The following is a 121,896-nucleotide window of genomic DNA, read 5'->3' on the forward strand; positions in this document are numbered from 1 at the left end:
AAGGTTATGAAAAGGTCTTAGCATTAGATTAGATCCTTAATGACTATGCCGATTATGCTCATAAGAAGCCACTCGGGGAGAAGTCCAACCCTAATCGGTTGTACATTTCCTACATCATTACTCTGGTTACCTTTAGATAGCGATCTATATTACAAGTGACAAATGTTGGCAAAGTTTTAGTGCAAACCTATATCCAGCATTTACAAGTGAACATTGAGGCCTGGTTAAATGGTTAAAGAAGCTACAACTGTAGGTTGTAAACTTTATTCTGTGCACCAGCCTCATCATTAGGAGGGTGAGAAGTCATTTATGATGTTTTTGTTTTTATTATAGAAATCATTGCTTATAAGCATTCACTAGGGGGTCGCCATACAATCCAGAACATAATCCTGTCTGCCTGCAGCATCATCATTCTTGTCCTAGCTAAAGCACAGGCTGGGACAAAATCCAGGAAGTGAGGGCGGGACTAGCACTTCTCTGTGCTCACTCCCATCCTGTCTATCAGACTGCAGCGTGACAACAGAAAGGTGGGGGTTACAGAGCAGTCTGCTGTGACTGGATGAAGAGACCCAGCAAAGCAGACTCGGGTAGGAAGTGAACGCATGGTGGGTGAGGGCGGGCTCAATGCTTGTGTCCGACATGCCCCTTGAAGAGCAAAGGATGTCAGAATGAATGAGCAGCAGAACAGAAGGATTTGTGAGACAAATACAGAAGCTAGACACATAAAAGGACATGTAAAGCATCTGCATAACTTAATGAGTAACATATATAAGCATTATGTTTTCTTGCAATATGACAGGTACACTTTAGGCTGACAATACATATTAGTTAATGTTGGCCAAACCTGTTGATTTTGGCAGGACAAGCCAACCATATTATGTTTATGGGGGGACCTCCAGATTCTCTCCTGAAGGTATAGGAAAAGGGAGATAAGAAACCACCAGTTTAATTTTAGACTTCTAATTCTTTTGTTGCCTGACAGCAGTTTACTACCCTTTCCCTATTCCGAACACATGCACACTCAGCTGAGCTAACTGTGCATATGTATACGGGGGTGAGAATAGATAGCTGTAAGTTGAAAGGATTTATGCAGTATAAAAATAACGTATCCCCTATCCGCAGAATTAGTTCGCTGGGACCCCTGCGATCTCCTCCTCAGTGCCTCAGCATTTCTCATGAATGCAGCGTGTGGACCACGGCACAAAGCTGTGGCTAACACACCCACTCCATGTATCTCTATGGGAGATACAGCATTCGGGTATCTCTGGCACTCACATAGAGATGCATGGAGTGGGCGTATTAGCCACAGCTTTGTGCGTGGGTGACAGACTGCATTCATGCACAGAACCTGAACGCTGGGTGGAAGATCGCAGGGGCTTAAAGCTGCGGATAGGGGATACGTTTAGTTATACTGGGCTTCTTATTTAATGAACATTGTGCCAAAAGCTTTCTTGTGACTTGCCAGCCTTAACCTCAACATGCATTTCAGATAGCTGGCGATGAATTCTAATTCAACTATCTCTCTGAATCTCCTGTACACTTAGTGCATCTGAGCATGCATGTGTTCTGAATGGGAAGAAGGAAGCCAGCTGATACCAAACATCTTTTGAAAACAACAGCCGAAATCCAATTGCTTAATTCTTCTCTCCCCTGACATCTGTCATCAAGGGAGAACCAGGAGGCCCCCTTACATATAAGATGGTCATGTAATGCAATTTTATTTCATTTATAAATCCCAGTGAGAAATAAACTTTGAAACAATTCAGTCATGTGCTAACTACAAATTGAGGAAATTCATCTGCTTATCTCTAATGCAGTGTTTCCCAACCAGGGTGCCTCCAGCTGTTTCAAAACTACAGCTCCCAATATACCCAGACAGCCAAAGGCTGTCTGGGCATGCTGGGAGTTGGAGTTTTGAAACAGCTGGAGGCACCCTGGTTGGCAAACACTGCTATAGTGGTACACTTTAAAAGCAATTAAAAAAAAGCAGCACAAATCACGTTCCTACTCTGCCTGACCATAGCCATATGAACAATGTGGGCAGCCTCTAACAGTAAGCAGTACTCTTGGTTTAATACCATAGAACCCTTAAATTCTAACATTTATCTAACACTTAGGGCTTTATGTGTGACCATATTTTATTCCTATTTATAGGGAATTGTAGTGGACATAAAATGCTATAGCCCAGAATGCCTACACGTTCCAAAGGTTTTACTTTTCAGAAATGTTGAATTAAAATATTTTGGAGGATATATGGTAGTATCATGTTAGTTCTTTGGTCTGAATAATAAGTTACTATTAAAGGGGTACTCCACTGGAATTATTATTATTATTATTTTTATTATTATTTTTTTTTTTAATCAACTGGTGCCAGAAAGTTAAACAGATTTGTAAATGACTTCTATTAAAAATTCTTAATCCTTCCAGTACTTATTAGCTGCTGAATACTACGGAGGAAATTATTTTCTTTTTGGAACACAGAGCTCTCTGTCCATTTTAAGAACTGTCCAGAGTAGGAGAAAATCCCCATAGCAAACATATGCTGCTTTGGACAGTTCCAAAAATGGACAGAGATGTCAGCAGAGAGCACTGTGCTCGTGATGTCAGCAGAGAGCTCTGTGTTCCAAAAAGAAAACCATTTCCTCTGTAGTATACAGACTCTAAAAAGTACTGGAAAGATTAAGATTTTTTAATAGAAGTCATTTACAAATCTGTTTAACTTTCTGGCAATAGTTGATTTAAAGAAAAAAAAAAGCTTTAAAGGGGTACTCCACTAGAATTGTTTTTAAATCAACTGGTGCCAGAAAGTTAAACAGATTTGTAAATTACTTCTATTTAAAAATCTTAATCCTTCCAGTACTTATTAGCTGCTATATGCTCCACAGGAAGTTCTTTTCTCTTTAAATTTCCTTTCTGTCTGACCACAGTGCTCTCTGCTGACACCTCTGTCCATTTTAGGAACTGTCCAGAGCAGGAGAAAATCCCCATAGCAAACCTCTCCTGGACAGAGGTGTCAGCAGAGAGCACTGGGGTCAGACAGAAAGGAAATATAAAAAGAAAAGAACTTCCTGTGGAGCATATATCAGCTTATAAGTACTGGAAGGATTAAGATTTTGAAATTGAAGTAATTTACAAACCTGTTTAACTTTCTGGCACCAGTTGATTTAGAAAAAAATGCTTTCCAGTGGAGTACCCCTTTAAGGCTTAGCTCCTGGTGAAGAATATAGTGTGCAGCCATACAGAAGTGTCCCCCTAAATTGTGTCAGAACCCAACACATTTAAGCTGTATGTACAATACTAGTAAAATGCACAGGACAAGTTATAACAGTATCCTTAAAGCTGTGAACCTTTGCCTAACTGTACTTTTTAACCAGAATGACAGATGATCAATATCATGATAAGTCCCGAGATATATAAAAAAAAAAAAAAAAAATAACTTTCAAAACAGTACAAGATAAGTAAGGTGAAATGATTTCATTCAATAAGTTCATAAATAAGATCAATATTGTGACGTTCCGACAGCGTTAACCAGACTGACAATATCTTCATGCATAACTTTTATTTTTCTTGTTTTGCCAAAAAAAAACTCTCATCACATCAAACAGCCAAATCTGCGTCTTCCCTTTACCATCCAAGTGTATCAAGCAATAATAATAATAATAATAATAATACATATAGTACTCACTTTTTCTGCAATGCCATTTGTTATGGTAAACTCATACAGGTTACTCTCAGATTCCTGATTTCCCAAAACAAGAGAAAAGCAGAAGCAAAGACCAACCAGAGAGATCATGTTTAATCCTTGGGGTGCAATGATTCCCTCCAGGAGGACTGGAATTTATCTGTGGCAGAGCTAGGTTTCTACATGTACAGTGGGAACTTGCCAGTCTGCAGCTGGCTGAGATGCCTGGGAGAGACTGGAGAAAGAGGCAGACACAGTCCCACCCCTCCCACACCTCATCCCAGCACAGTGTTTCCCAACCAGTGTGCCTCCAGCTGTTGCAAAACTACAATTCCCTGCATGCTGGGAATGGACATGCTGGGAGGTTTAGTTTTGCAACAGCTGGAGGCACACTGGTTGGGAAACACTGTCCCAGCCTCTCCTCCATGTTCTTTTTACCAAACTTAATGTGTGTATTATTGCAGATCTGTGCAGATTATGTATGACTACTGAGATATGGAGCCAGCTGCATGAATGATGGGCCCACAAGCAGAAGTCTAGCACCTGTTGTTCCACTTAAAATAATAAAATCATGGGAATAAATGTATCCAGTACAACTGTTGCTGTTTCCTCTATCCAGCCTGTATTAGGCTAAGTTCCTACTTGTTGTTTCTTTGTGCGTTCCACTCCCTCAAAAAAAAAAAAAAAAAATTTTTTCATTGAAAAAGCGCTGCGGACAAATCAATGAGAAATCGCAATATTCTAATTCCCCTTTTTCGTTTTTCCAGTTTCAGTTCAGTTTTTTCACTCTTTTTAAAGGGGTACTCTGGTGAAAAACTATTTTTTTTTTTTTTTTAAATCAACTGGTGCCAGAAAGTTAAACAGATTTGTAAATTACTTCTGTTAAAAAATCTTAATCCTTCCAGTACTTATTAGCTGCTGAATACTACAGAGGAAATTATTTTATTTTTGGAACACAGAGCTTTATGCTGATATCATGACCACAGGGGTTTCTGCTGACATCTCTGTCCATTTTAGGAACTGTCCAGAGCAGCATATGTTTGCTATGGGGATTTTCTGGACAGTTCTTAAAATGGACAGAGATGTCAGCAGAGAGCTCTGTGTTCCAAAAAGGAAATCATTTCCTCTGTAGTATTAAGCAGCTGATAAATACTGGAAGGATTAAGATTTTTTAATCGAAGTAATTTACAAATCTGTTTAACTTTCTGGCACCAGCTGATTTAAAAATAGAAAAGTTTTCCACCGGAGTACCCCTGTAAGCTCCTTGGCGGTTTTGTAAAGTTGCAGCATGCTGGGCCTATGGCATTTTTTTCATATAAATCTTGTCAAATTTTGAAGGAACGTCAAAGGGGCCAAAAATGCAATTTCCACTCAAAAGCAAAAAATGGCAGAAAAAAAACACAAAAAATAAAATGCCAAACACAGGAAAATGCTGTGGCATTGCATTTTTTTGGGCCACAAAATAAAAAAATAAAAAAATAAAAAGGAGAAACTTAGCCTTAGTACATTGTACGGCTGAGTAGTCACTTAAGACACATGCTAATGTTTAACCTGACTGGAACATTGTATTCTTCAATTCCTTTAGTCTACATGTGACGGCGTACTTAAGATGTAAATATATCCATCCATTTCTTTATTACTCCTGTAACTGTTTTTATACATGAATTCATGTTTCTGGATGCTATCTTTACAAATGACTTGCACATGTTCTTAAAGGGGTACTAAAGTGGAAACCCTTTTTTTTTTTTTTTTTTTTTTTTTTTTTTTTAATGAACTGGTGCCAGAAAGTTAAACAGATTTGTAAATTACTTCTATTAAAAAATATTTATCCTTCCAGTACTTATTAGCAGCTGTATGCTACAGAGGAATTTATTTTTTGTCTTGTCCACAGTGCTCTCTGCTGACACCTCTGTCCATGTCAGGAACTGTCCAGAGCAGCATAGGTTTGCTGTGAGGATTTTCTCCTGCTCTGGACAGTTCCTGAATTATTCCCCAAAGTTCTTATGAAAATATAGTTTGTTATTGACATAGGCTACAATTACCGTACAGCTTGTAGACACTTTTTTTTAAATCCCAGGAAACCTCTTAAAAGTGTACTTGTCCTTTACAAAATGACATGTACACAGACGGAAAAATGTCAAAAGGTTTTAATCCGATCAGGAGAGAGAGCAGAGATCATTGTCTTGCTGCCCCATAGAGTTATAATGGAGATTACTGAGAGCCAGATGGTAAAGTTTAGTCCTGCTTATTCTCCTTATCAGTGGGGATCTCAGCGCTGTCAATTTTATTCTTTTTTTTTTTTTTTTTTATGACATGGCAACTTTAACCCCTTAAGGACCAAACCCATTATCACCTTAAAGGGGTATTCCGGCGCTAAGACATCTTATCTTCTATCCAAAGGATAGGGGATAAGATGCCTGATCGCGGGGGTCCCGCCACTGGGGACCCCCGTGATCTTCCACTCCGAACCCCGTTAGAATCAGCCCCTGGAGCGTGCTCGCTCCGGGTCTGATTACTGGCGATCACGGGGACGGAGCATAGTGACATCACGGCTCCGCCCCCATGTGACGCCACGCTCCGCCCCCTCAATGCAAGCCTATGGAGGGGGCGTGGCAGCTGTTCCCCCTTATTACATTCCATGAGGGGTTTTAATTTCCAAAATGGGGTCACATGTAGGGGGGTCCATTGTTCTGGCACCATGAGGGCTTTGTAAACAAACATGGCCTTCAATTTCGGACACATTCTCTCCAAATGCCCAATGGCGCTCCTTCTCTTCTGAGCATTGTAGTTCATCCACAGAGCACTTTTCATCCACATATGAAGTATTTGTATACTCAGAAGAAATGGGGTTAAAAATTTTGGGGAGTTTTTTCCTATTTTCTCTTGTGAAAATGAAAAATGTAGGGTAACACCAGTATTTTAGTGAAAAAAAAAAGTTTTTTTTTCATTTTCACATCCAACTTTAACGAAAATTCGTCAAACACTTGTGTGGTGTTAAGGCTCACTACACTCCGTGAGGGGTGTAGTTTCCAAAATGGGGTCACATCTGGGTATTTATTGTTTAGCGTTTATGTCAAAACCACTGTAAAATCAGCCACCCCTGGGCAAATCACCAATTTAGACCTCAAATGTACATGGTGCACCCTCACTTCTGAGCCACGTTGTGCGCCCACAGAGCACTTTGCATCCACATATGGGGTATTTCCATACTCAGGAGAAATTGTGTTACAAATTTTGGGTGCCTTTTTTTCATTTTAGCTTGCGAAAATTTTAGGTATAGAGCAACACCAGCATGTTAGTGTAAAAAATAAAAGTTTATGCTAACATGATGGTGTAGACCCCAACTTTACCTTTTCATAAGGGGTAAAAAGAGAAAAAGACCCCCAAAATTTGTAACGCAATTTCTCCCGAGTACAAAAATATCCCATATGTGGCACTCAATTGTTGCCTTGAAATACAACAGGGCTCCAAAGCAAGAGAGCGCCATGCACATTTGACCATATGTAGACCAATATATGGCGGGTTGATACTCAAGTTCAATTCCTATAGGTCACCTAGGAGACCTATAGGAATTGGCCATGCACATTTGAGGCCTAAATTATGGATTTACATCCGCCACCAAAATACCTTACGGCACTGTTTCCCAAACAGGGTGTTTCCAGCTGTTGCAAAACTCCCATCATGCCTTGACAGTCAGTGGCTGTCTGGCAAAATTGCAAGTTGTTGTTTTTCAACTGTGTAAGGGGGTGTATATGTAGTGTTTTACTTTTAATTTTGTGTTAGTGTAGTGTAGTGTAGTGTTTTTAGAGTACAGTCACACGACGGGGGTTTACAGTGAGTTTCTCACTGGGCGGAAAATTTGCCGCATCTCAAACTTGCAGCAGAAAACTCGATGTAGACCCCCGCCCATGTGAATGTACCCTGTACAAACCTTCAGCTGTTTCAAAACTACAACTCCCAGCATGCACTGACAGACTATACATGCTGGGTGTTGTAGTTATGCAACAGCTGGAGGCATATTGGTTGCAAAACACTGAGAGTTTGTTACTTAACTCAGTGTGCAACCAGTGTGCCTCCAGCTGTTGCAAAACTACAACTATCAGCATGTACGGTCTCTCAGTGCATGCTGAGAGTTGTAGTTTTGCAACAGCTGGAGGCACACTGGTTGCAAACACTGAGTTAGGTCACAAACTCTGTTTTACAACCAGTGCTCCTTCATCTGTTGCAAATCTGCAACTCTTAGGCTAGGTTCACACTACAGAATCTCCATGCAGAAAATTTCCGCCCGGAGATTCCGAGTGCAGCCAGGACCGACTGATTCAGTTGGCGCTAGGACCGCGTGGACACTGCAGTCTCTAATAGACTGCAATGTGTTCCACGAGTATTTCCGCCTGAAGAATGAGCACCATTCTTCAGGTGGAAATTTTCAAGCGGATTTTCCGTTCACAAATTCCGCTTCACAAATTACGAAGTGTGAATTTGTGTACGGAAACTCATTCACTACACTATACATTTTAACAAGCAGAATTTCTGCCTGCAATTTCAAAGCGGAATTGCAGGTGGAGATTCCGCAGTGTGAACCTAATCTTAGCAGGCATTGACAGCCGAAGGGCATACTGAGAGTTGTAGTTTAGCAACAGCTGGAGGCACACTGCTACAACTCCCAGCATGCCCTTCGGCTGTCCGTGCATGCTGGGAGTTGAGGTTATGCAACAGCTGGAGGCACACTTTTTCATATAAAAAAAAATGTGCCCCCAGCTGTTGCACAACTACAACCCCGAGCATGCACAGACTACCAAAGGGCATCTGGGAGTTGTAGTTGGAACTCCAGCTGTTGCAAAACTACAACTCCCAACATGCCCTTTAGCTGTGCATGCTGAGAGTTGTTTCTAAGTAACAGCAGGAGATGAACAGGCCTCACCTCCTGCTGTATCCTGCCGCCTGCACCACCGGGACAGACGCTGCTGCTGCCACCACTCCTGCTGCTCCTGTCCGCCGCAGCCACTCCTGAGGGGATCCCCGCTGGGCACGGCAAAGGAAGGAGGCCCCCGCTGGCCCCTTTCGCCGTCCAGCAGGGTAGTGATTGGTTGGTCATTCCGACCGATCAATCATGTGGTCATGAGGTGGCACCTCACTCCTGCTGGGTAAGGGTGCATGGGGCTATCTCGGACAGCCCCATTCACCCTTTTTTTTCCAGGTCACCGGATACCTGATTGACCCAGAATCGCCGGTCTGAATCGCCAACATGGGGGGTCTCAGGACCCCCCCGAGGGGTTTGCACGGGGTGTCTGCTGAATGATAGGTATGCCCTTTGTCCTTAAGTACCAGGAAGTCAGGGCATACCTAAGATTTTTAAATAGAAGTAATTTACAAATCTTCTACCTTCTATATCCTTTCTGGACGATTTCCATTGGCAAAGCGGATATGCGCTTACGTCGATCGACGTTGATAGCCTGTATACCTGCATCCCTCATGATGTGGGTATACAGACTCTCCGTCATTTTCTGTTACACACAGACAAATCTACTGATTTTATTGATTTTGGCACTACCGCTGTGGAGTTTATCCTTGCTAATAACAATTTTGTATTTTCTGATCAATGGATTAGGCAGTTACGTGGAATGGCAATGGGTACGCCCATGTCTTGCAGTTATGCAAATTATTATTTTTTGCGCATATGCTATTGACCGTGCAGCTTAATTAACTATATATTTTTATAATTTGGACATTTCCACACGCGGCGATACCACATATGTTTATTTTTATTTACACACTTTTTTTTTTAAATGGGAAAAGGGGGGTGATTCAAACTTTTATCACGGAAGGGGTTAAATGATCTTTATTCACTTTTTTTCACTTTTATTTTGCAATGTTATAGCTCCCATAGGGGGCTATAACACTGCACACACTGATCTTTTACATTGATCAATGGTTTCTCATAGGAAACCATTGCTCAATGATTCTGCCGCTTGACTGCTCATGCCTGGATCTCAGTCACTGAGCAGTCATTTGGCGATTGAACAACAGGAGGCAGGTAAGGGGACCCTCCTGCTGTCCTACAGCTGTTCGGGATGCTGCGATTTCACCTCGGCGATCCCGAACAGCTCCCTGAGCTAACCGGCATTGGTTTACTTTCACTTTAGACACGGCATTCAACTTTGAACGCCGCATCTAAAGGGTTAATAGCATGCGGCACCGCGATCAGTGCCGCACGCTATTAGCCACGGGTCCCAGCCGTTGTTAGGCCGGGCCTGACCTGCTATTACATGGGGCCATGGCGTGGCCCCTGCGTTATAGTAATGGAGAGGACTCAGGACACACCGGTATGTCCTTAAGGGGTTAAATAAGACACAAAGCACTACAGTGCCCAGGGGTACAAAGGAAAGACCTGACTATATATATATATATATATATATATATATATATATATATATAGTACATAAATCTCAGAGTACCATATTCGGGTCTTGCATGTACTGTCTGCTCTCTCCAGCAGACAAGGTGTGTCTGCCTTTAATCACAAATCATTTAAGGGGGTTTTACTATGAAGGTAAATAAGTAAAATGTAAACAGTACAAGCATTTCTGAAAGTGTACTGCTTAAAAGAAATACATATTAACTAATCTCCTTGTGCCTGCTTTGTTTTGTCCTGTTGCCCTTGGTTACGACCATTTTAGGGCATCTACAGAGACAGTAAGGAATGCTTATTAGTCTCTACACTTTCTGCAAGCAAGGAGGATTTTGGGAAAGTGCATGATCTGATGCCTGGCAACAGCAGGGTAACAGAGAGGAAACCAGGAAGTGATGACATCCATGGCAGAGAAGAACAGTAGTCCCTAAAAGAAGAAAAAAAATGTCATTAAAATATAGATTCCTTAAAGAGTACCTGTCACCAAATAAACTTTTCTAACCTAAATCAGGCTATGTCCCCTAGCTACTCCTAACACCCCTCCTACCCTTAAAAAAATTCAGAACTTTAAAAAGCTCTGCATCTTACCTTTCTTCTTGCTCACATAATGCAATCTCCCAGCAGAAGAAAGTGGGTGTTTCCCAGCAGGCATGACATCACTGAAGCCTGCTAGGTGACCACTTCCTCCCTCACATCGTTGCAGTGCTGTGATGAATAGAAGACCTCAAGCTCTGTGCAGCAGCTTTCAGTCTGTGTATCTTTCACTGAGGCTCTTCACAGCTTTTAGTCTGTGCAGCTTTTAGTCTGTTCAGCTGTCAGTGAGGCTCTTTGCAGCTTTTAGTCTGTTCAGCTGTCAGTGAGCGTCTTTGCAGCTTTTAGTCTGTTCAGCTGTCAGTGAGGCTCTTTGCAGCTTTCAGTCTGTGTATCTTTCAATGAGGCTCTTTGCACCTTTTAGTCTGTGCAGCTTTTAGTCTGTTCAGCTGTCAGTAAGGCTCTTTGTAGCTTTTAGTCTGTTCAGCTGTCAGTGATGCTCTTTGCAGCTTTTAGTCTGTTCAGCTGTCAGTGAGGCTCTTTGCAGCTTTTAGTCTGTTCAGCTGTCAGTGAGGCTCTTTGCAGCTTTCAGTCTGTATATCTTTCAGTGAGGCTCTTTGCACCTTTTAGTCTGTGCAGCTTTTAGTCTGTTCAGCTTTCAGTGAGGCTCTTTTCAACTGTCAATCAAGCTCAGTGCAGAGAAACACTTCCTGAGTTTGGTCTCCTGCCATTACAAGCAGAAGACCAAAATCTGAGCTTTGGAATGTGTACTGGCCAAGAAGGGAGACGCCTATTGGCCAAAAGTATATAAAAAAATATTTTTTGTTTTTTAATGGAAGCCAATTACAAAAGTTAATTATTTGGCATAAGGAATCAAATATTAAAAATCATGTTTAATGACAGTGCCCGTTTAAAAAAATACAAAACTCTATAGCCTTTTCTTTTTTTTTTCAATTACCGCCAAACAGGGAAGTCTCTTTGAGAAGACCACCCACAATTGCTGTAAATGTACTGAAATAAACTGAGTGCACAACTAGATATTGTATACCCACAGAATGAATGGCTATTTATTACTGTGCTAGGTAGTCTAGCTCTCTTGGTGTGTACGTAGGTGGGATGTCATGTAAATATATGCAAAGTAATCAAACAGCTCCAATATATATATATATATATATATATATATATATATATATACATACAGTGGTCCCTCAACATACGATGGTAATTCGTTTCAAACGACCCATCGTTTGTCGAATCCATCATATGTTGAGGGATCCGTGCAATGTAAAGTATAGGAAGCTGTACTTACCTGTCCCCGCCGCTCCGCACCAGGTCCTCACCGCTCCCGCTGCTGTTCCAGGGGCTCCCGATGCTGTCCCGCTGCTCCGGTGTCTTCTTCGCGATCCTCCGGTGTCTTGCGCATCTTCTGCAGGGTCCGGGCCTCGCTTTCTGGTGACGTTATTACGCTGCTGCGCCGGCGCGGCGTGCGTAGTGACGTAATAACGACGCCGGAAAGCAAGGCCCGGACCCTGGAGAAGATGCCCAAGACACCGGAGGATCGCGAAGTGGACCCGGAGCATCGGAATAGGTAAGTGAACCTGCTGGGGCACATTACACTGCTATCCGACAGCAGCTTAAGTATTTTGCCCTGTCGGATAGCAGTTAATGCGATGGCCCCGACATATAAAAGCATCGTATGTCGATGCTGACATTGACATGCGATGGCCTCTGAGAGGCCATCGTATGTCGATTTTATCATATGTCGGGGCCATCGTAGGTCGGGGGGTTACTGTATATATATATATATATATATATATATATATATATATATATTATCCTTTATCTCTTACATTAAAAGAGTATATGGAATTGGATGCTAATGCAAGATATTAAAACAAGATAGCGCTGCTGGACCCTAGCGGTATACCATAATACACTGCATAAATACCTAGCCAGTTGATCTACTATATACACAAATGAAATAAACAGAATTGTTGATATAAAATTATCAAGCATAAAGGAGAACACATATGACATATAAAACTATACTACTATATGAAACTATATAGAGTTCTGTTTATCCCTTATTAGGCTGGGTTCACACTACGTTTTGTACTTACGGTTCCCGTATACGACTGGGAGGAGGGGGCGGGGCTTAATCGCGGCGCCCACACTCAGCCATATACGGGAACCGTATTTTTAATGCATGTCTATGAGCCGACCGGAGTGAACCGCAGCCGCCGGGAGGCTGCGTTTTTGGCCGTATGCAAGGAAAAACGTGGTCGACCGCATTTTTGCCTGCGGTCTGGAAACCGCATACGGCCGAAAACGCAGCCGACCGGCGGCTGCGGTTCACTCCGGTCGGCTCATAGACATGCATTAAATACAGTTCCAGTATACGGCTGAGTGCGGGCGCCACGATTAAACCCCGCCCCCCCCTCCTCCCAGACGTATACGGGAACCGTAAGTACAAAACATAGTGTGAACCCAGCCTTACACCTATCCCACAATATCCCACCTATATCTACACCACAAAAACTAGTTTGATTATATTCAGGAAAATCCATATGCATAATGTATGATGGAATGAAAACCCATCATAAAAAACCTGGTCTGGATAAAGGGGTAGGCTCCTGAAAGAGGTGTTTCAGTGTACTCAAAAATGCTACTCTTGAAATATACAACTCATTTTCTTACAAAAAATGAGCCATCATACAGCTACAGTGACAGAAAAATGAAAAAGTTATGTCAATATATAGAAACATAAAAACATAGAATGTGTCGGCAGATAAGAACCATTTGGCCCATCTAGTCTGCCCAATAATCTGAATCCTATCAATAGTCCCTGGCCCTATCTTATATGAAGGATAGCCTTATGCCTATCCCATGCATGCTTAAACTCCTTCACTGTATTTGCAGCGACCACTTCTGCAGGAAGGCTATTCCATGCATCCACTACTCTCTCAGTAAAGTAATACTTCCTGATATTACTGCACAAACCTTTGTTCCTCTAATTTAAAACTATGTTCTCTTGTGGTACTTTTTATTTTTTTAAATATGCTCTCCTCCTTTACCATGTTGATTCCCTTTATGTATGTAAAAGTTTCTATCATATCCCCTCTATCTCTTCCTTCTTCCAAGCTATACATGTTAAGGTCCTTTAACCTTTCCTGGTAAGTTTTATCCGGCAATCCATGTACTAGTTTAGTAGCTCTTCTCTGAACTCTCTCTAGAGTATCTATATCCTTCTGGAGATACGGCCTCCAGTACTGCGCACAATACTCCAAGTGTGGTCTTACCAGTGCTCTGTACAGCTGCATGAGCACTTCTCTCTTTCTACTGCTGATACCTCTCCCTATACACCCAAGCATTCTGCTAGCATTTCCTGCTGCTCTATTATATTGTCTGCCTACCTTTTAAAGCGGTTATCCAGGAAAAACCTTTTTTTATATCAACTGGCTCCAGAAAGTTAAACAGATTTGTAAGTTACTTCTATTAAAAAAATCTTAATCTTTTCAGTACTTATGAGCTGCTGAAGTTGAGTTGTTCTTTTCTGTCTAAGTGCTCTCTGATAACACCTGCCTCGGGAACTGTCCAGAGTAGAAGCAAATCCCCATAGCAAACCTCTTCTACTCTGTGCAGTTCCCAAGACAAGCAGAGATGTCAGCAGAGAGCACTGTTGCCAGACAAAAAAGAGCAACTCAACATCAGCAGCTGATAATTATTGGAAGGTCTAAGATTTTTTAATAGAAGTAATTTACAAATCTGTTTAACTTTCTGGAGCCAATTGATATATAATAAAAAAAAGTATTTTCCTGGAATACCCCTTTAAGTCTTCTGAAATAATTAACCCTAAATCCCTTTCCCTGAGGTCAAGACTGTGTCAAATATTTTATATTCTGCCTTTCGGTTTTATGCCCCAGGTGCATTATCTTGCACTTATCCACATAAAATTTCAGTTGCCAGAGTTCTGACCATTCTTCTAGTTTGCCTAAATCCTTTTCCATTTGGCGGATCCCTCCAGGAACATCATCCCTGTTACATATCTTTGTGTCATCAGCAAAAAGACCAATACCTTACCATCGAGACCTTTTGCGATATCACTAATGAAGATATTAAACAATATTGGTCCCAGTACAGATCCCTGAGGTCCCCACTGGTGACAAGACCTTGCTCTGAATATTCTCCATTGACTACAACCCTCTGTTGTCTGTTACTCAGCCACTGCCTAATCCACTCAACAATATGGGAGTCCAAGCTCAATGACTGTAGTTTATTGATAATTCTTCTATGTGGGACAGTGACAAAAGCCTTACTAAAATCTAGATATGCGATGTCTACTATCCCTCCGCCATCTATTATTTTAGTCACCCAGTCAAAAAAATCTATAAGATTTGTTTGACACGATCTCCCAGAAGTAAACCAGTGTTGTTTTTCATCTTGCAAACCATGGGATTTTAGATTAGCATAACATATCAAGATTATGGATACAGAATTGAGTGAAAGTTATGTAATGTAATTTAAAAAAAATTATATGTCACAGAGACATTTCAACAATATTGATTGGTCGGGGTCTGATTGTTGAGACCCCCACTGTTCTGTAGAATAAACAGAGAGAACTGTGAACTTTAGTATTTCACTTCCCAGCTGGCAGCGATCTCTGTTCAGACTCTCTAAATGGCCCCATAAACTGAAGGCCAGTTCACACTGAGAAATTCTGCCTTGAGAAAAACCAGGTTGGACATTTCGAGTGCAGCAGGTGGCAATGATGAACATGTTCAATCTTTCAGGGGAATCCAATTTTGCAATATGAACTGCACAGCGCACTCCCATTGACAGCAATGGGAAGCTGCTGCAAGTGGATTCTGCTCAATAATTTCAGATGAACTGACCTTTATAATGAGGCCATCACAGAAGCTGGACAGAGATCACTGAAAGCCAGGGAGCGAAGCGCTCTACCCCTGCTCATTCTCCTGATTGTAGAGGGTCTCAGCACTGAGATTCCAACTGACCAAAACTTTTCACGTGTCATGGCAATGACAGTTTAAACACAAACATAACTTCCATTATGTAATGGATTATCGTCTGGATCTAAGTGTATTGTATCTTTCTTTTCAAATAGCGGATTTGACTGTAACACTGACATTCCTCACCTGATGGCTGTGTGTGTTTTTGTTTGACTGTAACTAAATACAAAGCTTTTATCTCTATTTGGTACACAAGATATTTTATTACAATAGAACAAAGCAGCCATCAGATGCTTCCTATTCAGTGGTATGGAATTGCACTTGGCTGACACTCACTATTCCACTATACAGATGACTTAATGATGCGTGTTGATTCTGCATTACAGCTGACATACTAAGGATGATTTCACCTGTCACATTACAGTGAATATGCGCCATTATCTGCGCCATACAGTGAATATGCGCCACGCAATCTAACGTGACAAATGCCAGGAACACCAGAGCTATGGCACATCAGTTGTTAAAATGTCCAGTAACATCAATAGGCATGGACCTGGCACAATATTGTAACTCTTATTAGCCTTAAACTTTTGATAGGTAGCTTTACTATCAGACAGGCGCCTTAAGATCCCCAATATGTAAGATAAAGCCTGCTCTGCAGAGAATACATACAGTACATCTACTTGTAAAAAAACACTTTGCCTTATGCCTTCTATAACTATGTCAGTGGCTGCGATCTGGGCCAAAAGTTTTATATGGTACATTAAGTACAAGGCATTTCAACCCCATAGATAACACAGGGCCCCATGATCAAGCAATTAGGCTGGGTATTTTTAACCCCTTAACGATGAGCGCCGTAAATGTACGAAACTGCTAAGTGTCCCTTCGCGCACAGCGCCGTACATTTATGGCGCTGCGCTCTTGATCACTGCGTCTCTAGACGTGGTGATCGGAATGGGGTGACTACTTATATCTGTCAGCAGCCATCCCGGCATATCGCCCAGGGGGGTCCTGAGACCCCCCTTGTCGGCGATCGCCGTGATTCGCCGGTCAATTCTGACCAGCGAATCACGGCTTTTCCAGGCTGATCGGGTCTCTGGTGACCCAATAGCCCGGAAAATAGGTATGATCGGAGCTGTCAGAGACATTCTAAAGGATAGAGGCGAGGTGTCAGGAGTGCCACCTCCTCCTATCCCCTGCGACCAGCGGCGAATAGCAGGGCAGGGGCGGGGGGGGACGGAGTTCAAAGTTGAGATCCTCACTCTGCCCCCTCTGGAAGTCCTGGCAGAATGGGGCAAAGATGGCGGCGGTGGTTACCGGCGGGACAGCGGCAGACAGCGAGGGACCGGAGGGGACCAGCGGCGGGGAGGACTGGCGGCAGACAGCGGGGAACCAGCGGCTGGGAGGACCGGCGGCAGCAGAATGCAGCAGTGAAAATCTGGTGAGTAATCTTCACTGCTGCATTGCTGCATAGTTTCACAACTACAACTCCCAGCATGCCCAGATAGCCAAAGGCTGTCTGGGCATGCTGGGAGTTGTAGTTTTGCAACATCTGGAGGGCTACAGTTTGAAGACCACTGTATAGTGGTCTCCAAACTGTGCACTTCCAGATGTTGCAAAATTACAGCTCCTAGCATGCCAAGACTGTCCAGGCATGCTGGGAGTTGTACTTCTGCAACATCTGAAGGGCCAGATGTTGCAAAACTACAACTCCCAGCATGCCCTTCGGCTGTCCGGGCATGCTGGGAGTTGTAGTTTTGCAACAACTGGAGGCACACTGGTTGGGAAACACTGTCTGTTTCCTAACTCAGTGTTTCCCAACATGTGTGCCTCCAGCTGTTGCAAAACTACAACTCCCAGCATGCATTTACAGACCATGCATGCTGGGAGTTGTAGTTTTGCAACAGCTGGAGGTACACTGGTGCGGAAACACTGCGGTAGTCTGTTACCTAACTTAGTGTTTCCCAACCAGTGTGCCTCCAGCTGTTTCATACCAATACTCCCAGCATGCACGGTCTGTCAGTGCATGCTGGGAGTTGTAGTATTGCAACAGTTGAAGGTTAGCCCCCCCCCCCCCCCCCCATGTGAATGTACAGGGTGCATACACATGGGCGGGCGTAGGTTTACAGCGAGTTTCCCTTTCAGTTTGAGCTGCAGCAAACTTTCCGCCGCAGCTCAAACTCCCAGCGGGAAACTCGCTTTGAACCCCCGCCTGTGTGAATGTACCCTATAAACACTACACTAACACAAAATAAAGGGTAAAACACTCCCTTACACTGAGCCCCCCCCCCCCCCCCCCCAATAAAAATTTTAAACGTCTCATATGGCAGTGTTTCCAAAACGGAGCCACCAGCTGTTGCAAAATAACTCCCAGTATTGCCGGACAGCCATTCACTGTTCAGGCATGCTGGGAGTTTTGCAAAAGCTGGAGGCACCCTGTTTTGAGAACACTGCTGTGTCCGTCCCTATGCAAATCCCTAATTTAGGCCTCAAATGCGCATGGCGCTCTCTCCCTTCGGAGCTGTTACGCCGAGCGCTCCGGGTCCCCGCTCCTCCCCGGAGCGCTCGCTTCACTCTCCCCGCTGCAGCGCTCCGGTCAGATCCACTGACCCGGGGCGCTGCGATTCCGCTGCCAGCCGGGATGCGATTCGCGATGCGGGTAGCGCCCGCTCGCGATGCGCACCCCGGCTCCCGTACCTGACTCGCTCTCCCTCGGTCCTGTCCCGGCGCGCGCGGCCCCGCTCCCTAGGGCGCGTGCGCGCCGGGTCTTTGCGATTTAAAGGGCCACTGCGCCGCTGATTGGCGCAGTGATTCCAATTAGTGTCTTCACCTGTGCACTTCCCTATATCACCTCACTTCCCCTGCACTTCCTTGCCGGATCTTGTTGCCATTGTGCCAGTGAAAGCGTTCCTTGTGTGTTCCTAGCCTGTGTTCCAGACCTCCTGCCGTTGCCCCTGACTACGATCCTTGCTGCCTGCCCCGACCTTCTGCTACGTCCGACCTTGCTTCTGTCTACTCCCTTGTACCGTGCCTATCTTCAGCAGCCAGAGAGGTTGAGCCGTTGCTAGTGGATACGACCTGGTCACTACCGCCGCAGCAAGACCATCCCGCTTTGCGGCGGGCTCTGGTGAAAACCAGTAGTGGCTTAGAACCGATCCACTAGCACGGTCCACGCCAATCCCTCTCTGGCACAGAGGATCCACTACCTGCCAGCCGGCATCGTGACAGTAGATCCGGCCATGGATCCCGCTGAAGTTCCTCTGCCAGTTGTCGCTGACCTTACCACGGTGGTCGCCCAGCAGTCACAACAGATAGCGCAACAAGGCCAACAGCTGTCTCAACTGACCGTTATGCTACAGCAGTTACTACCACAGCTTCAGCAGTCATCTCCTCCACCGGCTCCTGCACCTCCTCCGCAGCGAGTGGCCGCTCCTGGTCTACGCCTATCCTTGCCGGATAAATTTGATGGGGACTCTAAGTTTTGCCGTGGCTTTCTTTCCCAATGTTCCCTGCATCTGGAGATGATGTCGGACCTGTTTCCCACTGAAAGGTCTAAGGTGGCTTTCGTAGTCAGCCTTCTGTCTGGAAAAGCCCTGTCTTGGGCCACACCGCTCTGGGACCGCAATGACCCCGTCACTGCCTCTGTACACTCCTTCTTCTCGGAAATCCGAAGTGTCTTTGAGGAACCTGCCCGAGCCTCTTCTGCTGAGACTGCCCTGTTGAACCTGGTCCAGGGTAATTCTTCCGTTGGCGAGTATGCCGTACAATTCCGTACTCTTGCTTCAGAATTATCCTGGAATAATGAGGCCCTCTGCGCGACCTTTAAAAAAGGCCTATCCAGCAACATTAAAGATGTTCTGGCCGCACGAGAAATTCCTGCTAATCTACATGAACTTATTCACCTAGCCACTCGCATTGACATGCGTTTTTCCGAAAGGCGTCAGGAACTCCGCCAAGATATGGACTCTGTTCGCACGAGGCGTTTCTTCTCCTCGGCTCCTCTCTCCTCTGGTCCCCTGCAATCTGTTCCTGTGCCTCCCGCCGTGGAGGCTATGCAGGTCGACCGGTCTCGCCTGACACCTCAAGAGAGGACACGACGCCGTATGGAGAACCTCTGCCTGTACTGTGCTAGTACCGAACACTTCCTGAGGGATTGTCCTATCCGTCCTCCCCGCCTGGAAAGACGTACGCTGACTCCGCACAAAGGTGAGACAGTCCTTGATGTCTACTCTGCTTCTCCACGTCTTACTGTGCCTGTGCGGATGTCTGCCTCTGCCTTCTCCTTCTCTACTGTGGCCTTCTTGGACTCTGGATCTGCAGGAAATTTTATTTTGGCCTCTCTCGTCAACAAGTTCAACATCCCAGTGACCAGTCTCGCCAGACCCCTTTACATCAATTGTGTAAACAATGAAAGATTGGACTGTACCATACGTTTCCGCACGGAGCCCCTTCTTATGAGCATCGGATCTCATCACGAGAGGATTGAACTTTTGGTCCTCCCCAATTGCACCTCGGAAATTCTCCTTGGACTTCCCTGGCTTCAACTTCATTCCCCAACCCTGGATTGGTCCACTGGGGAGATCAAGAGTTGGGGGTCCTCTTGTTCCAAGAACTGTCTAAAACCGGTTCCCAGTAACCCTTGCCGTAACTCTGTGGTTCCTCCAGTAACCGGTCTCCCTAAGGCCTATATGGACTTCGCGGATGTTTTCTGCAAAAAACAAGCTGAGACTCTACCTCCTCACAGGCCTTATGATTGTCCTATCGACCTCCTCCCGGGCACTACTCCACCCCGGGGCAGAATTTATCCTCTCTCTGCCCCAGAGACTCTTGCCATGTCTGAATACGTCCAGGAGAATCTAAAAAAGGGCTTTATCCGTAAATCCTCCTCTCCTGCCGGAGCCGGATTTTTCTTTGTGTCCAAAAAAGATGGCTCCCTACGTCCTTGCATTGACTACCGCGGTCTTAATAAAATCACGGTTAAGAACCGCTACCCCTTACCCCTCATCTCTGAACTCTTTGATCGCCTCCAAGGTGCCCACATCTTTACTAAATTGGACTTAAGAGGCGCCTATAACCTCATCCGCATCAGAGAGGGGGATGAGTGGAAAACGGCATTTAACACCAGAGATGGACACTTTGAGTATCTGGTCATGCCCTTTGGCCTGTGCAACGCCCCTGCCGTCTTCCAAGACTTTGTTAATGAAATTTTTCGTGATCTGTTATACTCCTGTGTTGTTGTATATCTGGACGATATCCTAATTTTTTCTGCCAATCTAGAAGAACACCGCCAGCATGTCCGTATGGTTCTTCAGAGACTTCGTGACAATCAACTCTATGCCAAAATTGAGAAATGTCTGTTTGAATGCCAATCTCTTCCTTTTCTAGGATATTTGGTCTCTGGCCAGGGACTACAGATGGATCCAGACAAACTCTCTGCCGTCTTAGATTGGCCACGCCCCTCCGGACTCCGTGCTATCCAACGCTTTTTGGGGTTCGCCAATTATTACAGGCAATTTATTCCACATTTTTCTACCGTTGTGGCTCCTATCGTGGCTTTAACCAAAAAAAATGCTGATCCCAAGTCTTGGCCTCCTCAAGCAGAAGACGCCTTTAAACGACTCAAGTCTGCCTTTTCTTCGGCTCCCGTGCTCTCCAGACCTGACCCTTCCAAACCCTTCCTATTGGAGGTTGATGCCTCCTCAGTGGGAGCTGGAGCTGTTCTTCTACAAAAAAATTCTTCCGGGCATGCTGTCACTTGTGGTTTTTTCTCTAGGACCTTCTCTCCAGCGGAGAGGAACTACTCCATCGGGGATCGAGAGCTTCTAGCCATTAAATTAGCACTTGAGGAATGGAGGCATCTGCTGGAGGGATCAAGTTTTCCTGTTATTATCTACACCGACCACAAGAACCTCTCCTACCTCCAGTCTGCCCAACGGCTGAATCCTCGCCAGGCCCGGTGGTCTCTGTTCTTTGCCCGATTTAATTTTTAGATTCACTTTCGTCCTGCCGATAAGAACATTAGGGCCGATGCTCTCTCTCGTTCCTCGGATGCCTCAGAAGTTGAACTCTCTCCGCAACACATCATTCCACCTGACTGCCTGATCTCCACTTCTCCTGCCTCCATCAGGCAAACTCCTCCAGGAAAGACCTTTGTTTCTCCACGCCGACGCCTCGGAATCCTCAAATGGGGTCACTCCTCCCATCTCGCAGGTCATGCGGGCATCAAGAAATCTGTGCAACTCATCTCCCGCTTCTATTGGTGGCCGACTCTGGAGACGGATGTTGTGGACTTTGTGCGAGCCTGCACTATCTGTGCCCGGGATAAGACTCCTCGCCAGAAGCCCGCTGGTTTTCTTCATCCCCTGCCTGTCCCCGAACAGCCTTGGTCTCTGATTGGTATGGATTTTATTACTGATTTACCCCCTTCCCGTGGCAACACTGTTATTTGGGTGGTCGTTGATCGATTCTCCAAAATGGCACATTTCATCCCTCTTCCTGGTCTTCCTTCTGCGCCTCAGTTGGCTAAACAATTTTTTGTACACATTTTTCGTCTTCACGGGTTGCCTACGCAGATTGTCTCGGATAGAGGCGTCCAATTCGTGTCTAAATTCTGGAGGGCTCTCTGTAAACAACTCAAGATTAAATTAAATTTTTCTTCTGCATATCATCCCCAGTCCAATGGACAAGTAGAAAGAATTAACCAGATCTTGGGTGATCATTTGCGACATTTTGTTTCCTCCCGCCAGGATGACTGGGCAGATCTCCTTCCATGGGCCGAATTCTCGTATAACTTCAGGGTCTCTGAATCTTCCTCCAAATCCCCATTTTTCGTGGTGTACGGCCGTCACCCTCTTCCCCCCCTCCCTACCCCCTTGCCCTCTGGTCTGCCCGCTGTGGATGAAATTTCTCGTGACCTTTCCATCATATGGAGAGAGACCCAAAATTCTCTCTTACAGGCTTCATCACGCATGAAGAAGTTCGCGGATAAGAAAAGAAGAGCTCCTCCCGTTTTTTCCCCTGGAGACAAGGTATGGCTCTCCGCTAAATATGTCCGCTTCCGTGTCCCTAGCTACAAGTTGGGACCACGCTATCTTGGTCCTTTCAAAATTTTGTGTCAAATTAATCCTGTCTCTTATAAACTTCTTCTTCCTCCTTCTCTTCGTATCCCTAATGCCTTTCACGTCTCTCTTCTCAAACCACTCATCCTCAACCGTTTTTCTCCCAAATCTGTTCCTCCCACTCCTGTTTCCGGCTCCTCGGACATCTTCTCTGTCAAAGAGATCTTAGCTTCCAAAAAGGTCAGAGGGAAAACTTTTTTTTTAGTGGACTGGGAGGGTTGTGGTCCTGAAGAGAGATCCTGGGAACCTGAGGACAACATCCTAGACAAAAGTCTGCTCCTCAGGTTCTCAGGCTCTAAGAAGAGGGGGAGACCCAAGGGGGGGGGTACTGTTACGCCGAGCGCTCCGGGTCCCCGCTCCTCCCCGGAGCGCTCGCTTCACTCTCCCCGCTGCAGCGCTCCGGTCAGATCCACTGACCCGGGGCGCTGCGATTCCGCTGCCAGCCGGGATGCGATTCGCGATGCGGGTAGCGCCCGCTCGCGATGCGCACCCCGGCTCCCGTACCTGACTCGCTCTCCCTCGGTCCTGTCCCGGCGCGCGCGGCCCCGCTCCCTAGGGCGCGCGCGCGCCGGGTCTTTGCGATTTAAAGGGCCACTGCGCCGCTGATTGGCGCAGTGATTCCAATTAGTGTCTTCACCTGTGCACTTCCCTATATCACCTCACTTCCCCTGCACTTCCTTGCCGGATCTTGTTGCCATTGTGCCAGTGAAAGCGTTCCTTGTGTGTTCCTAGCCTGTGTTCCAGACCTCCTGCCGTTGCCCCTGACTACGATCCTTGCTGCCTGCCCCGACCTTCTGCTACGTCCGACCTTGCTTCTGTCTACTCCCTTGTACCGCGCCTATCTTCAGCAGCCAGAGAGGTTGAGCCGTTGCTAGTGGATACGACCTGGTCACTACCGCCGCAGCAAGACCATCCCGCTTTGCGGCGGGCTCTGGTGAAAACCAGTAGTGGCTTAGAACCGATCCACTAGCACGGTCCACGCCAATCCCTCTCTGGCACAGAGGATCCACTACCTGCCAGCCGGCATCGTGACAGGAGCCCTGTAGTATTTCAAGGCAACAGTTAAGGGCCACATATGGGGTATTTCCGTACTCAGGAGAAATTGCCTAACAAATTTTGGGGGGATTTTTCTCCTTTTACCCCATATAAAAAGGTAAAGTTGGGGTCTACACCAGCATGTTAGTGTAAAAAAGTTACATTTTACACTAATATGCTGGTGTTGCCCCATACTTTTCATTTTTACAAGAGGTAAAAGGAAAAAAAAGACCCCCAAAATGTGTACCGTATGTGGGTGTAAAGTGCTCTTTGGGCGCACAACAAGGCTCAGGAGTGAGAGAGCGCCATTTCATTTGAGGTCTAAATTGGTGATTTGTACAGGGGTGGCTGATAGTTATAGCGGTTCTGACATAAACGCAAAAAAAAATCACCCACATGTGACCCCATTTTGGAAACTTCACCCCTCACGGAACATAACAAGGGGCATAGTGAGCCTTAACACCCCACAGGTGTTTGACAAATTTTAGTTAAAGTTGGACATGAAAATGAAAAATCTGATTTTTTTCACTAAAACTCTGGTGTTACCCCAAAGTTTTTATTTTCACAAGGGGTAATAGGAAAAAAGCCCCCCAAAATGTGTAACCCCATTTCTTCTGAGTATATAAATACCCCATATGTGGATATAAAGTGCTCTGCTGGCAAACTACAGGGCTCAGTAGAGAAGGAGCGCCATTGGGCTTTTTGAGAGAGAATTAGGCTGTTATTGAAGGCCATGTGTGTTTACAAAGCCCCCATAGTGCCAGAACAGCATAAGCCCCCACATGTGACCCTATTTTGGAAACTACACCCCTCATGTAATGTAATGTAATAAGGGGTACAGTGAGCATTTTCGCCCCACAGGTGTCTGACAGATTTTTGGAACAGTGGTCCGTGAAAATGAAAAATGCTAAATTTTCTAATTTTACATGAAATTTGGGGATTATTTAACCAAGAAATGATGCAAGTATCGACATTAATTTTTCACTAACATAAATTAGAATATGTCACGAAAAAACAGTCTCAGAATCAAATTTATAAGTAAAAGCATCCCAGAGTTATTAATGCTTAAAGTGACAGTGGTCATATTTACAAAAAAACGGTCAAAACGGGCTGCATCCTTAAGGGGTTAAGGACTGAGGTGCGACAAAGTCACTCAGTGGGTACCTAAAAATGTTCTTAGATCTTTTATATATAATCTTTTTTTTTTAAATGCCTTTCTCTAAAAGACTACAGTGAGGGTGATCCAGCAGCAACAGACCACTGTGACTGCTTCCTTATTGATTGGGCAAAGTGATAATACAGGCTGTTCACCCGCACTAAACCCAATACAGTTATAGTGCAGGTGGTAAAGAGCATTAAAATGTGGGGTCACTTACATAAATTAATGAAGTACTTGCAGAGTTACAGATCTTTTAACTTCTTACTGCATTGCGCTGGAGCTGGCTCGTTGCGCTCCCCTGCCTCCTCCATATTCCCTGCTCTGGCCCGCTCCGTAATGAATATTCAAAGGTTTTAACTCTCACATCACTAGGACATGAGAGCCTACCGGCACCTGCTCTCGTGCCTAGCCATGTGAGGGTGAATATTTTGAATATTCATCGGGGGGCGGGCCAGAGCGGGGAACATGGACTAACATGCAAAGCTACTCAGATTCTTAATAGTGGCAAATAAGAAAATGTATTACACGTGCCAAGCAAAATTAAAGAGTAACAAAGTATAATAAAGATAATAAGACTTACAAGGGATAAACCTAAACAACCATGTGTGGTGTCATGACGTTTCGCTGGGAGCTTTGTCAGGGGACGTCCATATCAATTTTAATGTGATTGTTTTTTATTCAATGTTTGTTCAATAAAGGTATAATTGCAAGCATGCTCTTACTAATATACTGTGTGGTGTAGCAGCTAAATAAAATGTCAGTTGTCAGTGCCATATGTCCAAATCAGGTGTCACAGCCAGGTATCAGAATCAGTTATCAATGTCACAAATTTAGAGTTGCATATTAAAGACAGATGTCAGGAGGTACGAGTCAGGTGTCAGAGTCAGATATCAGCAGAGGACATAACAACAAGATATGTCCTCACCCTCTCTGGTAGAAAGAACTAGGCAGATGTGTGGAAAACCACCAACCACAATAAGATAAGTCATTCAGTTCATGCTCATTTATAATTTTATTGTAGTCAATCAATGTAAGAAATCCATGATCACACTGAAGTTGCACAGAATCTAGTAATACATCACATCCATATTATCCATAGTGTATTAAAGGGGTACTCTGCTGGAAAACATTTTTTTTAAATCAACTGGTGCCAGATAGTTGAACAAATTTGTAAATTACTTCTATTAAAAAATCTTAATCCTTCCGGTACTTAATCAGCTGCTGTATGCTCCACAGGAAGTTATTTTCTTCTTTAATTTCTTTTCTGTCTGACCACAGTGCTCTCTGCTGACATCTCTGTCCATTTTAGGAACTGTCCAGAGTAGGAGCAAATCCCCATAGCAAACATATCCTGCTCTGGACAGTTCCTAAAATGGACAGAGGACTCAACAGAGAGCACTGTGGTCGTGACAGAAAGGAAATTCAAAAATAAAAGAAGTTCCTGTGGAGCATATAGTGGTTGATAAGTTTTTAATAGAAGTCATTTACAAATTGGTTTATCTTTCTGGCACCAGTTGAATTTAAAAAAATGTTTTTCCAAAGGAGTACTCCTTTAATGGCAATACACTACTTCTAACCTTTGGTGAAAAAGGTCAGCAGAAACAGAAACATCCAACAATCTAGTATCCCCAAGAGAATACAGAACATCTATTCTAACATCTAACAATCCAAAGAAAAGTGCAGAAAGTGCAGGCACTGCTATTCTACCTCAGTACAGCAGTCTATACATATGAGAGACACGTTGCGGTGAACAATATTGCACAAAATAGATATATGGTGGTGCTCAATTGTAGAAATAGCAGCATGTGAATAGAGTCCAAAGTACAAGAATTCCAAAAGCACTCACCAGATACTGTGACTTCTTCTTTATTATATTCAATACATACAAGCAGGTTAAGGCGGCAGCAAGCCGCTACGAGTGTTGGACACCAGTGCGCATAGATTGGTTCCAATTTATGCGCACTAGCGTCTAACACTTGTAGCGGCTTGCTGCCGCCTTAACCTGCTTTTCTGTATTGAATATAATAAAGAGGTCACACAGTACCTGGTGAGTGCTTTTGGAATTCTTGTACTTTGGACTGTATTCTAGCATCTAATCTGCTGCATATTATTCATTCAAAGGGGCTCTCCGGTGCTTAGACAAAGGATAGGGGATAAGATGCCTGATCGCGGGAGTCCCGCCGCTGGGGACCCCCCTGATCTTACACGCGGCACCCCGTTTATAATCTGTCCTCGGAGCGTGTTCTCTCCGGGTCTGATTACCGGCGACAACAGGGCCGACGGCATTTGACATCACGCCTCCGACCCCGTGTGATGTCACGCTTCGCCCCTCAATGCAAGCCTATGGGAGGGGGCGTGATAGCTGTCACGCCCCCTCCCATAGGCTTGGATTGAGGGGCGGAGCGTGACGTCACATGGGGGCGGAGGCGTGACATCACACGCCATCGGCCCTGTGGTCGCCGGTAATCAGACCCGGAGCGAACGTGCTCCGGGGACTGATTACAAACGGGGTACCGTGTGCAAGATCACGGGGTTCCCCAGCGGCGGGACTCCCACGATCAGGAATCTTATCCCCTTTGGATAGGGGATAAGATGTCTAAGCACCGGAGAACCCCTTTAATGCATTCTCTGCCACTACACTGTGGTCATGGATTTCTAACATTGACTACAATAAAATTAAGAATGCAAATAAACTGAATGACTTCTTCTGTGTGGTGGTTTTTCATATATCAGCATTAGGTGTCAGAGTCAAGTATTGGAGTCTGATGTCAAAATCAGGGGTCAGGGGTCAGGTATAATTTATCCTAAAATTACATTAAAGGCCTTTTTTTTATTTTTTTATTTTTTAAATCAACTGGTGCCAGAAAGTTAAACAGATTTGTAAATTTAAAAATCTTAATCCTTCCAGTACCATACCTTTTTGGTGCCAGTTGATTTATAAAAAAAAAGTTTGTTTTCCACCAGAGTACCCCTTTAAAATAGTTTGACATCTGAGTATGTCGTAATATGAACGTGCACGAGAGTATTCACATTCACTCAAAGCTAAGTGATATCTTGGAAAAAGTATATAAAAAAAAAGTTTTTTCAGGCAAATTTTATTTGTAAAGTTGCGTCTGTAAAATCGCTGAAAAAGTGCGCCTGTATTTTTTTCATTAATGTGCTTTATGTAAGTCAACAGGAAAGTGTTTGTGCACACAATCTGTAAAAAAAATATATCCTATATGTCCTTTTTTAATTTAATTTAATTTTTAAACATTTTGTATATACCAGTGGTCTTCAAACTGTGGCCCTCCAGATGTTGCAAAACTACAATTCCCAGAATGCCCGGACAGCCGTTGGCTGTCCGGGCATGCTGGGAGTTGTAGTTTTGAAACATCTGGAGGGCCACAATTTGAAGACCGCTGGTATATACAAACACTTTCCTATTGACTTACACAAAACATATTAATGTAAAAAAAATTTTTTTACAAAAATGTATAAATAAAAAGCATTTTTAGAAATCAAATGTATGCCTGAAAATCCATTCTGTAAACCTAGCCAAACAGTGTGCCTCCAGCTGTTGCAAAACTACAACTCCCAGCATTCGGCTGTCCGGGCATGCTGGGAGTTGTAGTTTTGCAACAGCTGGAGACACACTGTTTGGAAAACACTGACCTAGCCATAAAGTGATAAAGATTTATGTACATACAACTGGAAAAATAAATAGTATTAGAGTAGGGTGCCTTTTGTGAAGGTACTTGGTGCCTTGTCTTCTGTATGGTTACCATATGAAAGACTCTCTAAATGACTTCTCATTTCATACAATTATTCATCATTTCCATAATTTGCAATTATTACATATTTAGCTAAGTCCAAATGCTTGATGATATCAATACAAAGTACAACTCTTCAGAAATTTGGCTACAGTAAAAGTAAATATGTGTGTAGGATGCCACCTAGTGGTAGTACATTGGCATGTGACCACTTCCTTTACTGCCTTTACCTTACTCGGAGTTATCATCTAGTATCGTTAGAAAACAATTTGAAAAATATAATAATAATAAGAGCTAATAAATCATATTATTCACATAAAACTACTTACTCATCACTCTTTTTTTCTTGTATTATTGGGATTGCCTCAAGACATAGGGGGAGTAGAGATGAGCGAATTTACAGTAAATTTGATTCGTCACGAACTTCTCGGCTCGGCAGTTGATGGCTTATCTTGCATAAATTAGTTCAGCTTTCAGGTGCTCCGGTGGGCTGGAAAAGGTGGATACAGTCCTAGGAAAGAGTCTCCTAGGACTGTATCCACCTTTTCCAGCCCACGGGAGCACCTGAAAGCTGAACTAATTTATGCAGGATAAGTCATCAACTGCCGAGCCGAGAAGTTTGTGACGAATCGAATTTACTGTAAATTCACTCGTGATTTATCATATTCTCTGAAATTGTGTAGTATAAGCCAGTATTCATACACGTCATATGATATATATGTGTACAAATGCAGATTATATTGGGAGAATTTCTTACCACAGGTGCATTTAGATGTAGTGTTGAGCGGCATAGGCCATATTCGAATTTGCGATATTTCGCGAGTATGTGGACGAATATTCATCATATATTCGCTAAATTCGCAATTTTTTTTTTCGCATATGCGTAAATTCGCATATGTGAACATTTATGAACTTTTTAGCAAGTATACCAGTGTAACTTGATAGAAGCAGCAGAAGGGAGGGATCAATATTTGCGAATATTCGCATATGCGAATATTCACCCGGCGGTCTCACACAGTAGTACTAGAGCCTTCTTTAGTCCACACAAGCTGGAAGCAGAGAGGGGTGATCACTGTGATGTGTACTGTGAAAAAAAAAAGCTAATATTCGTAATTTCGAATATATAGTGCTATATTCACGAATATTTGCGAATTCGCAAATATGCGATATTTGCAAACAAAATTTGAATTGCGAATATTCGCGAGCAAAACTATTTAGATGTACTGAATTTGGCTTAGGGTCCTTTGCATGATATACCATGTCAGTCGGCGCTTGATTAAACAACCACTTACACTGGCCAATTGTCAGCGTAGAATGAACACAAGAATGATCATTTATGGCTTATGATCATTTGTGTCACTGTTTGTTACCATTAATCTGGGTTTCCGCACAGGTTTTATCTTGTTATCAACGTACTCTTACCTGTTGGTTACTTTTGTAGGCCAGGGATAGCTCTAAACCTGGTGTTTACCTGTTGAGGGGGTCATTCCTAATTTGTGAGCTACCTAATGAAGGGACCTGTTTACCTACTGAAGGGTACCTACCTAATGGGGGACCTGTCTACCTACTGGGGGAAACTACCCACTAAATTGTGGAAACAAGCTACCTACTGGGGGGACTGCTTTCCTACTGAGAATGCCTACTGACCTAATAAATGACTGGGTGAATGGCCTTGGTGTGTTAGGGAATTAGAAAAAAAGTGTAGTAATCTCAAAATAACACTGACAGCCTTTTGAAAAGGAGTAACTGACTTCTAGGTGACATTTACATTACATAAACTGGTGCACCTTGGGGAGATCGGGCAATGTAAGCTTTAAAGGGGTACTAAGAAAATACGTTTTTTTTTCAAATCAACTGGTGCTAGAAAGTTAAACAGATCTGTAAATTACTTCTATTAAAAAATCTTAATCCTTCCAGTTTTCTGTTGCTGTATGCTCCACAGGAAGTTATTTTCTGTGTGACCACAGTGCTCTCTGCTGACACCTCTGTCCATGTCAGGAACTGTGCAGAGAAGGAACAAATACCCATAGCAAATCTCTCCTGCTCTGGACAGTTCCTGACATGGACAGAGGTTTCAGCAGAGAGCACTGTGGACAGACAGAAAAGAAATTCAAAAAGAAAAGAACTTCCTCTGTAGAATTCAGCAGCAGATAAGTCCTGGAAGGATTAAGATTTTTAAATAAAAGTAATTAACAAATCTGTTTAACTTTCTGGCACCAGTTGATTAAAAAAAATTGTTTTTCACTGGAGTACCCCTCTAACCTGTTGGAGACGGAGGGCGTACCTGTACGCCCTTCGCCCACTCCCTTTCTATAATAGTGGGTCGGGCCTGGCCTCTAACAATGGCCTGGACTCATGGCTAATAGCGCGCGGCACTGATCGCAGTGACGTGTGCTATTAACCCTTTAGACGCAGCATTCAAAGTTGATCGCTGCATCTAAAGTGAAAGTAAACAAATGCAAGTTAGCTCAGGGGGCTGTTCGGGATTGCCGCAGTGAAATCGCGGCATCTCGAACAGCTATAGGATAGCAGGAGGTTCCCTACCTTCCTCCTCGCTGTCCGATCGCCGAATGACTGCTCAGTGCCTGAGATCCAGAAATGAGCAGTCAAGCGGCAGAATCATTGATCAATGGTTTCCTATGAGAAACCATTGATCAATGTAAAAGATCAGTGTGTGCAGTGTTATAGCCCCCTATGGGAGCTATAACACTGCACAAAAAGGGGAAAAAAGTTAATAAAGATCATTTAACCTCTTCCATAATAAAAGTTTGAATCACCCCCCTTTTCTCATTTAAAAAAAACCTGTGTAAATAAAAATAAACATATGTGATATCGCCACGTGCGGAAATGTCCGAATTATAAAAATATATAATTAAGTCCACAATGTAGCAAGATATATATACCGGCACCAGCAAACAAATAGATCTCCTGCCGTAATGATCAACCTTCAGGTTTGAAGCACCTGTGTGCACAGACTACCCCTTTCCAGGCAATATTTGGTAGTGCTCATGCCTATGAACAGTTCCATATAGACCAAACAACTTCACAGAATATGAAGAAAGAAACGGAGCACATACCACGTTTAAGATGTCTTCTTTTTCTTTATTGCTTCATATCGGGGTAAGCGGTACAAGGGTTAGGAGGGTAGACAGGTGCTACGGGGGAACCACAGGCAACGGTCCGTATCCCGCTGGATCGCGCTTCTTCAGGGCCTGATGAAGCGCGATCCAGCGTGATACGGACCGTTGCCCGTGGTTCCCCCGTAGCACCCATCCACCCTCCTAACCCTTGTACCGCTTACCCCGATATGAAGCAATAAAGAAAAAGAAGACATCTTAAACGTGGTATGTGCTCCGTTTCTTTCTTCATATTCTGTGAAGTTGTTTGTCTTTATCATTAATTAAACCGCATGGTCAATGGCATACGCACAAAAAAATTCTAAAGTCCAAAATAGCGTATTTTTGGTCACTTTTTATATCATGAAAAAATTAATAAAAAGCAATCAAAAAGTCAGATCAATACAAAAATGGTACCGCTAAAAACTTAAGATCGCGGCGCAAAAAATTAGCCCTCATACCGCCCGTACTTGGAAAAATGAAAAAGTTATAGGGGTCATAACATGACAATTTTAAACGTATAAATTTTCCTGCATGTAGTTATGATTTTTTCCAGAAGTACAACAAAAGCAAACCTATATAAGTAGAAAATAATCGCATAGACCTACAGAATAAAGAGAAGGTGTCATTTTTACCGAAAAAGTACTGCATAGAAACGGAAGCCCCCAAAATTACATAATGGGGCCACAGATTTTTGGGTAAAATGACTGATGTCATTACAAAGTAGAATTGGTGGCACAAAAAATAAGCCAGCATATGGATTTTTAGGTGCAAAATTGAAAGGGTTATGATTATAACCCTAAGGACCGGAGCATTTTTTGCAATTCTGACCACTGTAACTTTAAGCATTAATAACTCTGGAATGCTTTTACTTTTCATTCTGATTCCGAGATTGTTTTTTCGTGACATATTCTACTTTATGTTAGTGGTAAATTTTTGTCGATACTTGCATCATTTCTTGGTGAAAAATTAAAAAATTTTATGAAAAAATTTAAAATTTTGCATTTTTCTAACTTTGAAGCTCTCTGCTTGTAAGGAAAATAAACATTGTAAATAAATAATATTTTGATTCACATATACAATATGTCTACTTTATGTTTGCATCATAAAGTTGACATGTTTTTACTTTTGGAAAACATCAGAGGGCTTAAAAGTTCAGAAGCAATTTTCCAATTTTTCACAAAATTTTCAAAATCGGAATTTTTTAGGGGCCAGTTCAGTTTTGAAGTGGATTTGGATTTCAAGTATTCAAACTGACATTCAGTAAGTGTATTAACCCTTTAGGTGTTTCACAGGAATAGCAGCAAAGTGAAGGAGAAAATTCAAAATCTTAATTTTTTACACTCGCATGTTCTTGTAGACCCAGTTTTTGAAATTTTACAAGGGGTAAAAGGAGAAAAAGCCCCCCAAAATTTGTAACCCAATTTCTCTCGAGTATGGAAATACCTCATATGTGTATGTCAAGTGTTCGGCGGGCGCAGTAGAGGGCTCAGAAGGGAAGGAGCGACAATGGGATTTTGGAGAGTGTTTTGTTGAAATGGTTTTTGGGGGCATGTCGCATTTAGGAAGCCCCTATGGTGCCAGAACAGCAAAAAAAAAAAACACAAGGCATACTATTTTGGAAACTACACCCCTCAAGGCACGTAACAATGGGTCCGGTGAGCCTTAACACCCCACAGGTGTTCGACGACTTTTCGTTATATTCAGATGTGTAAATGAAAAAAAAAATTCACTAAAGTGCAGGTTTTTTCCCCAAATTTACCATTTCTACAAAGGGTAATGGGAGAAAAATCCCCCCAAACTTTGTAACGCAATTTCTCCCGCGTACAGAGATACCCCATATGCGGCCCTAAACTGTTGCCTTGAAATACGACAGGGCTCTGAAGTGAGAGAGCGCCATGCGCATTGGAGGCCTGAATAAGGAATTTGCAGTAGGGGTGACCCGGTTACAAGGATGGGGCTTGTCTCCACCAAAACCCTACAGCAGTGTTTCCCAACACAGGGTGCCTCCAGCTGTTGCAAGACTCCCAGCCTGCCAGGACAGTCTATGGCTGTCCGGCAACACTGGGAGTTGTGGTTTTGCCACAGCTGGAGGCGCCGTTTAGGAAACACTGCCGTATGAGACGTTTTTCATTTTTATTGGGGGGGGGGGGCGACGTGTAAAGGGGTGTATGTGTAGTGTTTTACTTTTTATTATTTGTTAGTGTAGTGTAGTGTTTTTAGGGTACATTCACACAGGCGGGGGTTCACAGTAAGTTTCCTTGAAGGAAACCCACTGTAAACCCGCCCGTGTGAATGTACCCTGTACATTCACATGGGGGGGGGGCACCCCAAACCTTCAGCTGTGGCGAAATGACAACTCCCAGAATGCACTGACAGACCGTACATGCTGGGAGTTGTAGTTTTACAACAGCTGTAGGCGCACTGGTGGGGAACCACTGAGTTAGAAAACAGACTCTAGCTCAGTGATTCCAACCCATGTGCCTCCAGCTGTTGCAAGACTACAACTCCCAGCATGTACGGTCTGTCAGTGCACTCTGGGAGTTGTAGTTTTGCAACAGCTGGAGGCACACAGGTTGGAACCACTGAGTTAGGAAACAGACTCTAGCTCAGTGTTTCCCAACCAGTGTGCCTACAGCTGTTGCAAAACTACAATTCCCAGCATGCCCGTACAGTCAGGGATGCTGGGCGTGTAGTTCTGCAATATCTGGCCCTTTAGATGTTGCAGAACTACAACTCCCAGCATGCCTGGACAGTCTGGGCATGCTAGGAGTTGTAGTTATGCAACAACTGGGAAGAACAGTGGCCTCCAAACTGTAGCCCTCCAGATGTTGCAAAACTACAACTCCAAGCATGCCCAGACTGTCCAGGCATGCTGGGAGTTGTAGTTCTGCAACATCTGAAGGGCCAGATATTGCAGAACTACACGCCCAGCATCCCTGACTGTCTGGGCATGCTGGGAGTTGTAGTTTTGCAACATCTGGAGGGCTAGAGTTTGGAGACCACCATATAGTGGTCTCCAAACTGTGCCACTTCAGATGTTGCAAAACTACAACTCCCAGCATGCCCAGACAGTCAGTGCATGCTGGGAGTTGTAGTTTTGCAACATCTGGAGGACCACAGTTTAGAGACCACTACACAGTGGTCTCCAAACTGTGACCCTCCAGATGTTGCAAAACTACAACTCCCAGCATGCCCAGACAGCCTTTGGCTGTCTGGGCATGCTGGGAGTTGTAGTGTTGCAGCTTTTAGAAGGCCACAGTGAAGATCCTCCGCCCCCCTCCTGCCATTGGTGGTCAGCCTGACCGACCAATGGCAGGGATTAGAAGGGGGGTGGCAACATTGCCACCTCGCTCCTATGCTTTAGGCTGGTCGGACAGTCTCTGACAGCTCCGATCAGTCTTATTTTCCGGGAGATCAGGTCACCAGTGACCCGATTTGCCCGGATCGCGGCAAATCGCAGGTCTGAATTGACCTGCGATTTGCTGTGATCGCCGATATGGGGGGGGGGGGTTGTCTCAGGACCCCCCTAGGCATTGCCACGGGATGCCTACTGATAGATATCAGCAGGCATCCTGGTCCGATCACCGCCCGGCGAGCGGCAGTGATCGGAAATGCCGAGGGCATATGGATAGGCCCTCTGTCCTTAAGTGACGGGACGCGAGGGCGTATGCATACGCCCTTCGTCCCTAAGGAGTTAAAAGTTAAGGAGGAAAAAACGAAAGTGCAAAAACGGAAAAATCCTCCGCCCCCAAAGGATTAAGAAGTATTCCCATGGTACCAAGTAGCTCTTGATCAGTGAAGTCCAATGGGCAAAATACTCAATGATCCTCAGAATAAAGAAGCAGCTGTGCTAGTTGCTCCAGCACTTTTTTTTTTTCTTTTTTTTCCCCAAAGCTATGCTCAGCGCCACCCGTTGGGCAGATAAGTACAGAATTGCCTACCTGAACGGCACTTAGTATAAGGTGTATGGGCGCTTTAATGGTGGCTATACACATTAGATAAAAGCAGGTTGAACACATGATTCTTTATACCATACATGATCAGTGACACTGGGAGAAAGACCACTGATCTTTCTGGGAGCATTCTAAAAATATTCTTTCCCAAAAGATTGTTTGTGAATAACAGATCTCTCTTAAAGGAGTTCTCTAAGCTAAAACTTTTAACCCCCGCTGTGCCCGGGCTGTAAAACTATACATAATAAACTTTCACTTACCTGCCTACGATCCCCCGTTGTTCCGATATCGCCGTCCCGTTCTCCAGTCCCGGTCTCTTTCACTTCCTGCGGGTCGGTGACTTCACTCTGCGCTTAGCCTATCAGCGGCCGCAGCAATGTCCCGTCGCGGCCGCTGATAGGTTGAGCGCAGAGTGAAGTCACCGACCCGCAGGAAGAGGAAGCTGACAGGGACCGGAGCACGGGCGGTGATATTGGAACAACGGGGGATCGTAGGCAGGTAAGTGAAAGTTTATTATGTATCATTTTACAGCCCGGGCACAGCGGGGGATATAATATTTCAGTTGGAGAACTCATTTAAATGAATGATATACCCTTCAACCGTCGCCTAAAAATTTCAAACATCGCCAATTTCATTTCAGATGACCATTCATTGTAAAATTTTACCTGACAAATGATCTTGGTTAAAATTGTTTATTTAATTTTCATCAACTTCAATTTACTATGGTATATGAGCAGCAGAATAAGGTTAGGCTTCCACACAGGGTTTTTTTTTTATTTTTTGGGGGGGTGTTTTTTTTTGTTGTTTTTTTTTAAAAACTGCAACAGCAGTTTTTGAGCCAAAGCCAGAAGTGTATTAAATTGGAATGGGAAAGGAGTTGTACTTCTCCTTCCTGTTGGATCTACTTCGGATTTTGGCACAAGAACTGCAGTGGAAGTTTTCAAAAAAAAAAACACCAGAAAAATAAACCTATGTGGAAATCTGCCCAAAGACATTATTATTATTATCAGTATTTTGAATTATTTCTTCAGGTGTATTCCAGGTCTAGTCCTTAATATTTTGAAGGTTAAGAATGAAAATCAACTTCAAAGTAAAAGGGAAAAGATAGAAAGACGACATTCATCCTCGCTGGAGCTCCATGGTTATCACCAGATGATAACAAGAAAACTGTATGTTTGCACAACCTCTCAGTCCCTGTCCTGTGACTTGTCCTACATAGCAAATATTTGCATTAGGTCAGAACAAAGTTTATTATTTTAGGTTTTTAGAAAAGAGTAGTTATAAACTCCATGGTGAAGTGGAATCCACCTCATTTAAAGACCAACTGTGGGCCAGAGGTCTTCTCTGGCGGCAAAGCAGAAATCATGGGGCGCATATTGTACCTCCTGGTGTTACTCTTCACTGCTGAGATTAGAGGATTTGATCTGTTCATAGAGGAATTTCCTGATTCTGCTGTGAGTATCTTATGGTAGATAGATATATTCTATCTACCATGTTTTCTGCATATATCTGCTTTAGAAGCATTTCTGCCTAAACATCTTTCTTGTGTGATTCATTGAAATATTTGAGGGCCTTTAATCATTTTATTAATTTCTTAATTCATATATTATAATTTTACTGTTTCTGAGTTATTTCCTCACATGTATAACAAATGCTGAATGGAAACCACTAATGGCTCATTGCATGGGAGATTCATCCAGCTTTTCACAGACCCAGCATAACATACAACGCTGCAATTTTGTGGAATGCAACTCTAGCTAACAGTGGGTCTGAAGAAATGTAGCAGCCCACATATGAATAAGATCAAGAGTCTTTATTCGCTCAAAAGAACATAATGGTTCAGCCTTTTACCAGAAGATTTCACCTGTGAACTGAGGGGACCTTACCATATTCTTTTTGTGCTTTTGTGTTTTATAAATTAATTAAAAAAATTGAAAGTTCTGTAAATAGCTTAAAATAGAATTTTAAATATTACCGTATTTTTCGCCATATAAGACGCTCTTTTGGTGCGTCTTATACGGTAAATACACATTAAAACCCTGTCATATCGCGGCGGTCCCTGCGGCCATAAACGGCCGGGACCCGCGGCTAATACAGGACATCACCGATCGCGGTGATGCCCTGTTTTAACACTTCAGACGTGGCGATCAAAACTGACCGCCGCGTCTGAAGCGAAAGTGCTGTGAAATCGCGGCTTCCCGAACAGCTTACAGGACACCGGGAGGGACCTTACTTGCATCCTCGGTGTCCGATCGGCGATTGACTGCTCGGTGCCGGGATCCCCTGCATGGCCGGCGCTCTCCTTCGTCGTCATCACGTCGTCGCGCACGCCGTTCCGTCATCCAATAGGAGCGGCGTGCGTAGTGACGTGATGGCAGCGACGGAGAGTGAGGATCCCGGGTAGCAGAGACGTTCCGGAGCGACGGGGACACCCCAGGGACGCAGCAACAGCGATGGAGGGCGACATCCAGGGCAGCGGTGACGGGTCCTCCTATACCAGTGGTCTTCAACATGTGGACCTCAAGATGTTGCAAAACTACAACTCCCAGCATGCCCGGACAGCCAACGGCTGTCCGGGCATGCTGGGAGTTGTAGTTTTGCAACATCTGGAGGTCCGCAGGTTGAAGATCACTGTCCTATACTTTACATTGTATTTGGTTCAGAATCTTTTTTTTCTAGATTTTCCTCCTTTAAAATTGGGTGCGTCTTATATGCCGGAGCATCTTATAAGGCGAAAAATATGGTAAATATATCAAATTAATAAAAATAAACTAATTATTCATTTTATGTTGCCTTAACAAGCAAACCCATTAAAGAAATGACCTGTAAATATAATACAATAAATCTCCCTCTTCTCTGAAATTTCTTAAAAAATCTTTCCAGCCTTTCCATAGTTTTCTCTCTTCTTTGGAAAATGGCAGTCTCCAATATAGGACTTATGGAGTCACTGCTCCTATTTTCATACATATTGAGAGGAATTTTTTTCTCAACAATATGGGAAAGGATAACTGTAACATTTGTGGACAACCCTATTAACAATGTCCTGCACATCCGTCTAAAACAAGGATTTTGTTATAAAAAATTTTTTACCATACAACTACATGTTATAAAGTCTTTATTAAAAAGGAATGATTGCTTTAATATGTAACTTAAGTTACTTTCAAATATAACATGAGTTATAAGTCTGTTCTTTTAGTACTATCAGCCAAGAATATGGTTTTAACACCAATATCAAGTATTTTAGTGACACTATGCTACGCCTGAGGCCACTAGTGTACAATAGTACTTCTGAGAGAAAACATAAATAATATAGAAGATTGACAGCAAGAAAAAGATAACCTGTTCCATCTAGTCCCCCCTCGTAAAATTTCCTTTATATTTTTATCTTAGGATAGATATATGTTTTTTTCAGGCATGTTTACATTTACTTAAAACAGGTACTCCGGTGAAAACCTTTTTTCTTTTAAATCAACTGGTGGCAGAAAGTTAAACAGATTTGTAAATTACTTCTATTAAAAAATCTTAATCCTTCCTGTACTTATAAGCTGCTGAATACTACAGAGGAAATTCTTTTCTTTTTGGAATGCTCTCTGATGACATCACCAGCACACTTCTCTCTGCTGACTTTATTATAATAATAATAACGCTTTCTTTATTGTTGTCTTTAGTGGGATTTGAACCCAAGTCCCCAGCACTGCAAGGCAGCAGTGCTAACCACTGAGCCACCATGCTGCCCTTAGCATACATCTGCTATGCATGGTTGCTAAAATGGACAGAGATGTCAGCAGAGAGCACTGTGCTCGTGATGTCATTAGTGTTCCAAAAAGAAAGGAGTTTCCTCTGTAGTATTCAGCAGCTCATAAGTACTGGAAGGATTAAGATTTTTTAATAGAAGTAATTTGCAAATATGTTTAACTTTCTGCCACCAGTTAATTTAAAAGAAAAAAGGTTTTCACCGGAGTACCCCTTTAAGGCCCGTTACAAGGGACAATGCATGTGTCTAGTAACGCTGGTTCCCAATGATCGGCACGTGTAAAAGGGTCAGTGATCAGCTCTGTTGTGCAGCAAGTTATCAGGAGCATGTTGACCCATCTTAAAGGGCTCTTACTGTGGATTTGCCAACCAAATCTTCTGGAAGGTTGTTCCAAGCATCTACTATTCTTTCCGTGAAATAATATTTTCTCACATTGCTTCTGATGTTCTCTTCAACTAACCTCAAATTGTGCCCCCTTGTTCTTGTGTTTAGTTTCTTATTAAAAACGCTTTCCCTCTGAACTCTTCTTCTTTCCTTCAGACTATACAGATTTTAGTATTTTATAAGGGAATTCCCTTTTCAAGAATTATCCCCTTTCCACAGGATAGGTAATAGCTGACCGCTGGTGACCCCAAAAATCCTGAGAGTGGGAATAAACTTTGTCCTGGGATGAAGGGCACACAAAGCATGTTCATTCCATGAGAATATAGGTGAAATGTACCTTGAATGAATGGAGAGCATCATACATTCACGACAAGCAGTAGTTCAGAAGCCCCTTGGCCATGGCCATGAATGTGTGGTGACCTCCATTTAATCTTGGGGACAACTTTTTCAGATGGTAAATAGAGGATAACTTCTTGAAATGGGAATACCCCTTTGATTTTTTTTGCAGATTCTCTTTTTAAGTATCTTAATGTGCTCTGCATGTAAAACTGTGGCAAATAATTCATCTAAAGGGTACGGTATGGTATGGATGTTTTTTAGTCAATTGTTTTAGTATTGCAGGTACAACAACTGATCTAAAAAGCCTAGGGCCATTTAAGCCATCTCAATGTATATAATTCAATACCATAAGTAGACAGAGTAGAGGTGAGATGATGTATCATGCTAATTGTACAATGTAATATCATGTGATGGTGTAAATACATTATGCAAATTAAAGGGGTTGTGCAGCGAAAACTAACTTATCCCCTATTCACAGGATAGGGGATACATTGCTGATTGCGGGGGTCTGACCGCTGGGCTTGGACCCATTGTAATCTCCTGCATGGTAATATGGATCTCCCTATGAAAGGAGCAGGGGTCTGCACATGCCCTCCATTCATCTCTATGAAAGAGCCAGAAATACCCGAGTACAGCACTCATGTATCTCTGGCTTCTCCATAGAGATGCATGGAGGGCACGTACAGACCCCCATCCCCCTGCATGGTGAGATCTGCAGCGCCGTGCAGGAGATTGCGGGGGGTCCCAGCGGTCGGACCCCTTGCGATCAGCCACTTATCCCCTATCCTGTGAATAGGGGATAAGTTAGTTTTCGCTGCACAACCCCTTTAATCAAATGTTTCTTACAGGCTTTATACATATACTTACACTTTTTGGTTTTATTTGACTTCTTAGGACCTTGGTGAGCTTATTCCAGAGTTTGAAAGCAATCATGCAGAACGATTTAAGGTATGGATTCATTCCCAATTATTTTAGTACAATTGATGTAAAGATTTGAAACAGCCATTTTTAAAAAATCACTATGTCCATGGCTACATATAGGCACACTCCTCTGATGCCTAGCAACAGTGTTATGTCAATAGTCCCCTTATTGCAATTTATCCAAAATGTATCTAGGACCAAAAATGTGGAAATATAGAAATGGAATGAAAATATACAAATGCAAATTGTATACAAAGCACTATGATTATACAAAAGAGTCTATTTCACTATACATGTGAGTGTTAAAGGGGTTATCCAGGAAAAAACTTTTTTTTATATATCAACTGGCTCCAGAAAGTTAAACATATTTGTAAATTACTTCTATTAAAAAATCTTAATCCTATCAGTACTTATGAGCTTCTGAAATTAAGGTTGTTCTTTTCTGTCTAAGTGCATCTCTGATGACACGTGTCTCGGGAACCGCCCAGTTTAGAAGAGGTTTGCTTTGGGAATTTGCTTCTAAATTGGGCAGTTCCCGAGACACTTGTCATCAGTGAGCACTTAGACAGAAAAGAACAACCTTAAAGGGGTACTCCGGTGAAAACCTTTTTTCTTTTAAATCAACTGGTGGCAGAAAGTTAAACATATTTGTAAATTACTTCTATTAAAAAATTTTAATCCTTCCTGTACTTATTAGCTGCTGAATACTACAGAGGAAATTATTTTCTTTTTGGAATGCTCTCTGATGACATCACGAGCACAGTTCTCTCTGCTGACATTATTATAATAATAATGCTGTCTTTATTGTTGTCTTTAGTGGGATTTGAACCCAAGTCCCCAGCACTGTAAAGCAGCAGTGCTAACCACTGAGCCACCATGTTGCCCTTAGCATACATCTGCTATGCACGGTTGCTAAAATGGACAGAGATGTCAACAGAGAGCACTGTGCTTGTGATGTCATCAGTGTTCCAAAAAGAAAGGAATTTCCTTTGCAGCATTCAGCAGCTAATAAGTACTGGAAGGATTAAGATTATTTAATAGAAGTAATTTACAAATATGTTTAACTTTCTGCCACTAGTTCATTTAAAAGAAAAAAGGTTTTCACCGGAGTACCCCTTTAACTTCAGAAGCTCATAAGTACTGAAAGGATTAAGATTTTATAATAGAAGTAATTTACAAATCTGTTTAACTTTCTGGAGTCAGTTGATATAGAAAAAAAAGTTTTTCCCTGGAATACCCCTTTAAAGGGAAAATCCAGGAATTGAAAAAAAAACAGAGTTAATTTCTTTCAAAAATCGCTCCCTGACTGTCTCCAGGTTGGTTATGCTATTACAACTTGGCTCCATTCACTTCAAAGGAGCTGAGCTGTAGAACCACACCCAACCTGGAGACAGATGGGGAGCGTTTTTTGAAAGAAGCTGGCTCTGTTTTTCCTGGATAACCCCTTTAAATATCAACTATTGTTCTTTTGGTTTATAATGTTGAGGAGAAGAGATAGATAGATAGATGGATAGATAGATAGATAGATAGATAGATAGATAGATAGATAGATAGATAGATAGACTTCTGAGAGGGGACAATAGGGAGTGTTAATCTTCAGTCACTTTGAAAACTCCCAAAACCCAGACCCAAACTCCAAGAAGCCTCATTGATATATACTTCTCATCCACCATTTTACCAGCTGTTTGCTTACGATAGATAGATAGATAGATAGATAGACAGACAGGCAGACAGATAGATAATATAATAAATATAGATAGGTAATATAAGGTCTTGTATCAGTACATTGTACAGAAGTGGCAAATAGCAAATTAAGTTTTGAACAACCTGTTACATTATGTTCAGTGATATTGCACAATATTTCTAAATCAAATAACAATAAACATCGTCATTGCCAAAAGTCAGGCCAAGTTAATAAATATTGGCTAATTTCCTCATCTGATCTCTGTTACTTAATACAATGCTTGTTTTACTAAAGACGGATAGTGCATTGAAAGTTTTCCCTGTATGTTCATATAATCAGAACCTTAAAGTCATAAGTATGGTACATTTTGTAGAGCTCTAAGTGATTGTTATTGGGCCCAATGATTCCTGGGTACACCACTGCTGCATAAGTCAATTTTTACAAGAATTAAAGTAGATTAGCATGTAATCAGCTGTCAGTTATGATGTACAAATCATTTTTGAAGCATATTAAAACTATCTGCTGTATGTTTTTCCCAAAGATGTTCGCCATAATACTGCCAGCTCCATTTCCCACACCCAAGATGGCCGTCACGTGCTGTCTCAGCGTGATACGCATGCGCGAGATTTCGCCGCACATCCCATACCTTTCCGTTAGTACGGAGTTCGGCTATGAGTTTTCGGCGTGGTGACGCAGTGGACGCACTGCATCATCATCACGCCGAACATGCGCAGTGATGACTGCAATGGCGTTCGGACGCCGGTCCACATTGATTCCCCTCTCAGGTGCTCTGATTGTTTTGTTTGTATTTTGTATTCTTATTGGCTACACATGTATATAAATATCTACCTCCCTCTCATACCATATACTCCCTGAGGAAGCTTGTTGCGAAACAACGTTGTAGGGGTGGCGTTCTGGCTTAGGGTAAGATGTCCGCTGTATGCTCTTGTGATGTGAGATGGGTGATTTATACTTGAGTCAGATTTTCCAGGATTCCGGTGATTGTTGAACATTTGTGTATGTCTTTTCCCGGGTCCTGGGACTCTTTATCCTTTTACCCGCTTATCACTCTCATAATTGTATACTTTACTCATTGTCTTACTCCATGGTGCGGTCATAAAAACTTTTTTCTCTGGGCATTGTGCAATACTGGATTTACATCTATATAGCCATTCTGAGTGTATATGTTTACATATGTTGGTATGTAATTGCTAGTATATTTTTGTACAGCCTATACCCTTTACATGTATATACACCCGGATGGGGGTCACTTTATTATATCCCATTTTTTATTGATGTTCTGTAGCCCAGTTTTGTCTCTTCCCCTCATCCAGACGCCTCAGTAGTCTGTCCACTGTTGTTCCTTTTAATTCTGTTTTTAAACCAGTCACCACTAATAAAGATTATATATACTTTTTCACTACTTTGTGTCTCTGTGCAATTTTCTTGGGTATTATTTGTTTTTCTCTGTATGCCAGAGACAAGGTTGGACCATAGGTCAGTATTTTGCGCCCCTTTTTTTGGTTATTATATTAAAACTATAGGTTAAAGCGTTACAGTTGTTTAAATAAACTATTGACCTGTCCACAAGAATGAGAAAAGTTAAAATCAGTGAGATGGGTGAAGCACGCATCTGTGCACTTCACTCCCCAGCTTGTCAATGAGTTTGACTGGTTGAAGGAGATAAGCTCCATTATAAGTCTATGAGCCTGTCTCCTACAATCTGTCAGACTGAGTGGTTAGCCAGGGACTAAAACGCACAGACATGCTCTGTACCCAACTGTATGTAAAGATTAGAGAGGAGTCTCAGCACTGAGACCCTAACCAATCTAAACTTTTAAGATGTTGAGCAACATGTAAAAAGTTTTATTAAAGGGGTACTCCGGTGGGAAACTATTTTTTCTAAATCAACTGGTGCCAGAAAGTTAAACAGATTTGTAAATTACTTCTATTAAAAAAATCTTTACCCTTCCAGTACTTATTAGCAGCTGTATGCTACAGAGGAAATTCTATTCTTTTTGAATTTCTTTTTTGTCTTTTCCACAGTGCTCTCTGCTGACACCTCTGTCCGTGTCAGGAACTGTCCAGAGCAGCATAGGTTTGCTATGGGGATTTTCTCCTGCTCTGAACAGTTCCTGACATAGACAGAGGTGTCAGCAGAGAGCACTGTGGACAAGACAAAAAAAAATTCAAAAAGAAAAGGATTTCCTCTGTAGCATACAGCTGCTAGTACTGGAAGGGTAAATATTTTTTAATAGAAGTAATTTACAAATCTGTTTAACTTTCTGGCACCAGTTGATTTAAAAAAAAAACAAAAAAAATTCCAGTGGAGTACCCCTTTAAATTGTGGTAACTAGTAACTATGTATAAAATAGGAAATATTATTTCAGCATTGATTTTTAATGTTCAATTTTAAATTAACTGTAAAATAATGTGAATTGCATGAACCTTGTATTTCTATCCTAAAGACACTAGGCTAGATCGGTATAATAAAATACTAGATCATCTCTGAAAATGAAAATTTGTATGTTCTTCATTTTCTATGTGGACATATGTTAACTATATAAAGACAAATATTTTCTATGTTCTTGTTTTATAGAGATCTGCAGCAACTAGCGCAAAGGTATGTGTTTCTGCTGAACCTACAAGGTCAAAGCTAGATAACCAAATGTTGACTGTCTCTTTAACTGCAGGGTCAATGACAGACCTTGTATAGGAAGACAAACCAAAAGGGCAAAGTAGGGCATTTTAGAATATGTCTTGTGTAAGCGCTTTCATATAAACATTGTATTTTATATTTTTCATTTATTTTATATTATTAATATTTATTTTTAAGCTCCAATTCTTTGTTACTCTTCATATAAAAAGTAGGGTTAAATACGAAACATGGGAAAATGAACATGATTTAAGTAAATGACCAATGTACAAATGAAAAGAGGGCCCTGTCCGCAAGGGCTTGAGGTCTACATCAGAAGGGGTAAGGAGATAGAGGGGGGGGGGGGGGGGCAGCTGTTCATTTAATAGTACAGTGGCAGTAGGGTTATTATAAGTTACAGCCTATTACAAAGATATGGATTATAAACAGTTATGTAACAGATGTCCAAAAGTGTTTACTATGTGTCCACTATCCTTCCTACCAGGAGATCTCCCAAGATACAGTCACTCTGTACAGCTACAAAGTGGAATCCACCATCACTTCACATTTTGCCAACACAATGATACAGAGCAAAGTGGAGAACAATGCTAAACACTCACAGAGTCTCTCATTTGATATCCAGATACCTAAAGGAGCTTTCATCAATAACTTTACTATGTAAGTTTCATTTCAGCTTTTCATGATGAAAATCATCCAGAAAAAAAGACAGCATTATTTGTAAAGCTTTGCACAGATTTACTAATAAGAATTATTGTGTATAATACTTGATCGTGTTTTATTATTTCTTGTAGGAATGTCAATGGCATCACATTTAGTGGATCAATAAGAGAAAAATCAGAGGCAAGAGGCATGTACGCCAAAGCGAGAGCAAGAGGCAAATCAGCTGGACTGCTAAGGTATGAAGCACATTATTATACAATGAGTTTCTTACTTTACAACATATGGGCTATGTCATCCTTGTTGATGTGTGCTGTTAATTGAGTCTGAGTGGTGGCAAGGGTGGGAGGGGACTGTGAGCATGACTGGAGCCGCCATATCCACCACCCCGCAACTGACACATGCGCCATTCATCATTTTATTTTATTTTTTGCAGTTTAAGATTAGGGTCACATGTGCCATATTTAACTGCCTATTCGCTGCTGCATATTTTTCTACCTATTGAAGTCAATGAGTAACAAAATCAGCTGAATAAAATATGTAGCAAAGTATGTGTGACCCCAAAGCATCTCATAGAAGAGAGGAGAACAGTAGAGGAGAACATCTCATAGAAGAGAGGAGAACAGTAGAGGAGAACATCTCATAGAAGAGAGGAGAACAGTAGAGGAGAACATCTCATAGAAGAGAGGAGAACAGTAGAGGAGAACATCTCATAGAAGAGAGGAGAACAGTAGAGGAGAACATCTCATAGAAGAGAGGAGAACAGTAGAGGAGAACATCTCATAGAAGAGAGGAGAACAGTAGAGGAGAACATCTCATAGAAGAGAGGAGAACAGTAGAGGAGAACATCTCCTAGAAGAGAGGAGAACAGTAGAGGAGAACATCTCCTAGAAGAGAGGAGGTCCTGGAGCTGGGGTGTGATGCACCAGGGTACATGGCAGGATGACAGGTTCTCTTTAATAACCATAGCTGACAGCTTTTAGGTAGATAAAATGCGAGGTAGCAGCAATGTGTTGTATTCAATACATACATCAGTGATGTACCCTTAAATGGGCACTCTCATTGAAACAAATTTTTGCTATTGCACTCCTTATGGTAAATACAAAATCTTTCCAATTTACTATGACTAAAAAAATGAAGTTTTCTACATTTTATTTGTGTTTAAAAAAGCTGCCAATAGGTGTCTCCCTACTTGTTCAGAGCACATTCCCACCACCTGGCAGAAGTCCATAAGCAGGAAGTGCAGTCAGGAGTGCTGAAGTGTGTATGTGCATCCTTAGCCAATCATAGCTAATCTCACACTCTGAACTGCTCTGGGCTGTGTGTAGCAGAGTGAGAGAGGAAGTTCTCCCCTGTATCGATTCAGATGATGTCATGCCTGCTGGGTAATGCCCCTTCCAAGTCTGTGAATCTAACTGAGACTGAGCAGAAAATATAGAGCAATATCAAGGGAAAAAAACTAACAAATAATAAAAAATAAAGGCAGGGAGAGGTTTATCATGATGGGGGCAGTGAACTGGGAGGATTATAAAATTTAACAAGATCATGAGAGGTACCCTTTAAAGGCGTATTGACATACTCAGGATAATTATATAACATGTTTTGTCAATTTTTGTCCTATAGTCCTTGTGTAATGAATATTATTGGAAAAATGTGATTGTTCTTTTTCGAAGCCCATTCTAAAAAAACTTTTATGAAACAAACATGAGGTCAAAATGTACACTTTAGTCCTGGATGAAAGCCTTTAGGCATGTGGTTTTTATAATTATTATTTGTTTTGGTACCTCAAGGCTTTTAAAAACCTAAAAGGATATCTGCAAATAGAAAAAATACAAATTCCCTTGGTGTTCCTTTAGTCCTGAAGCCTACAGCACGCAGCACAAGGGTCACAAATAAAATATTTTCAAAAATGAAAGATTCAGGATGATATACATTCTGTGGTATGGGAAAAACTATTCTAAACTCTAATATCACAAAAAAATAACCCCCATTTGCTTTCTTTTTTAGAATTAGTTTTATAAAATTGTTAGAAATTGTAGCAAATAGAGAAATTTTAATTTTGAAAACTGCAAATTAAATTATTTGTGCTGTTTTTCACAAATAAACACAGTATTGACTAACCCTGAGGAAGCTGGCAATGAGCAGCGATACTATTATACATGTTTAACCCCTTAAGGACATAGTGTTTTTCCATTTTTGCACTTTCATTTTTTCCTCCTTACCTTTTCAAAATCCTAACCCTTTAAATTTTGTACCTAAAAATCCATATGCGAGATTATTTTTGTGCCACCAATTCTAGTTTGTAATGATAAAAATCTAGAGCGAAACCAAAAAAAAATAATAATAATTGTGCGACAAAATTGAAGAAAAAATTCAATTTTGTAACTTTTGGGGGCTTCCGTTTCTACGCAGTCCATTTTTCGGTAAAATTACACCTTATCTTTATTCTGTAGGTCCATACAATTAAAATGATAACCTACTTATATAGGTGTAATTTTTTCATTCTTCTGGAAAAAATCATAACTACATGCACGAGAATTAATATGTTTAAAATTGTCATCTTCTGACCCCTATAACTTTTTTATTTTTCTGCATATGGGGTGGTGTGAGACCTAATTTTTTGCGCTGTGATATGAAGTTTTTATCGGTACCATTTTTGTTTTGATTGGACTTTTTGATTGCTTTTTATTAATATTTTATGGTATAAAAAGTGACCAAAAATACTATATTTTGGAATTTTTTCTTGCGCGTACGCCATTGACCGTGCTGTTTAATTAACAATATATATTTCTATATTTTGGACATTTACGCACGCGGCGATACCACATATGTTTATTCTTATTTTTATTTACACAGTTTTTGTTTTTTAAAAGGGAAAAAGGGTGTGATTCAGACTTTTATTATGGAAGGGGTTAAATCATCTTTATTAACTTTTTTTTCACCTATTTTTTGCAATGTTATAGTCCCCATAGGGGACTATAACATGCAGTACATTTATTCAATACACTGATCAATGCCATTGCATTGCATTGATCAGTGTTATCGGCGGTCGATTGGTCAAGCCTGGATTTCAGGCTTAGAGCAATCAATCGCCAATCTGAGGCACAGGAGGCAGATAATGATGCGATGTCCTGATGCATCCTAGCTGATCGGGAAATCGCGTTTTCACCGCAATAGTACCGATCAGCCCGACTGAGCTGCCGGGAAGTTTTCACTTTTGCTTTAGACACGGCCATGTACTCTGAACGGCGATGTCCGACATTAGCCATGGGTCCTGGCTGCTGATAGCAGCTGGGACGGTGCGGGTATGAGCTCGCTTCATAACCCTGCCATGCCGCTGCGCCGTTTATAAATGGCGTTTTGCAGCAAAGGGTTAAAGGGTTACACAGGTGGCAAACTATTTTTTTTAATCAACAGAATCAGCTGCTGTTTGCTACAGAGAAAGTTCTTTTCTTTTTTCTGTCTGACCACAGTGCTCTCTGCTGACACCTCTGTCCATGTCAGGAACTGTCCAAAGTAGAAACAAATCCCCACAGCAAACCTATCCTGACATGGACAGAGGTGTCAGTAAAGAGCACTGTGGTCAGACAGAAAAGAAATTCAAAAAGAAAAGATCTTCCTTTGTAGCATACAGCAGCTGATAAGTACTGTAAGGATTAAGATTTTTAATTATAAGTATAAAAAAAAATTACCACCGGAGAACCCCTTTAAGGGTTTTAAGTCTTTTTGTGTTTTGCATCAATTAAATTATATGATTAAAGGGGTTACCCAGAAATAGAAAAACAGAGCTAATTTGTTTGAAAAAATGCTTCACATCTGTATTCAGGTTGGGTGTGGTTCTGCAGTTTAGTTGCATTGAAGTAAATAGAGCCAAGTTGTAATACCCCACACAACCTGGGGACAGATGTGGAGCTGTTTTAAAAAAAAAATTATCTCTGTTTTTCTATTCCTGGATACCCCTTTAAATAAATGGTGGTGGAAACTTATTACATTTGGGTGTGCAGATATTTTTTATGTCTGCAGAGTAGATGTATATGTGTATATGATAAATGACAATATCCCTTTTTTTGCTGCACAGAACTAATTCCCTAGACATGGAAAACTTCAAAGCCGATTTACATGTACCTGAAGGAACTAAAGTTCAGTTTGAACTTCATTACCAGGAGGCCCTTCAGAGGAAACTAGGTGTCTATGAACACAGTCTCTATCTCCAGCCAGGCCGCTTGGCAAAACATTTTGAGGTGAGAAGGGGAAAGTATCCAATAGAGGAAAAACATCAAATGATTAACATAATTGCACAGAATTGTTGTACTGTTTACCATAATGGTAATATTCTATTTCCAGGCGGACATCTATATTTTGGAGCCTGAAGGAATCAGTACTCTCAATGTGGTTAACCCAATTGCCAAACAATTTGCAGATCTCATCACTGTTACCAAGGGAGAACAAAAGGTAAAAAGAAAAAGAAAACGTTTTTTATTGTTTACAATAGAGACTGTAACCACACGTATAGCTACTACACATTTACTCAAAGTTGTAACCAGTTTATTTGCCCCCAATGATGAATGCAGTGGCATTTGTATGGAACAGTCGCTGGCAAACATGTCCTTCTACCATTTCATTCTTTGTTCTTGTCCTGCTACCTTTGTTGGCATTTCACAATTTAACTTTTCCTTAGGCTCACATATCTTTTAGGCCAACTCTGGATCAGCAGCGTTCATGTCCTATCTGTTCTACTACAGCGGTGGATGGAAGCCTGAGTCTGAAATATGATGTCAAGAGGGAGAAGGCCAGTCAGCTCCAGGTGAAAAATATAAAAATGCCTATAGAATAGTTATGCTATCTTAGTGACATATGGCTCCAAGCATACACATAGGTAAAGATGTAAACATTAGCTCTCTCTGTCTCTTAGGCCTCTTTCACACTATGAAATGCATGCAGTCATTTTTCCGCCACGATGTCCCGTCACTGTATAACGTCCATAATGAATTACGGGCATATACGGGTGCAAACGGGCAGTTACAAAACCCCATAGGCTGCAATGCGATTTAGTCACGGCCGTCAGGGGTTTTGTAACGGCCTGGTTTCCCCGATATAGTGACGGAACTGGTGACGGAAGTTCCTAAAAGGAACTATTCCATAGTGTGAAAGAGGCCTTAGAAATTAGGTACACCCATTGTTTCTTAGTAGCCTTCTGTTAGTAATCATATGTTACTGAACCGAAATACCAAATTTTATCTTTGAGCATTATTTTCTATATAATTATTTTCCATAATAGTTTTAACTACATGACCTTATGAAAATTTGTGTTACTTTCTAAAAGAACTATACATTTTTACCGCATCCTAAGCAGGTTCAGACTTATTTGCAGGCATCTGCAGATTAATTCACCATGCAACCAATGCTTCCTTGTCCACCTAAAAAAATTCTGGAACATGTCACTTATTTCTTGCAATGGTGCTTTGTACATCACCTACTAAAGTCAATTAAAGGGGTACTCCGGTGGAAAACTTTTTTATTTTATTTTTAAATCAACTGGTACCAGAAAGTTAAACAGATTTGTAAATTACTTCCATTAAAACAATTCTTAATTCTTCCAGTACTTATTAGCTGCTGAATACTACAGAGGAAATTCTTTTCTTTTTGGAACACAGAGCTCTCTGCTGACATCTCTGTCCATTTTAAGAACAGCCTGGAGTAGGAGAAAATCCCCATAGCAAACATATGCTACTCTGGACAGTTCCTAAAATGGACAGAGATGTCAGCAGAGAGCACTGTGCTCATGATGTCAGCAGAGAGCACTGTGCTCGTGATGTCGGCAGAGAGCACTGTGCTTGTGATGTCAGCAGAGAGCACTGTGTTCCAAAAAGAAAAGAATTTCCTCTGTAGTATTCAGCAGCTAATACGTACTGGAAGGATTAAGATTTTTAATAGAAGTAATTTACAAATCTGTTTAACTTTCTGGCACCAGTTGGTTTAAAAAAAAAAAAAAGTTTTCCACCGGAGTAACCCTTTAAAGCTGGGTCCCTTTCATTTTCAGGGGGCATTTTTAGGGTACTTTTTGCAACTTTTTTTTGCCTGTGTTACATTTTGTATACATTTTGAAGGTAACTCCTGTCAGTAATGAAAGTTCTGGTGCATGGACAGTTATTTCTATTCTCAAGCCCAAAATGTTATGGTTGGGAAGGTCACTGTGGGGAAAATCTAAGCCTGAAACAGCTGGATAAAAAAAAGACAAAAAGGGCAGCCTGACCCTCTCACTACTTGATGTCCTTACAATTCAGGTGCAGGTCCCAAATATGTAAAGGGGGGTATAGCAAGAGCTAGCAGTGGAACCTGCACCTAATAGACAAACAGTGAAATCTCCTGAAAAAGACCAATTAAAATGGTATTATAAAGTGTTCTTCTATGGGGGTCGTCTTCTCAAAAGAAATGTCCACTATGCATAATGTATGCTGGTCTGAAAAAACATCTCACTAACGGTGGTCCTCTCAAAGAGGTGGTCTTTTGGAGAAGTTTCACTGTATATAGCATATTCCTACTTAACACAGGAATACCTCTGCAGTAACAAAAACAGACAGGATTATTGGCAGGAATTTCAGTTTGGATTGAGCTACTTTTACCACAAGAAGCATGCAACACCTTTTCAACCATTATTTCCCCTGCAAAAAAATACCTTTTAATGAGAAAGAATGTGCAGAGAACACAATATTTTAATATTTATTATATTTACTATTGACATGGTGTGCAGCTAAACATGAAAACCAATCTCATCATAGTCTTCTAATAGTATGTTCTGTGCATTTCAGGTGTTCAATGGATATTTCCTTCATTTCTATGCTCCAGAGAATCATCCCCCACTTCCAAAAAATATTTTATTTGTTATTGATGTCAGCGGTTCCATGTGGGGAATCAAAATGAAGCAGGTAAGTGTCAACGTCATATGGTTTTTATAGTTTAGTAAACAGGTTATGACAGGGGTTATCCATTTCACACAGTAACTTTTTGTCGTTTTAAGCAGCTGTAATCTCTTCTTTGCTATTTTTATCTGTATGTGATTTTTTGTTAGCATTTTGCTTTGTCTGTATGTTTGCAACCAACCAATATCCAGCTATCTCCACCCCATAGAATTCTATCCCTCATCATATTCATGCATGCATTCATGTGAATGAGTGAGAAGTGGCATTGTGGTATCTAAAAGACTTAAAGTGTACCTGTGAAAGATTTTTCAAAATCTGCCTGGTTTTGTTAGATTAACCCTTAAGAGTGGGAACCAGGTGATTTTAGTGCTTTGACTGGTGTTATTGAGCTCCTGTGAGCCCCCTCCATGGTACACAGCTACTTTTCATGCTCTAAGTTTCAGAGGGGTGGGACCAGAGCTGAACTAGTTGCCAGTAGAATACACATAGAAACATAGAAGTTGTCGGTAGATAAGAACCATTTGGCCCATTGCACTTATCCACATAAAATTTCAGTTGCCAGAGTTCTGACCATTCTTTCTGACCATTCTTCTAGTTTGCCTAAATCCTTTTCCATTTGGCGTATCCCTCCAGGAACATCAACCATGTTACATATCTTTGTGTCATCAGCAAAAAGACATACATACATCGAGACCTTTTGCGATATCACTAATGAAGATGTTAAACAATATTGGTCCCAGTACAGATCCCTAAGGTACCCCACTGGTAACAAGACCTTGCTCTGAATATTCTCCATTGACTTCAACCCTCTGTTGTCTTTCACTCAGCCACTGCCTTATCCACTCAACAATATGGGAGTCCAAGCTCAATGACTACAGTTTATTGATAAGTCTTCTATGTGGCACGGTGTGAAAAGCCTTACTAAAATCAAGATATGCAATGTCTATTGCACCTCCCGCATCTATTAGTCACCCAATCAAAAAAATCAATAAGATTTGTTTGACATGATCTCCGTGAAGTAAACCCATGTTGTTTTTCATCTTGCAAACCATGGGATTTTAGATGTTCCACAATCCTATCCTTTAGTAGGGTTTCCGTTAATTTCCCCACTATTGATGTCAGACTTACTGGCCTATAGTTGCTTGATTCCTCCCTACTACCTTTCTTGTGAATGGGCACAACATTTGCTAATTTCCAATCTTCTGGAACAACTCCTGTTACCAGTGATTGTGATTGTTAAATAAATCTAACAGTTTTGCTAGCTCACCGCTAAGCTATTTTAATAACTTTGGGTATATCCCATCAGGCCCCTGTGACTTATTTGTCTTAACTTTAGACAGCAAATGTAGAACCTCTTCCTCTGTAAAGACACATGCATCAAACGATTCATTATTCTTCCTCCCTAATGAAGGTCCTTTTCCTTCTGTAAAAACTGAAGAAGTATTCATTAAGGTAGTCCGCTAGCCTTATTTATTTAGTTATTCCTTGTTTTCATTTCCTTTTTTCATTTCTATATCTGAAGAATGTCTTATCTTCTTTTTTCACAGACTGAGCTAGTTTTTCTTCTGCCTGCACTTTAGAAGTTCTTATAACTTGCTTCGCCTCTTTCTGCCTAATTTTGTAGATTTCCCTATCTTCATTGCTCTGTTTTATTTTTTTTTTATATAATTACTAAATGCTAGCTTTTAGTTTTTTATGATTTTGGCCACTTCTGCTGAGTACCACAGTGGTCTTTTCCTTTTTCTGCTTTTACTGACAAGTCTAATGCAATTATCTGTTGCCTTCAATAATGCACCTTTTAAGAAATCCCATTTCTCCTGGACTCAATGTAACTGTTCCAGTCTGATAGGGACTAATTTATGACTAATCTCATTTTTGAAAAGTCGGTTTTTCTAAAATCTAAAACTTTTGTTTTTGCGTGGTGTGACTCAGTCACTATTTTTATATTAAACCACACTGACTGGTGATCACTAGATCCCAAGCTTTCGCCTACAGTAATATCATATACCAAATCCCCATTTGTGAATACTAAATCTAAAATGGCCTCCTTATGGGTTGGCTCCTCAACTACTTGTTGTAGAGATAATCCCAGTAGGGAATTTAGAATATCTGTACTCTTGGCAGAACTAGCTATTTTGGTTTTCCAGTTTATATCCGGAAGATTGACGTCTCCCATAATGATAATTTCCCCTTTCATTATCATTTTAGTTATTTCCTCAACTAGTAGATCATCTAATTATTTAACTTGGCCAGGTGGTCTATATATCCCACCTACACAAGTTACTGTCTGATTATCAAACTGCAATACAACCCAAACTGACTCTATGTTGGCCTCACCAACTTGTATTAGGCTAGATTTTATGCCATCTTTCACAGGGCCACCAATCCATCTTTCTTGCCTTCTCTGTCTCTTCTGTATTAAGAGTACCCTTTGTAGAGCATTTGTAGACAAGACTCTAAGCTTGTAATTTCTTAGCCTATGTGCTATTGACATGTTCTGGCACTGTTTTTTTGGGGGGGGGAGGGGGCATTTGGACTCTTGGATTATCACTCTTTTGCCCCCCCCCCCCTTCCTAGTTTAAATACTCCTTAGCAAATTCACTGAGTACATTCGTTCCCTTGAGAGAAAGATGCAAACCATATTTTTTGTACAGTTCCTTTCTATTCCAAGTAAGGCTATCATGAAACAAGCCAAATCCTTGCTCTTGACACCATTTACTAAGCCATAAGTTGAACTCCTTAATGCGCCTCTGCCCATCATTCTGAACGATATGCACAGGCAGAACTTCAGAAAATGAAACCGTGGATGAAAATCATGTAAATCATTACAAAGTGTGATAAAAGATTCTTTCACCTCTGAAAATGTATTGTAAGCCAGGTCATTTGTCCCTAGATGGATATGAACATCCACTTCCCCTTCCTGCTTTGCTTAACAATATTAAGAATACATCTTCTATCTCCTCTAGCAGTAGCACCAGGGAGACATCTCACAAAACCATTTTCCTTAAACTCCACACTTCTTATGATTGAATCACCCAACAACAGCTGCTTCCTTTCAGACTTCACTTTATCTTTTTTGTCCTTGGCTGCAGTCTTGCATACATTAGACATAGGAGTCGATGGTTCCTCAACCTCTGTGCTTGAGCCAATATCCATGTTGCCCTAACATTCTGAAAGTGCTGCAAATGTATTATGGAGGACCACAGACTGTGGGACATACCATCTATCCACAACTCTAAGTCTTCCAGGTCCTACAGCAACCCATCTGCCATTAGGGGGCCTTCAAAAATGCAATTTCCTGCTGCAGTAAGGAGAACTGTATACAGATCTGACAGCATCCAAACCTCCAAAGAGTGGAACATGAAATAAATGCTCAACAATTCCTGCACTGAACCAAGTCTGCCATTTTAAAGAGAAAATTTAAAACAAACTAATCTTACTTTTTAGATTGTATCCACCTCCAGCCTACCTCCTGAGTATATCCTGCAATATCTCTCCAATGCACTTAGAATAACAGCACTTTGAATATACAGCTAATATATTTAGACTTCCTTTACCTTACTTGATTATTTACATGTTACACTACTATAGATGGCATGTTCAAGGGGAAAAAGGGAATTATTGATGCATTTGGTTTGCAAGGGGCTATGTGGGAAAAAAAACTGCAACAGCACAGCAAGAAAAGTGTTACACTAAGCACTAAACCACTAATGATTATGATGGTGACAAGCCTGCTGCCTAAATGGAGGGTGAGAGATTACATTCAAGAGGCAGCACTGCAGACATACAGTAGTAGGAACACAAGTATTTACACAAGGGATAGCTGCAGAGACCTTTATGGGTGGTCATAGATGAGATGAAAACCTTGATTTACCTTTCAGGCACAGCACTGACCTTTAAGGAGGCAGACAGGCTCACTGTGCATGGACACAGTCCAGGCTCTCTCCTTCACACAGCACTAGTTAAGCCAAGCCCTCATTTCTTGTATTCCACTTGGTCTTTCTGCTGCTAGAGACAGAATTCCTTTAGCAACAGACAGGGGAAAGCAGTTGGCAGGAAAAAATAAAAAATAAACACATAGGGGGAGATTTATCCAAACCTGTCCAGAGGAAAAGTTGTTGAGTTGCCCATAGCAACCAATCAGATCACTTCTTTCATTTTTCAGAGGCCTTTTCAAAAATGAAAGAAGCAATCTGATTGGTTTCTATGGGCATCTCAACAACTTTTTCTCTGGACAGGTATTGATAAGTCTCCCCCATAGTGTCCAATACTTTTTTTTCTAGAGTAAGAAGTAATTTATGGTAAACTACATGATTTATAAATACGTAAGAAATCACATAGAGGAAAGTTGGGTGTAATGACCATTTAGAACTTTTGTTGCCTAACAAAAAGGCTTATTTGCTCCTTTAATCTTTGGGAGTCGCATTAGTTGGACTCCCAGCAGTCAAATAATAACATATTATTTAAATATATCCCATAAAAAAATTATGGCAGGAAAGTGTTTAAATATCCAAATAAAAAAAACACACACACATTAATTACAAAGACAATAACTGGGTACATAATATAACTACCCCAATAACAGATCACGTGCATTCTGTTTTCTTTTAGACAATTGAGGCTATGAAATCTATTTTGGATGACCTGCGTCCTGATGATCAGTTTGGCATTGTAGACTTCAACCATAACATTCGATGCTGGAAAGATGAGCTTGTTTATGCATCACCCATTGAAAAAACTAGTGCCAAGAATTATGTACAAAATATACAGCCCATTGGAGGTAAAAATAAAAATGTTTTTCATTCTATGTAATTTGGTTTAGCACTAGCAAGCAGATCCAATTTTTTTTTAGATACAGGAAAGCTTAAACCTAGCAGTAAAATTAATTTTAAATGGTCAAAGGTGCTAGATAGCTTATTTTTTGCTGATTTTTTCAAATAGTCTTTCAAAAAAGTCTTAGTAGTAACACCCTCTCACCCAACCCCTTTACACCTTGGGCTGGCTTCAGGCTGCTGACTAGAGATGAGCGAACTTACAGTAAATTCGATTTGTCACGAACTTCTCGGCTCGGCAGTTGACGACTTTTCCTGCATAAATTAGTTCAGCTTTCAGGTGCTCCCGTGGGCTGGAAAAGGTGGATACAATCCTAGGAGAGTCTTTCCTAGGACTGTATCCACCTTTTCTAGCCCACCGGAGCACCTAAAAGCTGAACTAATTTATGCAGGAAAAGTCATCAACTGCCGAGCCGAGAAGTTCGTGACGAATCAAATTTACTGTAAGTTCGCTCATCTCTACTGCTGACTATTCAGATACATGGCAGTCCATCAGCCACTGGTCAAAGAACAGGGGCAGGTGTGGAAAATAAATATAGTGGACTTGTAACTTGGAGTCTGCTGTATTCTTTGATGGTTCAAAGATCTTGTAGTGTATGACAGTCATAAAAGCAGGTTCAGTCAATCACTTGTAATATATATGATTTTATCATGAACAGGTACGAACATCAATGAAGCACTTCTGAGAGCCATCTTTATACTAAAAGAAGCCAGCAGCCAAAAAATTCTGGATCCAAACTCTGTTTCATTGATTGTTTTAGTCTCAGATGGAGATCCTACTGTAGGTAAGAAGAACTGCCTCTAGGTATCATCTGTGTACTATTATTTTACTCATATCGTACTGTATTATTATTAGAGTAAACTGCGACACGTCAATGTTACACACTTATGTTACTAATGATAATGTTAAGCCTAGAGGAGATAGCAGAATTGCATGCAATGGATAGTCTAATGCTGGGGTCCTCAAACCTTTTAAGCAGGGTGCCAGTTCACTGTCCCTCAGACCGTTGGAGCGCCGGACTATAGTTAAAAAAAAAAACTATGAACAAATTCCTATGCACACTGCATATATCTTATTTTGAAGTGAAGAAACAAAACGGGAACAAATACAATATTTAAAATTAAAAACAAGTAAAGTTAAATCAACAAATTTTCAGCCCCCTCCCCCTGTGCCATTATATTTCAGCCCCTTCCCTCCTGTGCCATTATATTTCAGCCCCCCTCCCCCTGTGCCATTATATTTCATCCCACCTCCCCCTGTGCCATTATATTTCATCCCACCTTCCCCTGTGCCATTATATTTCATCCCACCTCCCCCTGTGCCATTATTATTTTAACCCCTCCCTCCTGTGCCATTATATTTCAGCCCCCCTCCCCCTGTGCCATTATATTTCAGCCCCCTCCCTCCTGTGCCATTATATTTCAGCCTCCTCCCCCTGTGCCATTATATTTCAGCCCCCCTCCCCTCCTGTGCCACATCATTTACTCATTCACCAAACCCCCGTCCCCCTCTGATCCGCTATTACCTGTCCTCAGTCCCATGTGCACTCCAGCAGGCTCAGGGGCTCGGCGGTTGTTTATGTTGCTGCATCCTCGGTCCTGACGGAGGTGTGCGTGATGAGTGACGTCATCGCACGCGCCTACGTTGGGACGCCGACGTCCTGCGCAGCTCGCTATAGGCTGCAGCATACAGCTGCAGTCTATAGGAGTTTAGTGACGTGTACGCTCTATGTTAATTCCTCAGGTATTTAGCCCTGCTTGCCCGAAGCAGGGCTAAATGCCTGAAGAATTCCCCTGCCCGGAACATGCAGTTCCGGGTGCCGGGCAGTTGAATTCTTCAGGCATACAATTTCCACATCCCTGATTAATGCGCAGCGACCATGTGGGAGTAAGTAGTACCTCCCAGCGGGCCACATGTGGCCCGGGGGCCGTAGTTTGAGGACCCCTGTTCTAATGGTTCTCACAAATTTACTGGGTTAATAGTATACAAGTGAAGGAATCCATTGAGAGCCATGAAGAAGGTTCTTTCTTTTTTCATTTGATTTCCTTCTGAAAGCAAGGTCCCATGTAACATTCCAGCACAGAGGTCCTTCAGTGCCTGCTCATGTATAGATTGATTTTTGATGTTTTGATGTTTAAATGTTTGATTTAATGCATTGCCCTGTTCTTCCAGGTGAATTAAAACTGTCTAAAATCCTTAAGAATGTTAAGACAAATAACCGCGATGAGTTTTCTGTTCATTCCCTTGGCATTGGGTTTGATGTGGACTATGATTTCTTGGAACGACTGGCCCAGGAGAACAATGGGCTGGCCCAGAGAATCTTTGGAAATAAGGAAACAGCCACCCAACTCAAGGTTTTTACTCCTTAACTGATTACTTACCTTTCCATTCATGTTCATATATTAAGATCATGTGTTGAAAAGCTTATCTATCTCTGTATGTATCTATCTATCTACTTAAATATAATATAAATGCCGCACACCAAAGGAGGTCCAATCAAAGTGTGGTTTATTCCATAGTGTAAAAGAGGACAAAGTTTCAGTAGCCTCAAGCTACCTTTTTCAATTATTTATCTATCAATCTATCTAGATAAACAGAGCAGAAGCAGCACTCCAATAGGGGGAATGACATTCGGGTGCTCTAGGTGAGGGGTCCCGGTTCCAGGGCCGCAGATGGATACAGAATATAAGAATCACTGTAGCACTCACAGATGCATTAAATGGATGTAGCTTTATTCCAACACAGACTGTTGAGAAACATCATAATGGTGTGACCAAAACGTCGCCAGTATGTGTTGGAATAAAGCTACTTCCATTTCTTGCATCGGTGTGCGCTACAGTGGTTATCTTCTGTATCTATTTATCTATCTATATTTCTCTATATATCCTACCAATAACTGTTAATTTACTTTGTTTATAGCAATTTTATAAGCAAGTCTCCACACCTCTCCTAAAAGACATTTCATTCGAATACCCATTAAATGGAATTTCTGGTTTGACGAATAACCGTTTCCACCACTATTTTGGAGGTGATGAACTTGTTGTAGCTGGTAAAGTTGATCCAGATAAGAAAACACCCATGGAAAGCTTCATCACTGCAACATCTGCTGTAAGTCTTTTAAAATATGTACATTGGGGGACATGTATCAAAGATTTTACCCCGGTTCTGTATTTTTTTGTGCAAAATTTAGCGCAAGCCCTTTTTTGCGCATTTTTTTGCGCACGTTTTGGTAGAGCATGTTCTCCAGATGTGGCTGAATCGGGGTACCTTGGAGTGACATCTATAGTACGCATGGATTTATTAACTGCGTACTTTTCTTTTACACCAAAAATTTTGCCGCAAGAGCTGTTTTTTTTGCGCAAATATAAGCCATCTTGGACTTAACGTAGCAAGATGCTCTAAATCATTGATTCTATTTTCCAAAGAGTGGATTGAGGAGATTACTATATTTACCCACAATTTATGAAGCTCATTGCGCTTGATTGATAAATTTAGCGCTTCTGCACATAATTTAGAATTCGGGAAAAGGGGTAAAATGCTTCTACCATACACAAATAATGATACATGTCCCCCATTATTCTTAAAGTATATCGATTACAAATACAGTGAAAATAATGTGTCTGGCAGAAATATACAATATATTCTATGTTTCTTATACTATGGAATATTTGAAATGATAATTTTAGGCTTTGTTCTGACCATGTTTAGCATACATCAACCGCATATTCTTAAGGAAAGTACCCTTATAAATGTGCTGTACTTATGGCCTGGAAGTATGAAATTAGTCTGCCATTGACCTACATCAAAATGTATACTATATTATATGTAAAAAGCCCTTGTATTGGAAAATGTAATTGACTATGTTCCAATGCAATAATAAAAAAAGGTTCAGAGGTTGGGGGTTCTTCACTTGTACTTTATTGACCACCCATAGGTATTTTTACATCAGTTACTAAGTGGCCTTAGCCTGGGCTGCTGCCTTTTCACATCTCTTGTGCCAGGATTGCATGAGCTTGGCTGTCAGCATAGCAGCTGAGCTCCTACGCTAACAGCTGGAAAAACCTTCAATCCTGGCAGTTCAGCCCCTTATATGCTGCGGTCAAATCATGACCACAGCATGTAAGGGATTTAAGCCCAGCAACACGATCGTGCATAATGCTGACAGGCTTTTGCACTGCAATACAGTAGTAGTGCAGCGTATTATAGAAGCGAGCAGCAAGTCACAGGTGAAAGTCCCATTATGAGACTAGAAAAAGTAATGAAAAAAAGGTTTAATAAAATAATTTAGACTTTATGTTATACAATTGGCATAGAAGTTGTGAGTTGTCTTTTATTGTATACACATCAGTTTATAATTGTTACTTGTATGTTTAATGACTTATAATATTTTGGGATTTTTAGAAAAGTATACATAATGAAGGAATACAATGAGAATGTTTTATCATTTTTAAGTTTTTTATATACATTTTTTTTTCAGGATGATGTTAACTTCTTAATAGAAACAATTGCAGAAGTTGAGGCATTGAATGACTTCTTTGCTGAGAGTAGACATGCATTTCCTGATTTCGCTAAGCAATACTGGGCCCAGCTGACTATAAACCAGCTACTAGCTGAGAGGTAAGAACATTAGAAATACCCTGTGATGTGTACTTTCATAGAGGTTAGTGTTGACATTATCTGATGACATATTACGTACTCAAAATGAAAAGCTAAAATAATGAATAAAACAATCAGGGAACATAAAAACATTTTAAATCTGGACTTTTGTATGCCCTAGACTGAAATATTTTTACTTATGTTGATTTCTTATACAGGAGCTTGGCTACCACAGCTGAAGCCAAACGGAACCTTACCAAGAGAATCATGCAGTTGTCCATCAGCCATCATTTTGTGACCCCTTTTACATCCTTGCTGATAGAAAGTGAAGATGGAAAGGAGAAAATGTTAGCGGATTCCCCAACAAACAAAGGAGCTTGCTGTCAATGTCAGTATGACTTTTGTTACAGTAACTTTGCAACAGGATAACATTGCATTGTACTTCTATAAACTTGGACTAAAATAAATATATCCTGTATATTCCCCCGTATCAGATGTCCAAAAATACAACTTTGTCAGTCCATTTAGTACCTTTGTGACGGTACGCTGACATCTGATTGGTAGTGATGGCAAGTGGCCATTTTAGAAGGTCAAAAGTAGAGGGGGCACTTTTAAAATGCTACATAAACACACACAAATATATACAGTGGGGATCAAAAGTTTGGGCACCCCAGGTAAAAATTTGTATTAATGTGCATAAAGAAGCCAAGGAACGCTGGAAAAATCTCCAAAAGGCATCAAATTACAGATTAGACATTCTTATAATATGTCAACAAAGGGCATATTTTATTTCCATCATTTACACTTTCAAAATAACATAAAACAAAAAAATGGCGTCTGCAAAAGTTTGGGCACCCTACAGAGTTAATATCTTGTAGTGCCCCCTTTGGCAAGTATCACAGCTTGTAAACACTTTTTGTAGCCAGCCAAGAGTCTTCCAATTCTTGTTTGAAGTATCTTTGCCCATTCTTCCTTACAAAAGTCTTCCAGTTCTTTGAGATTTCTGGGCTGTCTGTCACGCACTGCTCTTTTAAGGTCTATCCATAGATTTTCAATTATGTTGAGGTCAGGAGATTGTGAAGGCCATGGCAAAACCTTCAGTTTACACCTCTTGATTTTATTCCCCCGTGGATTTCGAGGTGTGTTTAGGATCATTATCCATTTGTAGAAGCCATCCTCTCTTTAACTTCAGCTTTTTCACAGATGGCATCAAGTTAGCATCCAAAATTTGCTGAAATGTTATTGAATCCATTTTTCCTTCTACTTGTGAGATGTTCCCTGTGCCACTGGCTGCAATACAATCCCAAAGCATGATTGATCCACCCCCATGCTTAACAGTTGGACAGAGGTTCTTTTCATTAAATTCTCTTCCCCTTTTTCTCCAAACATACCTTTGCAAATTCCGGCCAAAAAGTTCAATTTTAACCTCATCGGTCCACAGAACTTGTTTCCAAAATGCATCAGGCTGGTCAATGTGTTAATTTGCAAAGTTCAAATGCTGATTTTTGTCGTGAGGACGTAGAAGAGGTTTTCTTCTGATGACTCTTCCATGAAGACCATATTTGTACAAGTATCTCTTTATAGTGGAATAGTGTACCACAACTCCAGTGTCTGCCAGATCTTTTTGGAGGGATTGTGCAGTCAAACGTGGGTTTTGAATTGTTTTTCTCACAATCCTGCGAGCTGTTCTGTCTAATATTTTTCTTGGTCTCCCAGATCTTGCTTTAACTTCCACTGTTCCTGATGACTGCCATTTCTTAATTACATTCCGAACAGAGGATATTGACATCTGAAAATGTTTTGCTATCTTGTTATACCCTTCTCCAGCTTTGTGAGCGTGAACTATTTTCAGTTTTAGATTTCTAGACAACTGCTTAGAAGAACCCATGTGCTGATTGTTGGGGCAAGGTCAGATGATTCTGGGCATTTAAAACCTTTGAGATTGACATCACCTGGTCTTCCCAGATGATGATTGAGAACAATCCATGACACTGACAGGTCTCAGCTTTGCAAAGGGGGCAGTGCATGCTATAAATTCTGCAGGGTGTCCAAACTTTTGCAGATGCCATTTTTTTTGTTTTCTGTTATTTTGAAAGTGTAAATGATGGAAATAAAACCTAACTTTTGTTGACATATTATAAGAATGTCTAATCTGTAATTTGATGCCTTTTGGAGATTTTTCCATCTTTCCTTGGCTTCTTTATGCACATCAATACAAATTTTTACCTAGGGTGCCCAAACTTTTGATCCCCAGTGTATGTATATATATATATATATATATATATATACCGTATTTATTGGCATATAACACGCACTTTTTAGGCTAAAATTTTTAGCCTAAAGTCTATGTGCGTGTTATACGCCGATACGCCCCCAGGAAAGGCAGGGGGAGAGAGGCCGTCGCTGCCCGCTTCTCTCCCCCTGCCTTTCCTGGGGTCTAGAGCCCTGCTGCCGGCCCTTCTCTCTCCCTGGCTATTGGCGCCGCTGCCCGTTCTGTCCCCCTGACTATCGGTACCGGCGCCGATAGCCAGGGGGAGAGAAGCAGTGCCGACAGCCAGGGGGAGAGAAGCAGCGCCGACAGCCAGGGGGAGAGAAGGGGCAGCGCCACCCATTGCAGGCGCCGCTGCCTCCCCCCATCCCCGGTGGCATAATTACCTGTTGCCGGGGTTGGGTCCGCGCTGCTTCAGGCCTCCGGCGTGCGTCCCCTGCGTCGTTGCTATGCGATGCACAGCGCGGCGCATGACGTCAGTGCGCCGCGCCATACATAGCAACGACGCAGGGGACGCACGCCGGAGGCCTGAAGCAGCGCGGACCCGACCCCGGCAACAGGTAATTATGCCACCGGGTAGGGGGGAGGCAACGGGGCAGCGGCGCCGGCAATGGGTGCCGCTGCCGCTGCCCCTTCTCTCCCCCTGGCTGTCGGCGCCGGCACCGATAGTTAGGGGGACAGAACGGGCAGCGGCGCCGATAGCCAGGGGGAGAGAAGGGCCGGCAGCAGGGCTCTAGACCCCAGGAAAGGCAGGGGGAGAGAAGCGGGCAGCGACGGCCTCTCTCCCCCTGCCTTTCCTGGGGGTGTATCGGGGTATACATGCGCACACACACACCCTCATTTTACCATGGATATTTGGGTAAAAAACTTTTTTTACCCAAATATCCTTGGTAAAATGAGGGTGCGTGTTATAGGCCGGTGCGTGGTATACCCCGATAAATACGGTATATACACACACACAGGGGTGGAATAACATTTTTTTTCTACTTGCCACGACAGATAACTGCAGTGTGGCCAGTTGTAAAAAAAAAATAATAATTTTTTGTACTGTATCAGTCAAATATTCTAATTGCCAAGTAGGGGGGGAGCGCTGAAGGAGGTTTACCATGTGAAAATACAGCTCCCAGTATGATGTAAGGAGTGGTAAGGGGATGCTGGGAGTTGTTGTGTTACCCATCATTACTGTAGAACCCTGCAGATATCCTGTGCCCCCTCTATATATATAATTATATCCTGCACCATATATACATATATATATATATATATATATACATATACAAACACACATGTTGCCCCATATATATATATGTATATTCTGATCCCCTTATATAAGTTTATTCTCACCACATGTATATAGGTATATTCTGCCTCCATATATGTACATGTTGCCCCATAGGAGTATATTCTGCACACATATAATTGTATTTTGACCCCAAATATAAATAACTCTTGACCTCCTTGCCGACCACTCTGGGTGCTTTACTTTGGTCTTAGCTAGCCAGGCCTAGCACCAAAATATGGTTGTACGCTGCATGAACTATATAATCACACTGTCTACCTGAGAGTGTTGAGCAGTGCTACAAGGAGCCTTTGGCTCCTGTTCCCCACTGGCCATGTATAACTCAATTGTATAAAGTTTAATATTATCAGGGAACAGTGTAGGCATTCTGGTTACCGTTGGGAGGGCATAGGTGATGGCATAAAGATTAGCCTGACTACGGGGCCAGATAAATGAAGTGCAAGTGTCTTAGATCCTCCACCACCCATTTTCAATGCCTTGGTCATTCCGCGCAATCTTGTTAAAATCCCAACCACATTTAATGAACCATTGTCAAGTGGGTAAAGGATCCTCTGCAGGCAAAGTCTGGTTTGCAGTCTACTTGGCATCCCCTTTCCATGTCATTGCATCTGTTTGAGTAGAGCTCTAGATATTTGCTATTTATAGCAGTAGTGTGTGGAAAGAAACCTACCCCTAGGACCCCCTCCAGTTTATCTATTTTATCTTTCTAACCAAGTAGCAGTAAACATTTAGCCCTCATCACTGAAGTCTAAGGACTTGTGTTGGCAACACTATTCATGTACATGAAGAAAAGGTAATTTAAAATGTAAAGGAGTATGGCAATGTTTTTGTTCAATCTCCTAAGTAATAGAGAATAAGTAATGTAGTAATGAGTGGTCTATATATCAGTATTGTAATGTTTTATATCTTTCCTTACAACAGCATTGGCTATATCTACAAAGGCCACTCCTCCACCTCCTGTAACCAAACAGGAGTGCCCTTTTCCATCAGCTACTTCTCCCCCTGCCCAAGAGCTGAAAAGCGACGTAACTGAGTCAATCACTATTCCTCAAAAACAATCACTGTGCAAAAATAATCCAAATGCACCTCCAAACTGTGGTATGTATACCTATATACTATGAGTAGAGAACCTCAAGATGTGTTCCCATGTGGCAGATTAACACGGTTCCTTTTATCTGAATGGGAATATTTCTGATAAAAATGACAGTTGTAGAAATTTCTCCAACTAATCTGCTACAGTCACTGAATTCACTCTTAGGGCATGTTCACATGTAGTGTGTACGTTGCAGATTCTATTCCTTTTAAAGGGGTATTCTGAGTTCATACATCTTATCAGATGTATGATCGCAGGGGTCCCGCCTCTGGGGATCCCCGCGATCTCAGTGCAGCTCCCAGCATTGCGTGCATGGCGCTGCTTCCGAGACGTGGACGGTACATCATGGTCACGCCCCTTAGTGACGTCACACCACTCAACCCCTCCATTCATGTCTATGGGAGGGGGCGTGACAGTCATCACACCCCCTCCCATAGACATGAATGGAGGGGAAGTGGTGTGATGTCACTAGGGGACGTGACAGTGACTTCTTGTCCCCGTCTCGGAAGCAGCGCCATGCACGCAATGCCACGGGGTTGCACAGAGATCGCGGGGGTCCCCAGCGGCGGGACCCCTGCGATCATACATCTTATCCCCTATCCTTTGGATAGGGGATAAGATGTATAAATCCGGAATACCCCTTTAACTTAGTGGTCTAAGGTATGGTCTGGAGTAGGGTAATCACCCCCATCACTCCCTTGACTCCACCCTGACTATACCTGATAGTAAACACCTGGAATGGAGTAAAGCAGTGATCTTCCAGACTTTTTATAGTCATTCCTAGATCTATTGGTCACAAAATTTCTTTGGGATTAACATGAACCCTCTGTGACACACATCTGCCAACTAGCACTTTACCACCTGATGCTCACAATACATGTAATCATATATTGGGTATTATAGTATTCCTAGGCAAAATACATCGTAAGTTGTCCGTAGCCTTTGAAGGGATGGTTTCTTGACGTCAGCTTCCATATTCCCCAGTGGAGAGCTGATCAGTAACCACATATTCCACAGTGATAACCTATTCATTTTTCAGTTGTATTAGATCTATGCTGTCTAAAATTTTTCTGAATAACTAATGATTAAAGCAAAGTATGTTTATGGAGTCATTGTTACTACTAATAATGTTGTTTAATATTTTACCATCATTAATGTTCATTTTTTATGGCGTTATGGTAGAAACGAAAACTTCGTTCAAATGGTCTTTATTCTGTATCTTTTGGAATATTAGACCTGAAAAACAAAACTATTGATAGTATTATGGGACATAACTTTTTATTATGTATTTGTAGTTGACAATGACCCACATTTCATTATAAACTTGCCAAAGAGCCGAATGGATGTCTGCTTTAACATTGATCCATCTGCTGGAAGTATCCTGAACATGCTGTCAGATCCTGAATTAGGTAAGAGGATTTTACAATAATAATAGGGCTTATGAAGTTTTAAGTAATATCTATATATCTAGTAAAAGCTTAACTAGAAGTAGCAAAAAAAAGTAAAAAAATATATACACATACTGAACTTGCCTGAATACGTGTGGACCACCACCTACAACATCTGTGACATCTCAGCATGGAGACCCTATCCAATCTTAACTTTTGATCTGTCTGAGTGAAATCAGTGCTAAACTAAATGATTAAACAGCATCAAATCTGCAGCAAACAAATCTGTTTAAATGTATCATGAGACTTAAATGTACAATAAGAGGGAGACTTGCTGTAATTTATTTTTTTCATGGAATCCTCAAAAATATACAGCAAATCACAGTACAATGCATATTGTGGAAAATATAAGCATGGATTTTTTAATAATTTGGAAGGGTGCTTTCACTAAAGAGACAACTAGTACTACCACCAATTCCAAGATCAGTGTTATCTAACCAGGGTGCCTACAGCTGTTGCTAAATTATCTCTGTCGCTCCGCCCATTGAAGCAGGACTGGCTCCCTTTGCACAACTGACTAGTGATGTCAGGTCTTGAAGCACTGCAACCTGGGAAATCCTGAGACATAAGTAATTTTGTATGCCGTTAACAAATATGGGGGCAAAAATCACATAAGAATTGCGAGACCACCGTCACAAACAGGTACAGACACTATATTATGAACTACACTAACTTTACAGCCCCTGTAGCATAGTCAAATAAAATTCCTGGGATACCTTTTTAATGGCATGTGGGAATTGAGGTGTTGCTAGACACTTCTGACAGCAGCTTCTCTACTCTAAGAACAAAGCATAGAACATGCTGGAATCCAAAATACTCAATCCTTTCTTTTTATTTGGGAATAGCGGGACAACTTTATACACATCATTAGATGACCAACCAGTCCTGCTGATATGTACAGGTCTGAGCAAATATTCAACTAATGTATATGGGCTCCTTTTTATCATAGCAGTTTGGTACCCTAAAAAGGCATTATTTTGTTAGAACAGAAGAGATGGTGACTGTTAGCTTTCCATATTAAAAGGGGTACTCAGGTGAAAACTTTTTTTTTTTATCAACTGGTGCCAGAACGTTAAACAGATTTGTAAATTAATTATATTTAAAAATCCTAATCCTTACAGTACTTATCACCTGCTGTATGTTACAGAGGTGGATTTATTTTCTATCTGACCAGTGCTCTCTGCTGACCCCTCTGTCCATGTCAAGAACAGGAGCAAATCCCCATAGCAAACCTATACTGCTCTTGACAGTTCCTGAGACAAACAATTGTCAGCAGAGAGCACTGTGTACAGACAGAAAAGAAATCCAAAAATAAAAGAACTTCCTCTGGAGCATACAGCAGCTGATAAGTACTGGAAGGATTAAGATTTTTAAATAGAAGTAATTTTCAAATCTGTTTAACGTTCTGGCAACAGTTGGCAAAAAAAAAAAAAAGTTTTTCACCGGAGTACCCCTTTAAAGCCCAGGTTAAATAACTCCATATATGTCCTCCTTTCAGAACCCTCAGTGTGAAATAGCATTACACCTTCATTTTGACATTTTAAGTGAAATAAAAGAAACAATAGTAAAAAGGGCTCTTTGTAAAATGTTCTCTCAGTTAACACAGCGACTATATTTGTTTTCTTTTACTGCAGGTATTACAATTAATGGAAAAATAGTAACAGCTAAGAAAGCCAAGGATGGCAAGCTGAATACCTACTTTGGAACATTTGGCTTGTATTTCCAACAGCTGGATATAAAGATTGAAATAAGCACCGAGAAGATAACATTGAAAGATTCGTCTTACACTAGAGTAATGAAATGGTCGGAGTCCAGCTCTTTGACCTATAATAGGTGGGTGTGATCATTTTATTGGGATAGACTTATTATGTGAACAGAAAAACTAAAAAAATCTTATAAATGCACATCAAATGCTACAAGCACCACTGGGTACAGTGATCGATAATGACACAGAAATACTATATTAGAAAGTATATTCTGGTGTAAATAAATAAATAAATGGCACTAAATATTGTAACTTTTCACCATTTATGATGCTTATGTCACTTTTGAAAAGAATGAGTGGGGCTTAGCAGGAGGGGGTCATGTCCTCCTGTGCCCAATAGATACTATAGTTCCCATCAGAAAATTGGGGTGACTACATTCGGTCCACAGTTTTCTTTTGTTGGACTCAAAAAGGGAAGGCAGTTGCACTTTTTGGTTCCACAGAAAACTATAAGCTTACCAATGAACCAAATGTAGTCACTGTAGTCAGACTGATCAGTCCATTGAAATCAAGTGATCCAGATCCGGTAAAGTGTCGCCATTCCATCCTGCCAGTATGCCACAAAGTATGTGCTGGCATACAAGTGAACATGTCCTTACTCTTTTCCCTCTTTTAATATGAAACAACTGTCTTTGGAAATCCCCCCTTATGCAAAACATGTACTATGGTGCAGCCATACCAGAGTCCCTGCCATCCCAAAAAACAATCTATAAGCCACCTATGTGGGAAATTTATGCAAACTCTGTATTTCTTTTGTGCTAAAGTTATACCCAGACATCTAACAGGTTTAGTTATTGTATATAAAGGCATAAATGTTCCAAATGATCACAGTGCCCCCATAAAACATGAAATACAAACATAGCATGATAAAAAAAATTATAAAAACTATTTCAGCATTTATGAATGGAAACATTCCTAAGCCTAGCCATAACATAATGGAAAATAAGAGATGACAAGAATTACCATCCTGAATGGTTGGAGCTCCTGCGGAATCTATACTTCAAAGAAATAACTAAATAGGACTTCATAAAACAATGATTTTTGTTTGATTCATTCATTTGCATAGTGCTATCAGAAGTTTCTTCGATTATTTCGCTCTATATTTAAAGAGAATCTATCATTACTTTTATGCTGCCTCAGCCAAGAGTTATCGCGGTGGTCCCCAGCAGCTTCTCCTCACCCCAAAAGCCTTGAGAAATGGACCTCTCTGTGTTTGGGGATAGGGAGAGATCTGTGAATCAATAATACCAGGCAGGATATAAATATACAAACGGAAAGATATAGTATACTAACATACAGTTCAGAAACCAGTATCAAGATTAATGGCAGATAATAAATGAACAAGTCTAGATATGGAATAAGAATACAGCAAAAACCAGGAGAAGCAGGGAGTGATCAGATGAACTGAATGTAAAACACTAAACAGTTCAGGAAACATAGAACACAGTTCACACTGGACACAGAACAAAGAACAAACTAGACTCCCTACTCCAAACATTGGAGGGACACCAATATCAAAGCCAAATCGACTACTAGCCAGGGGGCACACTACACCGTGTGATCAGGATACTGGCCTAGAAGACAACATACATAATACACGGAATACTGGACTAGGCAAACAGGAATATACAAAACCAAACTCAACATGGAGGAATACGGGTCAGGACTCTAAACAGGAATACTAAATACAGAACACAGACTAAGATAACAAGGTTAAAGCAGAATGGACATGCATAATCCTAAAAAATGACAGATGTACTTAAAACCAAGCAGACTAAAATCTATATCATAACAAGAATGTAAACCATGGCTAACACACAGATGATATTAACAGATAGACTAAAACAGACAGAGTAGAACTAAATCACAAGCCGAGAGTATCAACAGAGCTCGGGTTTTAAAACCACACCCCAGTTCCAATGGGCTAAAAGCTTTAACTATTTCCTAGCCAGGTAGCACAGAAAGCTGTTCATACAAATCCTAGTGTTCAGACAACAAAACAGAAAAATACAAAAAAACGGACATTAAAAGTTTGTTTTTGACCACACATTGGAACAAGGATTATTCATCCCATCATATTGTGTCTTTGTTTTACAGACTTGCTGTATCCGTGAAGAAGGAAAGCAATGTCACCATCACTCTGGACAATGATTTGTCATTCCTTATTGTTCTACATCGTGTCTGGAAAAGTCATCCTGTCAACGTAGACTTCCTTGGATTATACTTTCCTTCTAGCGACACGTTCTCTGAAAAGGCACATGGTGTGATAGGTAAATCATCACCTGACATGAAGGGTTATCCTCTCAAACAGATATTTCCTCTTTGTACATTGACAGATAGCAGGATGTGCAGAGAGAGAAGTTGCATAGATAGGTATTAATTACCAGTGAGTAACGCTGACTTGTATGACTTCCATAGACTGTAGACTACACTTACATGAAGAAATTTGACAGTATGTATAGTGAAATAGTCTGCCATATCAATTTCTCTTCATCATGTCCAGGTAGATAGGTACCAAGTAACAGTAAATTCAAATAACATTTTATAACAGACATGCTATACTTATGAATAGAAAATACAGTACATGTTTAATGGGTATTACATGTCTTTATCTAGGCCAGTTTATGAAGGACCCTGATGTCAGTGTTTATGACATCCGACCGGGTACTGATCCCGAGAAACCAATGGCTACAATGAATGTTAAGGGGAATCAGCTGACTGTTACAAGGTTTGTATACAACATGCTAAATAAAACTACACAGAGCCAACATTAAATACACAGAATTTATTATAATTCAGCCGCTAGCCCCGATAGATATCCCAAACAGTCTAAGAGAGCCCCATTTCCTTCCCCTCCTTATTGTGCTTAGAGCATTGGTCACTAGCCCTTGGACCATTGTACAGGGATACATTGCAGTCATGAACCCATAGCATGGTATACTGGAAAGAGGCTCCTAACTGTTAAAGTTGTGTGGCTCACAAGGTACCAAGTGATGGTCAGGAGCTACTGTATATAATAAATGCAGCGAAACAAGATCAAAATTTGACAGTAGTATTACACCAACAATACTGACATTGTTGGATGTAAATTGCCAGTGCATATAGCCATAACCCAGGAGTATTTTGGTGGGCCATATAGCAGGGGGTCACAAGCTACAAGTGGCTTCCGAGCAAATGGTTAGAGATTACTGCTCTACATGATCTGAACTGGCTTGAGAGAATTGCACTTTAATATACTAAGCTAGCCATTTAAGCTTCATTCTGCTCAATGATACACTAGCCAACGAGGCCATTTCTGAATGTGACCAGTTTCTATAAATAAACGTTTTTCAAAATATATGTATGCTCTGGCAATGGCGGCATTTTAAGTAAAACATAAGAAAAAGCATCCCCCTACCGACACAAAGGCTGGATAATACAGGTGCACATTTCTTAAAGGGGTACTCCGCTGCAAACATCTTATCCCCTATCTAAAGGATTGTTGTGGCAACCCGTCATTCGGTGCACACAGCGAACTTCGTCTGTGCCCGATGACTGGCAATGCGGCCGCCATGCCCCTGCCATTCACTTCTATGGTAGGTGGTGTGACGGCTATATCAAAGCTGTCACGCCTCCTCCCACTGACATAAATGGAAGGGGCGTGGTGTGATGTCACAAATGTGGAAGCTGCAAGCTGCCGTTGTCAGCACGAAGATCTAACATCTTATCCCTTATCCTTTGGATAGGGGATAAGTTGTTTGCGGCGGACTACCCCTTTAAAGTGGGGGCACTAGGACTGCAGCGAAAATGTGCAGTCTCCATAGAGATGCATTGCATTTCCGAGTGGAACCCACAGAAACATTAACCCCTTAAGGACTCAGGGTTTTTCCGTTTTTGCACTTTCGTTTTTTCCTCCTTACCTTTTAAAAATCATAACCCTTTCAATTTTCCACCTAAAAATCCATATTATGGCTTATTTTTTGCGTTGCCAATTCTACTTTGCAGTGACATTAGTCATTTTACCCAAAAATGCACGGCGAAACGGAAAAAAAAATCATTGTGCGACAAAATCGAAAAAAAAACGCCATTTTGTAACTTTTGGGGGGCTTCCGTTTCTATGCAGTGCATATTTCGGTAAAAATTACACCTTATTATTCTGTAGGTCCATACGGTTAAAATGATACCCTACTTATATAGGTTTGATTTTGTCGCACTTCTGGAAAAAATCATAACTACATGCAGGAAAATTTATACGTTTAAAAAGGTCATCTTCTGACCCCTATAACTTTTTTATTTTTCCACGTACAGGGCGGTATGAGGACTCATTTTTTGCGCCGTGATCTGAAGTTTTTATCGGTATGATTTTTGTTTTGATCGGACTTTTTGATCACTTTTTATTTATTTTTTAATGGTATAAAAAGTGACCAAAATACGCTTTTTTGGACTTTGGAATTTTTTTGCGCGTACGCCATTGACCGTACGGCTTAATTAATGATATATTTTTATAGTTCGGACATTTACGCACGCGGCGATACCACATATGTTTATTTTTTTTACACTGTTTTATTTTTTTTATGGGAAAAGGGGGGTGATTCAAACTTTTATTAGGGAAGGGGTTAAATGACCTTTATTAACACTTTTTTTTTTACATTTTTTTTTGCAGTGTTATAGGTCCCATAGGGACCTATAACACTGCACACACTGATCTTCTACACAGATCACAGGCGTGTATTGACACACCTGTGAGCAGTGTTATCGGCGCTTGACTGCTCCTGCCTGGATCTCAGGCACGGAGCAGTCATTCGTCGATCGGACACCGAGGAGGCAGGTTAGGGCCCTCCCGGTGTCCGGTCAGCTGTTCGGGACGCCGCAATTTCACCGCGGCGGTCCCGAACAGCCCGACTGAGCAGCCGGGTCACTTTCAGTTTCACTTTAGAAGCGGCGGTCAGCTTTGATCTCCGCTTCTAAAGGGTTAATACCGCACATCACCGCGATCGGCGATGTGTGGTATTAGCCGCGGGTCCCGGCCGTTGATTAGCGCCGGGACCGACGCTATATGATGCGGGATCGCGCCGCGATCCCGCTTCATATCGCGGGAGCAGGACGTAAATATACGTCCTGCGTCGTTAAAGGGTTTTTAAACAGGTTCAATGTTTCTGCCGATGCCGGAAACATTTCTGCCGTGTGCCCAGTGCAGCAGAATCCCATTGAAGTCAATAGGACTCTGCTGCAGCAGAATTTCCAAACGGAATATTCACACAGAATTTCCCTCTCTGAAATTCCGCTGAGTGAACATAGCCAACGGAGGATATTCAGAATAACTTATTTGACTTGATTTTTCTTATACAGAGGGGAGCAGAAGGAATACCAGCACAATAGAATGGAAGGGACTAAAGTGACCTGCTGGTTTGTGCACAACAGCGGAAAGGGTTTCATCGATGGACACTATAAAGATTACATTGTACCTCAACTTTACAGCTTCTTGAAACTCCCTTGAAGAATGAATGTTCTGAATAAGAGAGAAGAATTAGCAATTGTGCTAATAAGAAATATTTGATGAAATATCTCAACTTTTTCATTATAGATGCATTGGATTTTCTGTGTGTTAAGAAGCACAAATGTATTAATATTTTAAACTTAAATATTTTAAACTTAAATAATCTCTGCTGTATGGTGCCATCACAAAACAAGTGATGGATATCATATAGGGAATTATCGTCAGGTATTTGGTTGATATATGGATTGGCAAAGAAGGATTCAGTTTGGCCTTTGAGATCCATTTAGCAAAAGTAATTTCTGTATATTGTTGCTAAAGAATAGAAAAATATTTCTGGAACGTTTACATGTAACATTATGGGTACTGTGGTATTCAAGATGCTTCAATACAGACATTTCCTAAGTTGTTCAAAAAATAGCTTGTTTGTCATTTATTTTTTCTATTTAAAAAAAGATCAAAGTTCACTAAAGGTAAACCTAAACCTGTATACAGGTTTACAGCAATACGTTGATTAACTTATTTACCATTGTCTTGTGAATCTGCTGGAGCAGTGTTTCCCCAAGCAGGGTGCCTCCAGCTGTTGAAAAACTACAACTCCCAGCATACCCGGACAGCCTTTGACTGTCCGAGCATCCTGGGAGTTGTAGTTTTGCAACAGCTGGAGGCACCCTGTTTGGGAAACACTGCAATAGGGTACACCCACAGGTAGCATAATACCACTCATTTCTTCAGTGGAATATCTGCCACAATTCCACTTCAAAATTGCTCAAAACTTGCTCAAAAAAATATCCTTCACCAATAATATGAAGTAATTTTCCAAAAGAGAACAGTTGCAATAAAAAAAATATAAGAGCTTTCTGTCTGGGCTCTAACTAAACATAAGAAGGTTTCCTCACTCAAAGTGTATAGCACCCAATAGTCAGACGTTCCACATTAGACTCATATGACTTTCATGCCTCTCATCTGCAGTCTTTGAAAAACCCATACAGCCAGTTATGAGCTTAGCACTTTTACCTGTGCCTAATGGAAGCTATACCCAGGACCCATACTGGAACAGGGGGAATGGGAAGCCCCACTACCAATTCTACCTGCCTTTACAAATAAATCCAGGGCTAAAAGATGAAAATTTAAGGGATTATCCACCATAAGGTGATTTTAGTACATACCTGTCAGACCGTAATGGACATGCTTAGGAAGGATCCGATCTGGTCTTGGGGCTAAATGGCTGTTGTGAGATTACCATAACGCTGAGGCTCTATTTTTGTGAACTGCCTATTTCCTGTTTTAGTTTGTTCCCCTAACCTACAAGTTTCACGATTCCTTGTTTGTAAGTGTGAGGTCACTTTTCTCCTTTCCACACATCAATCACCCCACCCATTGAAATACACCTGTGATCCTTTCCATGCAACAGATCAGTGTTTTCTGACCAGGGTGCCTCCAGCTATTCTTGCAGAAAGATCTTCCTCCCACCCAGTGGTTGCTCCACCCACTGAAGCAAAGACAGGCCCCCTCTAAACACCTGACAAAGTGATGTAATGTCTGAGGCCACACTGCAACCTGGGGGAAACTGAGACTACATGCATTTTGTATGTTGTTAAAAATAAATAGAGGCAAAAATCACAGTACCATCGCACACAGGTACAAACACTATATTAAGAAGTACACTCACTTTACAGCCCCTGTAGCATAGTCAAAAAAAACCTAAAACCCGGAATACCCCTTTAGACTAACTTTTTATCATATCATAAGTTAATCTATAGCAACAATACAAAGACAAAACACTAGTTTTATCTGGTGGCAGCAATACAACACCTTGATTCATGGTGTGAAGACCTAAAATACCTAAACAGGCAGCTGCAAAAATGAATAAAAACACGAGTTCTTGTTTTTGTAAAAATAACTTTATTTTTGGGATATCCCAAAAGTAATTTTTTGGAAATCCAACTGTAAGGAAGATACCAAGAGAAGATATAGAAGCCTGCAAAGTAGAGCGAATCAAGCTGCACCTAGCAGCCCATACTCCTCAGTGAGTTCTCTATTAACATTTACAATCTATGAAAACCCTGACACAGTAGAGTTTTGTATGTTTCTGGTACAAATTGTCCCATTTATCATGCCACCTTGGAAAAATCTTCATATGGGAGGCTGTCCACCTTTCGGCCTTTCAATGGGCCCTGTAAATAAAGAAAATATTGCCACTTTTCACAACTCAATAAAAACAATATGTTCTACAAGTGTCTACATGTCTAACTGGTAAGGGACACACAAACTTTACACCGTGAAGTCTAACAATATCACCTTGCAAGCAAATTCTAATTTTTTTTTACAAAATAATCTAATAGGTACATCAGGAACCAGTTTAGGGCAAATATGTAATTTCCCCACACAGATCCTCTAATTTTAAGGAGCATTCAAGTATCATAATATTGTATTTAAATACATTTATCACCCAATACAGTCATGGCCGTAAATGTTGGCACCCCTGAAATGTTTCAAGAAAATGAAGTATTTCTCACAGAAAAGGATTGCAGTAACACATGTTTTCCTATACACCTGTTTATTCCCTTTTTGTGTATTTGAACTAAACCAAAAAAGGGAGGAAAAAAAACTAATTGGACATAATGTCACACCAAACTCCAAAAATGGTCTGGACAAAATTATTGGCATCCACAACTTAATATTTGGTTGCACACCCTTTGGAAAAAAATAACTGAAATCAGTTGCTTCCTATAACCATCAATAAGCTTCTTACACCTCTCAACCGGAATGTTGGACCACTCTTCCTTTGCAAACTGCTCCAGGTCTCTCTTATTGGAAGGCGCCTTTTCCCAACAGCAATTTTAAAAATCTCTCCACAGGTGTTCAATGGGATTTAGATCTGGACTCATTGCTGGACACTTCAGAACTCTCCAGCGCTTTGTTGACATCCATTTCTGGGTGCTTTTTCACGTATGTTTGGGGTCATTGTCCTGCTGGAAGACCCAAGATCTCAGAAGCAAAGCCAGCTTTCTGACACTGGGCTGTACAGTGCGACCCAAAACCCGTTGGTAATCCTCAGATTTCCTGATGCCTTGCACACATTCAAAGCACCCAGTGCCAGAGGCAACAAAACAACCCCAAAACATCATAGAACCTCCACCATATTTCACTGTAGGTACTGTGTTCTTTTCTTTGTAGGGCTCATTCTGTTTTTGGTAAACAGTAGAATGATGTGATTTACCAAAAAGCTCTCTCTTTGTCTCATCTGTCCACAAGATGTTTTCCCAGAAGGATTTTGGCTTACTCAAGTTCATTTTGGCAAAATGTAGTCTTACTTTTTTTTTAGGTCTTTGTCTCAGCAGTGGGGTCCTCCTGGGTCTCCTACCATAGAGTTTCATTTCATTTAACCCCTTAAGGACCAAGGACGTACCGGTACGTCCTTGGTCCTGCTCTTCTGATATAACGCGGGGTTACACAGTAACCCCGCGTCATATCATGGCGGGCCCGGCGTCATAGTGAAGCCGGGACCCGCCTCTAATAGCGCGCAGCGCCGATCGCGGCGCCGCGCTCTTAACCCTTTAGCCGCGCGCTCAAAGCTGAGCCGCGCGGCTAAAAGTGAAAGTGAAAGTTCCCGGCTAGCTCAGTCGGGCTGTTCGGGATAGCCGCGGCTAATCGCGGCATCCCGAACAGCTGACAGGACAGCGGGAGGGCCCCTTCCTGCCTCCTCGCTGTCCGATCGCCGAATGACTGCTCAGTGCCTGAGATCCAGGCATGAGCAGTCATCCGGCAGAATCGTTGATCACTGGTTTCTTATGAGAAACCAGTGATCAACATAGAAGATCAGTGTGTGCAGTGTTATAGGTCCCTATGGGACCTATAACACTGCAAAAAAAGAGTGAAAAAAAAAAGTGAATAAAGATCATTTAACTCCTCCCCTATTAAAAGTTTGAATCACCCCCCTTTTCCAATAAAAAAAAAAACACAGTGTAAATAAAAATAAAAATAAACATATGTGGTATCACCGCGTGCGGAAATGTCCGAATTATAAAAATATATCATTAATTAAACCGCTCGGTCAATGGCGTGCGCGCAAAAAAATTCCAAAGTCCAAAATAGTGCATTTTTGGTCACTTTTTATATCATTTAAAAATGAATAAAAAGTGATCAATAAGTCCTATCAATGCAAAAATGGTACCGTTAAAAACTTCAGATCACGGCGCAAAAAATTAGCCCTCATACCGCCCCATACACGGAAAAATAAAAAAGTTATAGGGGTCAGAAGATGACAATTTTAAACGTATTAATTTTCCTGCATGTAGTTATGATTTTTTCCAGAAGTCCGACAAAATCAAACCTATATAAGTAGGGTATCATTTTAATCGTATGGACCTACAGAATACATATCAGGTGTCATTTTTACCGAAAAATGTACTACGTAGAAACGGAAGCCCCCAAAAGTTACAAAACAGCGTTTTTTTTTTCAATTTTGTCGCACAATGATTTTTTTTCCCGCTTCACCATAGATTTTTGGGCAAAATGACTGACGTCATTACAAAGTAGAATTGGTGGCGCAAAAAATAAGCCATCATATGGATTTTTAGGTGTAAATTTGAAAGAGTTATGATTTTTTAAAGGCAAGGAGCAAAAAACGAAAATGCAAAAACGGAAAAACCTCCGGTCCTTAAGGGGTTAAATGTCGACGGATAGTTCGCGCTGATGCTCCCTGAGCCTGCAGGACAGCTTGAATATCTTTGGAACTTGTTTGGGGCTGCTTATTAACCATCTGGACAATCCTGCGTTGACACCTTTCATCAATTTTTCTCTTCCATCCACGCCCAGGAAGATTCGATACAGTGCCATGGGTTGCAAACTTCTTGAAAACGTTGCGCACTGTGGACAAAGGCAAATCTACATTTCTGTAGATTGACTTGGAACCTTGAGATTGTTGATATTTTTCCACAATTTTGGTTCTCAATTCCTCAGACAGTTCTCTTCTCTTTCTGTTGTCCATGCTTAGTGCGGCACACACAGACACACAATGCAAAGAATAAGTGAACTTCTCTCCTATCTGCTTTCAGGTGTGATTTTTATATTGCCCACACCTGTTACTTACCCCAGGTGAGTTTAAAGGAGCATCACATGCTTGAAACAATCTAATTTTTTCCACAATTTTGAAAGGGTGCCAATAATTTTATCCAGCCCATTTTCGGAGTTTAGTGTGACATTATGTCCAATTTGCTTTTTTTCCCCCCTCCTGTTTTTTGGTTTAGTTTCAATACACACAAAAGGAATAAAACAGGTGTATAGCAAAAAAGTGTTACTGCAATCCTTTTCTGTGATAAATACTTCATTTTCATGAAAAATTTCATGGGTGCCAACTCACTACTGCCATGACTGTCTATATATCTTATTAATATAGTGTTATCACAAATTGTGCTAGCCTCCGTGTGTTTTTGCTTGAAATAGCCCTGATAGGAAGCTGTGTAGTCTTTTCATTTTTAGTGTGGTGGTGTCTCAGCAGCTCCCCAACTCCTCCATCTATTCCAAGACCATGCATCATCATCTGCTGTCTCGGGTGTAGCTGGGTCTTGTCTCAAAGCTTTAGCCCCAACCACTGAATGATATCCCCACCTATGACCAGCTCCTTCAGCATAAATCATCATCTTCCTGTCATATACACAAATATCTTGCTGCTGGAGAGGTCAGTTACGGATTCATGGGCAAAAGTCATATACAGTCATGCCAAAAAACCTGCTCACAGGTCCGGTCTATTCCTCTTTATTGTTGCAATTTTATGTCACAATTCCTTTTAGTCTGAATTAGGGAGTTTGTGTTAAGGACTCAAATTTTCGTTTCTGTACTTTCATTTTTTCCTTCTAAAAATCATAACTCTTTTAATTTTGCACCTACACACCCATGTAAGGGCTCACTTATTTTATAACAATCTGCGGCCAAAAAAAAAAATTGTGGGTGGGGTGAAATAAAAAAAATTTAAAAATGCCATTTTGCTACATATTAGGGCTTCCATTTCTACGTAGTGCACTTTTCGGTAAAAAATGCACCTTATCTTTATTCTGTAGGTCCATACGGTTACAAGGATACCCAATTTCTAAAGGTTTTATTTTATTTTAATACTTAAAAAACGTTTAAACTGCATGCACCAAAACTAGTATGTTTAACCCCTTAAGTTTCTTCAATTTTTGCACTCATGATTTTTTTTAAAGGTAAGGAGGAAAAATAACTTTAAATTTTGCACCTAAAAATCCATATGAGGGCTTATTTTTTGCACCACCAATTCTACTTTGTAATGCCATCAGTCATTTTACCCAAAAATCTACGACGAAATGGAAAAAAAACATAATTGTGCGACAAAATTGAAGAAAACCCACAATTTTGTAATTTTTGTGGGCTTCCATTTCTACACAGTAAATTTTTCGGTAAAAATGACAACTTATCTTTATTCTGTAGGTCCATACGATCAAAATGATACCCATACGATTAAACTTTATTTTGTCGTACTTCTGGAAGAAATCATAACTACATGCAGGAAAATTGCTTTTTAAAAATGTCCTCTGCTGGCCCCTATAACTTATTTTTCGCGTACGGTGCGGTATGAGGGCTATTTTTTTGCGCCGTGATCTGAAGTTTTCATTGGTACAATTTTTGTATTGATCGGACTTGTTGATCGCTTTTTATAAATTTTTTCATGATATAAAGAGAGACCAAAAATACGCTATTTTGGACTTTGGAATTTCTTTGCACGTACCCCATTGACCGTGCGGTTTAATTAACAATATATTTTTATAATTCGGACATTTCTGCACGCGGCAATACCACGTTTATTTTTATTTACACTTTTTTTATGGGAAAGGGGGGTGATTCAAACATTTATTAGGGAAGGGGTTAAATGATCTTTATTAACTTTTTTTTCCACTTTTTTTTGCAGTGTTATAGCTCCCATAGGGGGCTATAACACTGTACACACTGATCTTTTACATTGATCAATGGTTTCTCATAGGAAACCATTGATCAATGATTCTGCCGCTTGACCGCTCATGCCTGGATCTCAGGCACTGAACAGTCATTCGGCGATCGGACACCAGGAGGCAGTTAAGAGGGCCCTTCTAGTGTCCTACAGCTGTTCGGTCCCGAACAGCCCTCTGAGCTAGCCAGGGGTAGTTAAGTTTCACTTTAGACGCGGCAATCAACTTTGAACGCCACATCTAAAGGGTTAATAGCGCGAAGCACAACGATCAGTGCCGCGCGCTATTAGCCATGGATCCCGGCCGTGGCCCCGCGTTGTAGAAAAGGACCCAGTATGTACAGGTACGCTCTTGGTCCTCAACAGGTTAAAATTGTCCTCTTCTGACCCCTATAATTTTTTTTTCCGCATACAGGGCTATATAGGGGTCATTCTTTGCTCCGTGGTCTGTAGCTTATGGCTTTTTATTAATATTTTTATGGAATATGAAGTGACCAAAAATGCATAACTTTGGTATTTTATTTTAACATATATACCCTGCGGTTTAGCAAACCTTATATTTTAATAGTTCAAATAGACATTGCGGCGGTACCACATGATTTTTTTTTTTTTTTTTTATAAAATAGAGAGAAATGGAAGTTCAAATCCCCCCCCCCCAAAAAAAAAAAATACACATTTGTTATCGCTGCATGCGTAACTGTCCGAACTATTTCATTATTATTATTCTGAGCCTGCACACTGAACGGCATAAATGCAAAAAAAAAAAAAATCATAATAAATAGAAAGTGATCAAAAAGACAGAACTACACAAAGTGGTACCGTTAAAAACTACATCTCATGGGGCAAAAAAAAAACAACACATCCGTAGGTGGAAAAATAATATAAAATTATAGGGGTGAGAACATGGTAATTAACAGTTTTTTTTTGTTTTTTTTTTCCCTCAATTTTTTTTTTTTTTTACCATAAAACGAAACAAAAATTATTTAAGTTTTGTATCATTGGAATCGTACTTACCCATAGAATAAAGATGGAATGTCAGAGTTACCATACTTTGAACTCTAACAAAAATTATTGCACTACAATATTGTGCAATCGATATTTTTTTCAATTTTGCAGTGCATATAATTTTTTATGACTTTCTAATATATTTTACAATAAAAAAAAAATTTAATCATTGGAAAGTCCAACTCGTCACACAGAAAATAAGCCCTAATACAACTTTGTCAGTGGAAAAATCTGCAGGGTCCCGGTTGCTATCAGCTACCTGGACCCGTGGCTTGTACCAGACATCGCCGATCGGGCTGATGTCCGGTATTAACCCTTTAGACGCTGTGATCAAAGTAGATCGCGGCGTCTAAAACGGGAGCATACACTGCCAGTTAGCTCAGCGGAGCTGTTCGGGATCACCGCGACATCCCGAACACCTGACAAGACAGCGGGAGGTGCCTTACCTTGGTCCCGGCTGTCTGATCTGCGTTTGATTGCTCCAAGCCTGAAATCCAGGCTTGAGCAGTCAAGCACAGAAAAGACTGATCAATGCATTCCTATGGCAATGCATCGAACAGTGCCTGCAATCAGTGTATGGAGTGCTTTAGGCCCTAGAGGGGGCTATAAACACTGCATAAAAAAAAAAGTATAAAAAAAAAATAAAAATATGTTAAATGTGATTTAACCCCTCCCTAATAAAAATCCGGATCACCCCCTTTTCCCATAAAAAAAAAAAAAATTATTAATAAAAAAAAAAAAAGGTGTAAAAAACCCCAAAACATAAGTGGTATCACCGCCTGCCTAAATGTCCAAACCATAAAAATATATAATTAATTAAACCGCACGGTCAATGGCGTACGCACAAAAAAAATTCTCAAGTCCAAAATAGCGTATTTTTGGTCATTTTTTATACCATAAAGAAATGAATAAAAAGCAATCATAAGTCTGATAAAAAAATTAAAATTGTACCGATAAAAACTTCAGATCATGACGCAAAAAAGTTGCCCTCATACCGCCCCGTTCATGCAAAAATTTAAAAGTTATAGGGGTCAGAAGATGACAATTTTAAACGTATACATTTTCCTGCATGTAGTTATGATTTTTTCCAGAAGTACGACAAAATCAAACCTGTATAAGTAGGGTATCATTTTAATCGTATGGACCTACAGAATAATGATAAGGTGTCATTTTTACAGAAAAATGCACTGCGTCGAAACAGAAGCCCACATAAATTAAAAAAATTGCATTTTTTCTTCAATTTTGTTTCACAATTTTTTTGGGTAAAATGATTGATGTCATTACAAAGTAGAATTGGTGGCGCACAAAAAAAAAAAAAAAATAGCCATCATATGGATTTTTAGGTGCACAATTTGAAAGGGTTATGATTTTTTAAATGTAATGAGGAAAAAACGAAAGTGCAAAAACTGAAAAATGTTTGGTCCTTAAGGGGTTAAACATTCTGAAAACATACTGCTAGGTTTATTTAGAATTACGATTTTAAGTCCCAATGGGGATATGGGTCGATGTGAGTGATGATAATTTTTGTAAAGAGCCGGGGAATATACTGAAGGTATACAAATGAATAAAAAAATAGATATCACCCCTTTGTGCTGACATAGTTCTGTCAAGCTTTTTTCAATGCCACCTACGCTATTGACTACCACATCTACAGGGTTAAATGGGTAAGATCTGAGATTTCTTTATTTCCAACCATTTAAGTGGGTGCTTGGCTGTCCTCAATTACACTGCTGCCTCAATGGTCATAAAGTTGTTCTTATACAACCTACTATGGTTAGAAGATTGTCATTAGGATGTAATATAAACAAGCAAAAGGTAAAGTCTGTTCACCCCCCAAGTTAAGGCAAGAGACCAGGTGCTATCAGGGTGTTGCTGCCACAGGCAAGGAATTGAAGTGAATGAAGTCTGCTCCTGATAAGGAGCCAGGGATCCCTCAGCACTCAGACACTTCTCTTAATTGTTTAAGAGAAGTGTTTTGGAGTACAGTGACCCCCCCCGACCTACGATGGCCCCGACATACGATCATTTCAACATACGATCGCACGTTGAAGGCAACATCAACATACGATGCTTTTGTATGTCGGGGCCATCGCATAAACGGCTATCCGGCAGCGCAGACTGCTTCAGCTGCCCCCGGATAGCTGTTTACGGTGTCCCGTGAGCTCCGGTGATGGTCACTTACCTGTCCTCGGGGGTCCAGACCATCCTCTTCGGGATCCCCTGCATGGCCGTCACTCTCCTTCGTCGTCATCACGTGCGTAGTGACGTGATGGCTGCGACGGAGAGCGAGGATCCCGGGGAAGCAGAGATGTCCGGAGCATTGGAGACACCCCGGGGAAGTGGCGACAGCCGATGCGGCGTCGACAGGTGAGTATAACTTCCTATACTTTATATTGCACGGATCCCTCAACATACGATGGTTTCAACAAACGATGGTTCATTTGGAACGGATTACCATCGTATGTTGAGGGACCACTGTACTTCGGGATCCCTGGCTCCTTCTCAGGAGTGGACTTCATTCATTAGCATGTAATAATATGTGCTAATGTGTAAAGGGGTTTCAGCATTATGAGGGACATTTATCTATGTTTGCTTATGTATTCTTTTTTTTAGTAATTTTTTCCTTACTTTTTTTGCTTATGTGTGACTTATTTATCAACTGGTTTCAGCCTGTTGATAATTTTCGGTCATGTAAGCAATTTTTCCTTTTTTACTTTGGTAGTAGCTTTTTCTGCTCCATGTTTGAGCTGGAATAAATTTAGTCAATTTATAACCCTGTTGCGACTTTTTTTGCGCAGTTGCGACTGTCGCAGTTAATAAATACCTGACTACCCGTAGTCAATTTTAAAATTATTACTATGTAGTTTATTTTTGGAAAACTTGCTTTTCTCGCTTTCCAGTCAAAATGTTGCACGAAAAATCACGTAGTCGCAGTTGCGACAATTATAGTAAAGAAAACCTGACTAAACCGTTGATAAATGTCCATATATAAGTCTATAATATTTACCTATACTTACCGAGTCAATGACTATTGTAGCAGAAAACTTTTTCTCATTTATGCTTTCCAGGATGCCGAAATTTCCTTTGTATCCCCCATTTAAAACTAAAACTTGCTTCCCTAGAACATGAAGAAAAAATAAAGAAAAAATAAAAGTTACAAGACCGTTAAGTCTACGTTCTTTAGAAGCCTCTAGATTGCAAAGGCAGATCCCAATTTAGAATGCTGCAACTAGGCATCATCAAGCCTTCCAAAAATGATGGCCTATTCCAGTGTTTCCCAACCAGGGTGCCTCCAGCTGTTGCAAAACTACAACTCCAAGCATGCCAGGACAGGGTATGCTGAAAGTTGTAGTTTTGCAAACAGCTGAAGGCACCCTGGTTGGGTAACACTGGCCTGTCCTCATGACTGCTGACACCCGCCAATGTAATATTAATGGCGTCTCCTGAGAATAGGCCCGCAATTTTGTAAGGCTTGATGACTTATTAAAAGGAGCAGTTTGGCACAACGCAGCATGGTGTAAAATCTAGAATGTGGGCATATTCTGATAAAAATGCAGCTTACTAATCTGTGGTATGCTTACCCAGTACATAAATTGTTTACCTGGAGCAGGAATAACCGTTTCTAGATGTGTCTGATCCAACTTCAGTTTGTCGCCAGAATCAATTAGCTTCACTACTGCTGTATATCTATCTATCACCTCCTAAAGATAAAAAGATATGTACGCATTAGTGTGGACACTGCTGTGAACGCCGGCGAACCTAGCCCAACACACCAGAAACATCTGCCACGCCATAACACCATGTAATGAGAGGAGGTTACCTTTATTACAGCTTTTTTCTTGTAATATTTTTCTCCCAACTTCTTTGTTATAATTTTAACAACAATCTCCTAAAAAGGGGGGAAAAAAATATATTACAAATATTGGCAGTTTTTTTTTTTTTTTTTTTACCACTTTCAGGGTATGTTCACACTGAGGAATTCAAGAGGAATTTCCTCGAGTAATTCTGCTAGCTTTTTCAGCTTGAAATTATTCAGCAATTGATTTTCCATTCACTGCAATGTATTTTCCGCTTCTCTCTGCTCGCTGAATTCCGACGCTGAATTCCATTCCGCTTGAAGAAAGAACACGTTCATTCTTCAAGCGGAATCCGCAAGCAGAATTCAAGAGAAGTCAATGGTAGAAAAAAAAATATTAAATTCTGCCCGACATAGTTTTCAAGCGGAATTCAAGCGAAATACAGAAAAGTAGAATTAAATAGCCTCCTCCTTCATTTATGCGTGGAAATTCCGCTTGAATTCCGCTTGACGGATAAAATGACAAAAGGCAACAATTTCCTGACCGAAATTATTCCTCGTGAATTCCTCAGTGTGAACATACCCTCAATGAAGAATTTGGCACACAGCCTACACCAGCGTTTCCCAACCAGGGTGCCTCAAGCTGTTGCAAAACCAACTCCCAGCATGCCCGGACAGCCGAAGGCTGTACGGGCATGCTGGGAGTTGTAGTTTTGCATTATAGTACATTATAGTTTTATAGTACGTGTCATTACAGATGTGGCAATACCTATTATGTATATGATTTGTGTTTTTGATCTTTTTTGGTGATAATACAGGGCTTTTATTGGGAGCATTTTTTTTTAATACATCTTTTTACACTTTATACTTTTATTTAATACATTTGTACTGCAGCACAGTAAGACCCGATCAGCTGCACACAGTACAGCCTGGGTGATCCAGCCTGTGACTGGATTTCACAGGCTTCCGTACCAGGTAGACAGGAGGTCATGATCTGACCTCCTGCTGCCATAGAAAACAACGACGACCCGCTATCGTATCGTGGCGCTGCCGTTGGTTAACAGGGGGAGTGCGCTCCCCCGAACACCACCATAGATGCTGTGATAAGGATTGATCACGGCATCTATGGGGTTAATGCTGCCGGCCCCGGCAGCTGCCACGGCTGTGATTGAAAGCTGGGTCCCGCCGCCAATCTACTGTGCTGCCCGCAGCAGTGCAGGAGATCGCTAGGACGTATGCATACATCCCAGTGCGCGAACGTGTCGGGCACTGGGACGCATGCATACGTCCTATAGCGGGAAGGGGATAAAAATGTGAGACACCGAGTAAACTCTTAGATGGCAATACAGTAAGACAAATGTACCGTGGTTAGAAAAACTTTAAACAGAGAGCCAAGTGCAAAAAAGATCACCTAATGTACTTTTTGCAGGCAAAAAAACACTGCAAAAACATAAAGAGGACTGCACACAGCACAGAAAGGTATCAACCTAAGAACACATACCTGTCATGTACAATGCCAGCATCTCACAGTATACATACCTAAACTTATGTTTCGCTCCCTTGCATGCATCAGCAGGCGAAGCAAAAAAAGAGCGAAACCTACATTGGGGTTATAGGTTCGTCATTTGATTGTTGTTGCTTTAGAATTCAGAGTTTACAAATCTTAGGTTGACAACCTGATTCTTTCTATAGCTGTGCAGCTTATGTAACATGAATTTGTGCAAGTATTAGCCAAATTTGTTTTTTTATCTAATATTTATCTTATCAATGAGAACAAGTAGTACGCCACTTATTTGTTCCTGCGGTGCAGATTGAAATCCATGCAGGAATAGTTTGCTGCATATGAACAGAATTTTGGAAATCCAATTCACTTGCGTAAGTGGCGGATTCCTACTGGATTGAATGACTCATCAAAATGGAATGTTGGAAAAAAAAAAAAAAAAAATCAAGGTTATCGACTTAAAATCTGACTGAAGCAAAGCATTAGATTCAAGATGTCCAGAGTTCATACTTGGTACTGTCCAAGTCATGTACATACCAAAAATATCAGCAATCTAGATGCCAGTAACCATTCAAGTCACAGAATGAATAAGTGGATTACATGCGCAACTGTTCGTTGTGCAAATACTTTAGTAAAGTGGGGGCCTTGCTCTAAATGCGACAGAAAGCAAATATCCTCTATGCTTGTTAAGAGGGTAATAACAAAGGAAAGTTCATATATTATCCAATAAAAACACAAAAAAAATAGGAAGCAAAAGTTTCATTCTGCTCACCACCTCAACTAAGTGCCCAATATATTATACCTAGAGCTCTGAGCCTGTGTCTTGTGACCCAAGAGTCCGGGTTTGGATGGGTTACTAAGATTTAATGTAAAACTGTCAGCCCGATCATTCACCCTAAACCCAGAACACTGTGTTATTGAGTGAGTGACCAGGAATGCACAGAAGGGTCACTTACTAAATTTGGTCCACTGGTTACGGAGATTTGGGCTTTCAAAGGTCTGTTGTTTAGTCCAGTAATTTGCGCTGTGGAGGCTGGTCCCACTGGTCGGTCAGCTCATAATACTGTCCCCGCAATTTGCATATTCATTATCTTCGACTCCACCTCCTAGTGACATTAAGTCACCGGTCACGTGAGCACTGCGCTCTGCCGGTAGAGCGCATGCGCCTGAAGACTGCATACAGCTCTCGCGTCCTGATGACGTGAGAGCTCTCCCTGCTGCGACCGCTCTGCACTGTATCACTGGGCATGCGCTCACGTCACTAGGACATGGAGTCGAAGATAAAGAATACGCAAAATGCGGGGGCAGTATTATGAGCTGACCGACTGAGGCAGAGGCAACCAGTCAGTGGGACCCGCCTCCACAGCGCAAATTACTGGACTAAACAACAGTCCTTTGAAAGCCCAAATCTCCGTAACCAGTGGAACAAATTTAGTAAGTGACCCCTCTGTGCATTCCTGGTCACCCACTCTATAACCCAGGGTTCCGGGTTTAGGGTGGGTGATCAGGCTGACAGATTTCCATTAAGTTCTAGCCTTTATATCCTAGTCGCAGCAAGTGTTAAAAATCTAGACATTACATATATCCTTGGCAGGGAATTAAGGTGTGAAACCTTAAGGTGTGAAGTACTGAATGTTCTGCTTACCGGCTGTAACCAGAAGTCTGTTCTTTCTGTTTGCTTCTTCTTCTCTTCCATCTGTTTTCACAAAAGAAATGTTGCAGTGAATTTCTTTTTGTGAATAAATATAAAAGAATAAAAAGTACATCAGGTTGTAGTCTCCCAACATATAATGGGCATTAACTATATAAATGGAGAAAACCAGGCTTAGGTGCCAGTACGGACCGTACAGAGCCAGTATGGTAGAGAAGAACTGTTTCCCATTCACAATCATAGAAAGCAACAAAAAAAATGTCCAGTACTCATGGATGTGTGATCCTGCTCTTCATCTGGTCATTCATACAAGATTAGTATTGGATATAGTATGGAATGCAGCATCATAACATCAACATAGGAAAAAGACTATTTGCTAAATTAAAAGTCAAAATTACCTATTTTGCCCAACTTTTATCTTATGTATGTGGCCAGCTATAAACATAGGATAGCCATTGGTTGGTCAAACACTTGTGTTGCTGGCAGCTCTCTCCTAATCCTTCACTACACATGAACGTTCAGTTTGTCGAGGAAGGTAAAAAAAATGCTGCCAGGTCTCACTGGCGGTGACTTATTTCCCTGAGACTTTACCCATAGAGGACACAGGGTCGCCTGGTACTTCACACACAAGTGTGTACTTTTAAAAAGGAAAACTGTCAGAATAGTCACCTGCACAAACCAGTGGTACTGCCTGGTAGTGTGGGTGAGAAAAATGATGCTTACAATGCCTGGATCCGTTTCTCCATTCGTCTAATATCTCCTTCTTTCTGAATATGTAAATTAGCAGTAAGTGCCATGGGAGGGGTTACGATTCAGCCTTCGGGCACTGTGACATCAGCGCTGTTTCTTCGGCTTGGCTAATCATTATTCACTACCTCCCCCTCCTCCCCTCTCTTCCTGGCTACATGTGATTATGAAGCCTGTTATAAAGCCGCTCTGAGGGTGTAGCCAGAAAGCTGCACATGTGCAGTAAACGTATTTACAGAGCAGAGAGGAGGGAGAGAGGCAGAGGGAGACCGTGAATAATGATTAGCCGGGCCGAGAGACGAAGAAACAGCGCTGACGTCAGTGCCCAAAGGCTGAATCGTAACCCCGCCCGTGCCACTTACTGCTAATCTGCATATTCAGAAAGAAGGAGATATCAGACGAACGGAGCAACGGATCCAGGCATTGTAAGCATTGTTTTTCTCAACCTCACCAGCACTACCAGACACCACCACTGGTTTGTGCAAGTGTCTATTCTGACAGTTTTCCTTTAAAGGGGTTATCCAGGAAAGAACTTTTTTATATTATATTATATTATATATATATATATATATATATATATATATATATATATATATATATATATATATATATATCTCTCTATCTATCTATCAACTGGCTCCAGAAAGTTAAACAGATTGGTAAATTACTTCTATTAAAAAATCTTAATCCTTTCAGTACTTATGAGCTGCTGAATTTGAGTTGTTCTTTTCTGTCTAAGTGCTCTCTGATGACTCCCGTCTCAGGAACTGTCCAGAGTAGAAGCAAATCCCCATAGCAAACCTCTTCTACTCTGTGCAGTTCCCGAGACAAGCAGAGATGTCAGCAGAGAGCACTGTTGTCAGACAGAAAAGAACAACTCAACTTCAGGAGCTGATAATTACTGGAAGACTTTCTGGTGCCAGTTGATATTAAAAAAAATAATTTTTTGCCTGGAATACCCCTTTAAGCATTGCCGCGTATACAATCTATCAGCAGCCAGGACCTCGTGGCAGATGCCTGCTATTAGCGGTGAGTCCTGGCTGCTGACAGATGAACCCTTTCCCAATATCTAAAGCACCTAAAGGACTTTAACATATATAGCTTGGAAAACGACAAGACAGATGGGAGATTATAGAAACTTTTAAATACATAAAAGGGAAGCTGCGACTCGGTGAGGATACCTGAGGCTACAAGGGAGCGAGCAAGGAGAGTAGAAGCTTCTTTTGTTTTATTATGCAGCCTAGGCACATTGATTTAATAACATTTTTCAGTGGACACCCCCTTTAAAAAGGATTAAGCAGTTGAGATCCAACACACCTAATGCTTCTTTCCCCCAACATCTGCCATCAGAGGAGAGTTGGGAGGCTACCGTACAGATTGGTTGGTCAGGCAGTTCTATTAAATTCAGTGGATATATCCACAATATACAATCTGCTGACCTGAAGCCAAAAACAAGCAAAGTGGGAATTCATGCAGGATAAGCAGACCGCACTGCCATTATATAACAGCCGCCATGTGCTTTTCCTGGAGGCATGGCAGGAGACGTCTGACCACATCTGCAGAGAGAAAGTTGGTGCACATGCAGGGAATTGACAACATCTAGCACAATACGAAAACAACAATTATTATGAAAAATGATATGAAAAATGAAGTAAACCTCACCTCAATGATTTCATCAAGAGCGGATTTCTTTTTCTTCTCTTTGGTTTGGCTCTGGGTAGGATCTTTCCTTTTTACAGGCCCAGTCACTGCTGTGGATTTCAGTGCATTAGATGCTAGTGAAGTACTGTTGGAACAAAGACTGGTATTTGTTAAGTCACACATCGAGCACATCTTGCAGAAATCCACTTGTGAAAGACATCTTACCTGGCCTTGGAAGAGGATGCCCCTGATGTACTTGCTCCTTTGCCAAAATTGAATACCACTTGGGGAGTAAGAAAAAAAAAAAAAATAATGATATGTCAAATTACAAATAAAAATTTCAAAGTACCAGTCACAAAGCATCATCTTATGGTACAGCAGCAATGGGCCACTGGCCTAACAAACCAAAAGTAAAACCATTTACGTGTCAGGCCCAGAAAGCACCCGCCCCATGTGCGACACTGCCGGTCAGCGAATTACTAGCCGCAAAAGTGTCCCGCCTCAGCCAGCGAATTCCTAAGCAGCAGTGCCACACTCTATGCCTGGGTGCTTCCTGGGCCTGACAGTCTCGTTGCGGCTCAGAAAGAGGATCGCTGCAAGAGGAAGACCCCGGAGGCATCGCTGGAGAGCAGGAGCTGAGTAAAGGCATACTTTTGAATCCCCCAGCCGCTAGATAACCCGATTAAAGCAATTTTTCAAGTTTGGTATTTTATGGTATGTCCACAAAATATGCAATAAAAAAGTGTCATTGAAAGATCACAACATAACAATTGTTTAAATCGCAGTTTTATGTTAAGTACCAAAATGCAGGGAAATGTACCTTTTTCCTCCTCATTTTCTCGGTTTAATTCTGTGTAGACAGGAGTCTCCTGTAAATGCAAACATTCACATTTATAGCATGACTGAAACCAAGCATTTCATTACTTTTGCAGCTCTGGACTTTATACAAACTTAGGCACAATGATATATTCATATTTCCAGTTTACTAACATTTTAGCGCTGGGGTACTGCACAGGATGAAAATGTTGAAATATGCCATCATCTAGTGTTAACCAAAACCAACAAGTTTCAAAAGTAGGAGAATTCCTTCGGGCGCTGAGAGACCACAGGTACCAGGTAAAAGTAACAGACGTTTATTCCCAATATGCAACGCGTTTCACGCCTAAGCTCTTCATCAGGCATACAGACAAGGAAAAAGGAAGCACATATATAGCAGCAAAAAATAACCCCTTTTTAGTATAAAGAACTATGAACCATAAATATGACAAATCTCATATCCATACAAATGCAATAATTAAAATATGTAACAACTAAAATATATGTACACATTTTTTTAAATAAAATTTACATAAAAAATTAAAAATAAAATAAAAATTAAGGAAAATTTTATCCCACGCATGGTTCCTTCAGAGTGTGTTCTCTATGGTCTCATTCCACCCATTCGGGAAAAGCATAGAGAGATACAGATTTCAGAAGACTCGAAGCTAAAAGATTACCGAGATTCATAAATGTCCTAAACATCACCCCAGGCTGTTCGGGGTGATCTTATGAATAGGATCATCACGCACTATGGCCAATATTTGGTAAGTATATGTTTAATATCGTTGGTAGCACAATTATAATTTGTGATAAAATTATATTGGAAACGACCAGTCTCATTGGATGTTATACCTTTCTTCCTATTTGTACCATAATGTGTTGCCACAATATCACATTGTTTTTTATTTTTTACCCTATTAAATGCATTTGACAAGGGGGCTGGATATCCTTTTCTAATAAAACTTTTTTTTTTTTTTTATCGGAGACTGGTTGGGTAAAATCACTGTCCAAAGTGCAATTCTTCAATGGGCATTTTTTTTTTTTAACCATTTAGGGTAGTGGGCACTGGTATATTTAAAAAAAAAAAAAAAAAAAATATTAACATATACACATTTAAAAAATGTTTCAGTGCAAATATTACCCCAATCATCATGTTTAACCAAAATGTCCAGGAATTTAATATTTGATTTTGAAAAGTGCTGAGCAAATTGTAAACTACCGTATATACTCGAGTATAAGCCGAGTTTTTCAGCACGATTTTTCGTGCTGAAAACACCCCCCTCGGCTTATACTCGAGTGAACTCCCCCACCCGCAGTGGTCTTCAACCTGCGGACTTCCAGAGGTTTCAAAACTACAACTCCCAGCAAGCCAGGGCAGCCATCGGCTGTCCGGGCTTGCTGGGAGTTGTAGTTTTGAAACCTCCGGAGGTCCGCAGGTTGAAGACCACTGCGGCCTTCAACATCATCCAGCCCCTTCTCACCCCCTTTAGTTCTGAGTACTCACCTCCGCTCGGCGCTGGTCCGGTCCTGCAGGGCTGTCCGGTGAGGAGGTCGTCCGGTGGGATAGTGGTTCCGGGCTGCTATCTTCACCGGGGAGGCCTCTTCTAAGCGTTTCGGGCCCGGCCTCAGAATAGTCACGTTGCCTTGACAACGACGCAGATGCGTCGTTGTCAAGGCAACGGCTCTATTTCGGGCCGGAAGCGCGGAGAAGAGGCGCCCCCGGTGAAGATAGCAGCCCGGACCACCTCCTCACCGGACCACCTCCTTACCGGACAGCCCTGCAGGACCGGACCAGCGCCGAGCGGAGGTGAGTACTCAGAACTAAAGGGGGTGAGAGGGGGCTGGATGATGTTGAAGGCCGCAGTGGTCTTCAACCTGCGGACCTCCGGAGGTTTCAAAACTACAACTCCCAGCAAGCCCGGACAGCCGATGGCTGCCCGGGCTTGCTGGGAGTTGTAGTTTTGAAACCTCTGGAGGTCCGCAGGTTGAAGACCACTGAGGGCGAATGATGAGAAGAGGATGATGAAGGGGGGGGGGTGTGGGGATGATGAAGGGGGGTGGGGATGATGAAGGGGGGGGGGGTGTGGGATGATTACAAAGGGATGATGAAGGGGGGATGTGTGGGATGATAAGGGGATGTGTGGGATGATGACAAGGGGATGATGAAGGGGGGATGTGTGGGATGATAAGGGGATGTGTGGGATGATGACAAGGGGATGATGAAGGGGGGATGTGTGGGATGATGACAAGGGGATGATGAAGGGGGGATGTGTGGGATGATAAGGGGATGTGTGGGATGATGACAAGGGGATGATGAAGGGGGGATGTGTGGGATGATAAGGGGATGTGTGGGATGATGACAAGGGGATGATGAAGGGGGGATGTGTGGGATGATGACAAGGGGATGATGAGGATGTTAATGACGGGTCTGGATGATGACAGGGGGGGATGAGGTATTTCCCACCCTAGGCTTATACTCGAGTCAATAACTTTTCCTGGGATTTTGGGTTGAAATTAGGGGTCTCGGCTTATACTCGGGTCGGCTTATACTCGAGTATATACGGTAACTGTTTTAGTTGAGGCTCTGCACAAATTCCTCAGCCTGCTCAAGCATTCCTAACCAAATTAAAAACAAATCATCAATGGATCGCCTGTAATAAGGAGATTTTTTTGTACTCAACGAAAAATCTCTCTTGGGTGACACCTATACTCTTATACCTATATGCTTTTGCCACTAGGAGGTGCTGAAACTAGGAAAAAAAAGTTGACTCCTCCCTGGCAGAATATACCTGCCCACTGGAAGTGAGGTAATCAGTTTTGTCTCAAAGCAGTAGGAGAAGCCAACAAAGACATATGTCCGAAGGACCCAAAAAAAGAATCACTGATAAAGAACCAGAAAAGATCATCCGGACAAAAAAAATAAAGATATGGGTGGGTGCGGTGTCCCCCAATGAAGGCTATGAGAAAGATTCAGGCCTTGTGCATAACATCGATGACCTGAACATCTGGAGACCCAAAACCCCGTCCCAGGGGCCCACCGCGAGCACCCAGAAGGCAAAATCAGCTCGATTGGTGTAAACCGGATGACCGGAACGCCCTCCATCTTGGGAGTACATGGACCCCGAAGGAGGAGATGGAAAGTAATAAACAGACAAAAAAGGAACTGACAGCCCTGAAAAGGAGCATCCTGGAACATCGGAGAGCGAGACATCCAAACTGGAGGTTCCTGAGTCACTTGGAAGATGTACACGGAAGGAAAAACTGCTAAAAAAGGACCCTGAATAGGAGCATTCTGGAACCCAGATCTAGTGACATGGGAATCTGAGGTTCCTGCATCTCCTGGAAGACTCAAACCTGAAGGGTAAGTAAACCCAATGGCCGAGAAATGCTCCGTGAGACAAACGTCCGTGTTGAGACAAGAAGAAGTGCGGTACAGAAAGACCGCCCCACAATGGGATCACGGAGAAGTCTGGGTAGGAGAGCTACACATGCCTGAGACCTCAAACATCCCTAAGGCCCAAAGAACCAGGATGGCCGACCTAAAAAAAAGAGAAGACACGCCACACAGCGGTCTAGGATAGTGTCCAAGACAAGGAGACTAACTGAAGTTGGACCCAAGCGGTCCAAGCAGACCAGAGCACTCCAAAGCAACATCCCATCAGGACAGGAATGGAGGGAAAACAAAAGGGGGACCCAGCAGGGACTCCCAGGGTCTGGGCACAGGAAGGTCACTCTAGAAGACTGTGGTGTGGTGTAGCACAACAGACACTGAAAAGGGAAGGAGGAACCCACCCTTCCAGGGTGATTGCGCCGAGGGAGGAGGAGAGCAATGGCAGGACCCAAACAACAGACTGTGGCTAGACTGACACTCGCTGAGCCATACATGATTGCGTAAACTCCTCCAACAGAGGAGAGCGCCAAGGCTGCATGAGCAGCAGTATATATATATATATATATATATATATATATATATATTTATATTAGTGGGCAGTAAGCACACAAGCATAGACAGCAAAAAACAATTCTCAAAACACTTAGCAAAAAACAAAAAAACAAGGGCCCAGCCAGATACCACACCTATATAGTGGGAAGAGAGAGGGAGATAGCTCAATCTAGGCAGACGATAGCGCTCAGCAAAAAGCCCCTCTAGTGGGGGGGGGACAGGGGGTGGGCGAGAGGAAACTCAGGCACCGACCATGCCAAGCTCCGGATCCCCGTACCCGCTGTGGAAGCTGGATTGTCAAGTGTGGCAGACACTGTAGTAGCAGGGAAATGCAGCCCTACGGCAACAGGACAAAGTACTGGGTGAACGTAGCCCCCAGGAACTCTGCAACAACATACAGAGAGATGGAGAGATCAGGATCCTGGACAAAGAAACAAAGACAAGGCTACGAATGCAAGTAAGAAGCACATGCACACAGCACCCAACATTTTTGAGGGGAACACCCCATTGTGGTAAAACCCTGGACCAGATGGGCACCAACAGAGCCATCCTAGTCGTGTCTAAGGCAACAGAGCAGACGCCTGAGCCACCCTGCACAGGAACCTAGGAAAGAAAACTGGAGGCATGGGGGGGCTGAACTGACTGTGTCACGCCAACAGGCACCATGCCAGAACAGAGGCGCTTAACCACTGCAGGCCTTTAGAACAAGATCAGAAGAAGGCCCGAGGCACACCCCACCGACAGAAGGGAGGGTGGGCTCCACACATGCAGAGGACCTAAGCATGCGAAGGGACACAGACATGGTTACCTCACGATAGTAGCGATGTACCAAGACTGCAGATACGAGGAACCGCAGACATCAAAAATTCCGGCAGTATTGATGACAGACTCAGCACCCTATGTCCAAACCATGCCCTTAGCAGACCAACAAGGCACTCTGAGAAAGGGGAACAGAGAGTGCTGATGTTGCTGTGAAATGCCCTGGAACCTGCAGAAAAATGCCCACACCCCATCTCCTAATGGTGCCAAAGAGAAAACATCCTCCATAGCTTTCAACCCCAAGTCAGTGGAAATATTTGAATAAAGTGAACAGACATCGAAAGTAGGAAAGGAAAAATTATTCGGAACAGATACAGTGCATAATTCATTAATCAATTGTGTAAAGTCCTTTAGATGTAAAAGGAGTTTCAACACAAATTCCCGGAAAAACAAATCTATAAAGTGAGACAGATTACTAGTGATAGACCAACACCAGATATAATAGGGCGAACCGGGGAAGTGATCGTGCACTTGTGAATAATGCTGGGCGGTATGACCAAAAATGTGTATCACGGTATTTTTGTAAATTATGTCAGTTCCACGTTATTTAACGGTAGTTACCCCCCCCCCATCATGTGACCAGTGGGCGCTGCTTCCCCCCCCAGCACTGCGCTGTCCCCCACATCGGGGGACTAATCATATGTAATCCGCTAGCCCTTCTCTCCCCCTCTCCCCACCCCCCCCAATAATGATCAGCCGCTGCGCTGTACTGTACTATCCTGAGCCGGGGCTGCAAAAATAAACAAATTAAACTAACTCTTTTTTTAACCTTCTTGCTATGTTCCCCCATTGCTCCGGGAACCGGCCTCACGGTCCCTCCACTGCTCTTGCTGCTTCCTGGGCATGGGAACATCACAGAGCCATCAGCCTATCACCGGCCGCAGCGATGTCCCGCCTCGGCCGGTGATAGGCTGAGCGCACTGTCATGTAAGGAGCCGTCCGGGGCCCAACTGGTATTGTGGTATAGGAAAAATGAATATCGTGCAGGAAAAAAAAATAAAAAATCAGCATGAACCGGTATACCGCCCAGCAATACTTGTGAAGTTTGGGTAAATTATAGAACACCGGTAGTGAATAATCATTAATATTCAATAATTCTTGTTCCCTCTTATTCAATATTGATGACTTAATAGCATTATTAATCAGTTGGTGATAACTGATAAAATATTGTGATGACGGGTCTTCCCCTAAAATTTCTTAATATGACTTATCTGATAAAATTCACTGGGCTTCCTGGATGTAGGCAGTCTATTCAAATTTGAACCCCCCCCCCCCCCCTTATCTGCTGGTTAGATCACAATAGAATAGTTTTAATGGCCTTACACTCTGCAACAGTCAAGTTATCAGTTTTATTAAAAGATATCGTACGTGCCCTTAAATGACGAAAATCCTTAGCTGCTAGGGAATAAAAAGTTTCAAGGGGATTCCCTCTATGGTGTGATGGATAAAAATTTGAAACTGATTTTACATCTACATGTTTAAAAAACATCAACACTAGTATCACTAGCAACGTTACTGCCATCGGATTGTGGCCCTTTATTAGTATAACATTTATCCTGCATAAAAAAGTGTAGACCCCACATCAAATTGTGTACAAACATATTTAGATCTAAAAATAACTGGAAATCATTCGGTAATGCCGTAGGGCAAAATGACAGTCCCATTTGGTTCCAGTGTTAGGACTGGCACCAAAATACACATTAAAGGAGTAGTCCAGTGGTGATTCAGTGGTGAGCAACTTATCCCCTATCCTAAGGATAGGGGATAAGTTGCAGATCGCGGGGGGTCCGACCCCTGGGGCCCCCCGCGATCTCCTGTACGGAGCCCCGACAGCCCGCTGGAAGGGGGCGTGTCGACCTCCGCACGAGGCGGCGGCCGACACGCCCCCTCAATACAACTCTATGGCAGAGCCGAAGCGCTGCCTTCGGCAATCTCCGGCTCTGCCATAGAGATGTATTGAGGGGGCGTGTCGGCCGCCGCCTCGTGCGGGGGTCGACACCCGCTATCTCGGCGGAGAGCCGGGGCCCCGTACAGAGAGATCGCAGGGGGCCCCAGCGGTCGGACCCCCGCGATCTCAAACTTATCCCCTATCCTTAGGATAGGGGATAAATTGCTCACCACTGGACTACCCCTTTAAGCTAGATATCTGAAGACACTTCTGTCCTTTTTAGGAACTGTCCAGAGCAGGATAGGTTTTCCATGGGGATTTGATCCTACTCTGGACAGTTCCTAAAATGGACAGAGGTGTCAGAAGAGCACTGTGGTCAGACAGAAAGGAAATTCAAAAAGAAAAGAACTTCCTGTGGATCATAACAGCAGCTGATAAGTACTGGAAGGATTAAGATTTTTTTTTAATATAAAGTAAGTTACAAATCTGTTTTACTTTCTGGCACCAGTTGATTTAAAAAAAAAATAAAAAAAATAAAAACACATCCAGTGGAGTACCCCTTTAAAGGCAAATGCAAACTCCGAAAGAGGCAGGAGAAATGGGATAACACCTTATACTTGAATGGCCAATAATAAAAGAGTTAAAACACCCCTATAGAACTACCAGGAGACAATGAGACTAGATAGTGCCGCAGTAATGCTCACTATTAATCCAGAACATCTTCTAAATTAAAGCACATGAAAAGAAAGCTTTCTGGGTATAACTATACCTCCTCTTTCTCACTCTTGCCTCTTTTTACTTGCTCTTCGATAAATCTAGCAGCCCTCTCTTCATCATCCAGATCCTGTTTTTTCTTTTTCTCTAGTTCTTCTTGTCTCTTGATGGTTTCTGGGTCCCGGTCTATGTACTGAATGTACCAGCCCTTTGGAGTTTCATCCACTTTACAGAAACCTATCAGAATATATTTAAATAAAAAAAAGAAAAACAAGTTATGTTAGCGTGACTCAGCAAAACCAACACTCTCGATGTAAAGTTCCAAATGGCAATATCAAATTTATGAAACCAAAAGGAGTGAAAAGTAATCCAGATACAAACAGTGCGTGTGAATCATAACAAATACAATACACGGAAAGTGTAATATCCATTTAGCAAAGTGAGGGTGTATCACCAGGACGTGCCATCATTTTATGACTAGTGGGGGCGCTCATATTCCGGGACCACAACTGATGCCAAGAACGAAGAAGCCAATACACTTATGTAGCACAGTGTATTATTCATACTAGGAATAAGAGAGGGTCCCAGACATTAAACCTGCACTGATTATAAAGTGCTGGTATATCCTAACTACGATAGGAACACCCCTTTTACGTCCTGCACTGGTTCCTATATAACGCGGGTCGGTCCCAGCGGCTATCAACGGCCGGGACCTGCGGCTAATACTGGACATCATCAGTGATGGCCGGTATTAACCCTTCAGACACGGCGATCAAAGTTGATCGGCGCGCCTAAAGTTTTTTTTTTTTTTTTTAAAAGCATTCCCGGCAGCTCAGTCGGGCTGATCGGGACCACCGTGGTGAAACCATGATGTCCCGATTAGCTGTACGGACACGAGGTGGGTCCCTACCTGCCTCCTCACTGTCCGATCGCCGAATGACTGCTCCGTGCCTGAGATCCAGGCAGGAGCAGTCGAGCGCCAAAAACACTAATCAATGTGCTATAGCGTAGCATTGATCAGTACTGGCGAACAGTGTATTTCATGTTATAGTCCCCTATGGGAGCTATAACATTGCAAAGATAAAAGGGGGGAAAAAAATAAAAATAATTAATAAAGATGATTTAACCCCTTCCATAATAAAAGTTAGAATTACCCTTTTCCCATAAACAAAAGAAAAAAAAACGGTGTAAATATAAATAAAATCTAAAAACATATGTGGTATCGCCACGTGTTTAAATGACGAAACTATAAAAATATATAGTTAATTAAACCACACGGTCAATGTACACGTAAAAAAAAATTCCTCAGTCTAAAATAGCAGATTTTTGCTCACTTTTTATACCATAAAAAAAAAAAAATTAATAAAAAGCGTTCAAAACAAAAATGGTACCGATAAAAACTTCAGATGATGGCGAAAAATAAAAGCTATAGGGGTCAGAAGAGGTCATTTTTAAACGTATAAATTTTCGTGCATGTAGTTATGATTTTTTCCAGAAGTGCGACAAAATCAAACCTATATAAGTAGGGTATCATTTTAATTGTATGGACCTACAGAATAAAGAGAATGTGTCATTTTTACCAAAAAATGTACTGCGTAGAAACGGAAGCCCCCAAAAGTTACAAAATGGCGTTTATTTTATTTTTTTATTTTGTGGCACAATGATTTCTTTTTTGGTTTCGCCATAGATTTTTGGGTAAAATGACCGATGTCAATGTCAATACAAAGCAGAATTGGTGGCGCAAAAAAAAAAAGACACATATCAGTCTGTAGGTGCAAAATTGAAAGTGTTATTTTTAGAAGGCGATGAGGAAAAAACGAAAATGCAAAAACGGAAAAACTATTTATCCTTAAGGGAATAATGCTACAGAATAATTGCTTGACATTCCTTGCCATCCTTCTCTCCCCTTGCCTATCTGCCAGCAATCATTGCAGCTCTGCTCTGCCAGCCAGCTCACTCTCTGAGAGTAGCCCCCATTCTCCTGCTCTGAGCAAGAGAGAAAGGTTCAGTGTCTGATTGGCTCAGGAAGCACACACCTCCCAGTTCTCAGCACTAAAGAGTATGATTCATCTGAGCAAGGCAGAAACCACATGGTCTCTTTCTCTCTCAGGAGAGTGGATGCTGCTTTCAGAGAGGGATTTAGACAGAGACAAAGTGGATGGCCAGATGATGTCATTCCATCCCTTCATGCATGTGACAACCAAAGAGGGGAAAATGCTCTATATAGCGACTTAAAAAGACATCTGCAGCAAAATACAACTTATCACCTATCCACAGGATAGAGGATAAGTGTCTGATCGTGGGGGGTCCGACCGCTGGGACTCCCGCGATCTCCTGCATGGGGCCACGGTTCTGCACGGACTCTCCCATGCAGGAGGCGTGCCGGCCGCAGCGTGACATCACGGCCACCACGCATCCTCAATGTATCTCTATGGGAGAAGCGGGGAGGCAGCGTTCGTGCCTCCCCACCTCTCCCATAGAACTGTATGGGGAGGGGGCGTACCGTCGACCTCAGAGAGGTGCATTAGCCCCTCAGAGCGGCAATGCGGTGGCCCCGTTTTGGAGATCGCGGGGGATCCCAGTGGTTGGACACTCGCAATCAGACACTTATACCCTATCCTGTGGATAGGGTATAAGTTGTCATTTGCTGCAGATGTCCTTTAATGATATTTAGACAAATAGCTTGATGAGAGGGAAAGAATGGGCTATGGGTAAAGTTCCCTGCAGACTCTGCATTCAATATTGAGGAAACAAAATCACATCCCAGCAGTATTTTACTTGGCGTGAGTTATAGATGTACAAACAACCTACTGTATTTTATAAATGAACATATCTATTGTATATATAGTTCAACAAATGCAACTGTGTATGATAATACAGATTATAGTTAGGCCTCAAAAAAAATTAAAAAACAATGAAAAAGAAGAGCAACAGTACAAGAGAGTTACCTTCTCTGCCCAGCCACTTGGTAAAGTCTGTTAGTGTCTCCCACTGTGTGGCATTCATGTGGACGTGTTCTCTATGACTGATGTACTCATTGTATATAATGTTATTGTGTACCCGTTTTGTTCCTAGATAGAAAAGAAACACTGTTGTTATCATATAAACTAATCGATAAACAGAAGAAAAACCTACACCAATCTCCATAACATAAAACCACATGCCTAATATTTTGTAGCACATTTGGCTGACCCCCCACAATCAGACATCTTATCTACTATCCATTGGATAGGGAATAAGATGTCTTAGGACCAGAGTACCCCTTTAAACATTTAAAAGTCCATAGGGTGCCAGTTGAACATAAATTCTTGTACTCTCCTACCACTGATTGCCCAACAGTGCCAGTCCTCACTGTCCTGACATGGCCTAGGTGGGTCACCACTACAGACATTAATTGGCTACATTTTTTTAACCTCTTAACCCCTTAACAACCACGGACGTATATTTATTTTCAGAAGCTGAGCGCGTTTCATAACTGCTAGGTCCCGGTTGCTATCAGCAACCAGGACCCGCAGCCAATACCGGATATCACCGAACGGGCTGATGTCCGGTATTAACATTTAAACGCCGCGATCAAAGTTCATCACGGTGTCTAAAACGGGAGAAATCCGTTCCATCCCGAACAGCTGACAGGACAGTGGAAGGTACCTTACCTTCTTCCCGGCTGTCCGATCGGCGTTGAATTGCGCCAAGCCTGAAATCAAGGCATGAGCAATCAAGCGCAGAACACACTGATAAATGCATTCCTATGGCAATGCATTGAACAGTGCCTGCAATCAGTGTATGCAATGTTCTAGCCCCCAGAAAGGGCTATAACACTGCACACAAAAAGAAAAAAAAAAAAAAAAAGAAAGTTAATGTGAGTTAACTCTTCCCTAATAAAAATTAGAATCACCCCTTTTTCTATAAAAAAATAAATAAAAAATAAGTTAAATAAAAACATGTGGTATCGCCACGTGCGTAAATGTCTGAACTATAAAAATATATTATTAAACCAAAGTCCAAAATAGCGTATTTTTGGTCACTTTTTATACCATAAAAAAATGAATAAGAAGCAATCAAAAAGTCCGATCAAAACAAAAGTGGTACAGATAAAAACTTCAGATCACGGTGCAAAATATGAGCCCTCATACTGCACCATACGCAGAAAATGTAAAAGGTATAGGGGTCAGAAGATGACAATTTTTTCGTGCATGTAGTTATGATTTTTTCCAGAAGTACGACAAAATCAAATCTATATAAGTAGGGTATCATTTAATTCGTATGGACCTACAGAATAAAGATAAGGTATCAATTTTACCAAAAAATGTACTGTGTAGAAATAAAAGCCCCCAAAAGTTACAAAATGGCATTTTCTCTTCAATTTTGTTGCACAATGATTTTTTTCCGTTTCGCCGTAGATTTTTGGGTGAAATGACTGATGCCATTACAAAGTAGAATTGGTGGTGCAAAAAAAAAAACAAAAAAAAAATATAAAAAAAAACCATCATGAATTTTTGGGTGCAAAAAGGGTTACGATTTTCAAAATGTAAGGAAGAAAAAACAGAAGTGCAAAAACGGAAAAAAAAAACCGCTTGATTCTTAAAGGGTTAAGGACTCTTTAATTTTTTTTTTCCTCCCCACCTTCCCAAAATCATAAAGCTTTCAGTTTTCCACCAACAGACCTATATGAGGGCTTGTTTTTTGTGCTACAAATTTAACTTTGTAATGAAATCAATAATTTCCTCACAAAAACTATAGCAAAGCCCCAAAAATTATTTCTGGGACAAAAAAAAAAAAAAACCCACACCATTTTGTAATTTTTGGTGGCTTTTTCTACACAGTGCACGTTTTGTTAAAAATTACATTATCTTTATTCTGTCCATCCAGACGATTATAATGTTACCCAACTTGTAAAGGTTTGATTTTGTTTTACCTGTAAAAAAATTATAACTTTTTGCACAAAATTTTTAGGTTTCAAAAAAAATTTTCCTTTACTGAACTATTTTTGTTTTGATGCGACTTTGATCACTTTTTCACTTTTTATTATTTTTCTTAAAGGAACTCTGTCAACAGTGTCACCTGCACTAAACTGTCGGTACCAACGGGTAGTGCAGGTGACACTGATGACAACGGTACTTATCTTGTCCCGTTGTCACCACTGAGGAACCGGGTGACTGTGAAACGCGTTGCATTATGGGAAATAAATCCTTTTAACTTCTTATCTGGTCTCAGCGCTTCCATTGATCCCGCTCTGCTACCTGGAGATTGCTTGTTTTTATCGTGCTGCAGTTCATTGATTTAAAGCACCCGCTTTAAATCATTGAACTGCAGCGGCTTATCGGCGTATAACACGCACATAGACTTTAGGCTAAAAATGTTAGCCTAAAAATTGCGTGTTATACGCCAATAAATACGGTAACTCCAAAAAGGATAGGCAGATAAGAATGCCTATACTAAGTGACATGTAACCTAAATAGAAATGGAAAGCTGAACTCCAGTTTTTCTCACCAAAGCGTCTTTTAAGAAGCTCCAAAAATTCTGTGCGAAATTCACTTTAAAAGAAAAAGGAAGAGAAAAGAAAACTAATTAGAAACAGAAAAATACCAAAATTTGTATATTTCCTAGAACGGACAATTTTTAGCTTTGTGGTATTAATGATACAGAATTCGGCAAAAGATTAACAAAACACCAGTAGTGAAAGGGTGGCTTCACAGTTGTCCGCTGATCTGGGATAGTCCCCAACGGGAATGGCGGATGCCACAATCTAGAAGTTTTGTATCAAACATCCCATCCGTAGCCCCATAGGCAGACATGGGGTATGGTTCTGGACCTATGGACCGTCAGGCATATTTGCCATCCATTATTTTTTTTAACCAATATTCAAAAGGGGTATTCCATTAATTTCCTTTATTTGACTATGCTACAGGGGCTGTAAAGTTAGTGTAGTTCATAATATAGTGTCTGTGCCTGTGTGTGATGGTTTTCTCACAATTCTTATGTGATTTACACCCCAATATTTATTTTTAACAGCATTCAAAATGACTCAGGTCTTGGGACGTCGAGACTTGACATCACTAGTCAGTTGTGCAAAGGGAGCCAGTCCTGTTTCAATGGGTGGAGTGACACAGAGATAATTTAGTAACAGCTGTAGGCACCCTGGTTAGAAAACACTGATCTTTTGAGCTTATTTGTGCTCCAATGGGTGAGCTGATGTGTAAGAGGGAGGAGTGTAACTTCCCATAGTTCCATGCTTGTACAGGGGTGTGGACATTTTATAAAAAACTACTTGTCCACTGGACTAAAATGGAGCAAAATCTACTTGTCCCTCATGACGATCCAGTTGTCCGGACCATTTTTCGCGCTTTCACACTCGTTTTTTTCCTCCTCGCCCTATAATAGCCATAACTACCCACTATAACGATACCTTTTAAATTTTTCAACAACATATTCTCTGGAAAAAAAAAAATGTAAATATATATATATATATATATATATATATATATATATATATATATATTTTTTTTTTTTTTATTTTATTTTTTTTTTTTGGGGAAGTGAATTTGAAATAGTAAAAGAATTTTGCAGATTTGGTGGTTTTCTTTTCTATGTCATTTACCTTGTGGTTGAGCTAACATGTTTTGATACTTTAGGCCGCCTGATTACAGCAATACCAGATTTGTATAATTTATGTCATGTTTTTCAAAAAATTTTAATTGCCATTTTTCAACCCCTGTAGCCTTACCCCCCCCCCCCCCCCCCTCCCTCGCATACCAGGCTGTATGAGGGCTAATTTTTTGCACCATAATCTGTTTTTTGTATCGGTACCATTTTGGTATTAGTATGACTTTTCAATCACTTTTTAACTTTTTTTTTTTTCTGGGATATTCTAAAAATTGCAATTCTGTGGTTTTATTTATTTTTATTTTTTTTAACATTTACCGTATGGGATACATAATGTTATATTTTAATAGGTTGTACAATTACGCACAAAGCGATACCAAATATGTTTACATGTTTTTATATAGGAAAAGGGGGTGATTTGAACTTTTAACATGGAAGGGGTTAATGTGTGTCTTTCAAACTTTTATAAACATTTTTTTTTTTTTTTTTTTTTACACTTTATTAGACTTATAGGAGGAATCATTAGATTCCTCAGACAGATGAATAGATTCTACTGAACTCAATTGATCTGTGTGCTCTGTGATCCATTGATAGAGCCTGGTCCAGCCAGGATCTATCACTGACAGAGCAGGACAGCAGGAAGCAGAGGTAAGTCCTCCGGCTACCTCTATAGTGGATCGCCCCCCTGCGATCGTGCTGCGCGCGGGGGGGGGGGGGGGGGGGGGGGTTAGGGGCGATCCACCCCACTAGCCCACCAGGGAGCATTCACATGTCCCTTTAGATGCTGCTGTCAGCTTTGACAGCGGCGATCTAGAGGGTTAATGGCCAGCCGCGGCCGCATACTGGCTATTAGCGGAGACACCGCTTCTCATCTCCCCTGCTCTGGATTCGAAGAACGCAAGTTTCCACAGCTGAGGGCAGCAGAGTAAGGAGCGAGCACGAGGTATGAACTAAAATCACCTTATGGTAGATAGCCCCTTTAACCCCTTAAGAACCAAGCCCAATTTGACCTTAACCCCTTAAAGGAGTACTCCGCCCCTAGACATCTTATCCCCTATCCAAAGGATAGGGGATAAGATGTCAGATCGCCGGGGTCCCGCTGCTGGGGACCCCGGGGATCGCTGTTGCGGCACCCCGCCATCATTACTGCGCAGAGCGAGATCGCTCTGAACGTAATGACAGGCAAAACAGGGGCCGGAGCATCGTTACGTCACGGCACCGCCCCTCGTGATGTCACGGCCTGCCCCGTCAATACAAGTCTATGGGAGGGTGAATGGCGGTCGTCACGCCCCCTGCCATAGACTTGCATTAAGGGGACGGGCGGTGATGTCTTGAGGGGCGGAGCAATGACGTCACGCTGCTCCGGCCCCTGTATCGCCCGTCATTAAGCACAGAGCGAACTCACTCTGTGCAGTAATGATGGCGGGGTGCCGCAGCGGCGATCCCCGGGGTCCCCAGCAGCGCGACCACGGCGATCTAACATCTTATCCCCTATCCTTTGGATAGGGGATAAGATGCCAGGGGCGGAGTACCCCTTTAAGGACAGCCCTTTTTTGCAATTCTGACCACTGTCACTTTATGGATTAATAACTCTGGGATGCTTTTACTGATTATTCTGATTCAGAGACTGTTTTTCCGTGTTATATTCTACTTTAACATAGTGGTATATTTTCTTCGTTTCTTGCATCCTTTCTTGGTGAAAAATCCCAAAATTTCATGAAAATTTAGCATTTTTCTAACTTTGAAGCTCTCTGCTTGTAAGGAATATGGACATCCCAAGTTGACATGTTTTTACTTTTGGAAGACATCAGAGGGCTTCAAAGCTCAGCAGCAATTTTCCAATTTTTCACAAAATTTTCAAAATCTGAATTTTTCAGGGACCAGTTCAGTTTTGAAGTGGATTTGAGGGATCTTCATATTAGAAATACCCCATTATAAAAACTGCACCCCCAAAGTATTCAAAATTACATTCAGAAAGTGTGTTAACCCCTTTAGGTGTTTCACAGGAATAGCAGCAAGGTGAAGGAGAAAATTCGAAATCTTCATTTTTTTACACTAGCATGTTCTTTTAGACCCAGTTTTTGAACAACGGGTAAAAGGAGAAAAAGACCCCAAAATTTGTAACCCAATTTCTCTCGAGTAAGGAAATACCTCATATGTGGATGTCAAGTGCTCTATGGATGCACTACAATACTCTGAAGGGAAAGAGCAACAATGGGATTTTGGAGAGTTTTTCTTAAATGGTTTTTGGGGGGCATGTCCCAGTTAGGAAGCCCCTATGGTGCCAGAACAGCAAAAAAAAAAAAAAAAAAAAAACCACACATGGCATACTATTTTGGAAACTACACCCCTCAAGGAACGTAACAAGGGGTACAGTAAACCCCACGTGTTTTTGACGACTTTTCGTTAAAGTCGGATGTGTAAAAGAATTTTTTTCCCCACTAAAATGCTAGTTTTCCCCCCAAATTTTACATTTTTACAAGGGGTTATAGGAGAAAATGCCCCCCAAAATTTGTAACCCCATCTCCTCTGAGTATGGTAATACCCCATGTGTGGACGTCAAGTGAACTGTGGGTGCACTACAATGCTCAGAAGAGAAGGAGTCACATTTGGCTTTTGAAAGCAAATTTTGCTGAAATGGTTTTTAGGGGGCATGTCACATTTAGGAAGCCCCTATGGTGCCAGAACAGCAGAAAAAAATAAAATAACACAAGACATACTCATTTGGAAACTACACCCCTCGAGGAACGTAACAAGGGGTACAGTGAGCCTTAACACCCCACAGGTACTTGACAAATTTCCACAAAATTTGGACGTGCAAATGAAAAATTTGTTTTTTTTTCACAAAAATGCTGGTGTTACCCCAAATTTTTCATTTTCACAAGGGGTAATTGGAGAAAAAACCTCCCAAAATTTGGATCCCCATTTCTTCTGAGTATGGAAATACCCCATATGTGGATGTAAAGTGCTCTACGGGCAAACTACAATGCTCAGAAGAGAAGGAGCGCCATTGAGATTTTGGGTGAGAGAATTTTGTTGGAATAGAAGTCCAGGGCCATGTGCGTTTACAAAGCCCCCCGTGGTGCCAGAACAGTGGACCCCCCACATGTGACCCCCATTTTGGAAACTACACCTCTCAGAATTTAAAGGACAACTGTAGTGGTACAGTTTTACATATGCTCTTGCCTGTGCCGGACAAACGGGGGCTCGTAGGAAGGTATGTATGAGTTTATTTTATTTTTGAGGCCCGGGCATATGTAAAATGGTACCACTACAGTTGTCCTTTAATAAGGGGTGCAGTGAGCATTTACACCCCACTGGCGTCTGACAGATCTTTGGAACAGTGGGCTGTGCAAATGAAAAATAAAATTTATCATTTTCACGGACCACTGTTCCAAAAATCTGTCAGACACCTGTGGGGTGTAAATGCTCCCTGTACCCCTTATTACATTACGTGAGGGGTGTAGTTTCCAAAATGGGGTCACGTGGGGGGGGGGGGGTCCACTGTTCTGGCACTATGGGGATTTTGTAAACACACATGGCCTTCAATTTTGGACACATTCTCTCTCCAAAAGCCCAATGGCGCTCCTCTTCTGAGCATTGTAGTGCGCCCGCAGAGCACTTTACATCCACATATGGTGTATGTTCTTACTCAGAAGAAATGGGGCTACAAATTTGGGGGAGCTTTTTTCCTATTCTCATTTGTGAAAATGTTGGGTAACACCAGCATTTTAGTGAGAACATTTTTTTTTCTCATTTTCACATCCAACTTTAACGAAAATTTGTCAAACACCTGTGGGGTGTTAAGGCTCACTATACCCCTTGTTACATTTCATTGATGGGTGTAGTTTCCAAAATGGGGTCACATCTGGGTATTTAATATTTTGTGTTTCTGTCAGAACTGCTGTAAAATCAGCCACCCCTGCGCAAATCATCAATTTAGACCTCAAATGTACATGGCACGCTCTCACTCCTGAGCCATGTTTTGCGCCCGCAGAGCACTTTACGCCCACATATGGGGGAGTTCTGTACTCAGGAGAAATTGTGTTACAAATTTTGGGGGTCTTTTTTTCCTTTTACCGCTTGTGAAAACTAAAAGTATGGGACAACACCAGCATGTTAGCGTACAATAATTTTTTACAATAACATGATGGTGTAGACCCCAACTTTACCTTTTCATAAGGGTTAAAAGGAGAAAGCCCCCCAAAATTTGTAATGCAATTTCTCCCGGAGATACCCGATATGTGGCCCTAAACTGTTTCCTTGAAATACGACAGGGCTCCAAAGCGAGAGAGCGCCATGCGCATTTGAGGCCTAAATTGGGGATTTGAATCCGCCACAAAAATGCCCTACGGCAGTGTTTCCCAAACGGGGTGTCTCCAGCTGTTGCAAAACTCCCAGCATGCCTGGACAGTCAGTGGCTGGGAGTAGTTTTTCAACAGCTGCCGTACAAGACTTTTTTTTTTTTTTATGGGGGGAGACTGTGTAGGGGTATGTGTATATGTAGTGTTTTACTTTTTATTTTGTGTAGTGTTTTTAGGGTACATTCACACGGGCGGGGGGTTTACAGCGAGGTTTTGCCGCATCTCAAACTTGCAGCAGAAAACTCGCTGTAAACCCCCACCCGTGTGAATGTACCCTATACATTCACATGGGGGGGACCTTCAGCTGTTGCAAAACTACAACTCCCAGCATGCACTGATATACCATACATGCTGGGAGTTGTAGTTATGCAACAGCTGGAGGCACATTGGTTGTTAAACACAGATTGTTACTAAACTCAGTGTTTCGCAACCAGTGTACAGTCTCTCAGTGCATGCTGGGAGTTGTATTTTTGCAACAGCTGGAGGCACACTGGTTGCAAAACACTGAGTTTGGTTGCCAAACAGTTTGTTACCTATATGTCTCCAGCTGTTGCAAAACTGCAACAATCAGAATGCATTGACAGTCGAAGAGCATGCTGAGAGTTGTAGTTTTGCAACAGCTGGAGGCATACTGCTACAACTCCCAGCATGCCCTTTGGTAGTCTGTGCATGTTGGGAGTTGTAGTTATGCAACAGCTGGATGCACACTTTTTCATAGAAAAAATGTGCCTCCAGCTGTTGCATAACTACAACCCCCAGCATGCACAGACTACCAAAGGGCATGCTGGGCGTTATAGTTGGAACTCCAGCTGTTGCAAAACTACAACTCCCAGCATGCCCTTTGGCTTTGCATGCTGAGAGTTGTTGCTAAGCAACAGCAGAAGTGAACAGGCCTCACCTCCTGCTGTATCCTGCCTGCGGACCGTCGCCGCTGCCGCCAAGACACCAGAGGTGACCCCCGCCGGACCAGGGAGAGATAGCAGACCCCCGCCAGCCCAGATCACCGCCCTGCAGGGTCATGATTGGTCGGTCGTTCCGACCGATCAATCACATGATCGTGAGGAGGCACCCGTGCCACCTCACTCGGACAGCCCCATTCACCCTTTTTTTTTCCAGGTCACCAGAGACCAAATGGGCGGTTTGAATTGACCAGCGATTGCCGACATGTGTGTGGGGGGGGGGGGGGGGGGGGGAATGTCTCAGGAACCCCCCCTGGGGTTTGCACAGGGTGCCTGCTGATATCCATACGCCCTCAGTCCTTAAGGACTTTGGAACTGGGGCATATGGATACGCCCGGCGTCCTTAAAGGGGTTATCCATAAGGTGATTTTAGTACATACCTGGCAGACAGTAATGGACATGCTTAGGAAGGATCTGCGCTTGTCTTGGGGCTAAATGGATATTTTGTGAGATTACCATAACACTGTGTCTAGCTTTTTGGGAACTAGTATTTCCTGTTTGACTTTTCTTTTTTTTTTACTACAAATCCAACAATTCCATTTTCCTCCCTCCCACACATCAGCCACCACACTCATTGAAACATAAATGAGCTGCATCCATCAAAAGACCTCTGGTTTTCAATCAGGGTGCCTACAGCTATTGCATTAGTTGCAGATTTATCTCTCCCACCACCCATTGAAGCAGACAGGCTCCCTGTCATCAGCATTGCAAGCTGGGAAAAATCTAAGACAACAGTCATTTTGTATGCTGATAAAAATAAAAATTGGAGTGAAAAATCACAGAAGAATTGTGAGAAAACTGTCACACACAGGTACAGACACTACATTATGAAAAAAACTGGAATCCCCCTTTAAGGGGTTAAGGACCAGGCCAATTTAATTTTAGTGTTTTCGTTTTTTCCTCCTCGCCTTCTAAAATCCATAACTCTTATATTTCCATCTACAGACCCATATAAGGACTTGTTTTTTGAGTGACCAATTGTGCTTTGTAATGAAACCTCTCATTTTACCAAAAAATTTATGGCGAACCCAAAGAATAATTTTTTTTAGGGAGGAAACTGAAATTAGAACCACAATTTTGCACTTTGGAGGGTTTAGTTTTTACACTGTACACTTTACGGTAGACATGACGTGTTCTTTATTCTGTGGGTCAATACTAGAGATGAGCGAAGTTACAATGATTCGATCCGTCAAAAAATTCTCGGCTCGGCAGTTGCTGATTTTAGCCTGCATAAATTAGTTCAGCTTTCAGGTGCTCCGGTGGGCTGGAAAAGGTGGATACAGTCCTAGAAGAGAGTCTCCAGACCACCGGAGCACCTGAAAGCTGAACTAATTTATGCAGGCTAAAGTCAGCAACTGCCGAGCCGAGAAGTTTGTGACGAATTGAATCACTGTAAGTTCGCTCATCTCTAGTCAATACGATTAAAATGCTACTACTTTTATATTTTTGTACCGCTTAAAAAAAAATCTCAAACCTTTTGTACAAAATCAGCAATATAAAATTGCCCTATTTTGACCACCTATAACTTTTTCATTTTTCCGCATATGGGGTGGTATGAAAGTTCTTTTTTGCGTCGTCATCCGTACTTCTTATTGATTGACCACATTTGCAGATATAAAACTTTTATATCACTTTTTATTAAAAAAAAAAAAAAAATTTTATAAAATGTGATAAAGCAGCATTTTTGGACTTTTTTTTTAACGTTTACGCCGTTCACCGTACGGGATTATTAACATTATATTTTGATAGTTCAGACATTTACGCACGCGGCGATACCAAATAGGTTTTTTAAAAAAAAGAATATTTATGCTTTTTGGGGGGTAAAATGGGACAATATTTGTTTTTATTGGGGGAGGGGATTTTTCAATTTTTATTTTTACTTTTTTTTTTTTCAACTTACACTTTTTATGTCCCCATAGGGGACTATCTATAGCAATCAGTTGATTGCTAATACAGTTCAGTGCTATGCATAGGGCATAGCACTGATCAGTATTATCGGTGATCTTCTGCTCTGCTCGATCTCAGACCAGAGCAGAAGTCGCCAGGAGACTGCCAGGGAGAAGGGGAGGGGACCTTCGGCTGCCATTATAGATGATCGGAGCGCCGTGGCAGTGCTGTGGACGATCCAATCATCTATTTTAACATGCGCATTGCCGCAGATTCCGTGATCTGTATTGCGTTGGGAAATTGAAAAGAAAACCCAGATTTTGCTAAGTTTGGAGTTTTGTTATCACTCTGTACACTTTTCCATAAAACGGACATGTTTTCCTAATTCATACTTATTCCTAAATAAGTATGCTTATTATAGCCGTATTTTGACCACCTATAACTCTCTCATTTGTCTGTATACGGGACTGTATTTTTTGCGCTGTGATCTGTAGATGCTGCGCGGAGATTGCGGGGGTCACGCTGCTCTGGATAAGGGATAAGATGCCTAGCAGCAGAGTACCCCTTTAATGGCGGACATCAGTGTGATCACTAAGTACCAGGGAACAGCGACGTACTTGTACATTGTGTGTCCTTTATTGGTTTAAAGATCCACAGAAATTCTCCAAGCAAGATTGAAGAAAGGGTCTTTGGGGCACACACTGTGCGTGACTTGGATAAAACCGCGGACATCGCTGAATATAAAAAAGTGATTTATGCAAGACGAGGCTCCTGAAACGCGTAGTCGTCAATAAGTCACTTATTTATTTTGATCAGTGTCTGTGGTTTCATCCAAGTCACCCACTGTGTGCGCCCCAAAGACCCTTTCTTCAATCTTTCTTGGGAGGATTTCAGTGGATCTTTGTAACGTTGTCTGCCTGGAACTACGGACTGGGGTCGGTGGCAGCCCCGGCTAACTGTCACAAAGCGCTACAAGGTGTTGAGCTCTTAGTTCAACACCATAAGGTAAGCAGTATTCCTTTCTGCTATACATACACCTGCCGTGTTTAACCCTTTAAAGGAGACAGCTCATTTTCACCTTAAGGAGGAAGCCATTTTTTGCAATTCTGACCACTGTCACTTTATGCATTAATAACTCTGGAATGCTTTTACCGATTATTCTGATTCTGAGATTGTTTTTTCGTGACATATTCTACTTTATTTTAGCAGTAAATTTTCATTGTTACTTGCATCCTTTCTTGGTGAAAAATCCCAAAATTTCATGAAAAGGGATATTCCAAATAAATTTTATTTACAAATACAATATGTCTACTTTATGTTTGCATCATAAAATAGACATTTTTACTTTTTGAAAACTTTAGAGGGCTTCAAAGTATATCAGCAATTTTCAAAATTGTCATGAAAATTGCAAAATCTGAAGGGACAGATGTTACAGAACTACAACTCCCAGCATGCCTGGGCTATCTAGGCATGCTGAGAGTTGTAGTTTTGCAACATCTGGAGGGCTAACGTTTGGGCACCACTGTAATAGGGGTCTCCAAACTGTGCTCTTCCAGATGCTGCAAAACTACAACTCCCAGCAAGCCCAGACAGCCTTTGGCTGTCTGGGCATGCTGGGAGTTGCAGTTTGGCAACCACTAGGAATGCAGCAGTAAAGATCGCTTTACTGCCACCTTACTTGATGCTCCACGCCGTCGCCTCCCTACCTGCGCCGCTGATCTCCGCTGATGTCACCGACATCCCCAAGGCATCTTCTTTGCAGGTACCGGCCGCCATCTTCTCCCCCCGTTCTGCCCGACATGGTGTTCAGGGGTGGGCAGAGCGGGGGGTTTCCATGGCAAACCCCGTCTTCAACTGCCATTGGTCAGCACTCATTGCTGACTAATGGCAGGGGATAGGAGGAGGCTGCAGCACTGCAACCTCGCTCCTATCCCTCAGGATGATCGGGGCTGTCACTGACAGCTCCGATCCTCCCTATTTTCCGGGTGATCGGGTCACTAGAGACCCGATCAGCCCGGAATAGCAGAAAATCGCAAGTCTTAATTGACATGTGATTTCCTGTCATCGCCGACATGCAGGGGGGTCTCAGGACCCCCCTCGGCAATGTGCCGGGATGCCTGCTGAATGATTTCAGCAGGCATCCCGGTCCGGTCCCCAACTGGCTAGCGGCGGGGACTGGAATTCCCACGGGCATATCCATACGCCCTACATCCTTAAGGACTCGGGATGCAGGGCATATGCATACACCCTGTGTCCTGAACAGGTTAAGGATAACAGCACTAGGCAGCGCCTTGTTCAGTTCCCCCTCCTTATTTTTGTCTTCGGTTGGTCCTCCAGAGTTACTTCAGCAGCAGACATCACGTGATCTCAGCAGTCACGCTCTGTAGTCAGTGACTGGAAAACAAAAATAAAGAAACAGAAACTTAGCCGCACATCCACCATTTGTATTTTGATCTACATGTTTTTCAGCATCATTTCAAAAACTTACAGGTGGTTAGTATACATTTTGATCAAAAAGTACAAGCCCACTTGCTACGTAGATCAAAATACAAATTGTGGATGTGCAGCTATGTCTCTGTTTCTCTATTTTACTCAGTGACTGGAGCAATGATGCCAAGAGTACAGACCATTATCGCAGAGGTTGCTGATTGGCCGCAGCGGTCAGGTGATGTCTGCTGTTGAAGTAACCATGCAGCGCCATCTGGAGAATCAGTGCAGGAATGGAGGGATGCTAAGTAACAGATTGATTTTTATGCATTTTTTTTTTAAGATGGATAATCCCTTTAAGGCTGCATTCACACCACGTATTTGCAATACAGTTCCTGTATCAGGTTTTTGATGAAAAACCAATTCCTCAAAACTAAACTGTATCAAAACGTGTGTACAAATTTTAACCCGTATATGGTTTAAAAAATGATGTCCGGTTGCATCCGTTTTTTTAAAGGGAAAAACATATACATTTTTAACTTTTCACTCCATTATGAATAAAGTTTCACTTGTTTGATTGAAATTCCAAGAAAAAAAACTGTACAAAGTCAAAAACCATATAGTGAAAGCTGGATGTTAAAAAATAAATAAAATAAAAAAAATAACATACGTTTTACTACGGTTTTTCACCCGGACCAAAAACCGTAGTGGGCTACGAAAAAAAAAAAAAAAAAACTGACAAAACCGTACAGGATGCAAAACAGACACAACATGATGCATCTTTTGGCATACGGTTTTCAATGGAGAGTCAATGCATACGGTTTCTTATGGTTTTCACATTGAAAATGTATACGGGAACTGTATTGTAAAAACTTGGTGTGAATGCACCCTAAGATAGAACCAATGTTGCTTCTATAGGGTATACTCACATGGAAAAGTAATCCATAAACTGCTGAGGGTTTTCAGACGCAAGAAGCAGCTGTCTCTGGTGGGACTCGGACATGCAGTGACATTTGAAGCCATTCTGGAAGAAAGAGAATAAAGTTTGTGATTTCTAGATCTACAGTAGCTGCAAGTGAGAGAAATGCTATAATACATATCTAGTTATGTCCCTCATGATCTTGTTAAATGTTATAATCCTCACAGTTCACTGCCCCATCATGATAAACCTCCCCCTGCCATTATTTTTATTATTTATTAGTTTTCTACCTTGATAATGCTCTGTATTCTCTGCTCAGTCTCAGTCAGACTGGGAAGGGGGCGTTACCCAGCAGGTGTGACATCATCTGAAGCCATACAGGGGAGAACTTCCCCCCTCACTCTGCTACACACAGCCTATAGCAGATCAGTGTGAGATGAGCTATGATTTGCTAAGCCTGCACACACACCCCTAAGCACTTCAGACTATTTCCTGATTTTGGACTTCTGCCAGGCCAGCAGGAGTCCAAAGTCTGTGCAAGAGATATGTGGAAATGTGCTCTGGACAAGTAGGGAGACACCTAGTGGCAGCTTTTTTTAAACACAAAAAAAACATAGAAAATGTAATTTTTCTTAAAGTATATTAGATTTTTTATTTACCATAAAGAGTGCAATAGCAAAAATTTGTTTTAAAGACTGTGCCCATTTAAACATGGGTCCTGCCACTTCCCATCCTCATAAATCAGAGGGCCTCTGTATTATGCAAAAATGAATGCACATCTACTTAAATGGAAGGGACCAATTCCTCAACTGCTGGACCAAAGACAGTGCCCTTTAGTCCAGCTTTATAACTATTCCCCCCTGGACCACAGTCTCCCCTAGCCCACCTTTATTACTGTTCACCCCTCGACAACAGGAAGTGCCCCCTAGTTCAGCTTTATTACTGTTCCCCCATGGAACACATACGGTGCCCTCTAGTTCAGCTTTATATCTGTTCCTCCATGGACCATAGACAGTCCCCCCCCCTATTCCAGCATTATTACTGTTCATCCCTGAACAAAAGGCAGCACCCTCTAGACTAGCTTTATTACCCTTCACTGTACCAGAGACAGCGCCCCATAGTCCAGTTATAATACTGTTCCCCTCCTCTGCACTACAGGCCGCACCCCCTAGTCCAGCTATAGTACTGTTCCTCCCAGACTACAGACAGCGCCCCCTAGTCCAGCTATAATACTGTCCCCCTCCTCTGCACTACAGACAGCGCCCCCTAGTCCAGCTATAGTACTGTCCCCTCCTCTGCACTACAGACAGCGCCCCCTAGTCCAGCTATAGTACTGTCCCCTCCTCTGCACTACAGACAGCGCCCCCTAGTCCAGCTATAGTACTGTTCCCCTCCTCTGCGCTACAGGCCGCACCCCCTAGTCCAGCTATAGTACTGTTCCTCCCAGACTACAGACAGTGCCCCCTAGTCCAGCTATAATACTGTCCCCCTCCTCTGCACTACAGACAGCGCCCCCTAGTCCAGCTATAGTACTGTCCCCTCCTCTGCACTACAGACAGCGCCCCCTAGTCCAGCTATAGTACTGTCCCCTCCTCTGCACTACAGACAGCGCCCCCTAGTCCAGCTATAGTACTGTCCCCTCCTCTGCACTACAGACAGCGCCCCCTAGTAAAGCTATAATACTGTTCCCCTCCTCTGCACTACAGACAGCGCCCCCTAGTCCAGCTATAATACTGTCCCCCTCCTCTGCACTACAGACAGCGCCCCCTAGTCCAGCTATAGTACTGTCCCCTCCTCTGCACTACAGACAGCTCCCCCTAGTCCAGCTATAATACTGTCCCTCCCAGACTACAGACAGCGCCCCCTAGTCCAGCTATAATACTGTTCCTCCCAGACTACAGACAGCGCCCCCTAGTCCAGCTATAGTACTGTTCCTTCCTCTGCACTACAGACAGTGCCCCCTAGTCCAGCTATAGTACTGTTCCCCTCCTCTGCACTACAGACAGCGCCCCCTAGTCCAGCTATAATACTGTCCCCTCCTCTGCACTACAGACAGCGCCCCCTAGTCCAGATATAGCACTGTCCCCTCCTCTGCACTACAGACAGCGCCCCCTAGTCCAGATATAGCACTGTCCCCTCCTCTGCACTACAGACAGCGCCCCCTAGTCCAGATATAGTACTGTCCCCTCCTCTGCACTACAGACAGCGCCCCCTAGTCCAGCTATAGTACTGTTCCTCCCAGACTACAGACAGCACCCCCTAGTCCAGCTATGGCACTGTTCCTCCCGAACTACAGACAGCGCCCCCTAGTCCAGCTATAGTACTGTTCCTCCCGAACTACAGACAGCGCCCCCTAGTCCAGCTATAGTACTGTTCCTCCCGAACTACAGACAGCGCCCCCTAGTCCAGCTATAATACTGTCCCTCCCAGACTACAGACAGCGCCCCCTAGTCCAGCTATAATACTGTCCCTCCCAGACTACAGACAGCGCCCCCTAGTCCAGCTATAATACTGTCCCTCCCAGACTACAGACAGCGCCCCCTAGTCCAGCTATAATACTGTCCCTCCCAGACTACAGACAGCGCCCCCTAGCACAGCTTTAGATCAGCATGATCTCCACATAGTGATGAGAGGTCCCTGTAGTCCTAAGTAGAGAATATGGGGTGCCAATGTCCCAGATGTATGGCAGAGGGCACCCTAGCCCCTCACCTCGTCCCGGCACTGCTTCTGGCACATCTGGCAGTACCATCGCAGCTTCTGTAGCCCCTTTGATTTGATACGGTTGGCGATCGCCTTTGGGGTGAGGAAATCTGCCTTTCCCATGGCTCCACAGCTGCGGCTCCCGGCACCGGAAACTACACAAAACCTCACGGAAAACACCACTCACTTACGTCATCGATCATGGGCTTCCGGGGGAGGGACCGAGAGGGACTTCCCCGCCATCTTTGTTATGGGCTCTTCATTGACCTGTGACAAACGGTCATACATTGCTGACTGACAATCCGCCATAGTAAAGCTCTGCTCTCATAAGTTTCCTGCTATGTCATGTAATGAATGGGACTGTCTCCTCACTATGAGGCTGGATTCACAATGCATTATTGTCTTATTTTCACCATATACATTACAGATAATTTATCCTTCTTTGTTCTGTAGTTTTTTTATAATGCAATGTTGTGGGTAATAATGATTCTGCTGTATGATGTACAGTAGTATCTGTTTTTAGCTTCCATTAACATATCAATTTCTTTCATTTCAAGTGTATGAAACGTGTACACCAGTCTAACCAGGGTGCCTCCAGCAGTTGCAAAACTACAACTCCAAGCATGCCCGGACCGCCGTGCGGGTCATTAACATTATATTTTAATAGTTTGGACAATTACGCTCTTGGTGATACGTGTATTATTTATTTACTTATTTGTTGGGTATTCTATT

The 121,896-nt window shown here is 41.9% G+C and overlaps 3 protein-coding genes across 4 annotated transcripts in view; 1 reads left to right on the plus strand and 2 right to left on the minus strand.

Moving 5' to 3' along the window:
• The window catches only part of ITIH5 (inter-alpha-trypsin inhibitor heavy chain 5), an 80,512-nt gene extending 76,615 nt beyond the window's left edge, over positions 1 to 3,897 (minus strand). The window contains exon 1 of the mRNA XM_056573251.1: positions 3,686 to 3,897. Coding sequence (XP_056429226.1) covers positions 3,686 to 3,793 — 108 coding nt within the window. The 5' untranslated portion in view covers positions 3,794 to 3,897. The remainder of the gene's footprint in view (positions 1 to 3,685) is intronic.
• Positions 3,898 to 37,014: 33,117 nt separating this feature from the next.
• On the plus strand, positions 37,015 to 76,223 carry ITIH2 (inter-alpha-trypsin inhibitor heavy chain 2). The gene is made up of 21 exons (XM_056569851.1): positions 37,015 to 37,179; positions 41,097 to 41,150; positions 45,407 to 45,430; positions 45,948 to 46,120; positions 46,255 to 46,359; positions 50,199 to 50,361; positions 50,465 to 50,572; positions 50,799 to 50,924; positions 52,930 to 53,046; positions 57,652 to 57,820; positions 58,532 to 58,657; positions 60,046 to 60,227; positions 60,793 to 60,981; positions 62,351 to 62,490; positions 62,688 to 62,857; positions 66,960 to 67,136; positions 68,427 to 68,540; positions 70,214 to 70,412; positions 72,442 to 72,614; positions 72,961 to 73,072; positions 75,673 to 76,223. The coding sequence occupies exons 1-21, from the start codon at positions 37,015 to 37,017 to the stop codon at positions 75,818 to 75,820; spliced, it is 2,934 nt and encodes a 977-aa protein (XP_056425826.1). The 3' UTR covers positions 75,821 to 76,223.
• A 1,485-nt stretch (positions 76,224 to 77,708) lies between these two features.
• Positions 77,709 to 121,435, minus strand: KIN (Kin17 DNA and RNA binding protein). Of its 2 annotated transcripts, none has more exons than XM_056573255.1 (13): positions 121,356 to 121,435; positions 118,475 to 118,569; positions 106,796 to 106,839; positions 104,254 to 104,376; positions 101,361 to 101,542; positions 93,943 to 93,991; positions 93,348 to 93,405; positions 93,144 to 93,267; positions 90,729 to 90,779; positions 87,607 to 87,675; positions 87,388 to 87,487; positions 86,804 to 86,904; positions 77,709 to 77,994 (listed from the first exon to the last, which is right to left on the minus strand). In XM_056573255.1, the coding sequence occupies exons 1-13, from the start codon at positions 121,365 to 121,367 to the stop codon at positions 77,932 to 77,934; spliced, it is 1,071 nt and encodes a 356-aa protein (XP_056429230.1). In that variant the 5' UTR covers positions 121,368 to 121,435; the 3' UTR covers positions 77,709 to 77,931. The 2 variants fall into 2 exon arrangements, with proteins under 2 accessions (XP_056429230.1, XP_056429229.1); XM_056573254.1 differs by lacking the exon at positions 121,356 to 121,435 and adding an exon at positions 121,174 to 121,336.
• Positions 121,436 to 121,896: the final 461 nt, after the last annotated feature.

The sequence above is a fragment of the Hyla sarda genome, chromosome 4 (assembly GCF_029499605.1).
Source record: "Hyla sarda isolate aHylSar1 chromosome 4, aHylSar1.hap1, whole genome shotgun sequence".
NCBI classification, from domain to species: domain Eukaryota; kingdom Metazoa; phylum Chordata; class Amphibia; order Anura; family Hylidae; genus Hyla; species Hyla sarda.

Excerpts from the sequence above, each read along its gene's own strand:
- ITIH2 (XM_056569851.1), top strand. The coding sequence starts at position 37,015 with ATGGTGAAGTGGAATCCACCTCATTTAAAGACCAACTGTGGGCCAGAG. Across the intron at positions 57,821-58,531 it reads AAATATACAGCCCATTGGAG|GTACGAACATCAATGAAGCA; the intron begins GTAAAAATAAAA and ends TATCATGAACAG. Across the intron at positions 62,858-66,959 it reads CAAAGGAGCTTGCTGTCAAT|CATTGGCTATATCTACAAAG; the intron begins GTCAGTATGACT and ends TCCTTACAACAG.
- KIN (XM_056573254.1), bottom strand. The coding sequence starts at position 121,287 with ATGGGAAAGGCAGATTTCCTCACCCCAAAGGCGATCGCCAACCGTATC. Across the intron at positions 118,570-121,173 it reads AGAAGCAGTGCCGGGACGAG|AATGGCTTCAAATGTCACTG; the intron begins GTGAGGGGCTAG and ends TCTTTCTTCCAG. Across the intron at positions 86,905-87,387 it reads AACGGTTATTCCTGCTCCAG|GGAAGCAAGTTTTAGTTTTA; the intron begins GTAAACAATTTA and ends TTCATGTTCTAG.